The 144179-nt window shown below is 43.1% G+C and overlaps 1 long non-coding RNA gene across 1 annotated transcript; it reads right to left on the bottom strand.

Annotated features, from left to right (window-relative positions):
• Positions 1–18669: 18669 nt before the first annotated feature.
• Positions 18670–111251, bottom strand: LOC140201259 (uncharacterized). The gene is made up of 3 exons (XR_011886814.1): positions 111161–111251; positions 32027–32250; positions 18670–20291 (listed from the first exon to the last, which is right to left on the bottom strand). It is a non-coding gene; the product is annotated as an uncharacterized lncRNA (long non-coding RNA).
• Positions 111252–144179: the final 32928 nt, after the last annotated feature.

Raw genomic sequence — 144179 nt, forward strand, 5'->3', positions numbered from 1 at the left:
GCTCTGACCACGGTCCTATATAGCTATAATATTACCGTCTGGCTCTTGAACTCAATCCCACAGTTGATGAAGGCCAATGCACCGTATGTCTACTTATCTACAGAGTCAACCTGTGCAGCAGCTTTGATTGTCCTATAGACTTGGGCCCCAAGATCCCCGATACTCCACACTGCCAAGAGTCTTACCATTAATACTATATTCTGCCATCATATTTGACCTACCAAAACGAACCACCTCGTACTTATCTGGGTTGAACTCCATCTGCCACTTCTCAGCCCAGTTTTGCATCCTATTAATGTCCCGCTGTAACTTCTGACAGCCCTCCACACTATCCACAACACCCCCAAACTTTGTGTCATCAGCAAATTTACTAACCCATCCCTCCACTTCCTCATCCAGGTCATCTATAAAAATCACAAAGAGATGGCATCCTAGAACAGATCCCTGAGGCACTCCACTGGTCACCAACCTCCATGCAGAATATGACCCGACTACAACCACTCTTTGCCTTCTGTGGGCAAGCCAATTCTAGATGCACAAAGCAAGGTCCCCTTGGATCCCATGCCTCCTTACTTTCTCAGTAAGCCTGGCATGGAGTACCTTATCAAATGCCTTGCTGAAATCCATATACACGACATCTACTGCTTTTCCTTCATCAAGGGCAGGAAGAGGGATGAGGTCCTGAAGTGTGAGTTTCAGGAAGTAGGCAGAAGGCTGAAGAACAGGACCTCAAAAGTGGCCTTCTCAGGATTGCTGCCAGTGCTACGTGACAGTGATGGTAAGAATTGGAGGAGATGGCAGTTGAATACGTGGCTGAGGGGTTGGTGCAGGGGCAGGGTTTTAGATTTTTGGATCATTGAGATCTCTTCTGGGGAAGGTGGGACCTGTATAGATTGGATGGGTTGCACCTGAACTTGAGGGGGAGCAATATCCTTGCAGGTAGGTTTGCTTGCATGGTTCGGGAGAGTTTAAACTAATTTGCAAGGGGGATGGGACCCAGAGCGATAGAGCAGTGAAAGAAGTGCATGGAGTAAAGCCAGATCTAACATATAGAGAGGCTTTGAGGAAAGAGAAATAGAATAAACGGTGTAAAGACAGTAAGGTAGAAGGGCTGAAGTGTGTCTACCTCAATGCAAGAAGCATCAGGAACAAAGGTGATGAACTGAGAGCTTGGATACATACATGAAATTATGATGTAGTGGCCATTACAGAGACTTGGCTGGCACCAGGGCAGGAATGGATTCTCAATATTCCTGGATTTCAGTGCTTTAAAAGGGATAGGGAGGGTGGAAAAAGGGGAGGAGGGGTAGCATTACTGGTCAGGGATACTATTACAGCTACAGAAAGGGTGGGTAATGTGGCAGGATCCTCTTTTGAGTCAATATGGGTGGAAGTCAGGAACAGGAAGGGAGCAGTTACTCTACTGGGGGTATTCTATAGGCCCCCTGGTAGCAGCAGAGATACAGAGGAGCAGATTGGGAGGCAGATTTTGGAAAGGTGCAAAAATAACAGGGTTGTTATCATGGGTGACTTTAACTTCCCTGATATTGATTGGCACCTGATTAGTTCCAAGGGTTTAGATGGGGCAGAGCTTGTTCAGTGTGTCCAGGATGGATTCCTGTCACAGTATGTGCAAAAGGCCGACTAGGGGGAATGCCATACTAGATCTAGTACTTGGTAATGAATTGGGTCAGGTCACAGATCTCTCAGTGGGTGAGCATCTGGGGGACAGTGACCACCGCTCCCTGGCCTTTAGCATTATCATGGAAAAGGACAGAATCAGGCAGGACAGGAAAATTTTTAATTGAGGAAGGGCAAATTATGAGGCTATAAGGCTAGAACTTGCGGGTGTGAATTGGGATGATGTCTTTGCAGGGAAATGTACTATGGACATGTGGTCGATGTTTAGAGATCTCTTGCAGGATGTTAGGGATAAATATGTCCTGGTGAGGAAGATAAAGAATGGTAGGGTGAAGGAACCATGGGTGACAAGTGAGGTGGGAAATCTAGTCAGGTGGAAGAAGGCAGCATACATGAGGTTTAGGAAGCAAGGATCAGATGGGTCTATTGAGGAATATAGGGAAGCAAGAAAGGAGTTTAAGAAGGGGCTGAGAAGAGCAAGAAGGGGGCATGAGAAGGCCTTGGCGAGTAGGGTAAAGGAAAACCCCAAGGCATTCTTCAGTTATGTGAAGAAAAAAAGGATGACAGGAGTGAAGGTAGGACCGATTAGAGATAAAGGTGAGAAGATGTGCCTGGAGGCTGTGGAAGAGAGCGAGGTCCTCAATGAATACTTCTCTTCGGTATTCACCAATGAGAGGGAACTTGATGATGATGAGGACAATATGAGTGAGGTTGATGTTCTGGAGCACATTGATATTAAGGAAGAGGAGGTGTTGGATTTGATAAAATACATTAAGATGGATAAGTCCCTGGGGCCTGACGGAATATTCTCCAGGCTGCTCCATGAGGCGAGGGAAGAGAATGCTGAGTCTCTGGCTAGGATCTTTATGTCGTCGTTGTCCACGGGAATAGTACCGGAGGATTGGAGGGAGGCTAATGTTGTCCCCTTGTTCAAAAAAGGTAGTAGGGATAGTCCAGATAATTATAGACCAGTGAGCCTTATGTCTGTGGTGGGAAAGCTGTTGGAAAAGATTCCTAGAGATAGGATCTCTGGGCATTTAGAGAATCATGGTCTGATCAGGGACAGGCAGCATGGCTTTGTGAAGGGCAGATTGTGTCTAACAAGCCTGATAGAGTGCTTTGAGGAAGTGACCAGGCATATAAATGAGGGTAGTGCAGTGGATGTGATCTATATGGATTTTAGTAAGGCATTTGACAAGGTTCCACATGGTAGGCTTATTCAGAAAGTCAGAAGGCATGGGATCCAGGGAAGTTTGGCCAGGTGGATTCAGAACTGGCTTGCCTGCAGAAGGCAGAAGGTCGTGGTGGAGGGAGTACATTCGGATTGGAGGGTTGTGACTCGTGGTGTCCCACAAGGATCTGTTCTGGGACCTCTACTTTTCATGATTTTTATTAACGATCTGGATGTGGGGGTAGAAGGGCGGGTTGGCAAGTTTGCAGATGGCACAAAGGTTGGTGGTGTTGTAGATAGTGTAGAGGATTGTCAAAGATTGCAGAGAGACATTGATAGGATACAGAAGTGAGCTGAGAAATGGCAGATGGAGTTCAACCTGGAGAAGTGTGAGGTGGTACACTTTGGAAGGACAAACTTCAAGGCAGAGTACAAAGTAAATGGCAGGATACTTGGTAGTGTGGAGCAGTAGAGGGATCTGGGGGTACATGTCCACAGATCCCTGAAAGTTGCCTCACAGGTGGATAGGGTAGGTAAGAAAGCTTATGGGGTGTTAGCTTTCATAAGTCGAGGGATAGAGTTTAAGAGTCGCGATGTAGTGATGCAGCTCTATAAAACTCTGGTTAGGCCACACTTGGAGTACTGTGTCCAGTTCTGGTCACCTCACTATAGGAAGGATGTGGAAGCATTGGAAAGTGTACAGAGGAGATTTACCAGAATGCTGCCTGGTTTAGAGAGTATGCATTATGATGAGAGATTAAGAGAGCTAGGGCTTTACTCTTTGGAGAGAAGGAGGATGAGAGGAGACATGATAGAGGTGTACAAGGTAATAAGAGGACTAGATAGAGTGGATAGCCAGCACCTCTTCCCCAGGGCACCACTGTTCAATACAAGAGGACATGGCTTTAACGTAAGGGGTGGGAAGTTCAAGGGGGATATTAGAGGAAGGTTTTTTACTCAGAGAGTGGTTGGTGCGTGGAATGCACTGCCTGAGTCAGTGGTGGAGGCAGATACACTAATGAAGTTTAAGAGACTACTAGACAGGTATATGGAGGAATTTAAGGTGGGGGCTTATATGGGAGGCAGGGTTTGAGGGTCGGCACAACATAGTGGGCCGAATGACCTGTACTGTGCTGTACTATACAATGTTCTATGTTAATGTGTTGAGTCACATCCTCAAAAAATTTCAACAGGCTCGTAAGGCATAACCTACCTTTGAGAAAGCCATGCTGACTATTCCTAATCATATCATGCCTCTCCAAATGTTCATAAATCCTGCATCTCAGGATCTTCTCTATCAACCTACCAACCACTGATGTAAGACTCACTGGTCTATAATTTTCTAGTCTATCTCCACTCCCTTTCTTGAAGAAGGGCACAACATCCGCAACCCTCTAATCCTCCAGAACCTCTCCCGTCCCCATTGATGATGCAAATATCATCGCCAGAGGCTCAGCAATCTCCTCCCTTGCCTCCCACGATAGCCTGGGTTATATCTCGTCCGGTCCCGGTGACTTATCCAACTTGGTGCTTTCCAAAAGCTCCAGCACATCCTCCTTCTTAATGTCTATATGCTCAAGCTTTTCAGTCTGCTGTAAGTCATCCTACAATCGCCAAGGTCCTTTTCCGTAGTGAATACTGAAGCAAAGTATCATTAAGTAACCTCCAGTTCCATACACACTCTTCCACTGAAACACTTGATTGATTCTATTCTCTCACGTCTTATCCTCTTGCTCTTCATATTCTTGTTGAATGCCTTGTGGTATTCCTTAATGCTGCTTGCCACGGCCTTCTCATGGCCCCTTCTGGCTCTCCTAATTTCATTCTTAAACTCCTTCCTGCTAGTCTTATAATTTTCTAGATCTCTATCATTACTTAGTTTTTTGAACCTTTTGTAAGCTTTTCTTTTCTTCTTGACTAGATTTTCAACAGCCTTTGTGCACCATGGTTCCTGTACCCTACCATCCTTTCCGTCTCATTGTAACATATCTATGCAGAACACCACGCAAATATCCTCTGAACATTTGCCACATTTCTGCTGTACATTTCTCTGAGAACATCTGTTCCTAATTTATGCTTCCAAGTTCCTGCCTGATAGCCTTATACTTCCCCTTACTCCAATTAAATGCTTTCCTCATGTGTCTGTTTCTATCCCTCTCCAATGCTATGGTAAAGGAGGTAGAATTGTGATCACTATCTCCAAAATGCTCTCCTACTGAGAGACCTGACACCTGATGAGGTTCATTTCCCAATACCAGATCAAATACAGCCTCTCCTCTCGTAGGGTTATCTACATATTGCGTCAAGAATCCTTACTGAACACACCTAACAAACTCCACCCCATCTAAACCCCTTGCTCCGGGGAGATGCCAGTCAATTTTGGGAAATTAAAATCTCCCACGACAACTCTAATATTATTGCATCTTTCCAGAATCTGTCTCCCTATCTGCTCCTCGATGTCCCTGTTACTATTGGGTGGTCGATAGCAAACACCCAGTAGAGTTTTTGACCCCTTCCTGTTCCTAACTTCCACCCACAGAGACTCAGCAATCTCTTCATGACTTCCTCATTTTCTGCAGCCGTGACACTATCTCTGATCAGCAGTGCCACGCCCCCACCTCTTTTGTCTCCCTCTCTGTCCTTTCGGAAAAGTCTGGCACTGGAAGTAGCCATTCCTGCCCTGAGCCATCCAAGTCTCTGTAATGGCCACAACATCATAGCTCCAAGTACTGATCTGCACTCTAAGGTCATCCGCTTTGTTCATGATTCTTCACATTAAAATAGACACATCTCAAACCATCAGCCTGAGCGGATCCCTTCTCTATCAGCTGCCTATCCTCCCACTCTCACTGTCTACAAGCTTTCTCAATTTGTGAGCCAACCACTCCTTTCTCCATCTCTTCAGTTTGGTTCCCACCCCCCAGCAATTTTAGTATAAACTCTCCTCAACAGCCTTAGCAAACCTCCCCGCCAGGATATTGGTCCCCCTTGGATTCAAGTGCAACCCATCTTTTTTGTACAGGTCACGCCTGCCCCAAAAGAGGTCCCAATGATCCAGAAATCTGAATCCCTGCCCCCTGCTCCAATCCCTCAGCCACACATTTATCCTCTACATCACCCTATTCCCATACTCACCGTCACGTGGCACAGGCAGTAATCCCAAGATTACTATCTTTGAGGTCCTGCTTCTCAACTTCCTTCCTAACTCCCTGTTGTCTGTTTCCAGGACCTACCCTCTGTTCCTACCTATGTCATTTGTACCAAAATATACCACGACCTCTAGCTGTTCACCTTCCCATTTCAGGATATCTTCACAAGACAAAGGAGCAGAAGTAGGCCATTTGCCCCATCGAGTCTGCTCCACCACTCCACCATGAGCTAAACTATTCTCCCATCTACTTCCAATTTCCTGCTTTTTCCCCATATCCCCTGATACCCTGACTAATTAGATACCTATCAATCTCCTCCTTAAACACCCTTAATGATCGGGCCTCCACAGCTGTATGTGGCAACGAATTCCATAAATCCACGACCCTCTGGCTAAAAAAATTTCTCCTCACCTCTGTTTTAAATGGGTACCCTCTAATTCTTAGACTTTGGCCTCTTGTCCTGGACTCACCCACCAAGGGAAACAGACTTTCCACATCTACTCTGTCCAATCCTTTCAACATTCGAAATGTTTCCTTGAGATCCCCTCTCATTCTTCTATACTCTAATGAATACAGTCCAAGAGCTGACAAATGCTCCTCATATGTTAGGCCCTGCATTCCAGGAATCATCCTTGTAAATCTTCTCTGAGCTCTCTCCGACATCAATACATCCCTTCTAAGATAGGGGGCCCAAAACTGCACACAGTATTCCAAATGAGGTCTCACTAATGCCCATAGAGCCTCATCAACACCTCCTTACTCTTATACACTATTCCTCCTGAAATGAATGCCAACACAGCATTCGCTTTCCCTACTGCCGATCCAACTTGGATGGTTAATCTTTAGGGAATCCTGCACGAGGAACCCCAAGTCCCTTTGCACTTCCGATTTTTGAATTTTCTCCCCATTCAACCAATTATTCTTCTTCCAAAATGTACAACAGTACATTTCTCAACATTGCATTTCATCTGCCATTTCTTTGCCCACTCTCCTAAACTGACCAAGTCTCCCTGCAACCTTTCCGTTTCTTCAACACACCCTGCTCCTCCATCTATCTTGGTGTCATCCGCAAACTTAGCCACAAAACCATTTAATCGATCATCTAAATCATCGATATATATTGGAAAAAGAAGTGGCCCCAACACCGACCCCTGCGGAACACCACTAGTAACCGGCAACCAATCAGAATAGGATCCCTTTATTCCCACCCTTATGCTTTCTACCTATCAGCCAATGCTCCACCCATTTCAATATCTTTCCTGTAATTCCATGGGCTCTCATCTTATTAAGCAGCCTCTTATGCAGCACCTTATCAAAGGCCTTTTGAAAATCCAAATATACAACATCCACAGCCTCTCCCTTGTCAATCTTATTTGAGATTACCTCAAAAAATTCCAATAGGTTGGTGAAGCAGGATCTTCCCATCATGAAACCATACTGGCTTGGGTCTATCTTGTCATGTACCTCGAGGTATTTCATAACCTCGTCCCTGAGGATTGATTCCAATAACTTTCCAACTATTGATGTCAGACTAATAGGTCTGTACTTTTCTTTTTGCTGCCTCCCTCCTTTCTTAAGCAGCGGAACTACACTTGCCACCTTCCAGTCCTCCGGAACCATGCCAGAGTCTATTGATTCCTGGAAGATCATTTCCAATGCCTCCACAATCTCCAAAGCCACCTCCTTCAGAACCCGTGGGTGCACCTCATCTGGTCCAGGAGACTTATCTATTCCTAGTCCATTTAGTTTCCCAAGCACTTTCTCTCTAGTAATCTTGATTGTACCTAATTCTATTCCCTGAGACCTCTGGCTATCAGGTATGTTGCTAATGTCTTCCACTGTGAAGACTGATGCAAAATACTCATTTAGTTCCTCTGCTATCTCTTTGTTACCCATTATAATTTCTCCAGCACCATTTTCAATTGGTCCTATATCTACCCATGTCACTCTTTTACTCTTCATATATTTAAAAAAAACTCTTAGTATCCTTTTTTACATTAATTGCCAACTTCCTTTCATAACTCATCTTTTCTTTCCTAATGACTTTCTTAGTTTCCTTCTGTAAGTTTTTAAAAGTCGTCCAGTCCTCAGTTTTCCCACTAATTTTTGCTTCCTTGTACGCCGCCTCTTTTGCTTTTATTTTAGCCTTAACCTCTCTCATTAGCCACATTTGAGCCATTTTTCCACTCATGATTTTCTTCTTTCTTGGAATATATTTTTCCTGCACTTTCCTTATTTCTTGTAGGAATTTCATCCAATTCTGCTCTACCGTCCCTCCATCTAGCTTACTTTTCCAATCAATTTGGGCCAGTTCCTCTCTCATACCACAGTAATTTCCTTTGTGTCCACTGAAATATCAATACATCTGATACCAGCTTCTCCTTTTCAAATTTGAAACTGAACTCAGTCATATTATGATCACTACTTCCAAGGGGTTCCATTACCTCCAGCTCCCTAATCGCCTCAGGTTCATTACACAGCACCCAATCCAAAATAGCCCATCCCCTGGTGGGATTATGGACAAGCTGCTCCAAAAAGCCATCCTGTAGGTATTCTACAAACTCCCCCTCCTGAGATCCAGTATCTTCCTGACTTTCTCAATCCACTTTCATATTAAAATCCCCCATAATTATCTTGACATTCTCCTTTTGATACGTTTTTTCTAATTCCAGCTGTAACTTGTAGTCCACATCCCGGCTGCTGTTTGGAGGCCTGTATATAACTGCTGTTAGTGTCTTTTTACCCTTGCCATTTCTTAACTCGACTCATAAGGATTCTATCTCTTCTGATCCTATGTCCCTTCTTTCTAGTGATTTGAAATCGTTGCTTACCATCAGGGCCACGCCAACCACTTTACCTACCTTCCTATCTTTCTTCTACACTGTGTATCCTTGGACATTCAGCTCCCGATCACATCCATCATTTTGCCATGACTCGGTGATGACCACAATGTCATATCTTTCAAACTATAGCTGTACAAGAAGGTCATCCACATTATTTCCAACACTGCGTGCATTTAAGTACAGTACATTTAGATCAGTATCTGTTACCGATTTTGCTTTATTTCTGTCACACAGCAAATTATCCTGTCCATTCACCTGCCTGTCCTTCTTACCATCTTTACTGCACAGTATCTTTGACTTATTTCTATTTTCCTCTTCCTCGACCCTAACACCTTGGTTTCCCTCCCCCTGCCAACTTAGTTTAAACCCTCCCTAACAGCTATATTAAACAATCCCACCAGGATATTAGTACCCTTTCAGTTCAGGTGTAACCCATCATTTTTGTATAAGTCATACCTCCCCAAAATAGATCCCAATGATCCAAGAATTTGAAGCCCTGCCCCCTGCACCAGTTACTTAGCCACACACTCATCTGCTTAATTCTGCTATTCCTACCTTCATTAGCATGTGGCTCATCCTGAGATTATTACTCTGGAGGTCTGGCTTTTCAATTTTCTTCCTAGCTCCTAGTAATCTTCCTTCAGGACCTCTCTTTTTCTGACTATGCCATTGGTACCAACATGTACCAAGACTTCTGGCTGCTCATCCTCTCTCCTCAGAATACTCTGTACCTGATCTGAGACATCCTGTACTCTGGCACCAGGGAGGCAACACACCATCCAGGTATCCTTATCGTGGATGTGATCAGAAACATCCCGGACCCTGGTACCTGGGAAGCAAACTACCATCTGTGTTTCTTTCCTGCATCCACAGAATCGCCTGTATGCCCCCCTAACTATAGAGTCCCCTATCACTGCTGCCATCCTCTTCCTCTCCCTACCTTTCTGAGCCATAGGGCCAGACTGTGCCAGAGATGTGGCCACTGTTGCTTACCCCAGATAGGTCCCCCTCCCCAACAGTACTCAAACAGGAGTACTTATTTTTAAGAGGGACAGCAACAGGGGTACTCTCTAGTTTCTGACTCTTGCCCTTCCCTCTCCTGTTACTCACTTATCTGTCTCCTGATGCCCCGGTGTGACTACTTGCCTGTAGCTCCTCTCTATCAGCTCCTCACTTTCCCTGACCAGACAAAGGTTATCGAGCTGCATCTCCAGTTCCCTAACCCGGTCCCTAAGGAGCTGCAGCTCGATGCACATGGCACAGATGTGGCCGTCCAGGAGGATGGCCATCTCCCAGACATCCCACATCTGACACCCAGTGCAGAACACCGGCTACACAGACACACTTCCCATTCCTATTCTTCACAAGTAACTGACCTTGCCTCGACCTGTTATCGCCGAAGCCCTGTTGAGCCAAAGGCCTCCTACTCTGACTCCCTCTACTCTGTTGCCCGCTCTATAAAGCTGTCTTCTTTTCAAATTCTTCTCGCCCGTTTAACTCGCTGACGTCCACTCACCTGCGCAGTCGTGCCTCGATCAAACTGCTGAACAAAAAAATGATCTTTTACACTTTTCCCGCTGGTCTAACTCGCTGACGTCCATGAACCCGCACATTCATGCCTCGATCAAACCGCTGAAGAAAAAATTATCTCCTTTTAAACTCTTCCTGCCAGTCTAACTTGCTGACGTCCACGCGCCTGCACAGTCATGCCTCAATCCTTGTAAAATGTTACTGAAATATTAAATACACAACTCTCACCAGTTTTTACAGGTGCCCCATAGAAAGCATCCTAACCTAATGTATCACAGATTCCAACTGCTCTGCCCAGCATCACAAGAAACTTTAGGAGTTGTGAACACAGCCCAGTCAATCACAAAAATTAGCCTCCCCTCCATTGACTCTGCCTTCACTTCCCAATATTCAAAGGTTCAAATTTTCATTTATTATCAACGTATGTAGCCATATACAACTCTGTTACATGTCTTCTCCAGATAGCCACAAAACAAAGAAAGACATGAAAGTCATTCAGAGAGAAACATCAAACCCCTCACATAAAAGAATGGTATCCCGATCATCAACCCCCAAACCCCACTCCTCATGCTCAAAACAAGAACATCAACTCCCCAAAACCACTCCTCTCGCAGAAAAAGCTAACAGAACTCAACAAGAACATCAACTCCAAACCCCCTCCCCCATACACAATGGAACAAGAACATCGATTCCTGAACCCCCTCCCCTTGCACAACAAAATGGAAAGAAATCGGTAAAAATACCACAGAAAATATAAACTGTCTGAGAAAGTCCACAGTCCATAAACAAAATAGTCCAATCCATAATGCAGAACCACAGTAACATCCTCTTTCAACACTGAAAGAGGAGGAAACCACTCGAGACATCTATCCACCTGTCACAGCGAGTCACACAGCAATAGGCCCCTCACAGACTCCTCCTCGGCAGTGATCAAAAGAAAGGTAGTTGGCACTGAACTCTCGCTCACCTTCTGCACTCACCTTGATGTCTCAGTTTTCCTTGATGCATTAATCAGCAATTAATGAATGCTTTAATTAGCAAAACATCTTCCGAAAGCAGCCAACATTATCAATGCCTTTCCACTCTCGTTAATCTCTCTTCTTCAATCTTCCATCAGGCAGAATATATAAACCCTTGAGAACAGCTAACACAAGTTTCAAGGACAGCTACTAGCCCAATGATAAAAGAGTTAGGAACAGTGAAAAAGATGAAGTCTTGATCTCCCAATCTATCTCATCATGGCCCTTGCATTTTTTTTCTGCCTACACTGCACTTTCTCTGTAACTGTAACACTATTTTCTGTATTCTGTTTTTGTTTTCCACTTCCTTCTGTACTACCTTAATGGACTTATATTTGGAATGAACTGTCTGGATGCATATATACAAAATCTTTTCATTGTATCACGGATCATGTGACAATAATAAACCAATTACCAAATGCAAGTTTCTGGAGTAGGAGTTCTTGATAGTGATTTGATGGATACCCAAGGCTACATATTAATGTGGAAACACTAGTTCAAATCCCACCCTAACAGCCAGAGAATACATAATTCAAATAATTAGATCTGGAATCAAAATAATGACTGGTATCAATATGGAGACAATGAAAATATTGGAAATAATAATCCACTAGATTCACTGATCTCCTCCAGAGAAGAAAATCCACTGTATGCACACAAATACGGGACTGTTACCCCCAACTCATTCATGCCAAGAACCCTGTTTAAACTAGTCCCATTTGTCTGCAATAGGTTCACACCCCTTTAAACCAGTCAAAGTGTCTTTTAAATTTTATTTATGTCCCTGACTCTACCACTCCTCTGCCAGCTCATTGCATATGCTGATTTCCCTCTGGATTAAAGTTATCCCTAAGGTTCCTATTATCTCTCCCCTCTCACGCTAAACCAATGTCCTCTATTCCTTGCTTCTCCAGCCCTGGGAAGAATACTGAATGTTCACCCTATCTATACCCCTCATGATTTTATACATCACAAACAAGAGAGTCCCGCCAGTCCTGCCAAAGGGTTTCGGCCTGGTATGTTGACTGTACCTTTTTTCCATAGGTGCTGCCTGGCCTGCTGAGTTCTTTCGGTATTTTGTGTGCTTTGCACGTTTTTATACATCTCTATTAGATCACCTTTCAGTCTCCTATGCTTCAAGGAAAAACTTCCTAGCCTGCCCAACTTCTGCCTGTAGCTCAGTCCCTCGAGACCTGGCAACAACCTTGTAAATCTTTTCTGCACTCTTTCCAGTTTAACACCATCTTTCTTCTAGCACGGCAACAAAAACTGAACACAATACTCCAAATGCAGCCTCACCAGCATACACCTCTGTAAGGTCACCTCTCAGTCTCCTACACTCCAAGAAATAAAGTCTTAATCTCCCCAACCTCTCCCTATAACTCAAGGCCTCACGTACCAGCAACAACTCATAAATCCTCACTGCATTCTTTTGAGTATGTGACTCCAGGCTTTTAACTGGCCTCTAAAATGGCCAAATTACTCAGTACAGGGCATTTCAGAATGGGCAATAACTGCTGGCCTTGCTGACAGTGTGCATGTCCCGTGAATGAATAAGTAAAACTTACATCACTGTTTGTGTGAAGTGCTTCCGGGCATCACTGCTGGATGGGTCTGGATCTAATTTTAATGTTCCGGTCTCCAGTCACCAGAGGAAATAGTTTCTGTCTTTCCACCCTAACAGTAACTTTCATCATCTTAGATCCCTGCTTAATATTATATATTTTGAGGAAGATAAACCTGTCTGCAAAATCTGTTCTCAAAACTTAACCCTTCTATTTCAGGTATTACCCTGTAATGGCAGCAACATGGAACCACATATTTAATTGGTAAATTGGTAGAAGTTGGTTTGTTATTGTCACAAGTACTGAGGTACCGTGAAAAACTAGGTTTTTCATGCCATCCATACAGATCATTTTGACGAATTAGTACATCAATGTAGTACAAAAGGAAAAGAAATACAGAATGCAACATAGTATGGCCCTGTGGCTCAGAAGGGTAGGGAAAGAAAAAAAGAGGGAAGCAGTGATAGGGGACTCTATAGTTAGGGGGTCAGACAGGCCATTCTGCGGATGCAGGAAAGAAACATGGATGGTAGTTTGCCTCCCAGGTGCCAGGTTCCGGGATGTTCCTGATTGCGTCCATGAATCTTGAAGTGGGTACATATTGATACCAACGACATAGGTAGGAAAAGGGAGGAGGTCCTGAAAACAGACTATAGGGAGTTAGGAAGGAAGTTGAGAAGTAGGACCTCAAAGGAGTAATCTCCGGATTACTGCCTGTGCCACACCACAGTGAGTATAGAAATAGAATGAGGTGGAGGATAAATGCGTGGCTGAGGGATTAGAGCAGGGGGCCAGGATTCAGATTTCTGGATCATTGGGATCTCTTTTGGGGCAGGTGTGACCTGTACAAAAAGGATGGGCTGCACATGAATCCCAGGGGGACCAATATCCTGGCGGGGAGGTTTGCTAAGGCTACTGGGGAGAGTTTAAACTCGAACTGCTGGGGGGTGGGAACCAAACTGATGTGACAGACGAAGGGGAGGTTGTCTCACAAATAGAGAAAGCTTGGAGACAGTGCGAAAGGGAGGACAGGCAGGTGACAGAGAAGTTAAGTGCTCAGACAGATGGTTCGAGGTGTGTCCATTTTAAAGCAAGGAGTATTATGAACAAAGCGGATGAGCTAATAATGTGGATCAGCACTTGGAGCTATGAAGTTGTGGCCATTACAGAGACTTGGATGATGCAGGGGCAGGAATGGCTACTTCAAGTGCCAGACTTTAGATGTTTCAGAAAGGAGAGGGAGGGAGGCAAAAGAAGTAGGGGTGTAGCACTGCTGATCAGAGATAGTGTCATGGCTGCAGAAAAGGAGGAAGTCATGGAGGGGTTGTCTATGGGGTCTCTGTGGGTGGAAGTTAGGAGAGAAAGGGGTCAATAACTCTACTGGGTGTTTTTTATAGACCACACAATAGTAGTAACAGGGACATCGAGGAGCAGATAGGGAGACAGATTCTGCAAAGGTGTAATAATAACAGGGTTGTTATGGTGGAAGATTTTAATTTCCCAAATATTAATTGGCATCTCCCTGGAGTGAGGGGTTTAGATGGAGTGGAGTTTGTTAGGGGTATTCAGGAAGGTTTCTTGACACAATATGTAGATAAGCCTACAAGAGGAGAGAAGCTATACTTGATCTGGTTATGGAAAATGAACCTGGTCAGGAGTCAGGTCTCAGTGAGAGAGCATTTTGGAGATAGTGATCAAAATTCTATCTCCTTTACCATAGCATTGGAGAGGGATAGGAACAGAAACGTTAGGGAAATGTTTGATTGGAGTAAGGGAAAATATGAAGCTATCAGGCAGGAATTTGGAGGCATAAATTGGAAACAGATGTTCTCAGGGAAATGTACAGAAGAAATGTGGCAAATGTTCAGGGGATACTTGCGTGGGGTTCTGCATAGGTATGTTCCAATGAGACAGGGAAAGGATGGTAGGGTACAGGAACCGTGGTGTACAAAGGCTGTTGTAAATTTAGTCAAGAGGAAAGGAAGAGCTTATGAAAGGTTCAAGAAACTAGTAATGATAGAGATCGTGAAGATTATAGGGTTAGCAGGTAGGAGCTTAAGAATGAAATTAGCAGAGCCAGAAGGAACCATGAAAAGGCCTTGGCGGACAGGATTAAGGAAAACCCCAAGGCATTCCACAAGTATATGAAGAGCAAGAGGATAAGACGCAAGAGAATAGGACCAATCAAGTGTGACAGTGGAAAAGTGTGTATGGAACCGGAGGAGATAGCAGACATACTTACTGAATACTTTGCTTCAGTATTCACTACGGAAAAGGATCTTGGTGATTGTTGGGGTGACTTACAGCAGACTGAAAAGCTTGAGCATGTAGATATTAAGGAAGAGGATGTGCTGGAGCTTTTGGAAAGCATCAAGTTGGATAAGTCACCAGGACCCTGTTCAGACCCCACTTGGAGTACTGTGCTCAATTCTGGTCACCTCACTACAGGAAGGACGTGGAAACCATAGAAAAGGTGCAGAGGAGATTTACAAGGATGTTGCCCGGATTGGGGAGCATGCCTTATGGAATAGGTTGAATGAACTCGGCCTTTTCTCCTTGGAGTGACGGAGGATAAGAGGTGACCTGTGCCATGTGACCGGCAACAATGAATATATCAATTGAGTCAGGTTTTATAAAAACAAACATTTATTAAACTCTGATCAACCATAGCGAAAAATATTCAAATGACTAATTTAACCGGAAGTTAACTGCTATACGGCAGCTCTGGATCAGTTCTTAAAAAGGGTAAATGTGAAAACAGTTCTTAGAATGGTAAATTCGAAAGTCCAAGAGATTTATAAAGTCAATTAGGAGAGTCTTTCCTGAAGTAAAGAATTCCTCGAAGACGTGACGTTACAGCTGATCCCATCCGGAACCTGCCTTGTCCACAGGATTCACAACAACGGAAATAAAATGGTTTAAAGGAACTGACCTTTTCCTCTGGAGAATAGACACTGCACTATCCTTCCTACTTTAGCAGGGGATATCTCAGTTGCAGGTCACTCTTTCTTGAACAAAGATTCAATAAAGGTTGATCCTCTCCGAAACCGCCAAACGATATCAGCTTTACTTGACTCGGCGAGTTCCTGTACTTTGGTAAGGTCTTCACTCTCCAATACTACTTACAACAGAAAGTAGAACTCCATTTTAAAACAAAACTGCGTCATAAGCTGAACACGCAGCAAAACGGAGTATCTAACAACAAAACTAAACTGAAAACTAACTGCATCACCAGGGGTCTCCCTTTTATATACCTGTTGAGAACAGATCATCATGTGACCACACTGGCGGGAAAATTACATCATGTGACCTCCGCAAGACCATATCATGCTCATAAGACACTCAATTACATCATGGTCATAAGACAGTCACAAGGCACCCATGAGGTATGTCACACCTGATAGAGGTGTACAAGATAATGAGAGGCATTGATCGTGTGGATAGTCAAAGGCTTTTTCCCAGGGCTGAAATGGCTAGTACAAGAGGGCATAGTTTTAAGATGCTTGGAAATAGGTACAGAGGAGATGTTGGGGTAAGTTTTTTACGCAGAGAGTGGTGAGTGCGTGGAATAGGCTGCCAGCGGTGGTGGTGGAGGCGGAAATGAGAGGAAGACAGGAGGTAAGAGTTACCTGAAATTGGAAATGTCAATGGTCAAACCATGATCAGTCTGTGCTCTGGTAGACTAAAACATAGGACGTAGAACACTCCTACACAGGTGGAATATGATGTATTGTTCCTCCAATTTATGTTTGACCTCATCCTGCAGTGGAGGTCAGGGATTGCCAGGTCACTGTGGAAATGGAAAGGGGACTAGAATATAAAAGCAAGGATGTAATGTTAGGTTTTATAAGGCATTGGTCACACCATACTTAAGAATATTTTGAGCAGTTTTGGGTCCCATATCTAAGAAATAATGTGCTGACATTGGAGAGGATCCAGAGAATGTTAACAAAATGATTCCGTGGATGAAAGGATCAATGTATGAGGAGCATTTGATGGTTCTGGGTCTGCCTCACTGAAGTTTAGAAGAATACAGGAAGAACTCATTGAAAAGTACAGAAATATTGAAAGGTCTAGATAGAGTGGCCGTGGAGAGCATGTTTTAAATAGTAGTAGGATCAAAGACCCCAGCCTCAGAATACAAGGATATCCCTTCAGAACCAAGATGAGGAGGAACTTATGAAGGCAAAGTTATTGGGACTATTGTGTTTAAAGAGGAGGTTGATAGACTCCCGTTTATAAAGTGTGTCAAAAGTTACGTGGAGAAGATAGGGGAACAGGGTTGAGGGAGAAAATAAATCAGCCATAATTAAATGACGGACAGACTCATGGAACTGAGTGGCCTAATTCTGCTCTGATGTTTTATTGTCTATGGTCTTATTGGAGTAGAAATGGCCTTCAACTGGGAGCTTGGGGTGGCCATTGTGGATTGAGCATAAGGGCTCTGCGAAATGGTCACCTAGTCCGCACTGGTATCACTGATGCAGAGGAGACTGCATTAACAGCACCAAATGCAGTTAATCAGTTGCTATAAATTCTGACTGACTGCATTACAGCCTGGTTTGGAAGCTCCAATGCACAGGATTACAAGAAGTTGCAAAGAATTATAGAGTCAGCCAGTTCCATCACGGTTACAACCGTCTCTACCATCAAGGCTATCTTAAGACAGTGGCATCCATCAGTAAGAACCCTCACCATCCAGGGCATGACCTCTTCTCATTACCAACACACAAAAATACTGGAGGAACTGAGTAGGTCAGGCAGCATCCATGGAAATGAACAAACAGTTAACGTTTCAGTCCAACACCCCTCTTTACTATCATGAGGGAGGAGATACAAGAGCCTGAAGACTCACACTCAATATTTCAGCAACAGCTTCTTTCCATCCAGATTTCAAAACGATCCATAAACCCATAAATCTATAAGTCAATGAACACAATCCTATTATTCCATTTTTTGCACTATTTATTTTAGTAACTTTATGCCTTTGCTCTGTATTACTGCCACAAAACAACACATTTCATTCCATATAATGTAAATCAATGATAATAAATCTGATTCTGTTTCTAAATCTCCCCGAGGGTTTGGGTGAGGGAAGGAACCTGGTGGAGCTAATAAGAATGTGGGGAGAACTGTAAAACTAAGTGTCTGAAGGGATTAAATGGTCCACAAGGAACTGACAGAATCCATGTTGTGGAAAGGATGTTTAAGACTGAGTGCAAGATAATGGAAAAAATAGATATGAAATATTGGTCAAATGCACAGGGTGGATGTGGGGATTTTGTTAAATACAGGCACATTAAAATTTGAAATTATCTGTCTGTGAGGTAGTCATAGAGTCACAGTGTTATACAGCACAGAAAAAGGCCCTTTGGCCCATCTAGACTGCACTGGCTTGGTCTTCTGCTTTGTCCCATCTACCTGCAACAAGACCACATTCTTCCATATCTTTTTCATCCACATACCTATCCAAACTTCTAAATATTACAATTGAACCCACATCTACCACTTCCGCTGGCAGCTGTTCAACACCTGCCCCACCCTCTGTGAGAAGAATCCTCTCAAATGCTGGGGCAGCAGGCTGAGGGTAGCAGACACCAACAGAATCAACAAACTCATTCGTAAGGCCAGTGATGTTGTGGGGATGGAACTGGACTCTCTCACGGTGGTGTCTGAAAAGAGGATGCTGTCCAAGTTGCATGCCATCTTGGACAATGTCTTCCATCCACTACATAATGTACTGGGTGGGCACAGGAGTACATTCAGCCAGAGTCTCATTCCACCGAGATGCAACACAGAGCGTCATAGGAAGTCATTCCTGCCTGTGGCCATCAAACTTTACAACTCCTCCCTTGGAGGGTCAGACACCCAGAGCCAATAGGCTGGTCCTGGACTTGTTTCCTGGCATAATTTACATATTACTATTTAACTATTTATGGTTTTATTACTATTTAATTATTTATGGTGCAACTGTAACGAAAACCAATTTCCCCCGGGATCAATAAAGTATGACTATGACTAAATAGTTCACTTTTCACCCTAAACCAATGACATCTAATTTTATTCTCACTCAAACTCAGCAGGAAAATCCTGCATGCATTTACCCTATCAATATCCCTCATAAATCTGTGTACCTCTATAAGGTCTCCCCTCATTGCACTCCACTCTCGGAAATAAAGTACTGACCTATTCAGCCTTTTCCTGTAACTTAGGTCCTCAAGTCCCAACTACATCCTTGTAAATTTTCTCTGCACTCTCTTAAATTTATTGATATCTATCCTGTGCACAATACTCTAAATTTGGTAGTGGATGAGGAATCAATTGATGCCTTCATAAAGGAATTGTATATTCATTTGAGAGAAAGATTATGTTGCAGGATTGTTGAAGGTGTGGAAGGAACAATACTGGTCATTTTGATGGAGTGAAAACAAAGTTAAAATCAAGTTTATTGTCATGTATACATCTTAATTCAGCAGTCTCACAGGCACATGGTATTACACAAGCAAGATTCACAAGAAAAACATTAATTAAAACATAAATTATACACAATTTTTATAAGAAAGAATGCAACTAGAACAAAAAAGTCAATTTTTTGCAAAGTGATAACAGGAGTACTAAGATAGTGATTGCTGTTGTGCCAATTGTTCAAGAACCAAATGATTGAAGGAAAGTAACTGTTCTTGAACCTGGTGGAATGTGACTTCAGGCTGTTGCACCTCTTTGTCTGATGGTAACTGTGAAAAGAAGTCATGGCTAAAATGGTGGGGATCTTTGGTGACAGATCCTTCTTGAGGTAAAGTCTCATGTAGATACTACCGATGATGGCAAGAGATGTGATATGTTGGGTTGAGTCCACTACTCTCTGCAGCTTCATACTTTCCTGTGCATTCAAATTGCTAGAATCAAACCATGATGCAAACAGTCAGGATATTTCTACAGTACATCTGTAAGAGTTTGTCAGAGTGCTTGATGACATTTTGAACCCCCTCAACCTTCCCCATTGCTATAATCATTCAATACTTCTCTGAATGATTATACAAGTCAATTCAACTCTCTGTCTAATTGAGGTACGGCAAAATATGTTAGATTAATGGACTAGTGTCATCAATGTACAAGCCAAAGATCCAGGTAATTGATCTGAGGACTTGAATTTGAATTCTACCACAGGATTTAGAGAAGTTAAATCAAGAATAATTCTTATTATGGAACTATGAGATTGCAATATGAACCCATCAGAAAAAGAATTTTTTTGCTTCACTCTAAGTGGTCTGCATGTGACTCTACACCCAACAACGTGGTTGATTCATAGCTGCTTCCACGGTTTGGTGCCTGTCTGGGGTAAATGCCAGTAGTGTCCGAGATATCCACATCCTCTGAAAAATAAATTAAAGCAAAGCTTTTCAGATTGTTGGCAATAATACATAACAATATATATAGTTCCTGAAAATAACCTTGAAGTTTGTATGAGCAAAATGAAATTTAATGCTGAGAATCTTACAACACCATAAATTACTGGTGATCCCCTCAGAGTTATGTATCAGTGTTTGACATTTGGCACATGTAACAAGCTGAACACCCATGTAAAAACAAAAGCTATTCCTATGGTATTTATGTTAAATAATCTGCAAACTATGGAGATTTTGACTGTAGGCTAATGCAGCTCAGCTCAGCTTCACATATATCTGGCCAACTTCTTTGTTTTGTCTGATAAGATTGTATCTCAGAGATACAGCCACAGTTTTACTCAGGCAGATGACAATGGCTTTATCATAGTAATTGTTTCACAGCTAATTGGTTCGGTTCCAGTAACACTGTCAATCCACATTCAGAATTGAAACTGTTGGTGGGTTGCTCAGCTCTGTGTCAGAAGATGTTGAGTCCAAATCTCACTGAGAGACGGAGGGTGTGTAGCACTAATGATGGTGCTTCATTTCATATGAGACATTATTTTCAGTAACACACAAAATGTTGGGGGATCTCACCAGGTCAGGCAGCATCCATGGAAAGAAACAATCGATATTTCATGCCAAGACCCTTTAGCAGGACTGAAAGCGGGGCAGAAACCAGAATAAGATGGTGGGGGGAGGAGATGGAAGAGTACAAGTTGGCAGGTGATAGGTGAGACTAGATGAGGAGGAACATTGGTGGGTGGGGAAGGAGGGATGATGTAATAAAACTGGGAGGTGATTGTGGAAGAAGTAATTGGCTGTAGAAGGAGGATTCTGATTAGCGAAGATAGTAGATCAGAATCCTAAAGGGAATAAAGGGCAGGAAGTGGGGAACCAGAGGGGACTGATGGGCAGGTCATGAGGCCAGCGAGAGGAAGAGAAGGGGTGAGAAGGCCACCAGAATGGGGAAAAAAATAAAAGTGGGGGGGGGGGAGAGAAAAAGGGGGGAGTACAGAAGTAGGCCACACACACCTCGCAAGCCTGCCCTGCCAGTCAATAAGATCATGACTGACATGCTGTCATTAGCTCTCCTTCAGAACCACTTCCCCCATAACCCTTAATTCCTCGATCTTTCAGGCATTTTTCTAACTCTACCTCAAATATATCAAATGATCTCTTTGGAGTGAATGAGGATGAGAGGTGACTTGATAGAGATGTATAAGATGATGAACAGCATAGATTGAGTGGACTCTCCACCACTCTTGGGGGCAGATAATGCCAAAGATTCACCACCCTTTAGAGAAGGAATTTCCAAGTATTTCAGTTTTAAATGACTGGCCCCCTATTTTGAAGCTGGGTCTCCTTGCTCATAACCCTCCTGCTAGTGGAAGCATATCATTATCTACCCTGTTGTCACCTTATATATTTGAATCCGGTTACCCCACATCATTTTAAACTCAAAGGAGTAGACCCAATTCTTTAGCCCCTATTAATAGGTCAACCCTCCCATCCAGGCGCTACCATGGTGAATTTCCTGTGGCCTTCCTCCAATGCTACTACATCCTTTTTTCAGTTAAGGGGACCTAATCTATGCATAGTATTCCAGATATGGGCTTCCCAAAACCTTGCACAATGTAACAAACCAATCCTTTTGTAGTAAATACCAAATGCTTTTTGCCTTCTGAATTTCTTGTTGGACCTACCCAGGGGTGTATCTACAGAAAATGGCGTCTACACAAGTACTGAAATTGCATTCCTGCCCAAACATCTGACTCCCATCTTTTAGATAACTTTACCATAATATCAGCTCAAAAATACAATTTAAGCTTGTTAATCTTTTAATTAACAAATTATGGAACTACATTAAAATTAAAACTGCACCTTCTTTGCTTTCACTGATGCAAATTGGTCTATGATGTGATCAAAGTCAGTTTTTTCAGTTTCTTCTCTTTCTACGCTCAGCAGAGCAAGATCACAGAGTCTGCCTTGACCCATGGAGGCTCTCAAATACGAAAGTATTAGTTTTAACTTGCTGAATGATCTCTCACAGCTGGAGGTAGAAACTGCGATGGTTAGCATTATCTGAATAGCAATGCGAAGGTTGGGGAAGACGCTCTCATCTCCATACTGAATAATAAATTCAAGAGGCTCTTCAAGTCTTGATATTTTCATGTTGACCCACCTGGATAGCAACATTCTGCAATCCAAAATCTCCTCATATAGCTGCTGTCCATCGACATCAGAGCTGTACAATTCGCCCAAATTTTCACACTTCTTCTTTAGGTCGCTACTGTCGGTGCCGTAACACAGTCCTTCGACATTGAGAAGGAACCCAAACTTGGCATCAGTGTCATGCAAACGAGCGAACCTTTTGTCCACTTCTCTGTGAAGACGGTCAAGTGTTCCCTTCATGACTCTTTTCATTTCCTCCTTCGCTGTTAACCCAGCGTCTCTCGAGTTCTCATCAGCCATTTGTTTCTTTCGTTTCTGACATCTTTCAACTTCAATATTCCATTCTTGACGGAGACCCACTCCTTCTTCGAGTGACTTACTGACCAACACTTCTCTTTCATCATAAAAATGATCTTGGAGGGCTTTCAAATCCAGGGCAGCATCGTGGAAGTTCATGCTAGGATCCTGCAGCCTCTTTTGAATACGGTCAATGCGAATGAGTACTTTGTTCCAAAATCCTAGCAAAATCAGAAAATTGTAACTCAACATGCAGTTGTACAGCTGCCTTGTGTCACTTCTTGTTTTACTGGTCTCGTTTTCATTGCCTATCATGGCCTGCAGAACTTGAAGTATCTCCCTAGGTACTTGTTGACGTGCTTCACTGCTTCTGTCCTTGCACTCCACCTGGTTTCGGACTCCGACTTAACAACCACAGGCACGGCGTTTTTGAGTTTTTCCCAGTGCTGTGTTGAATGAGAGAAAAACACATAGAGAGCTTCGATGGTTCCAAAAAAACGTGACCATCATTGTGTCCTGCTTGGCTGCATGTCCACCCACCAAGCTGAGTGAGTGATTGTTGCAATTCACAAACACTGCCAGGTTGTTTTTCTCACTTATTCTTTGATGAACACCACTTCTGTGTCCAGTCATCACAGCAGCGTTGTCATAGCACTGTGACCGACAATCTTTTAGCTCCATTTTGTCCTTCTCTAGCTGTTTCAAGATGTCTTCAACCAAGCTCTCAGCATCCTTCTGGCTTATCTGGATAAAACCAAGGAAGGACTCTCTAACACGGACTGTTTTCCTCTCAGAATCAACTTCCATGTACTTCACTACTTCTGACATCTGCTCATGGTGTGCCTGATCAGGAGTCAAGTCGAATATGAGGCCATAATACTTGGCTTTACGATCGCTTCTCAATAAACTCTGGTGAACAGTGGATGCCATCATGTGGATGAATTCATTCTGGACATCCGGTGAAAGACGTGGATCCAGGATGACTTTCCAAATGAGTGAGGTGTTCTTTTATCACAGGGGCAAAAATGGCCAGTAGTTTCAGTAAGCCAAGGAAATTTCCCACATTGGACTCAACGTCTGGCTGAAGTGACTCCCTGTGTCCTCGCAAAGCCAGGTTCTCAGTCACAAGGAATCTTATGCAGTGAAGGATTCTCATCAAGATATCATGCCACTTCTGCTTTCCCTTCTCAATCTGTGACTGAAATACCGTGTCAATAACTCCTCTGTTTCCAGCTAAATTTCCTTCCATTTCTTTCCACTGTGTGAAGCATTCCCGATGATTCTTGGCATTCTCATGAACACTAATCCTTTCAGGTGCTTTCCACTAGTTGAATCCACTTTCCTGCTCCAATGAGGATTGATGGTCTGACTGGGAATAGAGAAGACAACAGATACAAAATGCAGACTTTTTAGAAGGGGAATAGACCAGCCATGAGCGAGTCACTTCCTCGCCACGACCATTTCCCAATTTCCTCTTGAACCAAGGTTTGTTCATTGAGCAGTTATTTATTGGTAGGAAAGGCCCCTCACTGTTCTGGAAATACTTCGAACCCAGCTTTATTATTTCTGTTCTCAAAATGTCAGGCAGAATTGCTTTTCCAGCGTTCATGTCGAACTTCAGAACATAGAACATAGAATAGTACAGCACAGTACAGGCCCTTTGGCCCACAATGTTGTGCCGACCCTTAAACCCTGCCTCCCATATAACCCCCCACCTTAAATTCCTCCCTATACCTGTCTAGTAGTCTCTTAAACTTCACTAGTGTATCTGCCTCCACCACTGACTCAGGCAGTGCATTCCAGGCACCAACCATTCTCTGAGTAAAAAACCTTCCTCTAATATTCCCCTTAAACTTCCCACCCCTTACCTTAAAGCCATGTGCTCTTGTATTGAGCAGTGGTGCCCTGGGGAAGAGGTGCTGGCTGTCCACTCTATCTTTTCCTCTTAATATCTTGTATACCTCTATCCTGTCTCCTCTCATCCTCCTTCTCTCCAAAAAGTAAAGCCCTAGCTCCCTTAATCTCTGATCATAATGCATACTCTCTAAACCAGGCAGCATCCTGGTAAATCTCCTCTGTACCCTTTCCAATGCTTCCACATCCTTCCTATAGTGAGGCGACCAGAACTGGACACAGTACTCCAAGTGTGGCCTAACCAGAGTTTTATAGAGCTGCATCATTACCTCACAACTCTTAAACTCTATCCCTCGACTTATGAAAGGTAACACCCCATAAGCTTTCTTAACTACTCTAACTACCTGTAAGGCAACTTTCAGGGATCTGTGGACATGTACCCCCAGATCCCTCTGCTCCTCCACACTACCAAGTATCCTGCCATTTACTTTGTACTCCGCCTTGGAGTTTGTCCTTCCAGAATGTACCACCTTACACTTCTCCATGTTGAACTCCATCTGCCACTTCTCAGCCCACTTCTGCATCCTATCAATGTCTCTCTGCAATCTTCGACAATTCTCTACACTATTCACACCACCACCAACCTTTGAGTCGTCTGCAAATTTGCCAACCCACCCTTCTACCCCCACATCCAGGTCGTCAACAAAAATCACGAAAAGCAGAGGTCCCAGAACAGATCCTTGTGGGACACCAATAGTCACTTCCCTCCAATCCGAATGTACTCCCTCCACATGACCCTCTGCTTTCTGCAGGCAAGCCAATTCTGCATCCACCTGGCCAAACTTCCCTGGATCCCATGCCTTCTGACTTTCTGAATAAGCCTACCATGTGGAACCTTGTCAAATGCCTTACTAAAATCCATATGGATCACTTCCACTGCACTACCCTCATCTATATGCCTGGTCACCTCCTCAAAGAACTCTATCAGGCTTGTTAGACACAATCTACCCTTCGCAAAGCCATGCTAACTGTCCCTGATCAGACCATGATTCTCTAAATGCCCAGAGATCCTATCTCTAAGAATATTTTCCAACAGCTATCCCACCACAGATGTAAGGCTCACTGGTCTATAATTACCCAGACCATCCCTACTATCTTTTTTGAACAAGGGACAACATTCGCCTCCCACCAATCCTCCGGTACCATTCCCATGGACAACGAGGACATAAAGATCCTAGCCAGAGGCTCAACAATCTCTTCCTTCGCCTCGTGGAGCAGCCTGGGGAATATTCCATCAGGCCCCGGGGACTTACCCGTCCTAATGTATTTTAACAACTCCAACACCTGCTCTCCCTTAATATCAACATGCTCCAGAACATCAACCTCACTCATATTGTCCTCATCATCATCAAGTTCCCTCTCATTGGTGAATACCGAAGAGAAGTATTCATTGAGGACCTTGCTAACTTCCACAGCCTCCAGGCTCATCTTTCCACCTTTATCTCTAATCAGTCCTACCTTCACTCCTGTCATCCTTTTGTTCTTCACATAATTGAAGAATGCCTTGGGGTTTTTCTTTACCCTACTCGCCAAGGCCTTCTCATGCCCCCTTCTTGCTCTCCTCAGCCCCTTCTTAAGCTCCTTTCTTGCTACCCTATATTCCTCAATAGACCCATCTGATCCTTGCTTCCTAAACCTCATGTACGCTGCCTTCTTCCACCTGACTAGATTTTCCACCTCACTTGTCACCCATGGTTCCATCACCCTACCATTCTTTATCTTCCTCACGGAGACAAATTTATCCCTAACATCCTGCAAGAGATCCCTAAACATCAACCACATGTCCATAGTACATTTCCCTGCAAAAACATCATCCCAATTCACACCCACAAGTTCTAGCCTTATAGCCTCATAATTTGCCCTTCCCCAATTAAAAATTTTCCTGTCCTCTCTGATTCTATCCTTTCCCATGATAATATTAAAGGCCAGGGAGCAGTGGTCACTGTCCCCCAGATGCTCACCCACTGAGAGATCTGTGACCTGAAGTCCAATGTCATGGTATGACAGTTCGAGGCTCTTTGACATCATCCAGTTCACTAGGTTCAGTGTCGTAAGGTTCAACCTCGTCAGGCAAAATCTCGTCAATAAATTCAACATCACCACCACCACTATCATCATCTTCCCCTCCAGTCACGTCCACGCTCTCTGTGGCAGCCTCACTCTTAATCTCATCATACTCGGATTTATCTGACTTGACTTCCTCCTCGGCTTGTGACGCATTTGTACTTGCTCCACCTTCAGATTCTAGCAAACTTGTAGCAAGTGCAGGCTATGGAACGTCCATGGAACGTGTCAAACTACTTGTTCTGGGCTTTTCAAAGAAGGGCATGAAGAACTTACTCAACTTCTTGGCTTCCTCTGCCTCCAACTTTCATCTCTTCTGCCCTTCAGCTCCACTTTCCTTCTTCTTCATGAAGAAATGTTTCATGGTCTTCTTACACAATGGTCTGAAATAAGGCCATCCTAGTGCTTCTTACCCATGATAATCAAAGACAGATCATAGATCTGAAGAAAATTCTTTTTTCACTATCTGAGGCTGGCTTGTCTGACTTTAATAGAAACTGCTCAGTGGTGCCCCCTTCAAGTGGGGCCCAGGGCACGTGCCATACCTGCCATACCTTAGATACGCCACTGGACCTACCTGCTAACTTTTGTGATTCATGCACTAACACACCTAATCCCTCTGAACTTTGCAGTCTTTCTCCATTTAGGTAATAATTCACCTCAAACTCAAGGGCAGCTTCTATCCCACAGTTATCAGACTGTTGATTGGATCTCTTGTACAACAAGATGGACTTTCACCCTCACAATCTACCTCGTTATGATCTTGCACATTAATACCTGCACTGGATTTCCTCTGTAGCTTTTACATTTTATTCTCCATTGTTCTTGTTTCACCTTGTTTTTATTCTCATAACCTTGAACATGTAAGCACTTTTTATTTTAATTGGTAAATTGGTTTATTATTTTCACACGTACTAATGTACATGAAAAACTTTGTTTTACGTGGCCTCCATACAGGTCATTTCCTCTTATCAGTGCATTGAGGTAGTACAAGGGAAAATACAATGACAGAATGCAGATTAAAGTGTTATAATTACAGATGAAGTGCAGTGCAGGCAAATGGTAAGGTGCAAGATAATGACAGGGTAAATCGTGAGATAAAGACTCCATCTTATCATACAAGAGGTCTATTAAATAGTCTTATTACAGCATAATAAAAACTGTCCTTGAGCCTGATGGTACGTTCTTTCAGATTGTTATGTCATCAACCGGATGGGAGAGGGGAAAAGAGAGAATTGCAAGGTGGGTGGGGTCTTTGCTAATGTTATAAAGTCTAAAAGTGTAGATAGAGTATATGGAGGGGAGGTTCTTGAATATCAAAGGGTTGAAAGATGATGCAGAGAGGCGGGAACGTGATGAGTTTGCAGTCTGATCAGCCAAGATCTTTACTGAATAGCGGGATAGGCTTGAAGTGCTAGATAGACTCCCTGAATTGTGATATGATACTCCTGCTACTGTTTTTTACTGGACTGTTAATAACCCACTTCATGTTTAACAGCCTTAGGCTTCAGATTCCCCCATCAGTGTAAGCATCCTCTTGATCTGAGGGTGTGCTATAAATCTAGCTTTGCCAGTAACATCCTTACACCAAGAGCAAATTCAAGATAATCATCTCTGGGAAGTCAAGTCATCTGAACAGCAATTTCTGTAGCCTAGTAAGCTTCCAAAAATTACATCAACTTCTCTTCAATGGCATATTGAGTTTATCAGTTTTGCAGTCTTAGGGTTGTAATATTAAAATATTGCAGGGACTAGGTGTTGATATGGACGGAAGAGGATTAGAACTTCACACACAAAAAGCAGGAGGAACTCACCAAGTCAAGCAGCAGCTATGGAGGCGAATAAACAGTCAACGTTTCTGGCCAAGACCCTTTATCAGGACTGATGAAAGGTCTCGGCCTGAAACACTGACTGTTTATTTCCCTCCATAGATGCTGCCTGACTTAATGGGTTCCTCCAGCTCTTTTTCTGTGTGTGTTGCTCAACATTTCCAGCATCTGCAAAATTTCTTGTGTGTGGGGTTAGAGCCTGATGCTCTGTAACCGGTGAAGATTAGAGAGGTGTAATTCACCCACTGTGAATGCAAGTTGACTCTGAGGCAGGGGCTTGGGGCAGATATCATTGAAAATGTAGGCAGTACCTCAGGGTTGTGGAAATTGGGATTAGAATGGGAGGCAATGAAGGAAGTATCTACAATGAAAGATTAGGTGAGTATACAACAGAGGTTGCAATTGAGGGTTAAGTGAGGAGCAGAGTCACAAGCAGATGGATGTGTGTGGATCAGTAGAGATGCATACCCTCGGTCCTCAGGGATTTTGACCCAAAATGTCAATAATTCCTCCCACTCCCACTGACGCTGCTTGAGCTACTGCATTCCTCCAGCAGATTACTCGTCGTGTGAATCAATAACTGGAAATCAGTGGTTGTGCTACAGATTCAGATCAGGTTTGTCCATTTGTTGCAGTGAATCTGGGTTCTCACTTCTCCAACTGTATGGTGTAGGAGGGACAAGTTCAGGTGGCTGCCTGAGGGGCAAGTTAGTCCTGGAGAGAAGGCCTCAAGCATGCCTTAAGCTCATAACTGCATTTAACAAAGACATAAACGTGGGCAAAATAAGTTCTTTGTTTGCTTCCTGCCTCAACTTATAGGTGAGAGGAGCCTGCTGCTAATTCTGGGTTAAAATTTGTGAAGGAAGGGAAATAGTTAGCCCTAAAAAATTAACCAATACTCGCATACAAAGTTGGTGTGAACTTTGAAAAAGTTTAATATTAAGATATAGTGCAAGTTGCCCTATCCCTGCCACATAAGAAGAGAGAATCACTTCACATAATGACTTAACTGTGGTGCCCTTTGTAATGCCGCATAGGTTGGTAAATACAGTTCAGCTTTCTCTACTGAAGCAAAAAACCAACTGCTGAAGGGACTTATCAGGTCAGGTCGCATCTGGGGAAGTGGAGAGACTGATGATGTTTCCGATCGAGACCCTGAATTAGGACTTCCTATTGATATGTGGCAAGTTTCCATTGGCGATGATCAGGAGTCCTGGTGAAGGGTCTCCTCCTGAAGCGTTGACTGTTTATTCCCCTCCATTGATGCTGCCTGACTCGCTGAGTTCCTCCAGCATTTTGTGTGCACTGCTTCCCCATTCATGTAACCTTCATTACAAGGGTTAGTTATTTTATTGTTTGTTTATTTTTCTTTATTTATGGAAGATAGAACAATGAACATTGAACAGCACAGTACAGGAACAGGCCCTTTGGCCCAAGCTGTTGCACTGAACTAATTAAGCAAACATTTAAATACTTACCTGAACTAGTCCCTTCTGCCCACACGGTACCCATATCCCTCAATTCTCTGCACATGTGTCTATCGAACAGCCTCTTAAATGCCTCTATTGTATTTGCCTCTACCATCACTCCTGGCAGTGCTTTGCAGGAGTCTGCCATGCGTAAAAGTGTGCAAATCTCATCTGAACGTTCAGCCTCTTGCCTTAAATACATTCCCTTTAGTTTAGGTATTTCAACTCTGCAGGAAAAAGTGACTTCTACTTTATCTATGCCTCTCATAATCTTATAAACTCCTTCAGGTCTTCCCTTTTATGTTACCAATTTACAGCCATTTTAAGTGTTTTAAGTGATTATTTAAACCTAATTAGATTTTTTTTAAATTGTCTTTGAAAATATCCTTTAAAAATCTCAATCAGAGGAGCCCTGGTGGATGGAGCCTCAGGTACTTAAGGCCCTACCTTTATAAGGGTCATATATTGGAGCCCTCTGATAGAATAGATCCCACCATAAGAAGTCAATGTGATAATGGGCATCATACGAAGGGTGCAGTGGGTGGGAAAGATGGTCTGGATCGAGCACAAGTTGATCAATTGGTTTCCACTGGATTTTGATTTCTCCTACTTCCTTTCCTCTCCCTGCAGAAGACAAGCATACCTGGATCTTCTGAAATAAATGTGAATGACCCAAATTCCTCCTGTCTTCTCTATGTTCAGTCCTGATGTAGGGTTTGGGGTGTGCACTGTACAACCTACTCTAGAGGGAGAGAGTTAGTACACCTGTCACCATCTGTAAGTGCAACGTGTGCAAGCAGTTCAGATTTTATTACTCCCTGCTGATACTTCATTTATCCTATATCACTTATCCTATATTACTTATCACCTATATGTATGTTTTTATACAAAGAACAATCATAAGTTCACCATCCGGTGTGCATCCCTTTAAGTTTATCTTTTGTTTGTCATTTGGAACCTTACATTCCTCATGTTGCAACTACAGGACCCACAAATAAATATGAAGAGCAAGTTCACATTGAAACCTGATTTATTATTGAGCCTTTGCAATTTAGTTCTTGTAACTTCTGAAAGAGATTAACTATAGACATTTTAACAGAATGATCTCCATCCAACGACTTTGGCTGGAGCTTTTTTCTTACCAAGCTTTTGTATGTTGTGAGGAAATTCTTGAAGAATTCTAGTGACCACTTGAATTAAGTTTTAATATTTGAATACTTATCACTACTCCAGTCATGTAGCCTTGTTCCTTTGCACACTGGGAGATTCTGATGCACTTTATTCTGCACTCTTCCTTATCATTGACCCAGAATTTGCTGCTAATGCTTTGATGTAGTGACCCTGAAACCTAATAGTGATGGGAGAGCCTTTGTATTGTAAATGCTCAGTGATGAAATCTGCATACCGATTTATGGCCCTAAAAATAAGTTGCTGGATAACTCATTTCAGTGCTGCACAAGAAAACAGCAACTTGCACTCAACCTTCTCGTATGCTTCAAGAAATTCCTGGCTGTTCACATTAGTTACCGATTAATTCCTCCAAATGAAGTTCAGATTGGTATTTAACTGGACCAGCACCCTTTCAACGCAGACACAAGAGAGTTCAGATGCTGGCATTTGGAACAGCAACTAACCTGCTGGAGGAACTCAGCGGGTTGAACAGCATTTGTGGGAAGAAAGGAACCGTTGATGTTAACACTATACATCGGGACCCTGCATAGATCCTAAAGCAGGGTTTTGAACCAAAACATCAGCAATTCATTTACTTTCACTGATGCTGCTCAATACATTGAGTTCCTCAAGCAGATTGTTTGTAGCAACTTTGCAACAAATAGATTCATATTTCTGACGTTACATTCAACCAGGGGACCAGACAATTATATGCAACTGTAGAACCTCATTCCTACTGTTAGTAAGTAGCTCTTTGAGACTTTAAAAAACATTAAAATGTTTTGCCATAGTTTTTATACACTACCTTGCAATGACATAGTGGCACATTTAGCAGTTCCATCACTTCTCAGCTCCAGTGACTCTTGTCCAGTGCTAACCTCAGGTATGTCTGTGTGGAATTTGCACGTTCTCCCTGTCACTCTGTGATTTTGCCCTGGGTCCTCCTGTTTTCTGTTACATCTCAAAGGGTGTTGGTAGGTTAAATTGTCTACTGTAACTTGTCCCATCTATGTAGGAAAGTAGTAGAATCTGGGTGGAGAGAAAAATGATGTTAGTACTGAGATAATTGTAAATGGGTACATCACGTTGGACTCAGATTAATTAGATTTATTTATTAATCAGATGTACATCAAAACACAGTGAAATGCATCATTTGCATTAACCAATATAATCTGAGGGTGTGTTGGGGGCAGCCTACATGTGTTGCCCCATATTCTGCTGCCAGTATAGCATGCCCACAATGTTCAACAACTAACATCAGCAAAACAAACCCCTTCCCTTCTGCCATCCTCCCACCCACACACAGGCAGCGGGTGCCTCAGCTCTATCTCTCGCTGACTCTCTCACATTACTGCTCTTCTTCAGAGAAGTGGCAGACCTTTTACATAAAAATATAATTGCCGGTCCGAATAAAGGCACCTTCAGTAACATAGAATCCAGTACCACAGCTGGATTTGTGGTCAGCTCTTCCAAACACATCCTGAACAACAACCACAACCTTTTAGCAAGTAAATATGGTTGAGGCAGGCTGTTGGTGAAGGGGGATGAGATGTACAATGAAATGCTGAGTACTCCGGGAGTCTGACTTGGAAACCTGCACTTACTGTTACCATACAAGCGCATGGCTTTTTAACAGAGCTTGAAGTACATCTTTTCAGTCTGGAGATGGTGGACATTAGCACACTGTGTTCTCCACCATCAATATTATGGGAGTCACTATCATCCAGAAGTTTAAGTGAATCAGCCTCATAAAGTTAAAGAAAGTCGAGTTTATTGTCAAATGCACGAGTGTAGTTTTGCACTGGTGCAACATAAAACTTACTTCAGCAACACAGGCACGTCGCATCAGATAAGCAGCATTTACAAAAAAAACCAATATAAACCGAACATAAATTGTATGTAACTTCTACAAGAAGGAATGCAATTTGAATGAAGATAGTCAACTTTAGTGCTAAGAGATCAAAGTGTTAAAGGATCTAGTGCTTTTCCAGCATTTATGACAAATAAAACTTCTCGGGCTTCCAGCTGGATACAGCTATCGATCACGACCAACGTTTCAATGACAGACTCCCCCATCTTCATCAGCGCTGATGAGTCATCAAGAAGATGGCACGGCCTGGATTCTTGACTCTTGAAGCAATCTACATTACCATGGCTCCTGCACTTGATTATCTACCTGCACTATACTTTCTCTGTAAATCTAACCTTTGCAGTGCACATTGCATTCTACTACTAGTTTTCACTTGTACTATCTCAGAGAACTTATGTTTTGAAATTATTTATATGGATCGTATTCAACTAATGTTTTTAGTTGTTCCATGGTACGCATAGTCATAGTCATACTTTATTAATCCCTGGGGAAATTGGTTTTCGTTACAGTTGCTCCATAAATAATAAATAGTAATAGAACCATAAATAGTTAAATAGTAATATGTAAATTATGCCAGTAAATTATGAAATAAGTCCAGGACCAGCCTATTGGCTCAGGGTGTCTGACCCTTGATGGCACAAGCAGGAATGACTTCCTATGACGCTCTGTGTTGCATCTCGGTAGAATGAGTTTCTGGCTGAGCGTACTCCTGTGCCCACCCAGTACATTACGTAGTGGATGGGAGACATTGACCAAGATGGCATGCAGCTTAGACAGCATCCTCTTTTCAGACACCACCGTGAGAGAGTCCAGTTCCATCCCCACAACATCACTGGCCTTACGAATGAGTTTGTTGATTCTGTTGGTGTCTGCCACCCTCAGCCTGCTGCCCCAGCACACAACAGTAAACATGATAGCGCTGGCCACCACAGACTTGTAGAACATCCTCAGCATCATCCGGCAGATGTTAAAAGACCTCAGTCTCCTCAGGAAATAGAGACGGCTCTGACCCTTCTTGTAGACAGCCTCAGTGTTCTTTGACCAGTCCAGTTTATTGTCAATTCGTATCCCCAGGTACACTTTTTCAGTGTAGTGATGTGATGAAATAATCTATATGAATGGCATTCAAAACAAAGGTTTTCATTTTACCTCAGTATATGTGACAACATTGGAGGTCGGCCAAGGTGCGACAATTGAAGGAGTGAGTGAGGGCATTGGCTGAGAAGGAGCGGTTGATTTAAGACCCGGTCGAGACCAGCCTGCAAGACAAACGTTCGAGGTCGGCCGAGGTGCGACAATTGAAACGAATTAGTCAAATATCAGCCAATATAATCAACGTTTGCTCTAGGGGAGCGACCTTGTCAAGGGAAGTGCCTTGTGAGAAAAGTGCGAGTCTTTGGCTCGAGAGTCTTCAGCAAGGAGGCTGAGGGAGGAGACTATGCCACAGTTGGAGAGGGTGAGAAGTGGTGAAGAAATGACAGGTCAACTGATTCAGTGTGCTGCTTGCATGATGTGGGAGGTCAGGGACATTGATGGTGCCTCTGGCTGCTACAAATGTGGAAAGTGTGTCCAGGTTCAGCTCCTGAAGGACCGTGTTGAGGCACTGGAGAGGCAACTGGATGATATCAGGTTCATCCGGGAAAACGAGATTTTTGTGCACAGGGCCTGCAGCGAGATCGTTACACCGAAGATACCGGAAGAGAGAAGGGGGGCAACGATGAGGAAGGGATGGATGCTTGGTGTACAGGAGACCACGGGGGATGTGACTCTTGAAAACAGGTTCACCCTCTTGGAAGCTGTCGGGACAGAAGACATTGCCAGTCTGAGAGGCGGACGGGTCTGCGAGTCAAAAATTGGCGTTGAAATAAAGCCGAGGATACAGACGTAAGGCAGAGGTGTGGTAGTAGGGGACTCCATAGTGAGAGGTACAGATAGGAGTTTCTGCAGCAACAGGCGGGATTTAAGGATGGTGTGTTGCCTCCCTGGTGCCAGGATCCAGGACATCACGGACCGATTGCAGGGAATCCTCAAGGGAGAAGGTGATCAGCCGGAGGTGGTGGTGCATGTCGGCACAAATGACGTCGGGAAGAAGGTGACAGGCATTTTGCAGCAAGACTTCAGAGAACTCAGAAGAAGACTGAAAAGCATGACCTCCAGGGTGGTTATCTTGGGTTTGCTTCCAGTACCTTGCGCTGGAGAGGACATGAACAGGGAGATAGGGGATCTGAATGTGTGGCTGAGGAGCTGGTGCGTGAGGCAGGGATTTAGATTCTTGGACCACTGGGATCTGTTTTGGGGTAAGGATGAATTGTATAGAAGGGACGGGTTGCACCTTAACAGATGGGGGACCAGCGCTCTGGCAGGCAGGTTTGCCACTGCTACATGGGTGTGTTTAAACTAAGTAGTGGGGGGGGAGGGGATGAACAGGAAATATACGAATGGAGTTAAAGGGAATGAGAGAATAAGAAAAGTTAAGAAAGACAACAGAATTAAAGGGGCAGAAAGATCAGGAAGGGATCGGAGAGTATGGGCAAATGCAATAGGAATCGATGTGAAAGGTGAGGGGAGTAAAAGTATTACTTTAAAAGGATTAAAAGTATTATATATGAATGCACGGAGTATAACAAATAAAATGGATGAGCTTAAGGCTCAGTTGGAAATTGGCAAGTATGATGTTGTGGGAATAACAGAGAGATGGCTGCAAGAGGACCAGGGCTGGGAAATGAATATTCAGGGTATACATCCTATCGAAAGGACAGACAGGTTGACAGAGGGGGTGGGGTGGCTCTGTTGGTGAGGAATGAAATTCAGTCACTTACGAGGGGGGACATAGAATCAGGAGATGTAGAGTCAGTATGGATAGAACTGAGAAACTATAAGGGCAAGAAGACCCTGATGGGAGTTATACAGGCCCCCAAACAGTAGCCTAGATATAGGGTGCAAGTTAAATCAAGAGTTAAAATTGGCATGTCGCAAAGGTAAGTCTACGGTTGTTATGGGGGATTTTAACATGCAGGTAGACTGGGAAAATCAGGTTGTCACTGGATCCCAAGAAAGGGAGTTTGTGGAATGCCTCAGAGATGGATTCTTAGAACAGCTTGTACTGGAACCTACCAGGGAGAAGGCAATTCCGGATTTAGTGTTGTGTAATGAGCCAGATTTGATAAGGGAACTCGAGGTAAAGGAGCCATTAGGAGGTAGTGACCATAATATGATAAGTTTTAATCTACAATTTGAGAGGGAGAAGGGAAGATCAGGAGTGTCAGTATTACAGTTGAACAAAGGGAACTATGGACACATGAGGGAGGAGCTGGCAAAAGTTGACTGGAAAGATACCCTAGCAGGGATGACAGTGGAACAACAATGGCAGGTATTTCTGGGAATAATACAGAAGGTGCAGGATCAGTTCATTCCAAAGAGGAAGAAAGGTTCTATGGTGAGTAAGGGGTGACCGTAGATGACAAGGGAGGTCAAGGACAGTATAAAAATAAAAGAGAGGAAGTATAACATAGCAAGGATGAGCGGGAAGCCAGAGGATTGGGAGACTTTTAAGGAGCAGCAGAAGATAACTAAAAAGGCAATATGGGGGGGGGGGGGGGGGGGGAGATGAGGTATGAAGGTAAGCTAGCCAAAAATATAAAGGAGGATAGTAAGAGCTTCTTTAGGTACGTGAAGAGGAAAAAATTAGTTAAGACCAAAGTTGGGCCCTTGAAGACAGAAACGGCTGAAATTATTACGGGGAACAAGGAAATGGCAGACGAGCTGAACAGGTACTTTGGATCTGTCTTCACTAGGGAAGACACAAACAATCTCCCAGATGTAATAGTGGCCAGAGGACCTAGGGTAACAGAGGAACTGAAGGAAATTCGCATCAGGCACAAAATGGTGTTGGGTAAACTGATGGGACTGAAGGTTGATAAATCCCCAGGGCCTGATGGTCTACACCCCAGGGTACTTAAGGCGGCTCTAGAAATAGTGGACGCATTGGTAATCATTTTCCAATGTTCTATAGATTCAGGATCAGTTCCTGCGGATTGGAGGGTAGCTAATGTTATCCCACTTTTTAAGAAAGGAGGGAGAGAGAAAACAGGCAATTATAGACCAGTTAGTCTGACATCAGTGGTGGAGAAGATGCTGGAATCAACTATAAAAGATGTAATAGCGGCATATTTGGATAGCAGTGGCAGGATAGGTCCAAGTCAGCATGGATTTACTAAGGGGAAGTCATGCTTGACTAACCTTCTGGAATTTTTTGAGAATGTGACTATGAAAATGGACATGGGAAAGCCAGAGAATGTAGTGTATCTGGACTTTCAGGAAGCCTTTGATAAGATCCCACATAGGAGGTTAGTGTGCAAAATTAGAGCACATGGTATGGGGGGTAGGGTACTGACATGGATAGAAAATTGGTTGGCAGACAGGAAACAAAGAGTAGGGATTAACCGGTCCCTTTCAGAATGGCAGGCAGTGACTAGTGGGGTACCGCAAGGCTCAGTGCTGGGACCGTAGCTATTTACAATATACATTAATGATTTAGATGAAGGGATTAAAAGTAACATTAGCAAATTTGCAGATGACACAAAGCTGGGTGGCAGTGTGAAATGTGAGGAGGACGTTATGAGAATGCAGGGTGACTTGGACAGGTTGGGTGAGTGGGCAGATGCATGGCAGATACAGTTTAATGTGGATAAATGTGAGTTTATCCACTTTGGTGGCAAGAACAGGAAGGCAGATTACTACCTGAATGGTGTCAAGTTCGAAAAGGGGAAGTACAACAAGATCTAGGTGTCCTTGTTCATCAGTCACTGACAGTAAGCATGCAGGTACAGTAGGCAGTGAAGAAAGCTAATGGCATGCTGGCCTTCATAACAAGGGGAATTGAGTATAGGAGCAAAGAGGTCCTTCTGCAGTTGTACAGGGCCCTGGTGAACCCACACCTGGAATATTGTGTACAGTTTTGATCTCCAAATTTGAGGAAGGACATTCTAGCTATTGAGGGAGTGCAGCATAGGTTCACGAGGTTAATTCCTGGGATGGCGGGACTGTCATATGTTGAAAGATTGGAGCGACTGGGGTTGTATACACTGGAATTTAGAAGGATGAGAGGGGATCTGATTGAAACATATGAGATTATTAAGGGATTGGACACGCTAGAGGTAGGAAACATGTTTGCGATGTTGGGGGAGTCCAGAACCAGAGGCCATAGTTTAAAAATAAGGGGTAGACAATTTAGAACGGAGTTGAGGAAAAACTTCTTCACACAGAGGGTTGTGGTTCTATGGAATGCTCTGCCTCAGAAGGCAGTGGAGGCCAATTCTCTGGATTCTTTCAAAAAAGCGTTAGATAGAGCTCTTAAAGATAGTGGAGTGAAGGGATATGGGGAGAAGGCAGGAAAAGGGTACTGATTGCGGATGATCAGCCATGATCACAGTGAATGGTGGTGCTGGCTTGAAGCGCTGAATGGCCTATTCCTGCACCTATTGTCTATTGACAATAATAAACCAATTTACCAATTTATCATCATCATATTGAATGCTGGGACAGGCTTCAAGGGTCAAGTGCCCTAGTCCAGCTCCTATTTTCTTGGGTTCCTGTGTCCTAACTTTAACAGTTGAAGAGGACCCACCACTTCAGGCTCACTAGCTGTTAAAGCTGACATTGATAGTGAATGTTCGCCAGTATCTTTCTAAATAAAACACAAATAGTGTTAAATCAATTAAAACGATGATTAAAAACTTAGAAATTCCAATACCAAAACAAAGAGCCTCTTTAAATTTGATTGAACTTGGGTAAAAAAGGATCGACTTTGTAATGTTTCTGAGTGGGACTACTCTATGATTTTTAAAATTTATTTAGACATACGGCACAGAACAGACCACTTTGAGCCACACCACTCAGCAACCCACCTATTTAAATATAGCCTAATCACGGGACAATTTACAATGACCAATTAACCTACTAATTGATACGTCTTTCGACTTTGGGGGGAAACTGGAGAACCTGAAGAAAACCCGCATTCACATGGGAAGAGCGTACAAACTTTCTTACAGAGGATGCCGGAATTGAACTCTGTACCCCAATGCCCCAAGCAATAATAGCGTCGCCACTGTGGCACCCAATATCTTAACTTCAAGTTAATGTTTGTCCACGGGTCGCAAGACAAAGGTTGCACATAGTGCATTTGGTGTGATCACAGCAGACAGGAATATTTTACTTTCTTTTACAAAACTTGGGCCACAGATCTGTCCCTTTATGGTTAGTGAGTAACTGACTAGGAACACTCTCAGCTAACAGTAGTGTGGGAGCACATTCACCAGATGGGCAGCAGGAAGCTCACCACCAAGCAAAATCAAGAGCAGGCAATAAATAAATCCTTGTTCATGACGTTCTTTCCCCCACAAAGAAATTCCCTTAAAGTGTGGAAGTCCTTTGACGAGATCTCCCGCACCTGCTGTTTGAACTGGAGCCCCTAGCAATGGCAAGTGTACAAAGTTCCCTTTGGATCATATTCAATGCTTTCATTTCAACAGAGTCAATGTTTCCGGATCTATGGATGGTGATTAAACTACCAGATGGTGACTGGTGGGCAAACTGCAAACATTTGAGATTATGAACCTGTTAATGAACTGTGTTCACATCTGTTGTCCAAGGTGCAATTGTGCCTTTCCCTCCGTGCAAACTCTTAAAAAAGGAATTGATTTTGGATGATTTTGCAATGATTTAAGCCACAGCTATCACTGCAGCACCGAATGGCTGGGGGTATGATCTACAGATTCAATCTCCCGTAAAGTCTGTTTTTGAAAATGAACCTGCCTTTTGACAAATTACCACAGATCACATTAGGATCATCTCCAGTTGATAATACTGGTGAGAAAATAATTATATTGGCAGCACTTCACTGCAACCCCCTCTTATAACAAGTCACAGGGTAACAGAGTTACACAGCACGGAAACCAGCCCTTTGGCCCAAATCATCCATGCTGAACAAGCTGCCTTCCTCAGCTAGAACAACTTACTTGCTTTTGGCCCATATCCCTCTAAACATTTCATACCTATTTACCTTTCTAAATGCTTTTTAAAAACATTGTAATCATACCCACCTCTACCACATCCTCTGGTACTTCATTCCACATATCCATCCCCCTCAGTGTGAGAGACTTACTTCTCCTGTCCCCTTTTCAATTTCCCCCTCTCACCTTAAATTCATGCTTTCTTGTTCTAGACCCTCCCCTGTCCTGGGCAAAAAAGACAATGACCATTCACCCTTGCTATGCTTCCCCATAACATTATAAACCTTTATAAGTTCACCACTCAGCTTCCTATGCTCCTGAGGGGGAAAAACAGGCTCCTTCTGACTGAAGCTCTCCAGTCCCAGTCTCATCTTTGATTCTGGTATGGTTTGAAAGTATTACACTAAGGGCTGAAACACTCTGGCCCAATATTTCCAAAATGTTGTTCTCCCTTCAGATATTACCTAACTACTCCCCTGGAATTCTTCCACTGGGAGGTGAAGGCGGCAGATCCTATTGTCACACTGAAGCTGAAGCCTACAGTTGCTGGATTATGCCAACACTCCAACTAAAGTGGGAGCAAAACATGAAGATACTACAAATGGTGAACAGGGAAGCCATTCAGCCCATTACACCCATGCCAGACAAAATCAGCCATTAGCAATTTCTCACTGCTGCTCTCAATGTGTGGTCATCATAGGTCAGTAATGATAATCAGCTTTCTCATTACTGACCTATGTTCTGAAATTTACTATTTAGTGGCAGTAGTACAGTGGAAGACAAAAAATTACAAGTTACAAATAAATATGTAAATCGTGCAAAAGAGGAATAACCTTCATGGGTTCACGGACCATTCAGAAATCTGATGGCAGAGTGGAAGAAGCTGTTCCTAAAAGGTTGAGATTTAGTGTGAGTCTTTAGGCTCCTGTACCTCCATTCCACCCTGTCGGTGGTAATGAAAAGAGGGCATGCCCTGGGTGGTGCAGGATCCTAGTAATTGATACCGCCTTCTTGAGGTGTCACCTTTTGAAGATCTCCTCGATGGTGGGGGGGGTTGTGCTTATGATGACACTGGCCGAGTCTACAATCCGCTTTCGATCCTGTGCATTGAAGCCTCTATAACCAGGTGATGATGCAATCAGTCAGCATTCTTCCCTCCACACAACTGGTGCAATGGGCCATATGCGTATTCGTGTGCTGTTTAAGTGCAGTGGGATTTTTTTTGCCTCTGTCACCTGTGAGCTCCAGATCTCCATCATTCATTGGTTGGAATTGTTTTCCTCAACTCCCCTCTCATCTTTACACCAATTAATATGAACCCATCTCCATCTACTTAATTTTCTCTCTGCCAATAGAGACATAATCTTCCTGTAATTTGTCTCTCAGCCTCTCATCATTTTATCCACCTCTCCTTAGTCCCCTGTGTTCCTGACACAACAACTCCAACCATGAGAGAGTAAAATATTGCAAATGCTGAAAACTCTGAATAAAGAAGTCTAAAATACTGAAACCTTTGGCGGGTCAAAGAGCATCAGTGGAAAGAGAAACAGCTTAGTCATCTTATTTTATCCTTCCGGTGAAATTCCTTCTATCCCACCCATCGCTCTGCCCCAACTTGTCTGTTACCCTGACTAATTTATACACTGAGATTTATGTAGCCTGGTCTAACTCATCCGTACCGACCTGAGTTAGTCTTACTTACCTGAGTTTGGCCCATATCCCTCTAAACCTTACTGCTCAATCTCTAAGTGCCTTTTACGTGTTGTAACTGTACCCATCTCTACCACTTCCACTGGCAACTTGTTCCTTAGATCCACCACCTTCTGTGTGAAAATGTGCCTCTCAGATCCCCTGAATCTTTTCCTTTTCAGCTATGCCCAACCTTGGAAAACCACCGTGACTATCCACCATAACTCTGCCCCTCATGATTTTATAAACCTCTGAAAGGTTATTGTTAGCCTCCAGAGAAAACAGCACCAGCCTGTCCAGCCTCCCTTTATTTGAAGTGTGATTGTAATTAGTTTATCATTGTTACATACACAGAGATGCAGTGAAAAGTGTTTGGTTTGTGTGCAATCCATACAGATTATTCCATGAACACAAGAAAATCTGCAGATGCTGGAAATCCAAGCAACATACGCAAAATGCCGGAAGAATTCAGCAGGCCAGGCAGCATCCATGGAAAACAGTAAATAGTCGATGTCTCAGGCTGAGATCCTTCATCATTCCAGAGAACAGCTACACTGAGGTAGTAAAAATGAAAAACAGAATGTGGAATATAGTGTTACCATAATAGAGAAAGCTCAATGCAGGCAGATTGGGAGAACACCTTTAACTGACAGCAGCAGGGTAGAAGCAGGCCTTGAGCCTGGTGGTGCATGTTCTGAAGCTTTGTGTCATTTGCCTGATGGGGGGGGAGGAATGGAGTGTGGGAGGGGTCCATAATTATGATGGCTGGTTTCCTGAGGCAGAGGGAAGTTTAGACAGAATTATTGAAGGGGCAGCTCACCAATGCTGAGATACATCCTGAGACGTGCTGGGACACATCACCAGTGATGTAACCTGGGGTCATTGGGTGTTTTGGGTCTTTCAACATCATACACTCTTGTCCAGACAACCCAGCCAGAGTTGATCAGGCCCTGGCTTGTCCCAGCAGCATTGGTCCATGGGTCACACCTCTTGATCCATAGCCATTTGGAGGCTCGCTCAGCAGCCTCTGGGATGGTCCTGATGGCTCTACCAGCTCCTGGTATTTGACTTTCTTATGTTCAAACACCTCCTCAATCCCATCTTCGCCAGGAACTGTCATTTCTACCGTGACCACCTGCTCTTTGATTCTTTTGCCACTCACCTACATTAGGGATAATTTACAGCATGCCAATTAAAGTGCCAGGTCATCTTTGGGATGTGGGAACAAATGGTAGCACCCAGCGCTAACATGCATGGTCACAGGGAGAACTCCTCCACATAGACAGCGCTAGAAGTCAGGATCAAACCCAAGTCTCGGCAGCCGTGAAGCAGAGCCACCAATTTATATTACTTACAAAGTTCTGCTTCAGTTTCCTCCAGGCTGATAATATTTCCCATTTATGAAGATGGAAATATTGTGCTTATACCAGGTTTAAATGAGAAACTGGGGCTTCCGCCAAGGTCTCCAGCTGAGTCCTGGCACCGTGGCAGAAGATCTGACTCACTGAGATTCCCGCAACCCAGCAGGCAGTCTTTCAGATGTTACAACTTTATCATTTTTGGATTGTTATCCAGAAACTGGCTGGTGTTATAAGACAAACTTACAGCAGGTCCTTGGACAGGGATGTAGGCTGGAGTAGAGGCCCCCATTGTGCTTTAACAGAATATGGGCAGGAATATTTCATGGGTCCGATAATAGGCAAACATCAGCATCAGCATGAATTTGATATGCATCTCCCGGGTATACCAAATGCTGAATGGACTTGTAATCTCATGATTTCTATATATTACGATGGGGGAACATAGACAAGTAGGAAATCTGAATGTCAGATGCTGCTTCTCTTTATTCGTTCACTGAATGTCAGTGCATTTTGCAAATATAAAATCTGCAGATGTTGGAAATATGAAACCAAAACAGAAAGTGCTGGAAACAATCAGCTGTCAGGCAGCATCTGTGAGAAAAGAAACAAGGCTAGTGTTTCAGCTCAAGACCTCTCATCATAACTTTGTTGTCAGTCTTTGATCAGAAATCCTACCCTTGTTTCTCTCACAAGAGTCGTCTTACCCACTGAGTGCTTTATGGTTCTCTGTCAGCATTTACTGCCCCTTCCAAATGCCCCTAACAAGGTAGTTAAGGGTTAATAATTGTAAGAGGGGCATCTAGGGAAATGATATAATTAAGTAGTCTCTGGACAATAAGATGGTCAATTAATATAATTAGGCAGGTTTAGTGATGTTGGGGTTGCACAAGTGAAGAGAATGTGGTTTTGTTTTACAATAAAATGTATTGTTGTGGTCTAGTGGATCACAACAGTGCATCTGCAGAGCAAAAAGGAAGCAACAGCTCGACAAGCTCCTGATGGTAGGCTCTGCCCATTTTCCATCAGACAAAATATACAAAAGCTTAAAAGCATATACCACCAGGCTCAAGAACAGTTTCTATTCCACTGTTACAAGTCTACTGAATGATCCCCTAGTACAATAAAGTGGATCCCTGACCTCATTATGGCCTTGCTCATTGAATACCTGCACTTTCTCCGTAACTGTAGCACTTTATTCTACATTCTGTTATTTTTTTTTCCTTGTAGTACCTCAACTCAACTTGTAGTAAAATGATATGGATGGATAGCATGCAAAACAAAGTTTGTCATCGTACTTTGGCATATAAGACAGTAATAAACCAGTTTAGCAAATTTAACAGTATTTTGTTTGAGGAGCATCAACCAATTGAATGTGAGGCTCTGTTATGATCACGGATATATTGCCTTGACTCTGGAAATCAGATAGAACGGGCTAGGAAATTCTTCTGCTCCAACAACAACTATGATGGATATATAGTCACGTGTGAGTACCACTAGAACTGGATGACTAACACTAGAACTGGATGACTTTAGGAAGGGGAAGTCAGGAGAATGGCTGTGAGTCCTATTGAAGGGCCTCTGGTGGAAATGGTGAGCAGTTTTAAGTTTCTGAGTGTCATCTTGGAGGACCAATCCTGGCAAGACGCAGAGATGCAACTGTGAAGAAGGTACTCCAACTTCCTAAAACATTTAAGGAGATGCAGTATGTCTTCAAATACTCTGACAAACATCTACAGATATGCAGTGGAAAGCATTCTGACTGGTTGTATGACAGTCTGGTATAGGAACTCCAACACAGAGGAACGCAAGTGGCTGCAGAAAGGAGTGGGCTCGGCCAGTTCCATCACAGGTACAGATCTCCATACCACTGAGTAAATCCACAGCAGGCACTGTCTCAGGAAAGGCAACATCCTTCATGAAGGACCCCACCATCTAGGCAATGCCCTCTTCATATTGCTACCAGCAGCTACGAGGTGGTACAGGACCCTGAAGACCCATATCTCAAGGTACAAAAACAGCTCCCTTCCCACTGCCATCTGGTTCTTGAATCGACCTGAAAAAACCCTAATTCTGAGATGGACTATATTTCTCAGCTTACACTGATGTTGTTGTGCTTAATTTTGATTATTCTGTTGTGTAAGTCATTTTTAGTTTATGTTAATTTATTTATATATATATATACACACACACACACACACACATATTATCATGTTTGTAACAGTTTTGTGCTGCTGCAAAAAGCTAATTCACATGGCATTTATATTTTGGATATATATGCCCATGACAATAAACTTGAAACTGTTTCAGGTTGTGTTCTGGTTACAATTCCTGATGCTAGTTTCTAAATTCCCAATTTATTCGCATTTTATTGGTGGTTCACAGCCAATGGAGCACTTCTGAAGTGTGATCATTGTTGTAATGTGGAAATTTATACTAATTTTATGTTTGAGCTGCAGTTTCAGCATTGGAATTTGTCAGGTCAACACATGGTCCAGCAACCTGACCACAATGTGGAAACCTCCTGCAAAGACTTGGCAAAGATAGGCGGGTGCTTATTAACCATACGCCAAATAATTAAAGTGCACAGAACACTCTCCAAACCTGTTGTTAGTTTTATCCCACCTCTTTTTAATAAATTATACAAAAATGCACCAACAGCAGTAGCTGTGACCATGATAAAGCCTGGAAGAGTGTTTTCATAATTCCCTCCAGGCTTGACAAGAAGATCAGCCTTCACCTTGCCTTGTGCAGCTGGATCCTGGACTTTGTCAGATTGCCAGCAGGTGGCAAGAGTAGGCTCCCTCACCTATGCCCCTTTGACCCTCAACACAGGTGTCCCTCAGGGCTATGTCCTAAGCTCCCTCTTTTACTCTCTGTGTACCCACGACTCTGTCGCCATCTACAGTCCCAATCTGCTAATTCAGGGGTCCCCAACCTTTTTTGCACCGCGGACCGGTTTAATATTGACAATATTCTTGCGGACCGGCCAACCGGGGGTGGTGGTGGTGGGGGGGGGTTGTTCAAGTAGGGTTAAACTCACCTCAACATGTCTTTTACAGTTAGGTTTGCCAACTTTCTCACTCCCAAATAAGGGACAAAAGTAGCAGTCAAATCCCGGGACACTTTACCCCAGGAAAGACTACCATGACCATGAAGCCTTGTGCGGGCACCTGTGTGCGCATGCGCGTACGTGCCGGTTTTTTTCCCCACAAATCGGTTTTGCCTTCATCTTCCCGACTATACTGTACTATACTGTATTTCTACTTTATATAGGCTGTGTATTTATCATATCATTCCTGCTTTTACTATATGTTAGTTTTATGTGTTATTTGGTATCATTTGGTAGGTTATTTTTTGGGTCTGGGAACGCTCAAAAATTTTTCCTATATAAATTAATGATAACTGCTTCCTCGCTTCACGCTATTTCGGCACAAAACGTTTCATAGGAACGCTCTACCTTAGCGGGGGAAATACGGGACAAGGGCGGTACTGTATGGGACAAACCAATTTAGCCCAATATACGGGACGTCCCGGCAAATTCAGGACAGTTGGTAACCCTATGTTCAAGTTATACAGTGCGTGACAGGGATTAAGGAGAGGTGCAGCTGACTCGTATTGTTTCCTCGCGGTCCGGTAGCACATGCTTTGCGGCCTGGTGGCTGGGGACCATTGTGCTAATTAAAATTTGCTGACGATACTACATTGATTGGCCTTATCTTAAATAATAACGAGACAGCCTACAGAGAAGAAGTCATCACCCTGACACATTGGTGTCCAGAAACAACATCTCCCTCAATGTCGCAAAAACAAAGGAGCTGTTTGTGGACTATAGGAGGAATGGAAACGGGCTATTGATCCCTATTGACATCAATGAATCTGGAGCTGAGAGACTGAACAGCTTTAAATTCCTCAGCATACACATCGCCAAAGATCTCACATGGTCTGTACATACCAGCTGTATGGTGAAAAAAGCACAACAGCGCCTCTTTCACCTCAGATGCTTTGGTATGAGTCCCCAAATCCTAAGGACTCTCTACAGGGGCACAACTGAGAGCATCCTGACTGGCAGTATCACTGCCTGGTATGGAAACTGTACTTTCCTCAATCGTAGGACTCTGCAGAGAGTGGTGTGGACAGCCCAGCACATCTGTAGATGTGAACTTCCCACTATTCAGGACATTTGCAGATACACGTGTGTAAAAAGGGCCCAAAGGATTATTGGGGACCTGAGTTACCCCAACTACAAACTGTTCCAGCTGCTACCATCCGGGAAACGGTACCACAGCATAAAAGCCAGGACCAACAGGCTCTGGGACAGCTTCTTTCACCAGGCCGTCAGACTGATTAATTCACACTGATACGACTGTATTTCTATGCTATATTGACTGTCCTGTTGAACAAGCTCTTTATTATAAATTACTATAAACTGCACATTGCACATTTAGACAGAGATGTAACGTAAAGATTTTTAATCCTCATGTACGTGAAGGATGTAAGAAATAAAGTCAATTCAACTCACTTCAATCATCCTTACCTAGTTTGGCTCCTGTGTGATTACAGACCCGTCAATGGCCTTAACTGCCTCTTTAGGGGCATTTGAGAGAGACAATAACTGGACACTGAAAATGCTCAGCGAAAATGCACTAACCTTGGAATTGAGAACAGTAAGCAACTCAGTACCTCGAGCCTGCCCTGACATTCAGTAAGGTCATACGTTTTCTGTCACCTTTTATTGCCCATCTCAAAACAGATACCATGGAGACAATCAGGTCATGGTAGATGTGTCTGTGGAAGCCTGTGCTGTCTCGATCAGTTGAGACAGCCAATTGTGTTTTAAAAGAAGAAATACTACAAAATGATGTGTTGAATATCTATTTGAAGATCAAATGAGGGACACAAACATGAGGAAATAAACTGTGCCATCTTTCTTCAAAATAATGTTTTGGAATTTTTACTATAAGTGCAGGTGTGGCCTCATTTCAAAAGCTGACCCGAAACAAACACCTCTGACCTTGCAGCTCTCCCCTGAACTGCACAGGGTATGTCAGCCTAAAGTCATGCTGTAGGGGCTGAGGTGAGAACTGAATCTAAATTCACTGATACAGAGGAAATTTACTACATCATAGAATGGAATCACAGAAACGTTACAGCACAGAGAAGGTCATCTGGCCCATGAGGCTTATTGTGGAGCTATTGAGCGATAACTGACATTCAAGACCAAGATTCCGATACAAACGTTTTATGAACAAGAGCCATGGGAAAAGAAAACTTACCCTCACAAGTTTCAGGGAGTGGAATCTAATGTACTGTAAATCTCCTGTTAATTTAACTCTTAAAATCTGGCTGTATAAGGCACAGAACATCTCATAGTCCTGCACCAACCCAACTATGAGAGGTGCTGCCTTACATCTCTATTGCCATGACCTCTGTAGGTGTTGTCCATGTGGAGTCTGCATGTTTTCCCTGTAATCATGTGGATTTCTTCTGGTTGCTCTGGCTTCCATCAACATCCGTCTACCAGAGGAAACAATTTATACTAACATATAGTAAAAGCAGGAATGATATGATAAATACACAGCCTATATAAAGTAGAAATAATATATGTACAGTATAGTTGGGAAGATGAAGGCAAAACCGATTTGTGAGGAAAAAAATCAGCACGTACGCGCATGTGCGCACAGGTGCCCGTGCAAAGCTTCATGGTCATGGTAGTCTTTCCTGGGGTAAAGTGTCCTGGGATTTGACTGCTACTTTTGTCCCTTATTTGGAAGTGGGAAAGTTGGCAACCCTAACTGTAAAAGACATGTTGAGGTGAGTTTAACCCCACTTGAACACTGCCACCACCCCCCACCCCCACAACCCCCGGTCGGCCGGTCCACAAGAATATCGTCAATATTAAACCAGTCCGCAGTGCAGAAAAGGTTGGGGGCCCCTGATGTATTGCATTGAACTACTGCTGCTAAGTTAACAAGTTTCACGTCACATGCCAGTGATAATAAACCTGATTCTGATTCTGACAAAGAAGGCATGGCAGTGCCTCTACTTTCTTAGAGATTTGCAAAGATTTTGCATGTCAGCTAAAACTTTGACAAGCTTCTATAGATACATGACTGGTTGTGTCAAAGCCTGGTATGAGAACACGTATGTCCTTAAATGGAAAAACCTTCCAAAAGTAGTGGATATGGCCCAGTCTATTTCAGGTAAAGCCCTCCTCACCACTGAGCACATCTACATGGAGTACTGTTGTATGGAAGCAGCATCCATCATCAAGGACCCCCGCCATACTCATCCAAGCCATACTCTCTTCTCACTGCAGCCATCACGAAGGAGATACAGGAGCTTCAGGACCCACACCACCAGGTTCAGGAACAATTATTACCTCTCAACTATAAGGCTCTTGAATCAGAGAGATAACTTCACTCACCCCATCTCTAAACTGATTCCACATTTTATGGACTCATTCTCAAGGATTCTACAACTCGTGCTCTCAATATTTATTATTTGATTATTTATTTCTTCTTCTTTTGCCTTTGCATAGTTTGTTGCCTTCTGTACATTGGTTGTTTGTCCATCTTTGTTGTATGTATCTTTGTATCTACTGTGAATGGCCACAAGAAAATGAATCTGAGGATCGTATATCGTGACACATATGTACTTTGCTTATAAACTTACTTTGTACTTTGAACTTTCATTTGAGATGGACCAAGTAAACTTGAGGGTAGGGTGGAACGTGGAAGCAGTTATGAGATTGATGAGCTCAGCATGGGTGTAGGAACTTCTGCTCTTTCTATCCTGCTGTTATCAAACTCTTGAATGGAGCTCTCTTACACTGAAGGATGAGCTCTCGATCTCTTAGCTCAATCTCTCAATTGACCTTATTGTGGCCCTTACACTCTATTTGTACTTTCTCTGTAACTACAACACTATATTTTACATTCAATTTTATTTTTACTATCTCTATATTTATGTATAGCCTGTTCTGCCTGGATGACATAAAAAGCAAAGTTTGACACTGTATCTTGCTACACATAATAATAAACCAATAACAAAGCCGGGATCCTGGAATTATTAAGCTCATCAAGGAGGCTGAAGTTGCTACCCCATGGATCCAAATCTGCCCCTGACAACTGGTGCTGTGTGTGTTCAGATTGCACCTTCTCTCCGTGATCACGTGGGCTTTTCCTGCATACTTCAATTTCCTCAAGTATCCTTCATGCTGGCTACTGTAAAATGCCCTTTAGTGTGGATGACTGACAAAGGAATCAAAGGAATATTGACGAGCATATGCAAGAGAAGAATTTGTAGGGATTGATGGAAGTATGGAGAGGGGAATAAGATGAATGAGATTGCTTTGCTGCGCACTGGTATGATCTCTATGGGCCAGACGACCTCCTTCCACATCTCAGTAAGAAAGATCAGCTGGCAAAATTCATGGGAATTCAAGCTAAACGCTTGTAACCTGATCTTTATAATTTATCCCATGAGTAACCCTGAATGACAGGTTTTGGAGGATATAGTCCAAACATAGGCAAATGGGACTAGCATGGACAAGTTGGGCTGAAGGGCCTGTTTCCCTGCTGTATGACCGTGACAAAGGCAACAAGTAGTAGAGAAGGTATACAACTTGTTGGCCTTTATTACAAAGGGGTTGGAGTTTATGAATGGGAAGGTTTTGTTACAGTTGTAAGGGTGTTGGTGAGGCCACAGATGGAATACTGTGCACAACTTTGATCCCCTTACATAAAGGAATGTAGCAACATTGGAGACGTCAGGGCCTGATGAAAGCCCAAAACATTGACTCTTTATTTCTCTCCATAGATGTTACATGATCTGTTGAGTTCCTCCAGTGTTTTGTGTAACGTTCATAGATTTGCCACAATTATATTAAATGACAGCGCGGGCTTGAGAGACCAAGTGGCCTCCTCCTGCTCCTATTTTCTAGTGTTCTGTAAGTAACAAAATTACTGAATCTGCTGCCTAGAACTGTTTGCTCACGTCAGGTATCATCAGACAGAGGACGTAAGAGGTTGCACTCACTGTCATCCGGAGGACAAGAGGTCTCTCGTTGAGCGCTAATGCTGGGTTCCAACCAGAAACAACAAACAATTCTTTCCTCCCACCAAGGCTGCACGATCCATTGAGCTCCTCCAGTGGGGTCAGACAAAGACGCTGCACAACCAAAGAATAACTCAACAACAACCCTTGGTAAATGCTACAGAATCAGGAGAGTCTGATTTATTATCACTACACCATTTATTGTGAAATTTGTTGTTGAGTGACGCAGTACAACGCAAGACATAAGAAGTTACTATAAGTTACAATAAACAAGCAAATAAATAATGCAAAAGAGGAATTGTGAGGTGGTGTTCATGGAGCGATCAGAAACCAGATGGCCGAGAGTAGGAAGTTGTTCCCGAAACACTGAGTATGGGGCTTCAGAAGAGGAGGAATGTAATAGAAGGAAAGACTAATATTCCTGTTTCCATTGTTCCAAACCTGATGAGCTCCACAGCCCATTAAGTATTTTAGAGGCCTGCTGACTATGATTATGGAGGAAATGCAAGGTTGTAAATCTAGTCAGCTCCATCTTGGACACGAGCCTACAAAGTACCCAAGACATCTTCAGGGAGTAGTGTCTCAGAAAGGCAGCATCTATTATTAAGGACATCCAGCACCCAGGGCATGCCCTTTTCTCACTGTTACCATTAGGTAGGAGGTACTGAAGCCTGAAGGCACACACTCAACGATTCAGTTACAGCTTCTTCCCCTCCACCACCCGATTCCTAAATGGACATTGAATCTTTGGACACTACCTCAATATTTTTTAATATGCAGTATTTCTGTATAGCACATTAAAAAAAATCTATTCAATATACATAATTGATTTATTATTATAATTTATTTTTTTTTCTCTACTAGATTATGTATTGCATTGAACTGCTGCTGTGAAGTTAACAGATTCCATGTCACATGCTGGTGATAATAAACTGGATTCTGATTCTGCCTACTTGCAAAGCCTGAGGAAAGGTTGAGTGAGCTTGGGCTTTTCTCTTTGGAGCAAACTATGATGAGAGGTGACTTGATGGAGGTGTATGAGATGATAAGAGGCATAGATAGAGTGGAGAGCCAGCGTCTTTTTCCCAGGGTGGCAATCGCTATTACCAAAGGACCTACAGTTAACGTGACTGGTGAAGGATTAGAGGAGATGTCAGAAATAGGTTTTTTACATAGAGAGTAGCAAGTGCATGCCCTGTACTCACTGCATTTTAGAAAAATGAGGGGGTGGATCTAATTGAAACCTACCAAATATTGAAAGGCTTAGATAAATCAGATATGCAGAGGATGATTCCAATAATAGGAGAATCTACAACTGGAAGGCATGGCCTCACAATAGAAGAACAGAGATGAGGAGGAATTTCTTGGAAAGAGCATGGTGAAAATGTGGAATTTGTTGGCATAGAGGGCTGTGGAGGCCAAGTCATTGAGTGTTTTTAAAGTGAAGGCTGATAGAAACTTGCTTTGTGAGAGTGTCAAATGTTATGGGGAGAATGCAGAAGAATAGGGTTGAGAAGGAAAATAAGTTAGCCATGATTGAATGGTGCAGCAGTATCGATGGGCTGAATGGCATAAAACTGATCCTCTGACTTCTGGTCTTATGGGAGGTCAGGAGTGAACCTGAGTCACTGGAGCTGCACCACTGTGACACCCAGTTTTGACTGAGGGATAAGTGTTAGCCAGGACATCCAAGATACTTGGTATTGGTTTGAATTGTACGAAGCTTAGGTTTCGCCTGCTACCCAGAAAGATCATGCTAGGCATTATTATACTGAAGCAGTAAAACGCATAAGAAGGTGCTGCAATTACAGAGAAAATGTACTGCAGGTAAACACATTGTGTAAGAACCATGACAAGGTAGATCAGAGTTCCACTCTCAGCCTATGAGAAGTCTATTCAAGAATATTATAACAGCAGGAAAGAAGCTGCCCTGGAGTTTGGTGGTACGCATTCTCAAGCTTTTGTATCGTCTGGCAGATGGGAGAGGGAGAAGCGAGAATGACCAGAGTGGATGGAGTCTTTGATTATACTGCTTTCCCAAGGTAGCGGGAAGTGTGGACAGAGTCGAAGGAGGGGAGGCTGGTTTGTGTGATGGACTGGGTTATATTCACAACTCCCTGCAAATTGTTACGGTTTTGAGCGGAGCAGCTGTCGTAGCAACATGTGAGGCATCCAGATAGGATGCAATTGTAAAAATCATCCCACTCTTCCACAAAGCAATGCCAGAGAGAACATTGAAAAGTGCAGCACAGAAACAGGTCCTTTGACCCATGATATTATGCCTTCCTAATTAAACTAGTAATTAAAAACTTAACTAAGTGAGTCCTTTCTGCCTATACATGTCCATATCCCTCCAGCCTCTGCACATTCATGTGCTTATCCAAAAGCCGCTTAAACACCTTCATCGTATTTGCACCTCCCACTCCAGGTAGTGCGTTCCAGGCAACCTGCACACTCCATATGAAGAAAAACATGACCCGCCCACCCCATTTGAACTTAACCCTTATCATCTTAAATGCTTGCCTTCTGGAATCAGACATTTTGACCCTGGGAAAACCTTATAAGCTTCTTTCAGATTTCCCTTGGCCTTCACTGCTCCAGAGAAAGCAACGCTAGTTTGGCCAAGGTTTATTCATGTTTAACAATTCATTCAGTGCTGTCAGAACCAGCAGCGGATTACTCTCTCAGCACTGTACCAAAGTGTCAGCCGAGATTTTGTTATCTAAGTTTTTAGAGTGGGAGTGGAATGTCCAACAGCCCAGCCCAAATCTTGAATTGAAAAGCGGCCTTTCAGCTGTGAAAATCAAAAACTGCAGAAGGCTGCTGTTAATAAACAACTGGGAAAGCTGAGAGCTTGAGAGATTGTGGCAGAAAGAGCTTGTAAATATCTTGGAAAAGCATGAGTTTATACTGCAGAGCTGAGAGTGGATTTTAATGCGGTCTGTGGTTGAAAATGGCCAAGCACACTTGGGCTCTAATCATAAAAGCCCTATCATATGACATCTCATGTCATGGGGCACCATTGTAATGAAAAGACCTTCACCATTAAACAAACTTACTGCCCTCAGCATTTCTAATGAAAATATTTTAAAAATCACTCTCCTTTAACTAGTATAAATAAAAGAGACTGACTGTGAAGGATTTAAGCAGTAATGCAATCCCAGGCATAAAACGATCAGGATTCGCTGTCATGTCTTGTCACATCATCTTGACCTTTGGATTAATTTATAGTGTTGCATTTACTGCTTGGTCAATAGTGCTCCTAGTGCTCACAACTGGCTCTGAATCCACAAGAAAATAATTTTCCTATGAAGGAGGCATGCCAGTGGCTCTACTTCATTAGCAGTTTGGGAAGATTTGGTATGTCAACAAAGGCTCTAGCAAATTTCTACAAATGTATGGTGGAGAGCATTCTGACGTTGCATCACAGCCTGGTAGGGAGCTTCCAAGGCACAGGAATCACAAGAGGCTGGCTGGAGACTCAACCAGCTTCATCACAGGCACAAACCTCCCTGCCTTCGAGGGCATCTGCAAGATGCAGTGCCTCAGGAAGATGGCATCCATCGCTAAGGACTCTCACTATCCAGGACATGCTCTCTTCTTATTACTACCATTAGGGGAAAGGTACAGGTGAAGACCCACACTGCCATTAGATTTCTGAATGGTCCATGAACAACACCTCACCATTCCACTTTTACACTATTTATTTATTTTTGTAACACACAGTGATTTTTATGTCTCACACTGTAGCACTATATTTTGATTCTGATAGCAATAACCAGAATGCAGACAGAGTCCATTGAACTGATCCAGTGACAGTTCAGGATCGGTGAGTAGGTTTGGGATTCCATTGATGGGGACCAGGTGAGGATTTCTTTCAGTTAACAGGATAGAAACCAAGCCATTGAGCCCAAAATATTCTTGGTTGACAGAAACTACTTCAGCCCATCTCAGGAAATGCTGGAAATACCCAGCAGATCGAACCACATCGGTGGGCAGAGGAATAGAGTTGTTGATGCAGTTGGAAGATACTTTCTAATGAAGAATCTTTTACCCCAAATTTCATGTTACTGTTTTGCCATCTGAGGAAGCTTATTTAATATTTTCTCATGCCACTGAAGGAGGCCATTTGGCCCACTGAGTCATTCTGATGAAACGTCTTTGATATTGTTTCTCTTCCCACATTTGCTGCCTGACTGGCTGAGCATTTCCAAAACCTTCTGTTTTTAATTTTCACCTTAATTTCAATTCCTGCAGCTGTCTGGATCTCCGTAACCATGGATCTCCGTAACCATGTGGATTTCTTTTGGGTGCTCTGGTGTCCTCCCACATTTTAAAGACAGAAGGTTAATAGGTCACATGGGTGTAATTGGGCAGCGCAGGGTCCTTAGTCTGGAAGAGTCTGTTACCTTGTTATATCTCTAAATAAATAAAATTTATATTTCTGGTATCTGCAGTTTTGTTTTACCCTCATTCAACACCACATCCTTTTGAACCCTGGCTGATGAAGTTCCCCGGTAGTGCTGTCACGCTGCTGGAGTTTCTGTCTCTCCAATGAGGTGTTAACCAAGCACTCGACCTTATCCAGGACTCCTGATCGGTATTTGTCCTTCAATCAATATACCAAGGTTCATGTTATCTGTCCGCTATTGTTTTGAACAGAGAGCTCAGAGCATTGGACTCTACAGCACAGGAAAAGGTCCTTTGGCCCTCTGTGTCTGTGCTGACCAAGTTGCCAATTTGAACTAATCCCATCTCTTTGCACATACAGAAGTCTACATCTCCCCGTTCCTTGCATGTTCATGTATCTGTCTAAATACCTTTTGTATCTGCTTCCACCAGTACAGGTACCTGTGGCAGCACAGTCCAGGCACCTACCACTCTCTGTGCATAGAAACTGCTTTATAAATCCCCTTTAAACTTTTCACTTCTTATCTTCAAACTATCCCCCTTAGTTTTTGATATTTCCCCCCCAGAGGAAAGCAATCCATCTACTCTACCTATACCTCTCATAATTTTATCCACCTGTAGTAGTTCTCCCCTCAGCCTCTGCTCTGGAGGAAAGAACTTTGCTGTCTGTGGACTCTTATTTTATATTTTCTCTTGTCACTGAAGGAGGTCAATTGGAGCATCAAGTCTTACAGCATCCCCATCAGTCTCATTGCACATTGATTCTACTGCAAATTCACATGACCATTGATTCCCTCTGATTCTCCTACCACCCCCTGCCTTCCTACACAAGGAACAGTTTACAGTGGCAAACTGGAGAAAACAATGTGTTAAGGGGAACTCAGTGAGTCATTCCAACAGATTGTTTGTTGCTCCACATCCCAGCATCTGCAGTCTCCTGTGTCCCCAAGCTGTAGGAGGAAACTGGAGCACTCTGTTAGAATGTGCAAACTCCACACACACAGTACTGGATGTTGGGTAAGGCAGTATATGCTGCATCCTGTTTTAACCAGTGCCTCAACTTCCTCAGGAGGTTAAGGACATTTAATGTGATCCTTTTGACCGATTTTTACAGGTGCATTACAGAAAGCATCTTATCCAAATGCAGCATGCCTTGGTATGGTAACTGCCTGGCCTGTGACTGCAAGAAACTGCAGAGAATTGTGGACACAGCTCAGTGACAGAAAAAACAAATCAGCTCTCCCTCCATAGACTCTGTCTACACTTCCCACTGCCTCGGTAAAGCACTCAACAAAATCCAACACCCACGCACCCTGGACATTCCCTTTTCTTCCCCAACCCCCCTCCCCCCATCGGGCAGAGGATACAAAAGCCAGGCACAAGGACAGCTTCTATCCTAATGTTACAAAACTACAGAATGGACCTCATGTACAATAAGATGGCCTCTTGACCTCACAATGACCTCATCATGGCCGTGCACCTTGTTGTCTACCTGCACACTGCACTTTCTCTGTAGCTATAACACTATATTCTGTATTCTGTTATTGGCTTTCCAATGTACTGTCTTGATGTACCAATGTGATGAAATTATCTGAATGGATGTTTTTTCACTGTACCTCAGTAGATGGCACAAAATAAAACAATTTGCCAGTTCATTGCTGAAATCCCAAACAAGACAACACCCCAGAGCCTCAAATCGAATCCAGAGCTGTACAGCACGTCATAGAGTCTGCAACTGTGAAAGATACTACAGAAATGAAAGTATAACCATATTCCTTTATGCCCTTATAAACTGTATGTGTTGGCACTTCTGCTCCTCATTCCAGCCACTAAGCATGGCAGTGAGTTCCACCCTCAAAATAAGTTAAGAGGTTCCCTTGAACCCTGTCAGGATCTCTAGGTTTTCAATTTATACTAACAGAGTTGGTATTTGAATTTCAACGTAACAGCTGAGACCGACAGTTCCCTGTTCATTAATAGACTGTTAGCACCCTCTACTGGCCTAAACATCACAATGCACGAAGTCAGAGTCATGCACACAGAAACTGGCACTTCAGCCCACCACAAACTTACCTATCTACACAACTCCTAATTGCCCACATTATCCTCCCATGTCTTTCTACTTAAGTGCCTGTCTAAATGTCTCGTAAGCACACTCTGGCTGTTGCAAAAGGCAGGGTATCTTGGTATCAGGGTAACCCATTTCAATTTGACTTCCCATCAATCCCATTTTCCCATCTTTACCAATGTAACAGATATTCTTGATCATGCCTTTCAGAATTAGGTTTATTATTAATGGCATATGGCATGAAGTCTTGTTTTGCGGCAGTAGTACAGTGCAAGGAATAAAAGTTACCATAAGTTACAAAAATAAATAATTTGTGCATAAGAGGAATAATGAGGTGTGTTCATGGGTCCATTCAGAAATCTCATGGCAGAGGGGAAAAGGCTGTTCCTAAAACATTGAGTATGAGTTTCAGGTTCATAATCACATTTCCTTTTCTGGTTCCTGATGTGGACGGCATTAAGACCATAAGACCATAGACATAAGAGCAGAATTAGCCCATTCAGCCTATCGAGTCTGTTCCACCATTCCACCATGCCTGATCCCGGCATGCCTTCTCACCATATCCTTTGATGCCCTGACTGATCAGGAAACGATTAACTTCTGCCCTAAATATACCCACGGACTTGGCCTCCACCACAGTCTGTGGACTGTGGTGGAGTATTCCACAGATTCAGTACTCTCTGGCTAAAAAAATTCCTCCCTACCTCTGTTCTAAAAGGTCACCCCTCAATTTTGAGGCTCTGCTGTCTAGTTCTGGATACAGCCACCACAGGAAACATCCTCTCCACATCCACCCTATCTAGTCCTTTCAACATTCTGTAGGTTTCAATGTTGACAACTTGGAGCTTGTAATGATTTGTCTACAGATTTTAGAACTGGCTTATTTATCCTGTTTTTATTGAGTAAATTATTGATTCACTATTTCAAATTTGAAGTAGTAAAGGGTGTAAAGTGCAAAAGAACTGCTTATTTATAGCACTTATAGCAGAATGGCTTAATGAAACAGTAGAAGCTGCTACACCAAAAGCTCATGAGGTCAGGAATGTGCAGCTACAGTATTTATTTATGTACAATAACTGGTGTTTCCTGTGTGTATCGTCACGATGCAAAAGTTGCTGAAGAATTTGCAACTGGGAAGAAGTAGAGTGATATTTGGAAACTGGACTTTTTAAAGTGTCATTTAGCAAGCAAACCACATGTGGATGGTGTTCCAAAGCTCTGGTGAGAAAATCCTTCATAACCTACTACAGACCTGCTACGTATGTTTTGTAAGAATGCAAATGAATGCGAGCCAAAACGATCAAATCCAGAGGAGATCAAAATTCTTATTGACAGTGTTTTGCTAGCTGTTAAAAATGAATACACCTATATATAAAATATAGTGCACACATGGTGTTGTCACTGGGCAAAAAAATTGCACAGCACAAGATTTTTGTGCAAACAGGTGATTACAAATTAGAGGGAACATTGCTTCTAAGAAAGAGCTTTTTTTCCCTTTTTCCTGCTTGGAATTTTTTTCCTCAGATAATATCATAAAAGGGCTGGATTGTGCTGGATGTGCCTGTGATTCTGAAAGGATTATTTGACATTGCGTTGAAGATGAAGATAACCAGAACTTAATGCTGTAAGGCTGGGCTGAGCTGAGTGACAAATGCCAGTCCATCTGTCACCCAATTTTACACTTTATATTAGTTTCCATATGGAGTCTGGCAGTGATCTCTAATCATATAGGATACCCTAATGTTACGCTGGGCAATTTACCACCGCACCCACCCCTCCCACCCCCGATACCTTCCTAGCCAGACAAGATATGAGATATGACATTGAGACTGCCAACAACTTGAATGGAAGTGTGTGGTCGTGCATTTTGGTAGAACGGATAAAAGCATAGACTATTTTCTAAGCAGGAAGCATATTCACAAATCAGAGGTGCATAGGGAGTCCTAGTGCAGATTCCCGAGAGATTAACTTGCAGGTTGAGTCAGTGGTAGAGAAGGCAAATGCAATGTTATCATTCATTTTGTTAAGACGACTAGAATATGAAAACGGGAATATAATGTTGACTTTTTATAAGACATTGGTCAACCTGCATTGGAGCACTGTGAGCAGTTTTGGAGCCCATATCCAAGGACAGATTGGAGAGTGTTCAGAGGAGGTTTACAAGAATGATCCCAGAATGAAAGGGTTTACACATGAGGAGCATTTGATGGATTTGAGTCTGTACTTACTGGAGTTTAGAAGAATGAGGGGGGATATCACTGAAATCTACCAAATATTGGAAGACCTGGATAGATTGCAAGCGAAGAGGATGTTTCCTATAGTGGGACAGTCCAGGAACAGAGGACACATCATTTTCGAACAGAGATGAGGAGGAAGAGGGAAGAGGGTGGTGACTCTGTAGAACCCAAGACATTGGATATATTTAAAGAAAAAGTTGAAATGTTCGAAAACCGTAATAACAGACACAAAATGCTGAAGGACCTCAACAGGCCATGCAGCGTCTATGGAGGGAAATGGACACAATGACTTTTCATCAGTCCTGAAAAGTCTGTTCATTTTATTTCTCTCCATAGATGCTGCCTGACCTACAGAGTTCCTCCAATATTTTGTGTGTTGCACCTTATATTTCAAGACTTTCTTTCCCTGAGGAAAAGATTCTGACTATTGTTCCCATCTATGTTCCACAGTATTTTGTAAACCTCTATAAGCCCCTTCCCTCAACCATCTACATTCCAGTGAGGGCAAATCCAAACTATCCACTGTCTCTTTATAACTATATCCGTCTATTCCTGGAAATATCCTGGTGGATCTCTTCTACAAGGATGCCACTGAATCGAGGTACATGTGACAGTAATAAACCAATTTCAACTCTAGTTCCAATTGCATTGCATTGGTCCAGGACTCAGAATTGAGCCAATATCGCAGGCCCAGTCAAGCTCAATTCAGCCCCTCTTCTGATTACTGTTTGTGGGATCTTTCTGTACACAAGTTGGCAGCCTGGTTTCTTGCATTATGCAGCAAGATTATTTCATGGATGTGCTATGTGACATCTTGAAGAGAACGTGAGATATGTGGTACAGGAACACTTTCTGATCTTCATTGCTTTTTTGCAAGAGGTATGTTGTTATATCATTCAGGAAATTAAAACCTGTAAGCCCAGAGCATCTCTAGCTCTAACAATCCATAATAAAAGCAACAGTATGTTTTAAGTGAGGATGATTTGAAAGAAGGATCAGAGCAGTATCCTCAGAGGTGGAATTGCAGGGAAAATGTGCAATTTACTCCAACGGTGGGCATTAGTAATGAAAATAGGTTTTCTGCACAGAGTACAAACTCCCCAAACATTTGCAGTGAAGAAAATGGAATTTATTTTGTCTTTCTCACCAGTGGTGTGTTTAATCAAATGACAGAACAGGTACCAGGAGTAAATAAGAACAAAAGAAATGGGAGCAAGATTAATGGCCATCTGGGGCATTAAGCCTAATAAGATCATGGCTGATCAGGCCGTGGACTCAGCTCCACTGATCTGCCTTTTCCCCTTCACCCTTAATTCCTGTGCTTTGTAAAAATCTAACTGTGTCTTGAATGTGTTTAATGAGGTAGTCTCTACTACTTCACTGGATAGAGAATTCCACAGATTCACTACTCTTTGGGAAAAGCCGTTTCTCCTCATCTCTGTCCCAAGTCTATTCCCCTGAATCAATGCCCCCTAGTTTTGGTCTCAGCTTTCAGTGTAAACAATTTTCCTACCTTTATCTTATCTCACCCTGTCATAATTTTATGTTTCTATAAGATCGCCTCATGTTCTTCTGAATTCCAGCAAGTATATTCCCAGACGACTCAAGGTCTCCTCATTGGCTAACCCTTTCATCTCCAGAATCAACTGGTCAACCTTCTCTGCACTGCCTCCAAATCCAGTATATATCTCCTCAAGAAAGAACAGAACAGAACTGCATGCAGACTCCAGGTTCAGCCTCACTAGTATCCTGTAGAGATGAAGCATAACCTCCCTGCTGTTAAATAAAATCCCTCTGGCAATGAAGGCCAACATTCCATTTGCCTTCTTGATAACTTGTTGCACTGCAAATCAACCTTTCTGTGATTCATGTACAAGTCCCAAGTCCCTCTGCACAACAGCATGCTGTATTCTTCCACTATCGATTGTGCAAACTCTGGGGAAAAGTGGATTATGCACTTCTAACTCCCTCTCTCTTTTAGGTCTATTGTTCACCTTGTGCCCAAGTAAATCAAAAACATTGATGACATTGTCAGCTTCAATATCAGCACGTGATTTTTCTAATTAAATATTTGTAAGCTGTTAAATTGGTTTATTGTTGTCGCATGTACCGTGAAAAACTTTATTTTGGCATGCTGTTCAAACAGATTGTTTCATTACAACAGCGCATTGAGGTAGAGCAAGGGTAAACATAATGCAGATTAAGATGTTATAGTTAGACCATAAGTCCACACGACTGAGGCAATGAATTAGGCCAATCGGCCCATCCAGTCTGCTCCACCATTCCCTTATGTCCAATTTGTTTCCCCTCTCAATCTGCCTTACTATTCCAGGATCTATCAACCTCTGCTTTAAATATACCCAATGACTTGGCCTCCACAGCCATCTACGGTAATGAATTCCACAGATCCTGGCTAAGGAAATTTCTTCTCGTCTCTGTTCTAAAGCAATGTCCTCCTGTAGGGAAAAAGTACAGTGCAGAAAATAAGCTGCAAGGCCACAACAAGGTAGATTGTAAGGTTAAGAGCCAATCTTATTGGAATAGAGGACTGTTTAACAGTCTTATAACAATGGGATAGAATTTATTTTTGAGCCTAATGTATGTACATTGAGACTTCTGTACCTTCTGCCTGATAAGAGGGGTATGAACAGAATACTTCCCAGGTGTTTAGGTTCTATGAATATGCAGACTACTTCAAAAAGGCAATGAGAAGTGTAGACAGAGTCCATAGAAGAAAGGCTGGTTTCCATGATGGGTGGAGCTGCGTCCATAATATTCTGCAGCTCCTGTGATAATCTTGTTTGCAGGATTAAGTTCAGAATGTTGCAGGAAGTGATACTTTTCATGTATAGTAAAACTCCAACAGACTGCTATCTGATTATCTGGAGATTCTGATTGTTTGTCACATGTTCTACTGGGTGCTAATTCTCATGCTCCCTCCAACATAATGGCACCCCTATTCCACTCACCCTCTTACACACCGGGACCGCAGTTCCCATTCCTCTCCCTCTGGCAGACCGGGAACCCAGTTCCCACCCTCCCTCTAACACACCAGGACCCAATTCCCACAATCACTCAAACACGCTGGGACCCCAGTTCCCACACTCCATCTAACACACTGAACCCATTTCCCTTTCAGCCCCAATCTCCTTCCTTTTATCTGTATCCCTTTCTGCCATGACTGATGAAGAATCTATCAGGCTCTGACTTATATACAGGTATACCCAATGAACAGGCTTCCACAGCTGCCTGTGCAACAAATTCCACAGATTCACTACTCTCTGGTTAAAGAAGATCCTGCTCATCTCCATTCTAAATAGACATCCCTCTATTCTGAGCCTGTGTCTTCTGGTCTTAGATTCTCCCACCAAAGGAAATATCCTCTCCACATCCACTCTATCAAGGCCTTTGAGTATTTGATAGGTTTCAATGAGATCCCTCCTCATTCTTCTGAATTCCAGTGAATACAGGCCCAAAGCCATCAAACACTCCCTTTGTTCCCACTCTCTGCCTCAGTTCAATCAGCCAATGCTCTGTCCATGAAAATATCTTTCATCTAGTACCATAGCCTCATGTGTTGCACCTTGTCAAGGGCCTTCTGAAAATCCAAGTACACAACCTCCACCAGTTCTCCTTTGTCTATCCTGCATTTTATTTATTCAAAGAATTCCAACAAATTTGACCGCAAGATTTTCTCTTAAGGAAACCATGCTGACTACGGCCTATTTTATCATGTGCCTCCAAGTACCCTAAAACCACATCCTTAAAAATGGACTCCAATTTCTTCTAAACTACTGAGGTTATACTAACTGGCCTATAATTCCCTTTCTTCTGCCTCTCTCCCTTCTTGAAGACCAGAGTGTCATGTGCAATTTTCCAGTCCTCTGGAACCATATCAGAATCTACTGATTCTTGGAAGACCATTACGAGGGAGAAGGTAGAACAGTCACCTGGACCAGATGGCCTACACCCTACAGCTCTAAAAGAGGTAGCTAAAGAGATTGTGGAGGCATTAGTAATGGTCTTTCAAGAATCGACAAATCCAACCATTGCTGCTCAGCCGTCACTCCTCCTAGTATCCCCTGCCAATCAATTTTAGCCAGCTTCTCTCTCATACCTCTGTAATTCCCTTTACTCCACCATAGAAACATAGAACCTACAGCACAATACAGGCCCTGCAGCCCACAAAGCTGTGCCGAACATGTCCTTTCCTGAGAAATAACCTAGGGTTACCCACAGCCCTCTATTTTTCTGAGCTCCATATACCTATCCAGGAATCTCTTAAAAGACCCCATTGTATCCACCACCATCGCCAGTAGCCCATTCCATGCATTCACCACTCTGTGTGTAAAAAACTTATCTCTGATATCTCCTTTCTTTCTTTTTCAATCTTTTTATTAAGTTTCAAAATTAATAAACATAATAGTAATGATCTTCTGGCTATTAATGTAACAAATGCAATTAGACGACACGCTGACAAGGATAAACGACTAGAGTCTATCACTGGTAGTCCCAAAATTGCAGTAATATGATGAGGTTGTAAATCAATACGCAGACCTACTGAAATAATATCAAAAATATCTTTCCAATATTTTTCTAGAAGACGACAAGACCAGAACATACATGTCAAGGAAGCTACCTTAGAATTGCATCTATCACAAAGCAGTGAAAACGAGCTAACTTATCCTCGGACATATGAGCCCTATGAACCACTTTAAATTGTATCAAAGCTTGTCTGGCACACATTGAGGAAGTATTAACTAATTGAAGAATTTTCTCCCATTTCTCTGTAGATAAAGATATTTGAAGTTCTCTTTCCCACTCATTCTTAATTTTATCAGATGTACCTAGACATATTTTTGTAATCAGATCATAAATAATTGCTATTAAACTCTTCTGATAGGGATTTAAACCTAAAATTTTTTCCGTAACTTCAATTTGATGCGATATCGGAAAGGTAGATAAAGTAGCATTCAGAATCTGTAAATATCTGAAAAAGTGTGATCTAGGCAAATTATATTTATTAGACAACTGTTCAAAAGACATGAAACAATCATCCATGAATAAATCATGAAAACATGTTATTCCCTTTTGTTTTCCATAGGTTGATCAATTCTAGATGGTTGAAAGAAAAAATTAGATATAATAGAACTTGACGGGATAAATTTGTTCAATCCGAAAAATTTACGAAATTGAAACCATATTCGTATTGCATGTTTAATTATTGGATTTATCATTTGTTTATTCAATTTAGTAAGACCTCCATATACCTGTCCCGGAGTTTCTTAAAAGACCCTATCGTATCCGCCTCCACCACCGTCGCCAGCAGCCCATTCCACGCACTCATCACTCTCTGCATAAAAAAAACTTACCCCTTACATCTCCTCTGTACCTACTTCCAAGCATCTTAAAACTGTGCCCTCTCGTGCTAGTCATTTCAGCCCTGGGAAAAAGCCTCTGACTATCCACATAATCAATGCCTCTCATCATCTTATACACCTCTGTCAGATCACCTTTCATCTTCCGTCACTCCAAGAAAAAAAGGCTGAGTTTACTCAACCTATTCTCATAAGGCATGCTCCCCAATCCAGGAAACGTCCTTGTAAATCTCCTCTGCACCCTTTCTATGGTTTCCACATCCTTCCTATTGTGAGAGGACCACAGTACTCCAAGTGGAGTCTGACCAGGGTCCTATATAGCTGCAACATTACCTTTTGGCTCCTAAACTTAATCCCATGATTAATGAAGGCCAATGCACCATATGTCTTCTTAACCACAGAGTCAACCAGCACAGCAGCTTTGAGTGTCCTATGTCCCTCTATCCTCCACACTGCCAAGAGTCTTACCATTAATACTATATTCTGTCATCATATTTGACCTACCAAAATGAACCACCTTGCACTTATCTGGGTTGAACTCCATCTGCCACTTCTCAGCCCAGTTTTGCACGTAATCAAAAGCTCTTGCACATTCTCTTTCTTAATATCTATATGCTGTAAGTCATCCCCACAATGGCCAAGATCATTTTACGTAGTGAATACTGAAGCAAATCACTCATTAAGTACCTCTGCTATCTCCTCCGGTTCCATACACACTTTTCCACTGTCACACTTGATTGATCCTATTCTCTCACGTCTTATCCTCTTGCCCTTAGCATCCTTGTAGAATGCCTTGGGGTTTTACTTAATCCTGTCTGCCAAGGCCTTCTCATGGCCCCTTCTGACTCTCCTAATTTCTTTCTTATGCTCCTTCCTGCTAGCCTTATAATCTTCCAAGATTTCTATCATTAACTAGCTTTTTGAACCTTTCGTAAGCTCTTTTTTTTGACTTGATTTACAATAGCCTTTGTACACCACGGTTCCTGTACCCTACCATCCTTTCCCTGTGTCATTGCAACGTACCTATGCAGAACTCCATGCAAATATCCCCTGAACATTTGCCACATTTCTTCCGTACATTTCCCTGAGAACATCTGTTCCCAATTTATGTTCCTGCCTGATAGCCTTATATTTCCCCTTACTCCAATTAAACGCTTTCCTAACTTGTCTGTTCCTATCCCTCTCCAATGCTATGGTAAAGCAGATAGAATTGTGATCACTATCTCCACAATGCTCTCCCACTGAGAGAGCTGACACCTGACCAGGTTCATTTCCCAATACCAGATCAAGTACAGCCTCTCTTCTTGTAGGCTTATTGTGTCAAGAATCCTTCCTGAGCACACCTAACAAACTCCACCCCATCTAAACCCCTCGCTCTAGGGACATGCCAATCGATATTTGGGAAATTAAAATCTCTCACCACGACAACCCTGCTATTATTACACCTTTCCAGAATCTGCTCCTTGATGTCCCTGTTACTATTGGGTGGTCTATAAAAAACACCCAGTAAAGTTACTGCCCCCTTCCTGTTCCTAACTTCAACCCACAGACACTCCGTAGACAATCCGTCCATGTTGTCCACCTTTTCTGCTGCCGTGACACTATCTCTGATCAACAGTGCCACGTCCCCACCGATTTTGCCTCCCTCCCTGTCCTTCCTGAAAATCTAAAGCCTGGAACTTGAAGTAACCATTTCTGCCCCTGAGCCATCCAAGTCTCTGTAATGGCCACAACATTATAGCTCCAAGTACTGATCCACGCTCTAAGCTCATCCACTTTGTCCATAATACTCCCTGCATTAAAATAGACACATCTCAAACCATTGGTCTGAGTGCGATAATACTGATACATATGACTTTAGATTCTCCTTCTCAAATTGCAAGATGAAATCTATCAAATTATGATCATTGTCCTATAAGGGTTTCTATACCTTAAGCTCTCATCAATTCCAGTTCATTGCACAACACCCAATCCAGAATAGTGGGCTCAAACACAAGCTGCTATAAAAAGCCAACTCATAGGTAGGTATTCTACAAATTCTCCCTCTTGGGATCCAGCACCAAGCAGATTTTCCCAATCTACCTGCATATTGAAGTCCCCCTTGAATATCGTAACATTGCCCCTTTGACATGCATTTTCTATCTCCTAACGTAATTTGCAGACCACACCTTTGCTACTGTTCAGAGGTCTGTATGAAACTTCCATCAGGGTCATTTTACCCTTGCAGTTTCTTAGCTCTATACATAATGATTCAACACCTTCCAACCCTTTGTCACCTCTTCCTAATGTTTTGATTTTGTTTTTACCAACAGAGCCACGCCACCCCCCCCCCATCCTTTTGATAGAATATGTATCCTTAGACATTAAGCTCCCAGCTATAATCTTCCTTCAGCATGATTCAGTGATGCCTAAAACATCATACATGCCTATCATTTTGGATCTCCTCCTCCCCCTCCCACTTTCAAATCTCTTACTAGCTCTTCTTTCAGTTAGTCCTGACGAAGGGGCTCAGCCTGAAACGTCAACTGTACCTCTTCCTAGAGATGCTGCCTGGCCTGCTGCGTTCACCAGCAACTTTGATGTGTGTTACATGCCTCAATCTGTGACTGTGCTACAAGTTCATCTACCTTGTTCCATATACTACGTACATTCAAATGTAACACCTTCAGTCCTGTATTGATCACAGTGACTCCTGTTCCCTCCCTCTAACTCCCCAGGACCCTAGTTCCCACAAACCCTTCAAACCACTGGGACCCCAGTTCCGAAACTCCCTTTAACACACTGGGATCTCAGTTCCTACTCTCCCATAAACACACCAGGATCCCAGTTCCTACACTCCCTCTAACACACTGGGATACCAGTTCCCACATTCCCTCTAACACACTGAGACCCCAGTTCCTACTCTCCCTCTAATACACTGGGACCCCAGTTCCCAAACTCCCTTTAATACAATGGGATCTCAGTTCCTACTCTCGCACGAACACACCAGGATCCCAGTTCCTACTCTGCCTCTAACACAATGGGACCCCAGTTCCCACTCTCCCTCTAACAAACCGGGATACCAGGTCCCACGCTCCCTCTAACACACTGGGATCCCAGTTCCACATTCCCTCTAACACACTGGGACCCCAGTTCCCATTCTTCCTCAAACACACTGGGACCCCAGTTCCCACTCTTCCTCAAACACACTGGGACCCCAGTTCCCACTCTTCCTCTAACACACTGGAACCCCAGGTCCCACTCTCCCTCTAACACACTGGAACCCCAGGTCCCACTCTCCCTCTAACACACTGGAACCCCAGGTCCCACTCTCCCTCTAACACACTGGAACCCCAGGTCCCACTCTCCCTCTAACACACTGGAACCCCAGGTCCCACTCTCCCTCTAACACACCAAGACTCCAGTTCCACACTCCCTCTAATATACAGAGACCGCAGTTCCCACACTCCCTCTAACACACTATGATCGCAGTTCTCAAGCTCCATTGAAACGCATTGCCATGATTCTTGCTTTCCTTCAATGCCTGCTGAGTTTGCCATCATATTTATTATATTGTTTTCTTGCTGATGAAATTAGAGAGTTACAGAGTAAAACAGACCCTTTGGCTCAACTCATGCATGCTGACGATATCTTCTTTGTATTCTTCCTTCCTACAACAGGGAAGGAAGAATACAAAGAACTTCCTTCCTACAACTTCCTACTACTATAACTTCCTACTATAACTTCCTTCCTACAACAGGGTTACAAAAATTGTACATTTGGAAAATTGAGACAATCTTAGTTTTTATACCTAAGGAAGATCGTCTTGTCCCTTGAGAGTGTCCAGAGGAGGTTAATTAAAATGATCTCAGCAATGAAAGGCTTAATGCACAGTATGAGGAGAATTTGATGCTCTGGGCTTATATTTGATGGAGTTTAGAAGGATGAAGAGGAACCTCATCGAAACTTACCAGATACTGAAAGGCCTCTATGGAATGGATGTGCAGAGGATTTTTCCATTAGTAGGAGGGTCTGAGATCCAAGGGAACAGCCTCAGAATAAAAGGGCATTCCTATAAAGCTGATATGAGGAGGAATTTCTTCAGCCAGAAGTTGGTAGATCTGTAAAGTTTGTTGATGGCCAGTGAAGGCCAAATATTTTGGTGGTATATTGGGCGGAGATTGATCCTTTCTTGATTGATAAGGGGGAGTGGGGGTTAAGGGTTATGGGCAGCTGTAAGAATGGGGTTGAAACAAACAATCAGCCATGCTTGAACGGTGGAGCAGACTTGATGGGCTGATGGCCTAATTCTGCCCCTATTTCTCACAATTTTATGTAGACAATATTCCAGGTGAGGCTTCACCAATATATCCTAACTGGAACACACCCAGCAGATCATGGCCTACTGGTAGAGAATGAAGAACTGAGTCAGTATTATAATGGATGTTCTACAGCAGAACTGAAAAGTTCTGACAGAAAAAGAGGAAGCTGGTTACCCAAAATTGTTGAATCCGGCAGGAAGATGAGATGCTGTTCCTCAGGCTTACTTTGTGCCTTGTTATAACAGTGTAGCAGGTCACAGTTAGTGAGGTCAGAAAGGAGTTTGACTGAGAATTAAAATGACAGACAACTGATTGATACCAGCATCGATCAAGTGACTTAAACTGAAAGTAATGAAGTAACAAGGTTTAATGGCAGTTTACTTCTGCTGCTGCAAGCCAACAAATTTCACGTCATCTAAGTCATTAATAATAATTCCGATTCTGATCCACACTGATTCTGAGACGTGAGACATTAGGTGTTCCTGATTCCACAGATGCTGCTTAAACCACTGGATTATTCCAGCCTGTGCCGGACTCTGCTCTCAGGAAATAAGAGATTCTAGAGATGCTGGAAATATTGAACAACACACAAATTTCTGGAGGAACTCAGAAAGTCAGGCAGTATCTATGGAGAATAAATGTCAACTGTCTATTTCCCGCCATAGATGCTGACTGATCTGCTGAGTTCCTCTCGCAGTTTTTGTGTGTTCCTCAGGAAATAATGCCTCCTTCTGTTGACTCTATTCCCATGACTAAACTATCCCTAATTATAACTACATTTTTCTTCTTTCCTGCATCTTGAATTGCTCCCTGAGCCGCAGTGCCAAGGTTTGGTTGTTATCCTTCCTGCAGCCCCACTCTTATCTGTACAGGGAGCATGAATCTCAGACCTGCTGTACAAGCTCAAGGGCTTAGGCTCCTTTAGCACTACCTCTTGGATTCCACCACCTGCCTCATTTACAATCATACCCTCTTGTCCCTGACCACAGACCAAATTTGAAGTGGTTAATTTAATGGGTGCAACTGCCTTCTGAAACAGGAGAAAATCTGCTGATGATGAAAATACAAGCAACACACACAAATTGCTGGAGGAGCTCATCATCTATGGAAAAGAGTTAATAGTTGACGTTTTGGCTACAGATGAGAAGTCTCAGCCCAAAAAGTCAACTGTTATATTCCTTTCCCTAGATGCTGCCTGGCCTGCTGAGTTCCTCCAGCATTTTGAGTGTGTTGCCTTCTGAAACAAAGTGCCTTGGTAATTTCCCCCTCCCTGTTGCATCGCAGTGTTTGAAGTTCTGATTCTAAGTCATCAACACTGAACCTGAGTTCGTCAAGCAACCAGCACTTACCACAGATGTAATCACCAGGAAGCACAGTGGGGTCCACCTGCTGATCCTGTACACCTATTTGATTTAATTTCTAATTCCTACTTCTACCCTGGCCCACTTCACAATGGCCACTCCAAAATTAACTGTAACATTTTATTCCACATCCTGTTATTGTTTCACCTCAATACATTGATGTCATAATATTACAGAGAAGGCAGGTGTATGGAGTTGAGTGGGATCCCGGATCAGCCCTAATTTTGCTCCTATGTCTTATGGTAATGAATTGATCAGTATGAACAATATTTTCTCTGTATATTGGTACACATGACAATACTAAACCAATTTAGCAAAATTTCTCCTATTGTGCAGTGTTCAGCAAGAAAATTGCCAATGTTTCATGCAGTTTAACTACCCTGAAACATTATTGGTATTGGTTTATTATTGTCACATGTACCAAGATACAGTGACAAGCTTGTCCTGCATACTGTTCATACAAATCAGATCATTACACAGTGCACTGAGGTAGAACAAGGTAAGGCAGTAACAATACAGAATAAAGTGTACAAGCTATAGAGAGAGTGTAGTGAAGGTAAAGAATAAGGTGAAAGGTCATAATGAGATAGAACGTGAGGCCAAGCGTTCATCCTATTGTACCAGAGGTGTTTTCAAGAGTCTGATAATAGTGGGGTAGAAGCTGTCTTGAGCCTGGTGGTGTGTACTTTCAGGGTTTTGTACCTTCTGCTTGATGGCAGAGGGAAGAAGAGCTGATGTCCAGGGTGAGTGGGATCTTTGATTATGCTGGCTGTTTTACTGAGGCAGCTGGAGGGGAAGTGGAGCACAGAACCTCACGTGGGAGTTGGAGAGAACAGGTTGGGGGGGGGGACCCAGTGGGAGGAGTGTATGGGTGATGGGCAGATGAAGTGGGTGAAGGACAGGTACAAAAACAGTGGTTGTAAGGAAAGGTGTGAGAGGAGCTGAGCTCATCAGAAGAAGAGTAAAAATGGTCAGCAAGAGAGAAGGTTACCTTAAATTGGAGAATTCATTCTTCACGCTGCCAGGTTGTAGACTATTGAGATGGAATATGAGGTGCTATTCCTTTCAGAGTAAGGTTTTGGTTGTGGAGCAGGATTAGTAGTTATCCACCAGATGGGGCTAGAGGCACCAGGAGAGCCAAATGAAGCAAATTGGACCAAACCAATGGCATTTTAACATAAACATTCAACTTCTTGACTGACTCCGTGAATGGAACAGGAATAAAAACGGACAGACTGTAGCCCATAAGGCACACAACATAGAAGAAGAATTAGCCTTTCAGCCCATCAACTCCTGTATACAATTCTATCTTGGCTGATTTATTCTTTTTAGTTTATTTGGAGATACAATGTGGAATAGGCCCTTCCGCCTAATGAGCTGTGCTGCCCAGCAATCCACCTATTTAACCCCAGCCTAATCACAGGACAATTTACAATGACCAATTAACCTACTAACTGGTACATCCTTGTACTGTGGGAGGAAACCAAAGCATCCAGAGGAAACCCTGTGATGAGAATGAACAAACTTTTTACAGGCATTGTAGGAATTGAACTCTGAACTTCAACACCTTGAGCTGTAATAGCATCCCACCAATCACTATGCTACTGTGATGTCCCACTGACTTCCCCTATCAACCCCATTCTCCTGCCTTCTCCCTGAAACCTTTCAGACTCTCGCTAATGAAGCACCTATCAACCCCCACTTTAAATATACCCAAGGACTTACTCTCCACATCTGTCTGTAGCAATGACTTCTACAGATTCAGCACACACTAGTTAAAGAAATGCCTCCTCAACTCTGTTCTGAGGGACATCCTTTGTTAAGGACTCTCACCATCCAGGACGTGGCCTCTATCCAGGGAGGAGGTATTACAAGAGCTTGAAACCACACACTCAGTGTTTTAGGAACAGCTTCCTCCCTCTGCCATCAGATTTCTGAGCAGTCCATGAACACTATCTCACTATTTTGTAACACACACAAAATGCTGAAGGAAGCCAGCAGGTCAGGCAGCATCCACAGAAATGAATAGGCAACACTTTGAGCCGAGACCCTTCTTCAGGACTGAGAAGGAAGGGGAGAAGGTACCAGAATGAAAAGGTGGGGGGAGAGAAAGGAGGCTAGCTGGAAGGTGGTGGGCGAAGCCAGGTGGGAGGGAAAGGTCAAGTGTTGGAGAGTGGACTGTAAGAGAAAGAGGAGGAGGAGGGAACCCAGAGGAAAGCAGTAGGCAGGTGAGAAGAGGTAAAAGGTCAGAGTGGGGAATAGAGGAAAGGGGTCAAAATTTTGTTTACTGGAAGGAGAAATTGATATTCATTCCATCAGGTTGGAGGCTCCCTAGACGGAATATAAAGTGTTGCTCTTCAATCCAGAGGGTGGCCTCATCTTGGCACAAGAGGCAGCCATGGACCAACATGCTGGAATCTGTTTAATTGGGATGGCCAATTATTTGGGACAACTCTTAAAGAACAAAAACTAAACAAGAAAATAACCAGGATTCCCTTTGCTTAATTGGGACACTATGCCATTAATTAGGACAGGAGACTGTTGCTGAACAGTTTCTAACTAGTGCCAGTCGCATGCACTTGTGTGATCATTAGACACTACACTGCACTTAAAGCAAACAATCTTTAAATAGCATCAGGTGCGTATTTTTGTGTTCAAAAAGTGTATTTTTGTATATTTTTGTTTCATGGAAGTTTGTTAAATTTTAGACGTCATGCTGAATCTTCATGAACTTTTAAGGACAGGGTCTCTCTAATGATAACACCGAGGAATTTAAAGTTGCTGACCCTCTCCTTCTCTAATCCTCTGATAAGGACTGGCTAAGGGATCTCTGGTTTTATCCTCCACCTGAAGTCAATAATCAGCTCCTTGGTCTTACTGACATTGAGTAAAAGATTGTTGTGGCACCACGCAGCCAGTAATCTCCTACTTATTTTGGGCAACTGCTTAATTGGGCCAAAATGGTCTGGTCCCGATGTATCCCAGTTAACCAGGATCCACTGCATTTCTTATTACACATAGCTTATTGTAATTTTTTAAATTTATTGCACAACTGTATAAAACTTATTGCACTGCAAATTTCATGTCATATTCCAGCTGGGGATAGTAATGTTGACAAGCTTCCACTACCTATTAAATCTCCCCAATGGTGTGCACCTCAGATAGCCTCAAGGAAAACAGGAAGTGTATCCATATAGGTTACCCGGAGAAATTGGTGGGAGCAGATCATTGCATTCACCAAAGCCATAGGATTGACTTCAATGGCACAAAACGACTGTGCCACGCCAATGGCTTTTGGGACTACCTAGTGAAGGAAGCCATTGAAGTAAGATTAGAGGAAAAGAATTTTGACAAAGATGAAGGTCTTGTTCTACGAACTGAAATTCAATTGTAAACAAGGTGGGACAACGGAAACCTGATTGGATGAGGACTAACCAATCAGGAGGGACAGACAATGGGGTATAAATACCACCAGACTAGACATGCCCAGGCATCATCCCTGATGAAGATGGAAGAGTTTGTCATTGAAACATTGGTTAAAATCGATACCTGTACCTGATTAGAAGCCCAAGAAGAGTTTATTCATCATATATGCCAGGAAGGCACTAGATCCTTTTTCATCTGCTCTGTCTACTTCGTCTAGGCCTTTCAATATTCAGTAGGTTTCAAAAGATTCTAAAGTGAGTAAGTTCTCCCACTCCTCATTTTCTCTTCTTCCCTTTATTCACCTCTGCTCCTGCAATGGAAGCTGTTATGCGCCTCTCTTTTAGACTTCCACAAAGTGTTGAAAAAACTTAGCAAGTCAGGCAACATCGATAGAGAGGAACAAACAATCGATGTTTTGGGACGAGACACTTTTTCTGGGCTGGAAGGGAAGTGGGCAGAAGCCAGAATAACAAGGTTGGAGGAGGGTGAGAGAGTATGTGGGTGGGTTGGGTGGGGAGGAGGGGATAAAATAAGAGGCCTGGAGGTGATAGGTGAAGTAGGTAAAGGGCTGAAGAAGCAGGAATCTGATATGAGAGGACAGTGGACCATGGGAGAAAGGGAAAGAGAAGGGAAATCAGAGGGGGGTGATGGGCAGGTAAGGAGAAGAAAAGATGTAGGAGGGAAGCTAGAATGGGGAACGTAAAATGGGGGGGGGGGGTGAAGAAACAATCAGAAGTTTGTGCCATTAGCTTGGAGGCTACCCAGATAGAATATCAGTGTGGTCTCATTATAGCAGTAGAGGAGTCCATGGGCCAACATGCTGAACTGGGAATAGGAGGAGATGCGGGTGCCATTTTCCACACATCTGGCCTCACTCCATCCTCCCGCTGCCATGACAGGGTTAGGGTTCCCGTTATCCTTACCTAACGCTCCATGAACCTCCGAATCCAGCAGATCATTTCCTTTAACTATAATGGTATCCTATCACACATCTTTCCTTTTCCTCTCATTCTCTGCTTTCTGTAGGGATCAGATTCTACGTGATTCCCTCAACCTTCCCCACTGATCTTCCCTCTGGCATTTAACCCTGCAAGCAGGACGAGTGCTATACCTGCTCCTACACCTCCTCCCTCACCACCATTCAGGGTCCAAAACAGTCTTTCCAAGTGAGGCAACACTTTGCCAGTGAGCGTGTTGGGGTTATTTATTGCATCCAGTGCTCCTGATGTGGCCTGCTCTACATTGGTGAGATCTCACGTAGACTGGGGGACCACTTTGTTGAGCATCTTCACTCTGTCCACCACAAAATACAAGGTTTCCCAATGGCCACCTATTTTAATTCATCTTCACATTCTCATTCCAACATGTTGATCCATGACCTCCTCTATTGCCAAAATGAGTCCACACTCGGGCTGGAGGAGCAACACATCATATTCCTTCTCAGTAGCCTCCAACCTGATGGCATAAACATCAATTTCAGCATAACCTGAGTGAAAATTTCTCTTAATCTTGGTTGTAAATCACCTGCCCCTTGTTCTGAATCTATGCCCCCAGTGTCAAGACTCCTCAAAAGGGCAAACATCCTTCCTGAATTCGACCTGTCAAACGAAATAAGAATTTTGAACTCTCCATGAGATTTCCAATTATTCTTCTAAATTCTAAAGCTCACAGTTCCAGTGTTCTCAAACCCTTCTCTGGTGGGATACCAGGTGTGAGGACCTATTGTGTCCTTCTGTGGGCAGAGTTAGACCAGTTGCAGTTGCCACAAACACTACTTTATCACTTCCTATCATATGTGCAGACACTCATCTACCTAGCATTACTTTATATACATATAATCAATCTCTCTTTCTCAAAAAAAAGGTATCTTATGTATTACATTTATTATGTTTTCTCATTATTGCATTCCTTATCTTATTTTGTTTTACTTGTACTGCATTGGATCTGGAGTAACAATTATTTCGTTCTCCTTTACACTTGTGTAATTCTGGTAAGATGGCGGTGCACTTGGATGCAGCAGCTTTTACAGGGCCAACCAAAGGTGTTATTGTCTTTTTAAATTGCACGTTTTATGATCGCAAGACCCTGATGGACATTAAGAGCTTAAAGCACTGTAGGTCTATCCCATCAATGAGTTGCTTGTTAGCGGAGAAACTGAAGGAGCTAGACCTGTGTTTGAGAGGTGGCGGAGGAGTTGGTGCGCGAAGGCGTTGTGCAGTCTAACAGCGAATGATCATCTTAGTCACTTTTCTTGTGATCATAAGACACTGTTGGACATTATTTATGTGGTGTACTCTAAGTCTGAATCACTAGTTTATTGGCAGATGGCAGGAGACATGCGTGGTCTAGATTGTACCGAGGACTAGGCCTCAAGCCACGGTGTTGCCTGTTTACAGCTACCCAGGAGAGAAGCATCGGAGCCCACGCGATCCACTCTAGGTGGTATGGCATGGCACCCAAGCTGGAGTCAGTGCTGTCCCCCAGTGTTCACTACACAGAAGACAAGCTGTACATTTATGGACTCAGGACTTAGCCAATATATTTTTTGTGTAACGATTTTACTGCTGTACGTGCCTTGTGCTGTGTTTGACTGTTGGTCATGTGCTTTGCTTCTTGGGCCCGAGGTAACACTGTTTCCTTTAGCTGTATTCATGGCAATTCATGTATGGTTGTATGATAATTAAGCCTGAACCTGCAATGATATTAAACCACCTTGAAACCCTGTTAAAGCCAGGGTTTGTACTTTGCCTAGCAGCAACCCTACCCTGAATATCCTGCTAGGTGGCTTCCTGTGGAGTTTGTTTGACTGTATTCTTGCAGTCAGTGGGGAGCTGGCTGTCCTTAACAAGCTCATCCCAATTTCCTGCATTTGGCCTTTCAACCTCTAAGTTCTGCCCCCCTGTGTATCTATCTGGATGCTTCTTAAATGATACTATTATATCTGCCCCAACCACTTCCTCTGGCAGCTTGTTCCATATACTTGTCACCCTCTGAATGAAAATATTGCCCCTCAGATCCTTTTTAAATCTTTCTCCTCTCACCCTCAATCTATACCCACTAATTTTGAACTCTACCCTGGGGAAAAGACTTACTGTCCACCCTACCTGTGCTCCTCATAATTTTAAATATTTCTATAAGATTGCCCTTCATTTTCCTACATTCCAGGGAATAAAGGCCTAGCCTGGCCAACCTCTCTCTTTAACTCAGGTCCTCTGGTCCTGGCAGCATCATTGTAAATCTTTTTTGCACTTTTTCTAGTTTAGCCATGCCTTTCCTATAACAGGGTGGCCAAAATCGAATACTGAATACTCCTAAGTGTGGCTTCACCGATCATTTGTATAACTGCAACATGACATTCAACTCCTCCATTCAGTGGCCACTTTATTTGGTATACCTGCTCATTAATATCTAAACAGTCAATCACGTGGCAGCAAATCAATGCATAATAGCATGGAGACATGGTCAAGAGGTTCAGTTGTTGTTCAGACCAAACATCAGAATAGGGAAGAAATGTGATCTAACTGACTTTGATCGTGGAATGATTGTTAGTGCCAGCGGAGTAACTTCAGTGTCTCAGAAACTGCTGACCTCCTGGAATTCTTAAGCACGTCTAGAGCTCACAGAGCATGGTGCAAGAAACAACAACAAAAAACCCAGTGAGAAGCAATTCTGAGAAAAGTTTTTTGGTGAGAGAGGTCAGAGGAGAATCGCCAGAATGTTTCAAGCTGAGAGAAATGCAACAATAACTCAAATAACCACGCATTACAACAGTAATGTGCAGAAGGGCATCTCTGAATGGGCAACACCCCAAACCTTAAAGTGGATGGGCTGCAGCGTACTAAATGTCCTTTTTTTACCATCCCAACTATGGTGCTGTTTTGAATGAAAGCATTATTTTGTCTTCTTTCATTATCTTATTAGAGTGTCTTATTTCTGTCTATGTTCTCTGGAAACTCCACTGTGATCTTCTTCACTATTTAGCATATTTCAGAGTCTTGTCTTATCTGCACATATTAAAATTATATCCACAACACTTCTTCTTATATCAGAAAGATCTGTCATCCCAGCACTTTCCTCCTGGTGGCACCATTGCTCCCTACCCACCAATCTGAGAAATAATCCCTTTAGTACCTCAGTTAACCATCCATGCCCTGGCTTCAATCGGGATGTTCAGTTTGTATCTACTATAGCTCTTTATGACATACACAGTTCTGGTGGGAAAATGTTTTGAGACAATAATCTGAAATCAAATTAATCAGCACTTAAGTGTGCATATGAAAGTCAGCACATTTATTAAAGGTAATCCATGTTTGAATTAATTTACTAGAAGAGAGATCAAGTCAACTAGCAGAGCTGTAGCTGAGGCAGCAGAGAAAGGATCGGCATGGGTGTGGACCAAGTATGTCCAGAGGGGCAGATAGTCAGACAGTGTATACATATCTTGCAAACCCTTCAGTAGTTGCATAGACACCTGAAGAGTAGACTATCTGTTGGATGGAAGTGACTGATAGAGGGAGATGCCAAGTTTTTAAGCTCACCAGTGGGAGGTGGTGCTTTAGCACTGCTGGCCCACCACCTCGAGGGAGTCTTGATCATAAGCGGGCCGAAACTCCTGAAGATAGGTGGCAGATCAACTGATGATCCCACTGGTGATAGCACAGGACAGCTAACATCTTAGTCCAAGTGTATTTTTAACTCTTAACTGTGTAACACTGGGTCACAAAGCATAGGCATGGAAACAAGCCCTTTGGCCCAGTGAGTCAGTGCTTTAAGTCGGGGTCCCCAACCTTTTTCGCACTGCGGACCGGTTTCATATTGATAATATTCTTGCGGACCGGCCGACCTGGGGCGGGGGGGCATTGCCAACTGACAAGAGTAGCAGTCAGATACACTGGGTTTACCCCAAGAAAGACTACAATGACCATGAAGCCTTGCGCGGGCACCAGTGTGCATGCGTAACTTGCGCAAGCGTGTACGATTTTTTTTTCCACAAATCGTTTTTGGCGATTCTTTTCCGGGGGGGGGGGAGGGTGTTAATCACGACCGGAATACAGGTGATAATTAGCTAATACACTCAATTTCGTTTCTAAAAGGGTTTATCTAACGAATTTAATATTAAACACACAGTGCATATTTTCCTCGCATGAATATAGTAATAAGTCAGTTAACAGGGGAGGACAGGGGAGCTTGAAGTAAGAGTTGAACGAACTTCCAGTAGAAGTGGTAGAGGCAGGTTCGATATTATCATTTAAAGAAAAATTGGATAGGTATATGGAAAGGAAAGGAATGGAGGGTTATGTGTTGAGTGCAGGTCAGCGGGACGATGTGAGAGTAGCGTTCAGCACGGACTAGAAGGGCAGAGATGGCCTGTTTCCGTGCTGTAATGGTTATATAGTTATATAAGTCAATAGCATCATAACATTTTAAGTAACGTTTGGATATTAAACATGCAGCACATATTTTCCCCATATGAACATATAAAATCATTGCAACACACCAATATCGCTGAATCAGTGGGAGCCCTGGGATTGTTTTCCTGCAACAAGACGGTCCTATCGAAGGGTGACGAGAGACAGCGATACTTGAACGGGGTTCCTTATGTCCAATCTATTCCGCAATTCAGTTCTCATTGCATTCATTGCAGAGGTACGTTGGAAATGGAAGCAACGTTTTCACTGCTTCCGTGGCTATCTCAGGATATTCAGCCTTGACTTTGACCCGGAATGCCGGCAGAGACGTTGTGTCAAACATACACTTCAGCCCGCCGTCATTTGCAAGCTCGAGGAGTTGATCTTCTTCCCACGCTGAAATGGATAACGCGCAGGTAATGACCTCGCATGCGTAATGGCTCAACAGTGGGCGTGACAGGGAATGAGGAAAGGTGCAGCTGACTCCTATTGCCAAATCATATTGTTTCTTCGCGGCCCGGTAGCACATGCTCTGCGGCCTGGTACCGGTCCGCAGCCCGGTGGTTGGGGATCGCTGCTTTAAGTTAAGCAGGCATTTACACTAATTCTGTTTTGTTCTCCCTATATTCCCATCAACAGACCCCACATACTGAGTATGCAACGATGGCTAATTAACCCACTTTCTCTACTCATTGGTCCTAGAGATGTGGGAGAAATCTTGGGGAAATCCACGTTTTCCAGAATGTGTAAGCTTCATCTGGGAGAACATTCGATGCCTGTGTTACTGGAGAGGTGAGGCAGTGGTTGTGCTAGCAATACCACTGTACTGCTCACTGCTCAGGACATTGACAAGGAGAGCCCAAACCAGGACCACGTTTATTATTCCTGACATACACTGTGAAATTTGTTGCTTTGCAATGCAGTGCAGTGCAAAGTCACAGAAATTACTATAAATTACAAAAATTAATAGACAAGGGCAAAAAAACAAATAACAAGATATTGTTCATGGACTGTTCAGGAATACGATGGCAGAGGGGAAGAGAGCTGTGTCCTTTTAAGTTATCACCTGTGTTATTTAATTACTCTTGCTTTGCTTTTCATTCAAATCTCTCCCTCTCTTCTTTCTACTCATCAATTTTCCTGTCCTTAATAAATTATTTGTATACCCAAATAGCAAGTATCATATTAAGCAAGCGTCAATCTAGGTGGTTAGGATGAGTCAACAGAATGGAGAATAGCTGAACCCCCCCACCCTCCAGAAACTAGCCAGAGAATCATCAGAGATACAGCATAGAAACTGGCCTTTGGCCCACGGAGTTTGTGCCAATCATTAACCAATGTCCATTAAAATTGTCTGTTTTAATGTGCAGACATCGAGTCTGTGCCAACCATTAACCACCAATTTACATTAATCCAACACAGACCCATTTTGTCAATTTTCCCCACATCCACCTCACATATCACAGCTTTTTAACATACTGGAGGTAAATCACAGCAGCCAATTAACCCGCCAAACCACTAGTCTTTGAAGGTGGAAACCAGAGCCCCTGATGGGAACTCGGGTGTCACAGGGAGAACATGCAGACTCCACACAGACAGTACTGGAGGTCAGGATCAAACCGGGTCTCTGGCACTGTAAGGCAGCGGCTCTACCAGCTGCACCACTGGGGCACCCATAGGGAGAGCTCTCTTCTGACATGGGATCAACCAACACAATGAGGATGTGATTCAAATATAAAATGAACACATAAGCATAGAGCTGACCAGAGTATAGTTGAGAAGTGATATAGACCAGCAAAAGCAAACAAGACAACAAGCAGAGATCATTTCCATGATGATTCAACCACAACAAGAAAACGCACAAAAGACATTGTTTCCTAAAAGTTTCATGATCAGCTTACTCTACATTGAACTTGCACTGAAAGGCTAACAATAGATCAAAATGTCAATGATCTGTTCTTTTGTTTGGCTGCTTGAAACAACAGCTGCAAGTTCAGCTTAAATTTAGACAACCAGCTCATTGCTCTTGAAGGGGGAGCTGGTCTGTCTGTAAGGTCACTGTTCAGTTTTAAGGAGGGCACAAGAATGTAACATTGTCCATTCCTTGGTCAAGAATGCTGGGGAATCATGTATCTGTGGAGGCTTTGCCTCTGTTAGATCTAACAGAGAGTGACTGAGAGTGACTGAGTGAGTGTATGCGCGCACATATCTTTTCGTGACTGTGTATTTGTGTTTGTGCTTGTGTATGTATCCTTCTAAATTTCTTTCTGTCAAACAGCTTCCAGCTCTGATGAAACAAACTTTCTCCCTCATTACCACACTTCCTGATCTGCTCAGCTTTTAATACTGATTTCCAACATCAGAAGACTGCTGATTCTGTTTTAATTATTTCTGCAAAAGATTCTGCTTCTGATCAGAAAAGTGTGGAGTCCTGTGCTCTGTGCAGTCGAAGAAGAGAGTCAGAGAGTTAGTTAGGCAGCATGGAACCACCAGGCCCCTAGGCCCAGCTCGCGTATGCTGATCATGGTGCCTAACCGAGAACCCCATTTTTCTGTGTTGTAAACATTTGCAATCTACATATCCGCCTAAATGTTTTTCAAGAGTTGTATTTGGCATCTAGTAGCTTGTTCCATATATCAACCCCACCCTCTTTCCATATACACACCATTCATCACCAGCTAATTTACGGGATGGAAAGGTTGTCCTATCAAGAGAGGCTCAAACACTGGGCTCTATATTCCATGGAGTTTAGAGGAATGAAGGGGAAACTTAGTCATATACATAGGATCTCAAGGGAGCTTGACAAGGGAGATGTTGAGATATTTCCAACAGTGGGAGAGCCATGAACAATAGGGCAATGCTTAAGAAATAAAGGAGCAGTCATCTAAAACTGAGGTACTGAATCTCTGCATGGAGGGAAGGCAGGTTTATGTGATGTGCGGAGCTGCTTCCACAACTATACAGATTCTTGCAGTCACGTGCAGAGCAGTTGCCATATCAATCCATGATGCATACAGATAGGATGCTTTTTCTGGTAGATTGATAAAATCGGCAAGGGTCAAAGGGGACATGCTAAATTTTCTGTAGCCTCCTAAGGAAGTAGAGGCTGATGAGCTTTCCTGGCCAGGAACCCTTTGCACACAATAAAGGTGGAGGCCAGATCATTGGATATATTCAACATGAGGATAGGTAAACATCACAAAAATCCAGGAATTGAGGGGGATGTGGAACTGGCAGGAAGGGGAACTGAGACCGGCCTAGATGAGTCATGATCATATTGCCAGGGCAGGCCCGAGGGTCCTGGTGGCCCACTCCTGCTCCTATTTTCTTGTGTTCTTCTGTAGAAATATGCAGGAACAAAGGTCAAAGATATTACAAGGTAAAATAAACTTGTTTCCAAAATTATTTTGAAAAGGAGCAGAAGAAACAGCTCAGGGTTTTTCAAATGCACAGCTGCTGTTATATTGAAACATTTTTCTTTGAAGAAAATAAATAATACATGAGAAATTAAACACAGCAAGCCTGTCTGTCTGGCCTCGTTTGCTGCCAACTACAGCACTGAACTGTTAGGCTGTTCTCCCTGAAGTTGGCTGTTGGTGTTGTTGAGATTGTATTGCACTTCCTCTGTTTGCTAGTGAGCCCATTTTAGAGCAATAACCAGGCTTTCCCTAAATTTCAATGTTGTAGGTATTCAAGATTCCCTAAAGTTAGCCCTTGTGCCAACTTCACCCTGTATTTTAACATTCTGCCCCCGAGTTATAGATTGCTCAATAATTGGGAATAGATCTTTATGAGCTTTTAATATTAAATCAATATAATTTCTTCTCCAAAACAAAGAGGCGTACATGAGAGAGATAGATTGGCTGGCTGGTAGAGTGGTGTCACAACAACCTCACACTTGATTGTGAACTTCAGTAAGTTGGAAGAACATACACCAATCCTCATTGAGACTCCAGAATGGAAAGCATGAGCAACTTCAAGTTCCTAGGTATCAACAATATAAAGCATCTATCTTGGGCTCACCATATTGACGCAATCACAAAGAAGGCATGCCAGCAGCTATCTCACGACATATGTTAGTGATAATAAACCAGATTCTGTTTCACTAGTATCTATGCAACAAACAATCTACTGGAAGAACTGAGCATGTTGAACAGCACCTGTGGGGGAGAAAGGAACTGTTGTTGTTTCAGATTGAAACTGTTGGATTCTGATGTTTATAATCCAAAGTTAAGAAAGAGGCATAACATTTGGTGGTTCATGATTGTTTTATTAGAACATAGGAATTGGTAACAGAGAGTTGGCTAAGGTCTAGCAGCTAAGAACAATGAACAGAAAGGACTAAAAAAGATGGCAGGGCATTTTTTTTCAGCTCTTTTTAGACCATACCATAGATAAGAAGCAATCCAATCAGACAGCCCCTATTCAAATAATGCAATACCAGAGAAGTTTCCTGAACTTTCTGGAATGATACAAAGAACTGCAACCACTGGGGGACACACTGAGCAACAGTATATATATATATATATATATATATATATATACACACACTGTGACCACTAGGAAACATACTAAATAGTTTCATGTACACAGGTAGTTATATAAAATGCAAACAGGTAATTAATTTTAAACTGCACAGAAAATAATAATTTTGCAGCCTAATCCTACAATCCACCCCTTTGATCCTAAATCATATATTTAGAATCATTACATCTGAAAATTCAGAGGCAGAAATATGAGGGGTGATTAATAAGTTTGTGGCCTAAGGTAGAAGGAGTCAATTTTAGAAAACCTAGCACATTTAATTTTCAACATAGTCCCCTCCTACATTTACACACTTAGTCCAGCGGTCGTGGAGCATACGGATCCCTTCTTTGTAGAAGTCGGCGTCTTGGACCTCCAGTAAGTGGTCCACAGCAGGGGTGGTTGATAAGTTCATGGCCTAAGGTAGAAGGAGATGAGTTATTAACTTCAAATTTTCTGAATAATCACTCAAAGAGTTGAACTGCACGTGCATGTAACGAGAGCTGTATAACTCATCTCCTTCTACCTTAGGTCAAAAACCTATCAATCACTCCTGCTGTGGCTCACTTTCCGGAGGTCCAAGACGCCAACTTCTACATTCTAATACAGCAACTTCTGAGAGCAGTTGTATGTCATTTTTGAGTTCTTGTAGCAGTTGGTCATTCTTGATTCTCAAATGGCAGGGGTAGGCAACCGCAGCTGACAAAGGAAGTTAAGGACTGCATAAAAGCCAAGGAAAGGGCATATAGGTAGCAAAAGTAAGTAGGAGGTTGGATGATCAGAACATCCAACAAAAGGCATCTAAAAAAACTATAAGGGAAAAGATGAAATATGAGGGCAAACTAACCGATATTATAAACGGGATACTAAAGGTTTTTTCGCTTATATAAAGAATAAAAGGGAGGTGAGAGTTGATATTGGACCACCAGAAAATGATGCTGTTGAGGTAGTAATGGGGGACAAAGAAATGACAGATGAACTTAATAAGTACTTTGCTTTAGTCTTTACTGTGGAAGACACTGGCTGCATGCCAGAGGTCCGTGAGTGTCAGGGAGCAGGAGTTAGTTCCTTTGCTATTACAAAGGAAAAAGTGCTCGGCAAATTGAAAGGTCTTAAGGTGGATAAGTCACCTGGACCAGATGGGGTACATCCCAGAGACCTGAAAGAGGTTGCTGAAGAGTTAAATGATACGATCTTTCAATAATCACTTGATTCTGGCATGGTCCCGGAGGACTGAAAATTGCAAATGTCACTCCACTCTTTAAGAAAGGAAGAAGAAATTATAGGCCAGTTAGCCTAATGTCAGTGGTGGGGAAAGTATTGGAGTTCAATTTTAAGGACGAGGTTTCAGGGTACTTGGAGACTAAGGATAAAATAAGTCAAAGTCAGCATGATTTCTGTAAAGGGGAATCTTGCCTGTCAAATGTGTTAGAATTCTTTGAGGAAGTAACAAGCAAGGTGGACAAAAGTGAGGCAGTGGATGTCATTTACTTAGATTTTTAGAATGCATTTGATGAGGTGCCTCACATGAGGCTACTTGACAAAATAAAATTCCATGGTGTTACAGGAAATATACTAGCATGGATACAGGAATGGCTGACAGGCAGGACTCCCGGAAGGTTAATTCACAGGTTGAGTCTGTGGTAATGAAGGCAAATGCAGTGTTGGCATTTATTTCAAGTGGAATAGAATATATAAACAAGGAGATAATGCTAAAGTGTTATAAAACACTAACCAGGCCACACTTGGGAGTATCGTCAACAGTTTTTGGCCCCTTATCTCAGAAAGGGTGTATTGACATTGGAGGGTCCAGAAAAGGTTCATGAGGATTATTCCACGAATGAAGGAGTCAACATATGAGGGGCATTAGGCAGCTTTGGGCCTGTACATGCTGGAATTTAGAAGAATGCATGGGGATCTCATTGAAACCTACTGAATATTGAAAGGACTATATAGGGTGGATGTGGAGAGGATGTTTCTTCTGGTGGGGGTATCCAGAACTAATCAGAATCAGATTTATTATCACCGGCATGTGTCGTGAAATTTGTTAATTTAGCAGCAGCAGCAATTTAATGCAATACACGATATAGGAAAAAAATAAGTAAATCAATTTACAGTATAATATAATGAATAGATTAAAATTGTGCAAAAAAACAGAAATAATTGTATATTAAAAAGTGAGGTAGTATTCATGGGTTCAGTGTCCATTTAGGAATCGGATGGCAGAGGGGAAGAAGCTGTTCCTGAATCACTAAGTGTGTGCCTTCAGGCTTCTGTACCTCCTACCTGATGGTAACAGTGAGAAAAGGGCATGCCCTGGGTGCTAGAGGTCCTTAATAATGGATGCTGCCTTTCTGAGACACTGCTCCTTGAAGATGTCCTGGGTACTTTGGAGGCTAGTACCTAAGATGGAGCCGACTAAATTTACAACCCTCTGCAGCTTCTTTCGGTCCTGTGCAGTAGCCACCCCATACCAGACAGTGATGTAGCCTGTCAGAATGCTCTCCATGGTACAGCTATAGAAGTTTTTTTGAGTATATTTGTTGACATACAAAATCTCTTCAAATTCCTAATGAAGTATAGTCGCTGTCTTGCCTTCTTCATAACTGCATCGATATTTTAGGACCAGGTTAGGTCCTCAGAGATCTTGACACCCAGGAACTTGAAACTGCACACTCTCTCCACATCTGATCCCTCTATGAGAATTGGTATGTGTTCCTTCATTCCACCCTTCCTGAAGTCCACAATTAGCTCTTTCATCTTACTGATGTTGAATGTAAGGTTGTTGCTGCGACACCACTCCACTAGTTGGCATATCTCACTCCTGTACGCCCTCTCGTCTTCGTCTGAGATTCTACCAAAAATTTTCATCAGCAAATTTATAGATGGTATTTGAGCTATGCCTAGCCACAAGTCATAGGTATAGAGAGAGTAGAGCAGTGGGCTAAGCACACACCCTCGAGGTGCACCAATGTTGATTGTCAGCGAAGAGGAGATATTATCACCAATCCACACAGATTGTAGTCTTCTGGTTAGGATGTCAAGGATCCAATTGCAGAGGGAGGTACAGAGGCCCAGGTTCTGTAACTTCTCAATCAGGATTGTGGGAACGATGGTGTTAAATGCTGAGCTATAGTCGATGAACAGCATCCTGACATAGGTATTTGTATTGTCCAGGTGAAGAGCCATTGAGATTGCATCTGCCATTGACCTACTGTGGCGATAGGCAAATTGCAATGGGTCCAGGTCCTTGCTGAGGTAGTTCAGTCTAGTCATGACCAACCTCTCAAAGCATTTCATCACTGTAGATGTGAGTGCTACCGGGCAATTTTTCATTAAGGCAGCTCACATTATTCTTCTCACATAAGGCAGCTCACATAATTGTTGCCTTTTTGAAGCAAGTGGGAACTTCTGTCCGTAGCAGTGAAAGGTTGAAAATGTCCTTGGATACTCCCGGCAGTTGGTTGGCACAAGTTTACAAAGCCTTACCAGGTACTCCATTGGGACCTTCCGTCTTGCGAGGGTTTGCCGTCTTTAAAGACAGTCTAACATTTGGCCTCTGACAGAGATCACAGGGTCACCGAGCGCAGCAGGGATCTCACAGCTGTAGTTCTATTTTCCCTTTCAAAGCAGGCATAGAAGGTGTTGATTTCATCTGGTAGTGAGGCATCGCTGCCATTCATGCTATTGGGTTTCGCTTTGTAGAAAGTAATGTCTTGCAAACCTTGCCAGAGTGGGCGTACATCTGCTATCGCCTCCAATTGTTGCTTCACCTTTCAAATAGCCTTTTGCATATCATACCTGGTTTTCTGGTGCAGACCTGGGTCGCCAGACTTAAATGCCTTCAGCAGATGATGTACCTCCTGGTTCATCTATGAGGGCACACCCTCAAAAAACATTAGTAAGGAGGAATGTTTTTTTTTAAGCAAAGAGTGCTGATTCTGTGGAATGCTCTGCCACAGACTGCAGTGGAGGCCAAATCCGTGGGTGTATTCAAAGCAGAAGTTGGTCAGGGCATCAAGGGATATGGTGAGACAACAGGAGTACGAGGTTGAATGGGATCCGGAATCAGCCATGATTAATGGCAGAATAGATTCGATGAGCTGAAAGGCCTAATTCTGCTCCTATATCTTATGGTCTTAGTTTTGTCTGTTGCGCAGAGGTGCCAGGAGCCAGTCTTCTTGAAGCCAGCACTTCAGTTTCAGAAACAATGGCCCATCAAGCCATTCAAGTTTCCCTAAATCTTTGAGAACTCTTCACATCTTTGGCAGAGTGATAACCAACAGGACATAGTCAGTCACCATGTTCATCATGTGTTTCTCATTGACATACAGGGTAAATGGTTAACCTGTATCGGAGATTCTTAAAGCAGATGCAATAAACACTGTCATCTTTAAAGTCTGAAACACTTTCAGCTGTTCTTCATTAAGAGTCACAGGGTTGCCTCAGCACTACCTTTCAGCAGATTGTTGTGTGGTTGGCCAATAGTTGATTGATGTACCATTAGAGGGGTTAGCTTGTCAATACATTGATTTGCAATGGTTCATCTTCAGGGCTGTTTCTTTTCACTCCCTTGGTCTTTATTGGAGCATGCTGTGACATAGCTGCCAATATTAACCTCTGGATAATTTTGGAGGGGCCACTGTAGAAGCCGTGTCATGTCCAGACTGTGATTCCTTGGAGTTTAGATGGTGGTGCTGTTTAGGTAGACTGTCCGATGTAGGCTGTAATTTCACAGAATTTGGATAGTGGCACTGTCTTGGGGAATGTTCAACAGAGGGAGTGTTTCCCAAGGAGGCGCTTCACTGGAAGTGTCACAAGCATCATCACTGGAAACATCACTGGCAGGACCACCCCCGTGAAATCCCTGCTTTGCTTTTTGATAATGCTTCAGATAGCTTTGAAGCTCCAAATAATGCACAAGTTTATCATGTTTCACATTTCTTTCCCAATCGATTAGTAAATGCCTTTACTTGCTCTGTTAACTTTTCATTTGCTCAGTTAACTCACAAGTTTCATTAAACCAACTGTGTGTCTTAGCATCAACTCATACTGTCCAGGATTTTCCTTTCCCTCAGGCATTGTCTGGATCTTGTCACATGCTTCCTTAATAAACTTAATATTATTAGTACTTTTCAGTTGGATTTTTTCATTAATCTCATCAAACTTAGATGTTATATTCAGGTAAGAGCTCAGTTTCATGACTTTGACCATTGTTTTAATTCAATCTCGTGTATCATTTAATTTGTGCATACTGTTTATTACTTTGACCGCAACCTCGAAATATTATTAGATCACAACTGAAGCATTGAAGGATAGTGTCTAAATTACTTCAGGACTGCAGCAGAAATCTTACTTTTTTTCCTTCTGCTTGGAAACTTCTCTCACTTCACTCAATCACAATCTAGATGTTTTTTAAGCACTAAATTACAAATGGAAGTTTTTCTTCTCACTCCACCAGCTTATACATATTGTACCCCACCGTATTTAATTATTTTCTTACTCCATCAGCTTGAACATATTTAATTTTTACAGATGCATTTTTCAAAATAGTAACGTAGCAGTTTTGATTCCTACTTCCATCCAAAGATGTATTAAAGCCAGAACTAGTTGATTCTCAGACAACTTGGAATAGAAGCTCTTGCCACTTTTGTTTGTATGCTAAAAATTTTCACTTCATCTGTGATTATTCCAAGTTCTTAAATCTTCACAGCTATCCTCGCTGTCTATGCTGAGTTGCTGGATTCTGATATTTTTAATCCAAGATTCTTTTGGAAATCAAAAAGAGGCATAAAACTTACTGCTTCACGATTGTTTTATTAAGTGCTAATAGAACAAAGGAATTGGAAACCAATCAGATGGTCCCCAATGAATTAATGGAACACCAGAGAAGCTTCCAGAACTTTCCAGAATAACACAAAGAGCTACAACCACTGAATAATTGCATATATATGCTATGACCACTAGGAAAACACGTACATAGCTAATTTTATAAAATATAAGCAGGCAGTTGAATGTTAAACTGCACAGAAAAAAAAATTATATAATCTAATTCAACAAGACCCTGCATCCACCCAAAACTTCGATGCTTTCAGCACTACATCAAGTAAACCCATTTCCAAAGTTCTAGATCTAGAACTCAACATCTGCTTTGCATCTGGATCCTCGACTGCCTGACCAAAAGACTATCAGTAAGGACAAACACCAGCACTCCACAAAGATTAACGTCAACAAAGGCTGCATTGACAATCCCCTACACAACTCCTTGACCACTCACAACTGATTCTGCTCTATCTCCATCTACAAGTTTCCAGATGATACTAATGCAGTAGGACATATATTAAATAATGATGAGTCAGAACACAGGAAGGAGATAGAGAACCAAATGACATGGTGTCATTGAAACACCCTTTCCTTCAAGTCAGCAAAAAAGAGCTGGTCATTGACTTCAGGAAGGGTGTGGTGCACCTGAATCATCAACTGTGCTGAGGTCATGAGGGTTGTGAGCTTCAAGTTCCTGGACATGAACATCACCAATAGCCTGTCTGGTCCAACCACATCCAAGAATACTCACCAGTCTCTGCTCCCTCAGGAAGCTAAAGAAATTTTGCACGTTTATCAATGCACATTCTATCTGGATGCATCGTGATTTAATATGGCAACTGCTCTGTCCGTGACGGCAAGAAACTGCACAGAGTTGTGAACATAGCTCAGCACATCATGGAAACCAGCTTCCCCTCCATAGACTCTGTCTATAATTCTGACTATGTACAGTAATTAGCATAATCAAAGTCTAGACATCCTAAACCTTCTTTCTTCTCTCATCAGGCAGAAGATACAAAAACCTATCACCAGGCTCAAGAACATCTTCTAACCCACTGTTACAACACTACTGGATGATCACCATGGATGATAAGACGGACTCTTGACTTCACAATCTACCTCATAATGACCTTATATTTATTGTCTGCACTTTCTCTGTAATTATAATCTGATACGAGACTAACTCAATGCACTGTTGTAATTAATTAATCTATATGGATGATATATGATAATCTATATTAATCTACAGGACATATTTTATTGCTGTACCTTGGTGGTGGTTGGCATCCATCTGTCTCAAAGGGCAATGAGTGATGATGGTCATCACAAATCTGGGCCTGGGTGGAAGGTATGGAGATCCTGAGATGCCCAGTCATCAAGATCCCCCTCTTGGCCTCACCAGTGTGGTCTAAAGGAAACTTCATGAAGCAATACGTTTGGCTCTAGCTTGGCTGCAGGAGCTGGGTCTCCACTCTGAGTTTGCTGCCTGGGTTTACTCCCATATCCTTTGTCTTCTCCTGATGCTATCCACAAGGCAGTGGACTTGGTACATGAATGAATGGTAAAGCAACTTCAATCTACCATCTTCCAATTCCTTCCCCAACAGATGCTGTTCAACTTGCTGCGTTCCTTCAGCAGATTAATTACTGCTTCAGTTCTGCATCTGCAGTCTGTTGTCTTGTTCAAGACACAAGGTACCCTTCAAAATGGTGCTGCTAAGTGGTGACTCTGCATTCAACTCTGATGGGAATCATCAAATATTCTCACTTTGGACAACTACAGCTGAAATTCACTGTCACAGCCATCAGTACTTCAGTAAGCAACATTATTTTAAGATGTTAAAAAACTGTTGCTCCTCACAATTGGCAGATTCCGGTCACGAGTGCAGTTTTCATTTAAGAAAAAGGCAGTAAAGAAAATTTGCTGGTCTACAGTTGAAATGCAGATTTCTTAGACCCCCCCCCCCCCCCCCCGCCACTCCCTTCTATCCAGCTAGGGAATGTACAGTCTCTGGAAAATAAATTGAAGACTTCAGAGCAAGTTTGCAGTACCAGAGGGACTTTGCTTCACGGAAACGTGGCTCTCCCCCCCACCATTAAGGATGTAGCGATGCAGCCAGAGGGCTTCACCATCTATCACAGGGCAGGACAGCTGGGTCTTTAAAAAGTAGAGAAGGTGGAGTATGCTTCATGATTAATTCATTGTGGTGTACAGATGTGGCCGTTCTATCTCAATCTTGCTCACCCAACCTGGAATACCCAGTGGTCAAATGTCAACCATTTTATCTGCTGAGATGTACATTCCACCTCTGGTCAACATCAGTCAGGTACTGGAGGAGCTGGGCACCATGACTAACAGTCAGAAAACAGTGCACCCTGACACATTCAATGCCATTGTGGAGGATTTCAATCAGGCCAGTTTAAAGAAGTTTTCGAACAACTACCACCAACATGTGATCTGTGGAACTAGAGGAGCTAACACACTTGACCATTGCTATACTGCCATCAAGAACACTTACCGTGCCAACCCACGCCTGCACTATGAAAGTCTGATCACCTGTCTGTACTTTTATTCCCAGAGTACAGGCAGAGACTAAAGAGTACAGCACCAGTGGTGAGGACCACGAAAATACGGTCAAGGGAGGTGGACGAACCCTTTCAGATCTCCTTTGAGTTGGTGGCCTGGACAATATTCAGGGATTCATTTAAAAATCTTGCTGAGTACACCAAGACCTGTGTGGATAAGTGTCTGCTTTCAAGAACAAGCGGGACATACCTAAACCAAAAGCAATGGATGGACAAGGAGATTCATAGTCTTTTGAAGGCTAGATCTATGACATTCAAGAATGGTGATCCACAGCGATATCAAAAGTCCAGGTATGAACTATGGAAAGCTACTTCAAGAGTGAAAAAATAATTCTGATTGAAGTTAAAGACAGAATTGGATGCATGTCAGTTCTGGCAGGGTTTGCGAGCCATTACATCCTAAAAGGTAAAGTCTAACATCAAGAATGGCAGTGACGCTTCTTTCTCAGATATGCTCAACACCTTTTACGGATGCTTTGAAAGGGAGAATAAAACTACATCTGTGCAAATCCCTGCAACATCTGGTGAACCAATGGTCTTGGGCTCGGAGGTCAATGTCAGAACATCTTTCAAGAGGGTAAACCCTTGTAAAGCATCAGAACACTGATGGACCTCATCTTCAATCTCTCACTGCTGCAACTGTAGTTTCCCATCTGCTTCAAAACAGCAATAATCATACCAGTGCCCAAGAAGAGCAGGGTGAGCTGCCTCAATGACTGTTGTCCAGTTGCATTCATTTCTTTTACGATGAAGCACTTTGAGAGATTGGTCATGGTCAGAATCAACTCCTGCCTATGCAAGGACCAGGACCTGGTTGCAATTTGCCTATTGCCACAGTAAGTCTACAGCGGATGCAATTTCAGTGGCTCTCTATTCAAGTTCAGATCACCTGGACAAAAGGAATACCTATGTCAGGCTGCTGTTTATTGATTACAGCTCAGTGTTCAATACATTCATACTCTCAGTACTACTCAACAAGTTCCAAGACCTGGGTATCTTTACCTTCCTCTGCAACTGGATCCTTGACATCCTTACCAGAAGGCCACAGTCAGTGTCGATTGCAAATAACACCTCCTCCTAGCTAACAATCAACACTGGCTCACTTCAGCGATGCATGCTTAGCCCACTGCTCTACTCTCTCTGCACCCATGACTGGGTGGCTAGGCACAGTTCAAATGCCATTCATAAATTTGCTGATAACACAACCAAAACTGGCATAATTTCAGATGGTGATGTAGAGGAGTACAGGAATGAGACAGATCTGCTGGTTGAGTGGTGTCACAGCAACAACAACTTTGCACTCAACATTGGTAAGACCAAGGAATTGATTGTGGACTTCAGGAAGGACATTATGAGGGAACACACACCAGTCCTCATCAAGGGATCAAAAGTGGAAAGAGTGAGCAGATTCAAGTTCCTGACTGTCAGCACCTCTGAAGATTTAACCAGGGCTCAACATAGTGAGGCAGTTACAAAGAAGGCACAGCAGCGACTATATTTCATTTGGAGTTTGCGGAGACTTTGTATGTCACCAAGGACTCTCACAAATTTCTATAGATGTACTGTGGAGAGCATTCTGACTGGTTCCATCACTATCTGGTAGGAGGAGCCACAGTACAGGATTGGAAAAATGCTGCAGAAAGTTGCAAACTCAACCAACTTCAAAAAGCAATGCTTCAAAAAGGCAGCATCCATCATTAAGGACCTTCATCACCCAGGACATGCCCTCTTCTCATTGCTACCATCAAGGAGGAGGCACAGAAGCCTAAAGATACACACTCAACGTTTCAAGTTCAGATTCTTTCCTTCCACCATCAGATTCTCAATGGATAATGAACCCATGACACTACCTCACTACTTTTCCCTCTCTTTTTGCACTGCTTTTTTTTAATATACTTATTGTAATTTATAGTTTTTAGATTATGTATTGCAACATACTGCTGTAAAACAGCAACTTCATGACGTATGACAGTGATATTAAACTTGCTTCTGATTCTGCTTCTCATTGATATCTATACATGATTCTGATAAATCCACATGAACTCCTTCTGAGGACAGTGCATCTCTCTGAGGAGTTATGATACATCAGGTATGGTCTAAGCAGAGCTCTGTTATCACTGAGGACTAACCTTTTGTATTCTGATCTGCTATATACAATCACTTAGAGGACCAGTTGATTAGATCATAAGACAAAGGAGCAGAAGTCGGCCATTCGGTCCATCAAGCCTGTTCCGTCATTTTATCATGAGCTGATCCATTCTCCCATTTAGTCCCACAACCCACCTTCTCACCATAACCTTTGATGCCCTGGCTACTCAGATACCCATCAATCTCTGCCTGAAATACACCCAATGACTTGGCCTCCACTGCAGCCCATGGCAACAAATTCCATAGATTCACAACCCTCTGGCTAAAAAAGTTTCTTCGCATCTCTGTTCTGAATGGGTGCCCTTCAATCCTTAAGTCATGCCCTCTCGTACTAGACTCCCCCATCATGGGAAACAATTTTGCCACATCCACTCTGTCCATGCCTTTCAACATTCGAAATGTTTCTATGAGGTCCCCCCTCATTCTACTAAACTCCAAGGAGTACAGTCCAAGAGCGGCCAAACGTTCCTCATATGTTAACCCTCTCATTCCCGGAATCATTCTAGTGAATCCTCTCTGAACCCTCTCCAATGTCAGCACATCCTTTCTTAAATAAGGTGCCCAAAACTACCTATAGTACTCAAGTGAGGTCTTATCAGTGCCTTATAGAGCCTCAACATCACATCCCTGCTCCTGCACCCTATTCCTCTAGAAATGAATGCCAACATTGCATTCGCCTTCTTCACCACCGACTCAACCTGGAGGTTAACCTTAAGGGTATCCTGACTTTTTAGTTATTTTCTATAGCCACTCATGGCTTCATAATAATTCATAAATAACGACAGCCCACATACCTCTCCTCATATATGATGATTCTAGATTTGCATCATTTGTAATATTCTTGAATAAATGCATCTGAGAAAGTCTGGTTAGCAAAACATTGACATACGGAGTTTAAGGATCACAAAACAATGGAGAAGAAATTAGCCTAACATCAGAAAGCAGAGGGAAGTGGTAAATGGTTGCTTTATTCAGAAAAAAGTGGATGGTACACAGAAGATTTCAACCGGGAATTTTATAGGCCCATGTGGGAGAATCATCTGTGGGATGTGGTGAGCACCATGAGCTTGATGGGCTGAATGGTCTCTATTGAGACAAAACCATAATCTGACATTTTGAACATTAACAATTCAATAATGAATGATTGTAGTATATTAAAACAAATAAACATTAAAAACAAAATAGATAAAAATTAACAAATGATGCTATTTAATAATTAAGATAACTTCTAATAATTTTTAAGTATTTCCTCTCAAAGGCCATTCTGGAGGCAGGGCTTTAATGGAATGCCACCTGAGCCCATCACTACTGAGACCTCTCAGAAAATTTTGGATTTGATCATTACGGAGGGAACATCTTCAACCTGATTTTGTTTCTGTCTCCATAGATGCTGCTTGACCTACTACGCATTTCCAGCATTTCTTGTTATTTATTTTTGGGAATTGATGTAGTCAAATATTGGAGATTTTGCTTAGGTCAGGGAGCTAGTGTATTGGTACACTGGACCTCTTGGTTTCAGGGCTATGGTAAAATGGTGAGTTTGTTGCTGCTCATGCTCTGCAGAGACCTGGACTCTTGTACGTGAGTTGAATCCCACCACTGCAGTTGGAACACAAGTATGAGCAGTGAAAGGCCATTTGGCTCCTTGACTTTCTCTACCTTTCTTCAAGAACATCACTGAGCTTCTAGCTCAGTTCCATTCTCCTGTCCTACATAGATGGTCTGGGACCATTTTCCGAGCAGCAAAGCAGGCTGAACTTTTAAGGGTTTATAAATTTGTGCATCTCTATTTTGAAGGCAGCCATTGATAGATAATCAATTACCCACTGGGTGGACATTTTCAAAAGTACACCACCTTTTAAGTGAATAAAAATTCTCCCCATTTCAGTCTAACTTAAATACAGTCAATGAGTTAAATTTTCACATGAAAACATACTAGTTTGAGCAAAAAAAATCAAAACAACCTACAAAATTATTTTAAAATTCCTTTAGAAAATCTGTCTTCTGTCAAAACAGAGGCAATCTGGCCTCTGTCTTCCTGCAGCATCACACAATAATGAGGTAGAGTACAGGATAGAGAGCTTAGTGGTGTAAAGACAACAGCCGCTCACTGAAAGCAAAATAAAGGAGCTGATCACTGACATCAGGAAGTAGAGAGGAGTACAAGTTCTTGTCTGTATCAATGGTTCAAAGGTGGAGATAGCTGAGAACTTCAAGTCCCTAGGGGTAATTATAACCAACAATTTGTCCTGGACCAGCAAAGGAAGCACACCAAAGCCACTACGTCCTCAGAGAATTAAGGAAATTTGGCATGTCCCCAATGACTCATACCAATTTTTAAAGATGCATCATAGAAACCACCCTACTCAGATGCATCACTGCTTGGTATGGCAACTACTCTGCCCAACACAACAAGACATTATGGAGAGTTGTGAACACAGCCCAGTCCATCACTCAAAGCAGCCTCCCCTCCACTTACTCTGTCTACACATTCTACTGCCTCAGAAAAGCAGCCAAATATAATTAAGAACCACCCCCCCCCCACCACGGACATTCTCTTTGCTACCATCTGCCTCCCATCCCTTCATGGAGCAGAAGATATACAATCTTGAAAATACATACCACCAGGCTCGAGGACAGTTATAAGACTCTTTACCGGATCTCCCATATAGCATTAATTAATTTGAATTTGGGTTTGCGGGTGCAAACCTTGGCTGCATGTGTACAGAGGTCTTTATTTTAATGAGGTAATTATTGGTCAATTTCATCTGACTGCAGTATTAAGGTCACCAATTGGCTATTTGTACAGTACTGTCTGAGCTGCGTCGTGTGAAGAAAGCAGATAATTTATCTGAGCACCTGAGACTCCTCATTGCCACCCCTCTGCCCTGTGTGCTGGGCAGGATTATATGTTTAAAAAATTGTCAACATTACTTTCCCCACATTTGTTGGGGGTGTATTTATCTACTTGGTCATCTGCAAGGATCTCTTCAATGTAGTATCTACTGCCATTTATCATTCTGGTGGAACTTACTGCTTGCTAACCAGTGGCAACAACCCTAGACATTCTCTCTTCTCCCTCCTCCCAGTGGGCTGAAGAAAAAAAAAGCCTGAAAACATCTACCACCAGGCTCAAGGACAGCTTTTACCCCACTGTAATAAAACTACTGAATGGTTCCCTTGTGCGATAAGATGGACTTTTGAATTCACAACCTACCTGGTAGTGCAGTGCAGGCAGAAAATAAGGTGTAAAGCCATGGCAAGGCAGATTCACTCTTCATCCCTCTCCTGGACTCTTGAACGGATTCTCTGCACAATAAAATGGAAGCTTGGTCTCACAATCTACCTCATTATGATCTTACACCTTATTGTTTGCCCACGCTGCACTTTCTCTGTAGCTATTACACTTTATTCTGCATTGTGTTATGTTTTGTCACTTCAAAAATAATTGAATGTAAAACACTGTAGAGTCGGGGATATCATGTATGCTTCAGTGTTACTTTAGTGAGACACGCACATATGATGTGGTGATGCAGTGACATATGCCATTCATGGACTTTTACATATAACCCATAATGAATTACGTAAACAACAAAGAATGCTTAAATAAAGTGCATATATCTCAGGATCTGAGGATCTGGGGCCTCCTCCATGGTGGTTGTAGGAGTTGACTCTGGGACTGCAGGAAGTGGTTCTGACAGCTCTGGACATCTTTCTTCTCGATGTGTTGGCATCTTGAACAGTTCATGCGAGCTGCTTGACCTAATAATCTACAGCAGGCCACCAGCTTCAAGGCAACGTTTTCATTTTGACCATGTCTAGATGGCCAGCATGTAGCTCCTCCAACACTTTAGCTCTCAGCTGGGATGGTACAACAACTCCCAACCACCCCATAAGGCAACCCCGTCATGGGCAAATTAATCCCGGTGCTGGTAAAAATGGGGAAAATGGTGATTCTGCTGCACATTCCAGGTATTTTGGGTGGCCATGTAGACCTAAGACAGTTTGGGGGTCTTTTCTGGTTTCCCTTTTGATCATCTCTTCCGTAACAAGGAAACTTCTGATTTGTGTTAGGGAGAATACATCAAGAGAAGAGTCCACTTTTGTAAATTTTTCAAGTATTTCCTTTTCCAAAGGAAAACGGGATAATCTATCAACATTTCTATGTGACATGCTGGATGTCCATGGTGAACTCTGAAATAAAACAAAGATGTCGCTGCTGTCGAGCAGACCAAGGTTCAGAGACCTTAGCCGTGGTGAATTTTAGGGGCTCATGATCCACAAAAGTCGACTGCTCCCTAGGAGAAAATGAAAATGTTGCAAAGGTGAAGTTGATGGCTAAAAAAGGCAAGACGCTGCCAAATGCCATCGGCCAACTGCTCATGCACAACTAACCACACAATCCGATGCATCCATGGTGAGTGATCGGAACATCTGGGAGGGAGTGCGCCAGTGTCATTGCACTAGACAATGCCTGCATAGTGTCCGCGAACACCTTGGACCTTTCCTCTGTCCGGTCCACGACGTGCTTGGCTGCTTTGCCCTTAAGGGCCTCGTAGAGGGGGCACATAAGCTGAGCCGCTTTGGGACAAAACGGTGATAAAAGTTCATCATGCCCATAAACTCCTGCAGGGCCTTAACGGTGACTGGCCAAGGGAAGTGCTTAACAGCCTCAACTTTAGCCGGCAGGGGAACTGCCGTTGCTGGATTGACACAGTGTCTGAGGAAATCAACCATCGGCAGTCCAGACTGTCATTTTGCTGGGTTGATGATAAGACCGTGCTGCCTAAGGCATTTGAAAAGAGTTTTCAAGTGTAAGAGATGTCCAGCTCTAGAAGAGCTGGCTACCAAAATGTCATCTAGGCAAATAAACAGGAATGGAAAATCCGTGAGAACAGTGTCCATGAGGCGCTGAAAGGTCTGGGCTGCTTTTTCAGCCCAAATGGCATTCAAAGGAACTCAAACAAACCAAACGGTGTAATACAGCAGTTTTAGGAATGTCACTTGGGTGGACAGGGACCTGGTGGTAACCACGAACGAGGTCCATCTTCGAGAAATTAATTTTCCCTGCCAGGTGGGCAGAGAAATCCTGGATGCCCGGGATCGGGTATCGGCCAGGGGTCGTGCCATCTGAGGCGGTGGTAATTGCCACATGGATGCCACCCGCCTCCCGGTTTTCGCATGATGTGGAGAGGGGAAGCTCATGGACTGCTGGTCCACCTGACGATACCCAGGTGCTCCATGGCATCAAACTCAGCCTTAGCAACAGCTAGTTTCTCCAGGTGGAGGCACCTGGCGTAAATGGGTGGGGTGGTAGTGAGGATATGGTGCTCCACCCTGTGTTTAGCAGTGGAGGAGGAGAAGGTGAGCTCGGTCAGGTCTGGGAACTCAGCGAGGAGGCAGAGGATGTTGTCGGAGGTGGAAAGGACGCTGGACAACTTTGAAGTGCTGGTGGTGCTGAGTGTGCCAGAGAGGGAGTAGAATGTCTCTGCGTTGACGAGGCGCTGGTTCTGGACATCAAAGAGAAGACTGCTGGTGCAGAGGAAGTCGGCCCCCAGCAGGGTCATAGACACCGCCACCAACACAAAATTCCAGTGGAACTTCGGCCTGCCAAAGCACAACGCCATCTTACACTTAGCAAAAGTCTGGATGGCTCTGCCATTCACAGCCTCAGGAGATGGTCCATATTCCCCAGTTTGTATGTCCAATTTAGACACGGGCAGGACGCTCACCTGAGTGCCCATGTCACAGAGGAAAGGGCACCTGGAAACAGAGTCTGCAGCGTCGGCAGCCTGACCTGCCGACGTCCATGGCAGCTAATAGGAACCAGCTGTTGCCTTTTTCCAACTGCTCAAATCTGCAGGGTGGCTGCCACTTTTTAGCTCTCGGCCCCAACCTCCTGTGGCAGAAACACAGGGTAGGAAACTGTCATTGAGCCACAGCAATTGTCTTAAGTTCAGTCATCCAGCCATGTGGTCACACAGGCCCTCTTGGTGATGGAAAGCACCTTGTCAACCTCTGACTAGAGCCTGGAGGTCTTTGGGGGGAGAGCCAGCCAGAGCCGACCGCATCTCACCTGGTAATTGTTGCAGGAAAAGCTTTCTGAAGGTGAAACACGGCTGATGTCTGCCAAAGAGGAAAATCATGTGGTCCATCAACTCTGACGGCTTGGAGTCGCCTAAGCCAGGCACTCAGACTCGCAAAGTTCTGAAGTCTCTAGAAGGAGTTACTTAAGAGTCTCGTAACTGCCGACTTCCAGGGGGTGCTGTAGGACGCTCATCACCGTGGTTGCTGTAGAGCTGTCCAATGCTGCCACAACGTAGTAATATTTCGTGCCATCTTGCAAGATTCCCCACACTGCGAACTGGACCTCTGCCTGAGCGAAGCAAATGGTGGCATGTTCCGGCCAGAATTCAGGGAGCTTGAGAGCAATGGCGGTTGTAGTCATGATTGTAAACAAGCAAAATCACTCCAGAATCATCCAGAGGAGCATCAGGGTCACCAATGTAGGAGTGTCAACAAAAATCGACACGAGTGTAATTACTTCTAACGTACACTTTATTACAAGCAAACAAATGGTGGCGTCAGAAAAACCTTCAGTACTGTGGTGATGATGATTTTAAAATGACCACAGATCCTGACAGACCCATTCTCCTTTGCTACCAGGACCACTGGCATTGGCCATTGGCTTCACTGTACCTTGGAACAAGTCCTTCAAACTCCACGCGATCTAGCTCACTGGCTACTTTATACAGATGGCATAAGGATGGGCTTTGTACAACTTGGCTGAGGTATTTTCATTTAACACTATTTTACCCTTGATATGTTTACATTTTCCAATGTCATCCTAGAACACTGCTCTGGCATCATCCAGTACCTTATTTAATTCACTTCCAGTTAACTCTCTTGCAGGAGATGGTGGATGGATCTCTGTTTTATCACATACAAACCCGAAGTGTTTCATTTCACTGTTACAAAAGTCATTCCCACAGGAGTTACAGGTGTCCCCCGCTTTTCGAACGTTTGCTTTACGCTCACTGTTATGAAAGACCTACATTAGTACCCTGTTTTTGCTTTCAGAAGGTGTTTTCACTGTTATGAAAAAAAGCAGCGCGCGAAAAAATCAGCGCGCGATAAAAGGCAGCGCGCCGCGCGCCCCGAGCAGCCACTCTCCCCGGATTTGGAACTGCATTCTCGCCGGCATTGCTTAAACATGAGCCTGTGAGCAGCCGTTTGCAAGATGAGTTCTAAGGTATCGTAAAAGCCTAAAAGAGCTCGTAAGGGTGTTACACTTAGCGTAAAACTAGACAAAATTAAGCGTTTTGATCGTGGTGAACAAAGTAAGGACTAAGTGAGTTTGGCTTGTGGAAGCTGACGAACATGATGTTGAAGAGGTTTTGGCATCCCATGACCAAGAACTGATAGATGAAGAGCTGATGCAATTGGAAGAGGAAAGGATAACAATCGAAACCAAATGCCATAGCGAACGGACCGAAAGTGACTGCGTGAGATTTTCGCTGCAATGATTGACAATAAACTGGACTGGTCAAAGAACACCGAGGCTGTCTACAAGAAGGGTCGGAGCCGTCTCTATTTCCCGAGGAGACTGAGGTCCTTTAACATCTGCCGGACGATGCGGAGGATGTTCTACGAGTTTGTGGTGGCCAGTGCTATCATATTTGCTGTTGTGTGCTGGGGCAGCAGGCTGAGGGTAGCAGACACCAACAGACTCAACAAACTTATTCGTAAGGCCAGTGATGTTGTGGGGATGGAACTGGACTCTCTGACGGTGGTGTCTGAAAAGAGGATGCTGTCTAAGTTGCATGCCATCTTGGTCAATGTCTCCCATCCACTACATGATGTACTGGGTGGGCACAGGAGTACATTCAGCCAGAGACTCATTCCTCCGAGATGCAGCACAGAGCATCATAGGAAGTCATTCCTGCCTGTGGCCATCAAACTTTACAACTCCTCCCTTGGAGGGTCAGACACCCTGTGCCGATAGGCTGGTCCTGGACTTATTTCATAATTTACTGGCATAATTTACATATTACTATTTAACTATTTATGGTTATATTACTATTTATTATTTATGGTGCAACTGTAACGAAAACGAATTTCCCCCTGGGATCAATAAAGTATGACTATGACTAAAGTACGACTTTAATTTTGAAAGGGTACGTAGGTTTAGGGGATATTTGCAGGATGGTTTGAATCCTTATAAAGAACTGTATGATAGAAAAATGTGCGAGGCTTAGCAGTCAAGCAAGCCTTCCACATCAACCACAGCAGACGACGAACCTCGACCTTCGACATCGAGGCAGGCAGTCATAGGAGAAGATGAGCTGCCTGCTCTAATGGAAATAGGCGACGAGATAACACCCCAGTGTCCCACCACCCCGCGATTCGCGGAGAATGCAGTAGCCGGGAGGCACACAGCACATCTTTAAGGAAAAAGCCGAAATAAACATGCTAATTAATTAGCATGTTTATTTCGGCTTTTTTCTTAAAGATGTGCTGGATGCCTCCCGGCTACCACTGGACCCCTGCGTGCCTCGCGGTTCGGTATCTGTCAGTGGCCTGGAGGGTGGGGGCCACTGCACCACCCAACCTGCAACAACTCAGTCTAACACACCATCATCAGTGTGCTCGGTGCTGAACCAATTCCGTTAAGTGATACTACACTGTACATACATTATTTCTACTTGATATAGACTGTGTATTTTTACATGTTATTTGGTATGATTTGGCAGCTTCATAGCTTAAAGGTTACTGGAGAGCGCTTGCGCCGTGTTTTTGCCAACAGCGCTTGCGTGAAATTTTCTGCCGACGGCGCTTGCGTGAGATTTTCGCTACGGAGAACAGTTCAGTAATGATTGTGGAAAAGTATTTCTACTTTATATAGGCTGTGTATTTATCATATCATTCCTGCTTTTACTATATGTTACTGTTATTTTAGGTTTTATGTGTCATTTGGCATGATTTGGTAGGTTATTTTTGTGTCTGCGAATGCTCACAAATTTTTCCCATATAAATAAATGGTAATTGCTTCTTCGCTTTATGACATTTCGGCTTACGAACCATTTCACAGGAATGCTCTACCTTCGGATGGCGGGGGAAACCTGTACCTTTTCTCCAGTACGAGTTCTTAGTTGGATATATGCAAGTTTCACTTGAGTATCCGTGCAATGCCATTCAAACTTATTTTGTGGAATGACAAACAGCTGAGCCAGTGTCCAATTTCATTTTAATTAATCTTCCATTCACTTCTGATGCAAGTCCCATTGCTTGCCTATTGTTAGATTACACATTGTAAATCTCAAGGCTATCCAGTCTTATATCACTTGCATTATATCAAATTATCTATCGACAGCGTGCTTAGACCTTGAAAAGATTCATTATTCACTTCTTAATTCGGACATAAAGTTTCATAAGCTGTGGGGACTTTTTCTTGAATACTTTCGTAACTCCGCTTTAGATTAAGTTTATCCTTTTTTTGTACTATAATCCCTTACTTTCAGCTTTTTTTCCTGTAAGTTTTACAGTTTTTTGTTGTGAATTACATTATAGTTTTGGTAGTCGGCATTATATTTTCTTTTTATATATATATTTACAGCTCTGTGGGGTTGAATGCTCCGATTAATTTTTCTTTTATACATAGAAATGGTTGGCCTGGGGTTTTATAGTGGGAGGGTGGGGAGGATACTAATTTTATATGGTTTTATTTTGGGTGCTTTTTCCTTATTATGAATTATATATTGGACACGTTTGTTTTCTACTGTATAAATCTCCATTTTGTTGATTTTTTTTCTGTCGCTGTATTGTAGAAATGCATAAAAAAATTAATTTTAAAAAACAGCATGCAGATTAGTGCTCTTTTTGAAACTGCAACTTGCCTTTTTATCTTTTTCTCTTCCCTGTGTAGTCCATTTATTTTCTGTCTGCCCAACATGTTCTTTGTATAGTATGTGTCCTACTTTGTTTCACTTTCTACAAGTTTCACCTTTAAACCTGCATTGGTCTGGCATACGTGAGCCCCTGCCACAACGGTAACACAATTTGTTTGGCAAGACCAGTTTCTGTTTAAATGTTGCAATTTTGTTCACATTCACTTTCATTCCTGACTGAAATTGCATTGAACCTCTGGCTGCGATTTCCATTGATGCAGTGAAATGTAGTAAATACTACTGAAATATTAAATACACAACTCATTGTTAGTTTTACCTTGTTCTACCTCAATGCACTGCATAATGAAGTGATCTGCATGTATAGTGTGCCAGACAAGCTTTTTCGCTGGATCTTGGTACAAGCTATAACAATACAGTTGTCCCCCGCTTTACGGAAGTTCGCTTTACGCCACTTCACTTTCATGAAAGACCTACATTAGTACCTGTTTTTGATAACCGAAAGAAATCGGAAGAGGAGTTTCGCTTTTATGAAAAAAAAGCGAAAAGCAAAAATAGCTTTCAGCGTTTGTTTTGCAGCAACCGTTATAGAGGCAGCGCACACCCCGAGCAGCGAGAGTGGCGCCACCAAGCTCCTTCCCTGGGAAGTACACTCGGCATCTCAGCATCAAGCCGCCTTAGCCTTGAACTGCGTGAGATTTTCGCTACGATTGACTGCTGCAATGACTGCAGAAAAGTAGGACTTTAATTCTGAAAGGGCACGTAGGTTTAAGGCAGGTTTGCAGGATGTTTTGAGTGCCTTACAAAGAACTGTATAATAGAAAAATGCGTGAACCTTCCAGTGTCTCACTGTCTTCCTGGTAAGCGAAATTACACTGTACATACGTTATTTCTACTTTATATAGGCTGTGTATTTATCATAGCATTCCTGCTTTTACTGTTAGTGTTATTTTAGGTTTTATGTGTTATTTGGTATGATTTGGTAGGTTATTTTTTGGGTCTGGGAACACTCAAAAATGTTTCCCATATAAATTAACGGTAATTGCGTCTTCGCTTTACGCCATTTTGGCTTACAAACGGTTTCATAGGAACGCTCTACTTTCGGATAGCAGGGAAAACTGTAAACTAATAATCAGAATCAGGTTTAATATAACAGTGGCAACAGTATAATGCAATACATGAGTAATACCGAAAAAAAAATGAATTACTGGAAGTATATATGTATAATAAATAGTTAAATTGAAAATAACAGTGCAAAAACAGAAATTTAAAGAAGTGAGGTAGTGTCCAAGGGTACAATGTTCATTTAGGAATCGGATGGCAGAGGGGAAGAAGCTGTTCCTAAATCACTGAGTGTGCCTTCAGGCTTCTGTACCTCCTTCCTGACAGTAACAATGAGAAGAGGGCATGCTCTGGGTGATGGGGGTCCTTAATAGTTTATTGGCACCTTTCTGAGGCACCGCTCTGTGAAGATGTCTTAGATGCTACAGCAGCTAGTACCCATAATGGAGTTGACTAGTTTTACAACTCTCTGTAGCTTCTTTCAATCCTGTGAGGTTGCCCACCCCGCAATACCAGGTGATGCAGCCAGCCAGAATGCTCTCCATGGTATATTTGTAGAGGTTTTTGAATGTTTTAGGTGAAAAACCAAACCTTCTGACAGTTCTAATGAAATACAGCCTATGTCTTTATGCTGTAGCTGCATATATATGTTGGGGCCAGGTTAGACCCTCAGAGATACTGACACCCAGGAATTTGAAATTACTCACTCTCTCCACTTCAGATCCCTCTATGGGGATTGGTCCTTGTTCCCTCATCTTACCCTTTCAGCTCTTTGGTCTTACTGATGTTGACTGCAACACCACTCAACTAGCTGGTATATCTGACTCCTGTACACCCTCTCATCTCCATCTGAGATTCTGCCAACAATGGTAGCATCATCAGCAAATTTATAGATGGCATTTACCAACACCAGTACCCCCAGATTCTTTCTCTGAGGTGAGCTGGTGAGCACAGAGGAGGCAGATGGTTTTCATTAAATCAAAAATACTAATGAAGGAGGCAGCAGAAACGCAGAAGCAGTTGCAAGGTAGGCTGTAATGGGGAGTGAGAGGTCAGAAAGGTACTGTCAACATTTTGACCTCGAGCACATTGATTTGTTACTTCACTCTCAGTGTCCGTGTCCCCTGACACAGATGTATTAAGCCCTACAGTTCCCTCCCTGCCTTCCATCTGCTTCCTGGCCGGCTGGTGGCGCAATGGCATCAGCGCCAGACTCTGGAGCGAAGGCTCCTGAGTTCGAATCCAAATCAGGCCACTCCCCAAGCACGCTTTCCATCCATTCCGGGTTGAGCGTCGAGCTAGCCACTCGGCCTCATATTTAAAAAAAAAGGGTTGAGACAGGAACATTCATATGGTGACCTGGTTAATCCGAAAGGAGACCAATCCTGACACCACGCACCAGACAAGAATGGCTGACTGTCTGGAGCGACATGCAAAAAAAAACTGCTTCCTATTTGATCAGAGTTTTGCTCATTTTCTGCATCATTCATAGACTGACAGCAATATTGGCAAAGTTGCTTCCACTGCTGTCTGCATTTGCCTTTGGGTTGAATGGATTGTTGACAGGTAAAATGGAGAGAAACTCTCTTCCATTATGTGTGGACTCTGGGACTTGGTGTCCCAGAACAAAGCCAGAAGTTTCAGGAACTGTTACATACAGAGAATGACAGAAGCATGGAATATTTTTTTTTGTACTTTACCAACAGACAAAAATATAGACTAATTGTGTCATGGGGTCACACAGCACCAAATAGGACTTTCAGCCCATGCCAAAAAACCCAACTCCTTCCTCTAGATCGGTTTTGAAAATCCTAAGCCCTCCGCTCTTACTGCCTCCCCAAGATGCACTGGCCTGTTATATTACACCAAAAGGTTCTTGGTTCTGAATCAGATAGGCAGAAGTGCAGTTGCTATTACTAAGGAGAAGGTGCTTGGGAAGCTGGAAGGTCTGATGGTAGGTAAGTCACCTGGACCAAATAGACTACATCCCGGAGTTCTGAAAGAGGTAGCTGAAGATATTGTGGAGGCATTATTAGTGACCTTTCAAGAATCATTAGATTCCAGAATGCTCCTGGAGGATTGGAAAATTGAAAATGTCACTCCAATCTTTAAGAGAGGGAGGAAAAAGAACAAAAATTATAGGCCAGTCAGCCTGACTTCAGTGGTTGGGAAGGCTTTATTAAGAATGACATTTTGGTATACACTACGTGGAGGCACATGATAAAATAGGCCAAAGTCAGCATGGTTTTCTTAAGGGGAAATCTTCTCTGACAAATCTATTAAAATTTACTGACAAATGAACAGGCAGGAAAGACAAAAAAGTAGTCAGTGGATGTTGCTTAATTGGATTTCAGCAGGCCTTTGACAAGATACTGCACATTAAAATGTTAAACAAGATAAGAGCCCATGGCATTGCAGAAAAGATACTAGCACTGAAAGAAGATTGGCTGACTGGCAGGAGGCAAAGAGGGGGAATAAAAAGGGCTCTCTTCCAGCTGGCTGCCAGTGATTCATAGTGTTTCAGAGAGGTCAGTGTTGGGACTGCTTCTTTTCACATATATGTCAATGATTTGGATGACGGAATGGATGATTTTGTAGCCAAGTTTTCAGATAATACGAAGATAGATGGAGGGGAAGGTAGTGTTGAGGAAGCAGGGAGTCTGCAGAATGACTTGGATAGATCAGAATGGGCAAAAAAGTGGCAGATTTTTGCAGATGGAATGTAGTGTTGGGAAGTGTATGGTCATGCAATTTGGTAGAAGGAATAAAGACAAAGACTACTTTCTAAATAGGGAGAAAATTCAGAAACCAGAGGTGCAAAGGACTTCGGAGCCCTCATGCAGGAATCCCTAAAGGTTAACTTGCTGCTTGAGTCAGTGGGAAGGAAGGCAAATTAAACGTTTGCTTATGTTTTGAGAGTTCTAGAAAAGCAAAGATGTAATGCTGAGGCTTTATAAGGCTCTGGTCAGATCATACTTGGGAATACTGTGAGCTGTTTGAGCCCCTTATCTAAGAAAAGATGTGCTGGCATTGGAGAGGGTCCACAGGAGGTTCATGGCAATAATTCCAGAATGAAAGGGTTACCATATGAGAAGCATTTGATGGCTCTGGACCTGAACTTGTTGGAGTTTAAAAGAATGGGGGTGGGGGTGGGGGGAATCTTACTGAAACTTATCAAATATTGAAAGGTCTAGATAGAGTGGATATGGAGGGGATGTTTCCTATATTGGGGGAATACAGGACCAGAGGGCACAGCCTCAGAATAGAGGGATGTCCCTTTAGAACAAACAGGAAGAGGAATTTCATAGCCAGAGGTAAATCTATAAAATTCGTTCCCACAGATAGCCGTCATTGGATATTATTTAAAGCGGAAGCTGACTGGTCGTTGATTAGACAGTATGTCAAAGGTTATGGGGAAAAGACAGGAGAATAGTATTGAGAGGGATAATAAATCAGCCATGATGGAATGCAGAGCAGACTTGAGGGACCGAATGGCCTAATTCTGCTTCTGTCTTATGGTCTTATAGTCTAAGATGCTGTTCTTTCAGTTTACTTTGGGCCTCACACTTGGGACGGCATGATAGCATAACAGTTAGTGTAATGTTATTACAGGAGCAAGTGATTGCGATTCAATTGCACTACAGTCTGTACGGAATTTGTACGTTTGCCCCATGCCTGCGTGCGTTTCCTCTGGGTATTCCAATTTCCTCCAAAGTTGCAAAGGTGTACGACTTAGTAGGTTAATTGGTTATACGGGTGTTATTGGGCAGTGGAGGCTCATTGGGCAGAAGGGCCTGTTGTATTTCTAAATAAAAATAAAAATAAAATAATAACTGTTAGGAAGGCATTTCATTGAAACAAGGTGAGAAAAGTACATTATGATGAGAGCACAGCTAACTTACAGGTAGAATATTCAGTGCTTGTTGTAGAAGATCACAAATACCCAGATGATAGATAACATGCTGTTCTTCTAGTGTATATTGAGCCTCATTAAGACAGTGGTCAAAGTTATGAATTGGAGAAAAAGTCACTGAGATGTACCGCAAAATATTGTTCAGAATATGATAATGAATTTATTCCAGAAGTAGAAGTAGAACCAGCTCTTGAGGAGGAACCTCAGTGTAAAGATACGTGACAATTAACATACAGGAATACAATGCAGGGAAAATCAGTGGAACATCAGCAAAGGGAGACATATTCCCCTCAATAATATTTCAAGAATAGAAACCTTAGAGTCATAAAACACAGAAACAGGTCAATTAGCCCATCTGGTCAGCATGGACATACCATATATTTGCTAGCCCTGTTTGCCAGAATTTGGCTCCTAACCTTCTAAAATAAGGGTTCCTTACCTTTTTATGCATGGACCAATACAATTAGCAAAGGGGTCTGTGTACTTCAGGTTGGGAATCTGTTTTGAAATCTTCCAATCCATGTACCTGTCCAACTGTCTTTTAACAGTTATTATTTTACCTGTCTCATCAATTTCTTCTGGTAGCTTATTCCACATAGATTCACACTACATGTAAAAAAAGTTTCCCTTCGAGGTCCTCTTAGATTTTTCCCTGCTCACCTTAAACCTATGGCCTCTAGTTCTTCATTTCCCCAACCCTGAGGAAAATGACTGCGTACATTCACCCTCTCCATTTCCTTCATGATTATCTCTCGGTCTCGTGTTTTAGGAATAAAGTCCTCGCCTTTCCACCCTTTCCTTATGACTCAGTCCCTCAAATCTGGGCAGCACCCTGGTAAATCTTTTCTGCATGTGCAGCGCCCGTGAGAAAGGCGGATGATGAACGTAACATACACACTGCACTATTTACTCCTCAGTAACTTAATAGTGAATCAAAATAAATAACAGTACATCCAGTTAACTGTATAACAATAGGTAATGAGATGTGCATTTTCAATCAAGTTCAACCCTTTTCCCGTTTATGCTTTTATTCATTTAACATTGGGGTCTTTTATGTTTTAACTATAATTTCTGTTATTGCATGGGAACACATCACTTTAATTCTAGATGAACAAAAATATAACACAAAATATAAAAATATTCCAATAAACTATCTTCTTTTATCAGCAATTACATGCATCCAAACGGTTACACCGTGTGCTTATGGCACTGTCTCCATGCAGCTTTAATGCTTCAATTATACAAGCCACATGGGTGAAAACAGCCTTTTTTTCCCCGTTTCAAACAAATATATAACTCAAAGAATTATGCAAACCTTCAGAAAAAAATACTTAATGTTTTTCTGAGAAATTGAATGTGCCAATTCGCTTAAAATTCTAATTATTTTCTGTATTTCTTTTCCTACCTGGAAAAGGGAGATGACGAATGAGACAAGTTAGCTATACTGTTTACTCCTCAGAAACTTTATGGTTAATGAGGAATGCAGTGCGCACCTCCATCCCCCACCCCAGCCCAGCCCAGCCGTTCTAGCAGGCATGAGCAATCAATCGCGTGCTGAAGATGGAATGCAAGACTTAACATATCAATGGGAGATTCAGTGCTCAAACCCATAAAAGAATACCTTGTGCATAGATTCTCAGAATTTTCACATTTGCAGGTTTTAAAAGTAATGTCCCTTTTTTCATCAACATGAAATGATATTCACATTAAATAAATTATTTAAACTCTTTACAAAATTATTTGAACAATCGTTTATAACTAAATTGAACAGATTTTAACCTTGTCACACATTCATTCCAGTTTAATGGCATTTTTCCAATAGCAGGATGATCAGAACTGAGCACAGTACTTCGTGTGGCCTCAACTGTGAACTGTACAATGACCGCCCAACTTTTATATTCAGTGCCTTGACTGATGAAGACCAGACTGCTTCACAGTTCCATCTACCTGTGCTCCAGTGAACCATGTGCTTGAACTCCCAAGCCCCTCTGTTTTAAAACAATCTCCAGAGTCCTGCCATTTGTAGAGTTCCTGCCAGGGTCTGACTTTCCAACATCCCACCATCACCATCTCCTTTCTGCTATCTAGCTAGTTGGGTATCCACAAAATTCTAATTCTTGCGGTATGGTAGCCTAGCTGTTAGCATACCACTTCACAGTGCCAGCAATCAACTTGGGAATTTCACTTTCCCCGGCTGTCTGTTAAGGAGTTTATATGTTCTCCCCATGACTATGTGGGTTTCCTTGTGGGTGTTTCAGTTTCCCCACATATTCCAAAGAAGTACACGTTCCAGATATCAACCACCTTCACACAGAAAGTAGTTTATATCTGGAACGTGCTGCCAAAGTGGCCAGCAGAAACGCAGAAAATGTGATTGATGGAGATGAACAATGAAGCAGGTGAAAGAGCCTTTTTCTGTGCGGTAGAACCCCACAACTATAAGGCTTTATGATAAACTGAGGGATTTCAGCAGGCAAACAATCTTGATCCACTTAGAAGTCCTATTTGTTTTTAAGTTAGCTCTGTGCGAGATCTTCCTAAAGCCATATGCCTTTCATTGTACTGTGAGCTGTGCTCTGGATCTTACTTGTAGAAATCCTTTGCATTATAAGCCTGGGCTTCTGGATAACAGTTTAAATACTTAATGCTGCTTGAGAGGACGCACAGACATTTTCAAATGTTTCATTTATACTCTACAACATTAATTTTGAATGATTGATAAGAAATGAATGTCTTCAAGACTAGAGTGTGGATCAAGATCTGTCTGCAAACTGGGAAGTAATTTGCTGTTGCAATGCAATGAATTTTGCTGAAACATAAGTCATGCATGAATCAGCTACATCACGTTCTGACAGTTCCAGTGAAGCGGGTTTGATCCTGATCTCTGGTTCTGCCTGTGTCGAGTTTGTATGTTCTCCCTACAACTACTTGGGATATTCCCTGGTGTTCCAGTTTCCTGCCACATCCCAAAGATGCACTGGTTGATCAGATAATTGGCCACTATCCTCCATGGACTCTGTCTACACTTCTCATTGCTTTAGTAAAGAAGCCAGCATAATCAAGGGCCCCACCCACAATGAACATTCTCATTTCTCCCCTCCCCCAACTCCAATCGGGCAGAAGATACCAAAGTCTGAAAGACCATACACCAAACTCTATGACAGTTTCTATTCCACTATTATAATACTAGTGTATCGTTCTCTAGTACAATAAGATGGACTCTTGATCTCACACTCTACCTTGTTGTGACGTTGCATCATATTGGCTACCTGCACCTCATCTTCTCTGTAATTGTACTCTGTTACTGTTTTATCTTGTATGACCAGCAAGTTGGAATTCGGTGTTTTATATAAAAAAAAACAACTCCGGATCCTGACGAAGGGTCTCAGCCCGAAATATTGACTGTGTATTCCCATCCATAGAAGCTGCCTGACCTGCTGAGTTTCTCCAGCACATTGAGGGTATTGCTCTAGATTTCCATCATCTGCAGTGCCTTTTGTGTCTAAAAACTACTCTTACCTATTCTTACCTGCTGCTCACTTGTCCTTCCTTGTTGAAACCTCTCAAACTAAAACATCAAAATCCTATTCCTTCATTAGCCCACTCTCACAATGTCTGCTCCAAACTTTACTCCAAAATTAACCTTAATATCTTCTCATTAACCGTAACATTTTATTCTGCATTCTGTTTTTGTTTTATCTTGTATAGCCTCAGTAGGAATCCATGGTAGTGTAGTGGTTATCGCATGGGATTTGCTGTCTGTAAGGAGATGAGAACTAGAATATAAAGACAAGGGTGTAATGTTGAGGCTTTAAAAGGCATTGGTTAGACCACATTTGGAGTATTGTGAGCAGTCTTGGGACCCTTATCTAAGGAAGGATGTGCTGCTGTTGACGAGGGTCTAGACAAGGTTAACAAGGATGATTCTGAGAATGAAAGGAGTTGAAGCATGAGGAGCATTTGATGGTTCTGGGCTGTACTCATTGGGGTTTAGAAGAGTGAAGAGGGATATCATTAAAAACTATCTAATAATAATCTTTTCCATAGATGCTACCTGGCCTGCTGAGTTCCTCCAGCATTTTGTGTGCTTTGTTAATAATGAAAGGTAGTGGGCGTTGAGAAGATGTTTCCAATAGTGAAGCAGCCAGATGGCACAGTCTCAGAATAGAAGGACATCCTTTAGAACAGAGATGAAGAGGAATTTTACTAGCCAGAGCGTGGCGAATCTATTGAATTCATTGACACAGATAGCTGAGAAGGTATATTTAAAGTGAAGGTTGGTAGGTTGGTTCTTGATTAGTAAGGACGTCAAAGGTGACAGGGAGAAGCAGGTGAATGGGGTTGAGAGGGATAATAAATCAGCCATGGTTGAATGGCAGAGCAGGAGCAATGGTCTGAATGGCTTATATCTATTTCTGTTTCTTAAGTGTTATGGTCTCATACTGCTGTAATGAAAGGATCTCTATGAAAGATTTGGAAGACGAGTTTTCATTTGTACCTCAGTACATATGGTAATATCAAACCAATTTACCAAAATTTCTTCAGATGCATGGTGTCCAGCAAGAAATTGGTCAAACCATGTTTCATTCTGGGTTTGACTACCCTGCACATTATTGCTATTGGTAATGGTAATGATTTATAATTGTCATTTCTCTCAGTCCATTATAGGCACAGCCCACTCTGCAATCAATAGCATCTACAAGAGGCAACAATGCAGCACCTATCGTCAAGGATACTCACCAACTGTGTTATGACCTCTTCATACTGCTATCAGGCAAGAGGTACAGAAGCCTGAAGACCCACACAGCTACTTTCCTACAGCCATCAGGTTCTTGAACTGAGCTGCATCAACCTAACCCTACCTCAGCAACGGAATACTATGGACTTGACTCACAATGAGAGTTGTTTTGCACTAATGTCTTGCTTGGCAGAGTCAGGTTTGTCTTCACCAACTTGTATAATTTAGGTTTTGCGTGTGAAACCTATGTACCTGTGATTTTGCTGTAAGCATATTTTTCATCGTAGCTGGACCTCACTATACTTGTGCACATGGTAATAAATGGCTCAAATTCATTTTGTATCATCCAAACTGCAGGGGTGGGTGGGAGGGTGGGTGTGTGTGTGTGTGCCAATATACTGTACGTTCTATTCACAAATTTGGCTCAGGAGGCTATTTGTCACCTCCATTCAAAGTGATGAATGGCAACACACTCAAAATAATGGAGGAACTCAGCGGTTCAGGCAATATCTATGGAAATGAATAAACGGTTGACATTTCATGCTGAGACTCTGGAAAGGAAGGGAGAAGGTGCCAGAATAAAAAGGCGGGAGGATGGAAAGGAGGACTAGCTAGAAGGTGATAGGTGGAGCCAGGATGGGGGGGGGGGGGAAGGTAAAGGGCTGGAGAAGAAGGAATCTGATAGGAATGTAGAGTGGACTATGGGAGAAAGGATTGAAGGAGGGGAACCAGGGAGAGGTGTTAGGCCTGTGAGGAGAAGAGGTAAGAGGCCATAATGGGGAACAGAAGAAAAGGGAAAGTGGAGAGAATATTTTTTACTGGAAGGAAAAATTGATATTTATGCCATCAAGTTGGAGGCTACCTAGACAGAATATAAGGTATTGCTCCTCCAACCTGAGAGAGAATAAGGAAGCTGTGGACTGACTTGTTGGAGTGGGAATAGGGGTAAGAATTAAAACAGCTTTCCACCGGGAAATTCTACTTTTGGTGAATGGAGCAGGGGTGCTCGACAAAGTGGTCCCTCTATTCATGTCGGTTCTCACCAATATAGAAAAGGCCGCAATAAGAGTACCAGATACAACAGATTCACAGGTGAAGTGGATGGACTGTTTGGGGCCTGAATGATGGTAAGGGAGGAGGTAAATGGGCAAGTGGGAGGAGGGAGATTAGTGGGGAGGAACGATTATACAAGGGAATCATGGGGAGAGCGAGCCCTGTGTAAGGCAGAGAATGGGGGGAGGTGGTAAAGATGTGTATGGTGTTAGGATCCTATTGAAGGTGGCGTAAGCTATGGAGAATTATGTTGGATATGGAGGCTCATGGGGTGGTAGGTGCGGACAGGGGGAACAGTCCTTCCAGGCAAGGCGAAAGATCACCTGTTACCTAGGTTACACACGGCATTTCCCAACATTGTTTTCAACTCATCAAATTCTAATTTTTCTCACCTAGTTAGGCTTGCTTTAGGTTTCACTGCAAGCTTTGCTAAGTGGCTTGTGATCTTCCACAGGGGGTTTTGTGTCATCTTCAATTGAAGAGCCAGCTGTGTGATTGAATGCAGGCTCCAACTTTCTCTGCTGCAGAAAATACAATAATAAAAATGATGAGCAAAAAGTTACACGCTGCTTTATATCAACCAGCATCTTCTGGGACATGCTGGGTTTTGTGCTTCATCTGCCTGCCTCGTGCGTACCTGAGAGTGCTGATAATTCACATCCTAAATAAAACAGAGAAACAATGTGCTAATGTGCTACTTAAATTGCCTTTTTTTAATTAACCCCTTTAGACTTCTTAAAATCTTTATGAAGACAAATAGCCAATCAGCCTAATTAAGATGAAACCTGGCGTATAAAATCTGTATGCAAAGAAGCTGGATTTAACATTCATTGCCTGGTCGACTGACCATTTACTGTATAATTTAATCTCCTTGAATTATGGAGGGTATTGGAAGAGCTTAACAAAAATGAGTGCTGACGGGTTGCTGGCTGGAAAATTGAGGACATGAGATTATTTGTTTTGTTATTATTCTGATTATTACTTTTTTGTATTTTGTTCTGGTCACTACACTTCAGAAAGTTATATGAAGGTCCTAGAAAGGATGCAGAAGAGATTTGCAAAATGATTCCAGAGATGAGGAGTCATTGATTCATGGAGTTATACAGCATGGAAACAGGACATTCCACACAATTTGTCCATGCTGACCAAGTTGTATACCTGAGCTTTGGCCTTGCCAAAATCCACATAGGAGAACCCACTGCCTAGTCCTCTTCATATCCTCCTCAAACAACCAGGTCAAAGCTGGTTTCCCATGCACAAAACTTTGCTGACTAATCCTAATTTATCCTTGACTTTACAAATGCTGGTTGACCCTGTCTCTCAACATCCCCTCCAGCAACTTTATGCTACTGATTTTAAGCTGTCCAGTGTATACTTCCATCTTGTCATTGAAGACCTTTTTCAATAAAGGCACAACATTTAACACCCTGCAGTTTATGGTACATCACCCATGGTTAAAAAGATGCAAATACCTCTGCCAGGGCCCCTGCAATTTCTTCCATATAGTTCCACAACATGCTAAGATACTTATCCACTTTAATGTGCTTTAATACCACCAATACTTCCTTTTCTGTAATGTAGACATCCCCATTCATTTTCTTCAAATCCTTGCCAGAGGAAGTGATTGAGGCAGATATAATAACTAATTTTAAAGGACAGTTGGACAGATACAAAGACTGGAATGGTTGAGAAGGTTATGGACCAAATGCTGGCAAATGAGACCAGCTTAGATAGGAGATCAAATCCAACCAAAATCAAATCAAGCTTAATGATCATTCAAATCAGAAATGGATACAGTCGAGTGAGACAGCATTCCTCTGGGGCCCAGGGGCATAACATACATTCAAAATAGTAAGAGAGAAAAAAATACACACATTGTTTTGCAAGAAAAACACACGTATAGTCCAAGTCCTTGAGCGACGTGTAAGTTGATGGTACAGCTTGTCATTTAACCGATCAAACACTGGAGGGCTGCACTGACAGGAAACGCCAGCTCCCAACCAAGCACCATCTCCATACTACACCACCTCCAGTGTCATCGTACCAGGACTGCAGCAGCAGGCAAGCCCACGGCTTGAGGCCTAGTCCTCACTACAACTGAGGCTATGCAGCTGCCTCGTCGCCTGTCTCACCACCAGACAAGGGAAACAGGCCTGCAGCATATTACATTATCAATGTCCAACAGGGTCTTGTGATCATAAGAGAAATGTCCGAGACAATCACTTACGGTTACATTCCATGCTGCCTCCGTGCACCAACTCTGATGCCCCCGAGTAGCTGGCGGCAGCATGGTCTGAACACAGATCAGCTCCTTGGAACCATCTCTGGCCCGCCTGTCGTCTTCTCCTTCTTCAAACCATCTACTGGTTTCTCCTTCTCCGACCTGAGCGGCAGCTTCTCTTTCTCTGACTTGTCTGTCGGCTCCTTCGACGCCCCAGCCGGCTGCTCCAAATAACGCGCAGCTCGCTGATGGGGTAGACCCGCTGTACCTGTTGTTCTTGGAGTCCAGTACAGTCTTATAGCCATAAAAAACACATTTTAAAAAGAAAAGAGGTAATCTTGGTCAGCATGGACATGCTGGGCCATGGGCATGTTTCCATGTTGTGGGGCTCTATGAGTCAATGATTTATAGTAGCTACATTTGGGAAGAGGTATCATACAAACCAGCCTCACCTCTAATAATTCTTTTATAACTATTTAACTATTTAACAATCACAGCACGGAAACAGGCCATCTCAGCCCTTCTAGTCCGTACCGAACTCTTACTCTCACCTAGTCCCACCGACCTGCACTCAGCCCATAACCCTCCATTCCTTTCCTGTCCATATAGCTGTCCAATTTAACTTTAAACGACAACATCGAACCTGCCTCAACCACTTCTGCTGGAAGCTCGTTCCACACAGCTACCGCTCTCTGTGTAAAGAAGTTCCCCCTCATGTTACCCTTAAACCTTTGCCCTTTAACTCTCAACTCATGTCCCTTTGTTTGAATCTCCCCCACTCTCAATGGAAAAAGCCTATCCACGTCAACTCTGTCTATCCCCCTCATAATTTTAAATACCTCTATCAAGCCCCCCTCAACCTTCTATGTTCCAAAGAACAAAGACCCAAATCTTGAACAAAGAACAAAGACCCAAATCTTGAACAAAGAACAAAGACACACATTTTAATTCCACATCCCATTCCCATTCTGATATGTCTATCCATGGCCTCCTCTACTGTAAAGATGAAGCCACACTCAGGTTGGAGAAACAACACTTTATATTCCGTCTGGGTAGCCTCCAACCTGATGACATGAACATTGACTGCTCTAACTTCCGCTAATGCCCCACCTCCCCCTCATACCCCATCCGTTATTTATTTATATACATACATTCTTTTTCTCTCTCTCCTTTTTCTCCCTAAGTCCCTCTCGCTATACCCCTTGCCCATCCTCTGGGCTTTCCCCCCTCCCCCTTTTCTTTCTCCCTAGGCCTCCTGTCCCATGATCCTCTCATATCCTTTTTGCCAATCACCTGTCCAGCTCTTGGCTCCATCCCTCCCCCTCCTGTCTTCTCCTATCATTTTGGATCTCCCCCTCCCCCTTTCACTTTCAAATCTCTTACTAGCTCTTCCTTCAGTTAGTCCTGATGAAGGGTCCCGGCCCGAAACGTCGACTGTACCTCTTCCTAGAGATGCTGCCTGGCCTGCTGCGTTCACCAGCAACTTTGATGTATGTTGCTTGAATTTCCAGCATTTGCAGAATTCCTCGTGTTTACCTAAATTGTTCAACCTTTCCCTGTAACTTAGGTGGTGAAACCCAGGTAACATTCTAGTAAATCTTCTCTGTACTCTCTCTATTTTGTTGACAGCTTTCCTGTAATTCGGTGACCAACCAAAACTGCATACAATACTCCAAATTTGGCCTCTCCAATGCCTTGTACAATTTCAACATTACATCCCAACTCCTATACTCAATGCTCTGATTTATAAAGGCCAGCATACCAAAAGCTTTCTTCACCACCCTATCCACATGAGATTCCACCTTCAGGGAACTATGCATCATTATTCCTAGATCCGTCTGTTCTACTGCATTCGTCAATGCCCTACCATTTACCATGTCTGTCTTTTACATCTATTACTGTCATGGGAAAGCTATCAACATAATTAAAGACTCCTGCAACCCTAAACATACTCTCTTCTCCCCCCTCCCATTGGGCAGATGATATAAAGGCCTTAGCACATCCACCATCAGACTCAAGGGCAGCTTCTATCTCGCTGCTCTAGGATACTTGACTGGACTTCTTCTGCGGTTAGATCTCTCAGTCCATCTCATTGTGGTCTTTTCACCTTATTTTCACTTTCTCTGTAACGGCAACTGCAGCTCTATGTTCCATATTCAGTTATTGCTTTTGTGCTACCTCAATATAATTATGGTTGGAATGGTCTATCTGGATGGCATGCGAGATGAAGGTTTTCACTGTTTATTGTACGTGTGACAATAATAAACCAATTTCCAATTGCTAATTTCTTTCCGGTCAAGATGGCATCAGCGTACAATGCTTCCTTGGTCGATATCTTTCAGATAGCTCACAAAAATATCCTTTTTTTCCTTTTATGTTTTTCAGCTTAAACATATTTCTGTAATTTACAGTTTGGAAATCATTTGAGTGATCCAGCACTTTACTGGTTTCAAGAAGATTCCATGAAGCGAGCACGTACTTGGATGGCCGCAATGCGAAGAAACTTCGAGATGAGACACACACCAATGAGCGACTCCATTTTGCCAATTAAAGCATCAAGGAAGACTGAGACATTGAGGTGAATGCAGAAGGTGAGCAAGAGTATCAGCGCCGGCTGCCTGTCTTTTGACTGCCGCAGGAGAAGGAGTCTGTGAGTGGCCTTTCACTGTGTGGCTTGCTGTGGCAGACAGGTAGGCCTCTGGCTCACGTGGCATCCCTCTCTTTCGATGGATATCGGTGATATTGAGGATGGTATCATGGTTCTGTGTTGATAGATTGGACTATTGTGTTTGTGGACCGTAAACATTTTCAGTCTTATGGCTTTTATATATTGGGTGATTTTCCATCGCCTGTTCCTTTACCACTTTGTTCTGTAAAGGGAGTGGGCGGTTAGGAGATTGATGATTGGGATGCTGTCCTTTATTGTAAGGGGAGAGAGTGGGTTTGATGTTTCTCATTGAATGACTTTCATGGTCCTCCTTTGTTTCGTGGCTATGTAGAGAATACAAATTTCGGCTTTGATAATAAATAAATCTTTGAACGTTTACCTAAGAAGGCTACAGATGCTTGATGTTAAGGTTGGGTCTTTGGAATCTGATGAAACTAAACAATAAAAGGGAAAATGTAGTTTAGGGAAAGGATCAGCCATAGGGCCATGGAGTCATCGAACACTACAGCACAGAAACAGGCCCATTGGCCCATATAGTCCGTTTCGAATTATTATTCTGCCTAGTCCCATCAACCTGCACCTGGATCATAGCTCTCCATAACCCTCCAATCCACGTACTTCATCAAACCTCACTTAAATGTTGAAACCAAACCTATATCCACCACTTGTGCTTATAGCTCATTCCACATTCTCACAACCTTCTGAGTGGAGAAGTTCCCCCTCATGTTCCCCTTAAATATTTACCTTTCACCCTTAAACTACGACCTTGAGTTCTAGTCTCACCCATTTGTAGTGGAAAATGCCTGCCTGCATTTACTCTATTTTTATCACTCATAATTTTGTAGTTCTCTGTCAAATCTTCTCTCATTCTCCTACGCTCCAGCATGTTATATGATAAAGCAGGCTCTAGAGACCAAACGGCCTGCTCTGCTCCCATTTCACATATTCTTGTCAAACTGTAGTTTGCATTCAGTCCATGTTTCCAAATGTCAATGAAGTTTGAACATCAGTATTTTTCTAAATAACGTTTTGTCAGTTGTAGAGAAAGGATAAATTTAAGCATTTGATAGTGCAAACAAAGGCATGTAGAGTGCAAACATTGCATTGTCCATTTATGATATTGCAAACAATGAGGAGGAGAGCAACAGATTTAGGGACATGAACAGACTGATGAAAAGGAAAAACTTTGCAGAAGTATTTAGTTTTGGAAGAACAGTGCATAGAACAATGAATAAAATATTGAGGTGCTGCATGAAGGAGGAACCTCAGGGGCACATGGTTGAGTAAAATTTGCTCTGCTAAAGTCAAGCCAATTAGGAATTTGGTTTTATTATCTGAAGTCATGGAGAACCAAAACTATGCAGCTGGGTAACCTTAATAAAACCAAAACCAAAACACTGCTGATGTTGGAGATCTGAGTATGCTGTACAGGTCAGGTAGCATCTCTGGAGAGAGAAACAGTTAGAATTTTAGGTTCATGACCTTTCATCAGAAATGAAAAAAATTAGAAGTTAAACCACACACGTCAAAGTGCTGGTGAACGCAGCAGGCCAGGCAGCATCCCGAGGAAGAGGTATAGTCGACGTTTTGGGCCGAGACCCTTCGTCAAGACTAACTGAAAGAAGAGCTAGTAAGAGATATGAAAGTGGGAGGGGGAGGGGGAGATCCAAAATGATAGGAGAAGACAGGAGGGGGAGGGATGGAGCCAAGAGCTGGACAGGTGATAGGCAAAAGGGGATACGAGAGGATCATGGGACAGGAGGCCCAGGGAGAAAGAAAAGGGGGAGGTGGGGAAAGCCCAGAGGATGGGCAAGGGGTATAGTGAGAGGGACAGAGGGAGAAAAAGAAGAGAGAGAGAAAGAATGTGTGTATATAAATAAATAACGGATGGGGTACGAGGGGGAGGTGGGACATTAGCGGAAGTTTGAGAAGTCAATGTTCATGCCATCAGGTTGAAGGCTACCCAGACGGAATATAAGGCGTTGTTCCTCCAACCTGAGTGTGGCTTCATCTTTACAGTAGAGGAGGCTGTGGATAGACATATCAGAATGGGAATGGGACATGGAATTAAAATGTGTGGCCACTGGGAGATCCCGCTTTCTCTGGCGGACAGAGCATAGAAACGATCTCCCAGTCTGCGTAGGGTCTCGCCAATATATAGAAGTCCACATCGGGAGCACTGGACGCAGTATGTCACCCCAGCTGACTCACAGGTTAAGTGGCGCCTCACCTGGAAGGACTGTCTGGGGCCCTGAATGGTGGTAAGGGAGGAAGTGTAAGGGCATGTGTAGCACTTGTTCCGCTTAGAAGGGTAAGTGCCAGGAGGGAGATCGGTGGGGAGGGATGGGGGGGATTTATTTATAGACACACATTCTTTCTCTCTCTCTCCTTTTTCTCCCTCTGTTCCTCTGACTATACCCCTTGCCCATCCTCTGGGTTTTCCCCCCCTCCCCCTTTTCCTTCTCCCTGGGCCTTCTATCCCATGATCCTCTCATATCCCTTCTGCCAATCAACTGTCCAGCTCTTGGCTCCATCCCTCCCCCTCCTGTCTTCTCCTATCATTTTGGATCTCCCCCTCCCCCCTCCCACCTTCAAATCTCTTACTAGATCTTTCTTCAGTTAGTCCTGACGAAGGGTCTCGGCCCGAAACGTCGACTGTACCTCTTCCTCGGGATGCTGCCTGGCCTGCTGTGTTCACCAGCAACTTTGATGTGTGTTGCTTGAATTTCCAGCATCTGCAGAATTCCTCGTGTTTGAGAAGTTAAACAAGTTTAGAATTGTAAACTTGTAAAATTATGGAGGGGCATAGAGAACAAGTGGACAATACTAATCAAAAAGCTTCAACAGGCTTCAAAACCTGGGATCTTGTATCTCCCTCTGCCTCATTCCTCATTAGAAGACCACAATCAGTGCAGATTGGTACTAACATCTCCTCCTCGCTGACAATCAACATATGCGCACTTCAAGGATGTGTCCCTAAACCTCTGCTCTACTCACTCTAATTCATAACTGTGTAGTTGGGCACAACTCAAATACTGTTATGAATCTGCCGATGACATCAGTGTTGATTTCAGAATAATCAGGTGGTGCCATGCAGACGTACAGGAGTGCAATAGATTGGCGGGTTGAGTGGTGTTGCAACAATGACCTTGCACTCAATAGCAGCAAGATCAAGGAATTGATTGTGGACTTCAGGAAGGGGAAGTCAGGAGAACACACACCAGTCCTCATTAAGGGGTTGGTGGTGGAACCGGTGAGCAGCTTTAAGCTCCTAGGTGTCAACATCTCCGGGGATCTATCCTGGATGCAACACATTGATGCAATCATGAAAACAACATGCCAGTGGCTATACTTCATTACAAGTTTGGGAAGATTTGGTACTTCACCAAACTTCTACAGATATACCATGGAGATGCTGACTAGTTGCATCACTGTGTGGTATGAAGGTTCTAATGAGCAGGTACAAAAGAGGATCCATTACGGACACAAGCTTTCTTCAAAAGCTGGTGCCCCAAGAAGGCAGCATCCATCATTAAGGACCCTCAACATCCAGCTTATGCCAGCTTCTCATTACTGCATCAAGGTGGAGGGACTGGAGCCTGAAGGCTCACACTCTGAGTCTTAGGAGCAGTCTTTGCTATTAGATTTCTGAACAGTGCATGTTTATTTGTTTTTCAATATGGTGCCAAGCTGTGATCTCTGTCATTTGTACTTTAAGTTCATAGGGAAGCTTTTGGGGACAGAGAAGGGAGTTACATGTCAGGTTACGATCTAGGGTCAGTGATGAAAGGAAGTTAAGAGGCAGATTAGGGTGTAGGAATAGGTATGTGGAGGAGTTAGAGGTCAGGCCTCCACATTACGTTTTGCGTTCGAAGGCCTGCGATGTGTACAGGTGACAGCCGGTTGTGGATTACAGGAGGAATGGAGACGGGCTAACCCCTATAGACATCAATGCATCTGGGGTTGAGAGGGGAAACAGCTTTGAGTTCCTCGGCATCAACATCACCGAGGACCTCACCTGGTCTGTACACACCAGCTATGTGGTGAAAAAGGCACAACAGCACCTCTTCCACCTCAGATGGTTGAGGAAGTTTGGTACGGGCCCCCACATCCTAAGAACTTTCTACAGGGGCACAATTGAGAGCATCCTGACTGGCTGCATCACTGCCTGGTATGGGAACTGTACTTCCCTCAATCACAGGACTCTGCAGAGAGTGGTACGGACAGCCCAGTGCATCTGTAGATGTGAACTTCCCATGGTTCAGGACATTTACAAAAGACAGGTGTGTAAAAAGAGTGTGTAACATTGGGTCACGCCAATCACAATCTATTCCAGCTGCTACTATCTGGGAAAAAGTACCGCAGCATAAAAACCAGGACCAACAGGCTTCGGGACAGCTTCTTCCACCAGACCGTCAGACTGATTAAGTCAGGCTAATTTGAGTGTATTTCTATGTTACATTGACTATTCCATTTATTATAAATTATCATAAATTACTATGATTGCACATTGCACATTTAGACAGAGACATGATGTAAAGATTTTAACTCCTCGAGTATGTGAAGGATGTAAGAAATAAGGTCTATTCAATTCAATTCAATTCATTCCAGGCCTCTGCTCCAGTTTCAAGGGCCAGCAATTTAGATGGGTGATGAAAGACATCAACAATGCATACCTCCATTCCACACTTGAAAACCATGTGAGCACAAGGCACGAGGGCTGGTCAGTCAGTGCACCAGGAGTTCAAACCTGGAGTTTAGGATCCTGTCGTCAGGGGATCGATACCAAAATTCGGAGCTTAAAGGTCGATCCAAAGCCCAGAAGTCAAAATCTGATGGCCAAAGCCTGGAGACTGGATGCTGGAGGACTTTCCTGGAGTTGGTGGACTTCTTGTGTGTGTGGGTGTGTGGGAGAAAGTGTCAGAGAGAGGAAAGGGGCTTATTTTGCTTTTGTTGTTGAGTTGCTTGTTGTATTCTGTTGTATTATGTCCTGTGTTGTTCTGCCAAACATTGTGAGCGTGCTACATTGGCATTGATATGTGTGGCAAACCTTGAAGTCTACCCCCAACACGTCCTTAGCCTGTGTTGGTTGTTAACTCAAATGACACATTTCACTGTCAGTTTCAATGTAAATGTGACAAATAAATCAGAATCAGATTCTGAATCCATTTATTTCAACATAGTAAGTTTAATGCACTGCTCCATATTGCTACTGCAAAACAACACATTTCATGATGTGTAAGTCAGTGATAATTAACCTGATTCTGATTTAGGATGGAGGCAGGAGAGGTTGAATAGTACAAGTGGTGGTAGTGGTCCTACTGAAAGGGAGATATTAAAAACAAGTGTCGTTCTGGCGGGAGGCCTGATAAGGAGGGGACTAGTTTAGCCGCAGATGGAGAACTATGGCTAATTATGGACATGATTATGAGGACACATAGTCCTCTTTTATTGTCATTTTGTAATGCATGCATTAAGAAATGATATATTATTTCCTCCGGTGTGATATCACAAAACACAGGACAAACCAAGACTGAAAAAACTAACAAAATCACATAATTATAACATATAGTTACAAACAGTGTAACAATACCATAACTTGATGAAGAAGTCCGTGAGCACAGTAAAGTTCAAGGTTTCTCAAATGTCCCACATCTCACGCAGATGGGAGAAGGAAGAAAAACTCTCCCTGCCATGCCAACCACAATCCGACTCTGAGTCATCCGAAAACTTCGAGCTCTGATCAGCTCTCCGACACCGAGTACTGAGAGCCATCTCTGTCCGAACGATTTGACCTCCTTCTCAGTGGCCAAAAGCAGGCAAGGCTGGGGATTTTGAGGCCTACCCTCCGAAAGATTTCCGACCACACAGTAACAACAGCAGCGAACGGGAATTTCAGAAATTTCTCCAGATGTTCCTCTGTGCTTCCATGACCATTCTCCATCAAATCAGAATTGTCCACGGCCCCTATTTAACAGATACGATATCATTTTCACCAGAGAGCTGCGCACACGCGGTGTGTTTCCATCTTCTCCTCCCGCCAATTTAGTTCTGGGCTTGGATAGAGTAGATGTTGAGAGAATGTTTCCAATAGTAGGAGTCTAGGTTCTAAGGGCACAGAACAGAACAAAGGTGCATTGGTAAATTGGTAAATTGTTTATTATTGTCATAAGTACTGAGGTACAGTGAAAAACTTGTTTGCGTACTATTCACACAGATTGTTTCATCATATCCGCACATTGTGGTAACACAAGTTAGAACAGTAACAGAGTGTAGGTAGACAATAAGTGCATGTCATAATGAGGTAGATTGTGAGATTAAGAGTCCATTCCTATTGTACTAGGGAACCATCCAGTGCTCTTATAACAGGATTGAAGCTGTTCTTGTGTCTGGTGGTACTTGCTTTCAGAATTTTGTATCTTCCACCCAGTGGGAGGGGGGAGAAGAGAGAATGTCCACGGTGGATGATTCTGTGGAACTCATTGCCACAGAGGGCTGTGCAGGTCAAGTTGCTAGATGGGTTTAAAGCAGAAGTTGATAGTTTCTTGATTGATAAGAGGGTTAAGGGGTAACAGGCTGAAGATGGGAGGATGGAGTTGAAATAATATCAGCAGTAGTTGAATGGCAGAGCAGACTCGATGGAATTAATGGCCTAATTCTGCTCCTTCATGTTATAGTCATGCTTTTGTCATTGTTTCTCAAATAAGTTATCCTGCCAGAGACTTTGGGAAACCTTCAGAATCTCAGGACTACTAGGGCAGAAGAGCAGGATGATAATTAATACTGATTACTAGGCATGGAACTAGCCCTGGTTGGCTTACAGATCTATGCTAATAACAATGTGTATCACAACCCATCACCATGGCTTATCCCCCTCTTGGCCAGTGAGGCAAACACATTGATTGTCTGAAAAAAATCAATGAAAGTCCTGAGGCATATTTTAAGAAGATGTAAAATGAATCAGGGTTGAAAAGAGGAGAGTGGCTTGGAAAAGAGGCAGAACATGTGTACTTTTCCAAAAGATTACATTGTTTCTTGCTTGGTGGGAATGGGGATGATGCAGACATTAATATTGAAAGATAAAATGTGTAAGGATGGAAATAATGAATGGAGAGGGAAAAGTTGCAGAGAAGTACATAAGAAATAGCAGCAGGGAAGTTGGGTTAAGACTGCTCCCATTCCTCCTTGCAATACGATCATAGTTGATTCAGTCTTGACTTAGTTGCCACTTTCTCCATAAACTTTCCACACTCATTGACCCCCTTGCAGTTGAAATGTCCGTCAGCCTCCTACCTTGAAAACATTTGGTGGCTCTGCCACTTGAACTCTTCCATAGAAAAATGATCATCCTTTGAGAGAAGAATTGCCTCCCCATTCTTTGTAATTCAAAGTTAAAGTTGAGATGGAGTTGTTATATGTGCAAATGCGAGTATGCACAGGTGCAGTGGAAAACTTACTTGCACCAGCATTTCAGGCGCATAGAATCAGGTGGGCAACCCATAGGATCTCAGACATAATCCCTGAGAACATAATGACAAAGACTCAAGAAAGGGAAGGAGCACAGGCTTTGGCTACAGTGATGGAGCCAAAGGACTAGTCATAGTCATAGTCATACTTTATTGATCCCGGGGGAAATTGGTTTTCGTTACAGTTGCACCATAAATAATAAATAATAATAAAACCATAAATAGTCAAATAGTAATATGTAAATTATGCCAGGGAATTATGAGATAAGTCCAGGACCAGTTTATAGCCTCAGGGTGTCTGACCCTCCAAGGGAGGAGTTGTAAAGTTTGATGGCCACAGGCAGGAATGACTTCCTATGACGCTCTGTGTTGCATCTCGGTGGAATGAGTCTCTGGCTGAATGTACTCCTGTGCCCTTCCAGTACATTATGTAGTGGATGGGAGACATTGTCCAAGATGGCATGCAACTTAGACAGCATCCTCTTTTCAGACACCACTATGAGAGAGTCCAGTTCCATCCCCACAACATCACTGGCATTACGAATGAGTTTGTTGATTCTAATATAGAAGATAGCTAATATGGTATCATTTTTCAGAAAAGGAGGTACTCTGACCCAGTTATTCTACCATTCATTAAGATAATCTTTTTACCTCAGTGCGGCTTTCTTGCACTAACTCCATATCTTCTGTTTCTCTTAATAGATTTCTCCCGAATTGATTCAGCAATGAAGCTTCCCACAACTGCTGGATAGGGAATCCAAAAGATTCTCTCTGGATGAAGAATTTTTTTTTCTTATCTTAGGTTCAGGTTTATTGTCATGGGCATTCATACACAGGGTATAAGTATCATGAAAATTTACATTTTGCATCAGCAGCACTTCATAAATTAACATAAATTATACACCATTCAGAATAAGATATTCAGAAAAATATATCTCATTCCTGAATGACCAATTCCTTATTGTGAGACTGTGACCTCTGTTTCTAGATGTCCTGATCAAAGACAACATTGGCCCTTCATCCACCCTATTCATTAAGATTGGAAATTTTAAGAATCCCTCTGATATTTTGTCCATTTCATTGACATTACCTCTTGTTCTTCTAAACTAAAAGATATAGGTCCTACCAGCTCATTCTATCTTTATACTATAAACAACCATTCCAGAAAGCTTTGCAACATTCCCTCAATTGCTCATGTGAGGAGACAGATCTACACACAGTATTTAAGGTGTAGTCATTCCAAGGACCTAAGCAATTGGAGCATGATTCCAGCACCATTTTTGACTAAATCTCTCAGAGCAGACTGGTCAGGAATTTAATAACCCATGGGGTCCATGGAAAGCAGCAAGTTGACTCTTGAAAAAGCGAAGTGAGTTTTAATATCTGGACAGCCTGTGTGCATTGGGTTTTTTTTGGGGGGGGTGGGGGTGGGGTGATGGGATGCCGAGTGGGTAGGAAAATAAGAGGATGGTGAGTGGAGTCATGGGGACGCGGTGGAGAAAAAGGTATGGGTTTATAGAGAGATGCAGCACAGAAGCAGGGCGTTCAGCTCACCGAATCTATGTCAGTTCCAAACATGAGACTCTGGAGATTCTGGAAATCTTGAGCACAAGAGATGCAGTCCTGATGAAGGATCTCAACCTGAAGTGTCAACTAGTTACTCCTTTACACAGATACTGCCTGATTTGCTGAGTTCCTCCGCCATTTATTTTTGCATTTTTTTGTTCTCCACACATTCTCATCAGCTGCCCCTAGATTCTACCACTTACCTACACACATGCCAAAACTATGGAGTTTAATCTACCAACCTGCCCACCTTTGACATGTGGGAGGAAACCATGTCATTTTGTTTCACAAATAATCTGTTGGCTGTGAATTCTATGCAGTGAATTGTGACTCTCTTTCAAAGACACTTACAAATTTCTGTAGATGTATGATGGAGAGTGTTCTGCCTGGTTGCATCAGAGCCTGGTTTGCAGGTTCCAGTGCACAGAATTAGCAGGTGTGTGAGGGGAGGGGGTATAGACTCCCCTAGCTCCATTATGGACATAACCCTCCCTGCCATCAAGGGCATCTTTACAAGGTGGTGCTTCAGGAAGGTGGCAACCATCACGATGTCCCATCACCATCCAATATATGCCCCATTTTTGTTACTACAAGTGTGGAGGAGTTACAGGAACCCAAAGATCCACACTCAACAATTTAGAAACAGCTTCTTCCCCTCCTCCATCAGATTCTAAATGGTCCACGAATCTGCGAACACTAGGTTATTCCTTTCATTTTACACTATTTATTTATTCTGTAATTTATAGTAATTTTTATGTCTCGCACTGTACTTCTGCTGCAAAACAATACATTTCATAACATATAATTCAGTGACAATTAACCTACTTCTGATTCTTTCATTACACATGTACGCACATTGCCCTTCACGTCTCTTGTTGCAAAGTTAAATCTTCACAACCATCTGTGAACAGGTCTCGCAAAAAGAATCTCAACAATCGATAGCAGTAGGTACTTGGGAAACAATAATATGTATTGTACAAAGGTGTCATTGCAAAGTAGTTTTCTGTGTCTTTGAAGGGGAACACTTCAACTCATTGATACTGTCTTGAGATATTGCCACATTCACTTTCTATCAGTGCCACAAAGAAACTCGAAGGGATTATATTGAAGCTATATATCATTATTTATTTATAGCTAGTAGGACATGAATAATGCATAACATTTCTGAGAAAAAAAACAGCACTACAGACTAATGTGGGACTAATAGCAAATAAATTTAAGCTATCAAGTAACCTTTCCTTTCTTTCTTGACATGCTTCACTTTCCGATACACTTTTAAAAGTATTGATATGATGCACATTGAAATAAAAGACTTCAGTAAGACAAGAGCTCCCACTGGAAAAACAATAACCTTCCAGGAACATCGGACCCAAATACAGATTACCTTTAAAGTGTGCATCTTTGGAAACTTTTAATACTTTTAATACAATTGCTGAGTACTGACTGACTCATCAGGAAGGGCTGCAGGATCCACGTGCACAAAAATATCTTTCCCACATGAAATATACTGCAGATCAAACTTCAGATATTTTTAAATAAAAGGTTGAAATCTTTTCCATATTTTTGAGGCCTGTGAACTAAGCTAGTTGAAAAGAGGTTTCATTAAGTAAAATGGTGAAGCTATTGATCTGCATCGTCCTGGATTGGCTGCCCGCCCAAACCCCAATGCCTGACTGCACCAACCTCCCCTGCAAACAGAGGCCAAGGTTAATTGGTTCTCTGAAGAAACTCTGGCTAAAAGTCAGTGTGATCCCACCTTTTATGATGTGCCTGAAACCCTCTCCACTTTATTTCTCAGTAGCAATTGAAAATATTCCAGTAAGTTGTGAGAAATGTTATGGGTGATGAATCATTTCCACAAGGTGCCAATGGTTGGTGGAACCACATCTAAGATGATAAATAACTCAAATTATCAATCTTGGCAGAGTCTCTACCCAAAGGAGAAGTGAGTTGTAGCTCTTAGGAGAGATATAGAACACAGAACAGTGCAGTGCTGCATAGGCCATTGGGCCCAAAATGTTGTGCTAACCTTTTAACCTACTCCAAGATCAATTTAACCCTTCCCTCCCACATATCCCTCCATTTTCTTTCATCCATGTGCCCATCTAAGAGTCTCTTAAATATCCCTAATTATCTGCCTCTACCAACACCCCAGCAGAACATACCTCTGACATCACCATCCCCCTCGTTTTCCATACTGTCTATGCCTCTTATCATCTTATATATCTCTACCCTCCTTCACTCCAAAGGGAAAAGTCCTGGCTCACTCAATCTTTCCTCATAAGACATGTTCACTAATCCAGGTAGCACAAGCTTCCTCATCCTTCCTATAATGAGGAGACTACTCCATCACTTAAAGACTAGCCACCACTCCATCACTCAGTGAGTGGAACACTCCCTCACGAAAAGGTCCTTTAGACCTGTTTAAACCTGAGAGCAATACCTTTTTTTCAGCCAAGGACTTAGGACAGAAGGAGAACAGGAACGTAGGAACAGGATCAGGTTCCTTGGCTTATTGAAGAAACAATCCTCTTCCATCATCAATTGAAATCCCAGCTTATGTGTAACCTGGTTCCCATGCAGCAGTAGTTAATTTGCTGAGTTAGTGTTTAAATGCCTTGATGATTTATCCAAGGAGATGAGTATGAATTGATCCAAAGCATCTGAAGTAATCTAACAAGTATCTAATAAGTTGCTGCGAAAAAGAAACTGTGTGGCTCACTTATACCTTAAAAAGAACACGTGAAGATCAGCAAACACGAGGAAATCTGCAGATGCTGGAATTTCAAGCAACACACATAAAAGTTGCTGGTGAACGCAGCAGGCCAGACAGCATCTCTAGGAGGAGGTACAGTTGATGTTTCGGGCCGAGACCCTTCGTCAGGACTAACTGAAAGAAGAGCTAGTAAGAGATTTGAAAGTGGGAGGGGGAGGGGGAGATCCGAAATGATAGGAAAGGACAGGAGAGGGAGGGATGGAGCCAAGAGCTGGACAGTTGTTTGACAAAAGGGATATGAGAGGATCATAGGACAGGAGGCCTAGGGAGAAAGAAAAGGGGGGGGGAACCCAGAGGATGGGCAAGGGGTATAGTGAGAGGGACAGAGGGAAAAAAAGGAGAGAGAGAGAAAGAATGCGTATATATAAATAAATAACGGATGGAGTACGAGGGGGAGGTGGGGCCCCATCCGACCAATATCCTTTGTTTAGTTTCTTGTCATAAACAGCAATCAGTATTTAGTTCATAATGTAAGTGGCAAGCAGTAATAAGTTTGAATTTGAAAGGACAGCTTTGTAAAGAGACGCACTGTCTATAGAACACAGCATGTAGGTTCACAGCACCTGGTCTGACTTCTCAAGAGATGCAGTGTAAAGCAATGGCTAAGTTATTTAGTTCAAGGAAGAGAGCAGACCAGATTAATAATATCACATAGCATATCGAAGGGCTGATCTGTTAATAGTTGGAAAGTTCGTTTGCTTGAAGTGTCTGCTTCATAGCGTTAATTGTGGGAATGTGGGAACTGTGTCTTCAAGAAACCTTTAGACCATTTCTGGAATAAAGGGTATGTGGGAAAATATCAGACACTGTATATATGTGTGAAGTCACTCAAATGGCAGAAAAACAATATAAATGTAGAAAGCAATTCAGGCTTATTAGGAATGGTTAAAGAACATCAATAAGAATGACAGAAAGATGGGGTGACTAGAATCGATTTTTCTGTCTTCAGTTTCTGTGACAGATGATTTATTTGTCTGCATCGTTGACAAATTATAAGTTAATAGGTTATGGGAATTGTATCTGCGTTTTGGAAACCCTTAATGTTTTAGAAATTGTTTACCATTTACCATTTTTAAAGATAAAACTCCTGGTGAGTTTTAAATGTGTTTCAAGAGTTTTGTCGGGATTTAAATGTGTGTCACTAAAAATAATTGAATTGTGTTTAAACTACTTTGTTAGTTGGAAGTATCTCCTCCTTCATAGATAGGAGGACCCACTGCTCAAGTAGTGGGTATTGGCAGCTAAACTCACCATGGAGCATAGACAGGGAATTGAGCTAGTTTTTGAAGACTAGGTAACCTCCCTTTAGTGTGTGTATCTGTAGCTATCTATTTGAATAGGGTTTAAGGTCTCCATTTGAGTTTAGAACTTTGCAGTCAGCAAACCCAATACCAACACACTTGAAAGTGAGTCCATAGATTTGGCAATCAGTTGCAGTGGGTGACATTACTGACTCCTGTTCAAGAGCCTGATGGTTGAGGAGTAGTAACTCTTCCCAAGCTGGGTGGAGTGGGACCTAAGGCACCTGTACCTCCTTCCTGATGGCAATAGCAAGAAGAGAGCATGGCATGGATGATAATGTCCTTGCTGATGGATGCTACTTTCCTGCAACAGAGCTCCTCGTGTATGTGCTCTGTGGTAGGGAGGAATTTATCTGTGAGGACTGGACTGTATCCGCTACCTTTTTGTAGGTTTTTCTGTTCAAGGGCAGTGGTGTTTCAATACTAGTCCATGATGCAACCAGTCAATATATTCTCCACCACATATAGTTTGTCAAAGTTATAGATGACATACAAACTTCTGAGAAAGTATTCTCACTGCTGTACCTTTTTTGTAATGGCACTTACGTGCTGGAACCAGCAATGATCCTCTGAAATGATAACGCTAAGGAATTAAAGTTAGATTAGATTAGATTATGAGGACACGTGGTCCTCTTTTATTGTCATTTAGTAATGCATGCATTAAGAAATGATACAATGTTTCTCCAGAATGATATCACAGAAACACAAGACAAACCGACTGAAAAACTGACAAAAACCACATAATTATAACATATAGTTACAGCAGTGCAAAGCAATACCGTAATTTGATGAAGAACAGACCATGGGCACGGTAAAAAAAAGTCCCAAAGTCTCTCAAAAGTCCCATCATCTCTCGCAGATGGTAGAAGGAAGAAAAAAACTCTTCCTGCCATGAGCTTCCAGCGCTGCAAACTTGCCGATGCAGCATTCTGGAAGCACCCAACCACCGCCGACTCTTGATCCCGTCCAAAAACTTCAAGCCTCTGATCAGCCCTCTGACACCGAGCACTGAGCACCATCTCAGCCGAGCGCTTCAACCCCGGCCCCGGCAACAGACAGGGCCAAGGATTTGGGGCCTTCCCCTCCGGAGATTCTCGATTGTACAGTAGCAGCGGCAGCGAAGCAGGCATTTCAGAAGTTTCTCCAGGTGTTCCTCCGTGCTTCTCACGTCTATCTCCATCAAATCAGGATTGTGCACGGCCCCTAGTTAACACATAGGATATCATTTTGGAGCCGCCGTGTGCGCTGCGTTGCGCCGCGATCTTCTCCTCCCCCTCCTTGCTAATCTTCTCTGCCTCTGATTCCCTGGTCATGAACCTATAGCTTCCTCCTCCTGAAGTCAATAATCAGCTCATTAATTTTGCTGGCATTGAGTGAAAGGTTGTTGTTGTGGCACCACTCAGCCAGATTTTCAATCTCCCTCCTACATTTCAATTACAACTGTAGTGTCATCAGCAAACTTAAATATGATATTAGTGCTGTACTTAGCCTCACAGTCATAGGAACAGGAGATGAAACACACAACCTTGTGGTGCACCTGTGCTGATGGTGATTGTGGCGGAGATGTTGTTGCCAATCTGAACTGACTGGAGTCTACAAGTGAGGAAATCAAGGATGCAGTTGTACAAGGAGGTATTGAGGGCAAGGATCTTGAAACTTATTGTACTAGTTTAGAGGGAATGATAGTATTGAATGCTGAGATGTAGTCAATGAAGAACATCCAGGTGTATGCATCTTTGCTGTCCAGATTTTCCAGGGTTGAGTGAAGAGCGAATGAAATGGCACTTGCTGTTGACCTGTTGTGATGGTAGGCAAATTATAGCAGATCCAAGTCACTTCTCAGGCAGGAATTGATATATTTCAATCACCGACCTCTTAAAACTCTTCATCACCGTAGATGTCATTGCTCCTGGACGATAATCATTGAGGTGCCACATGACTTCCTGACTTTATTACTCAACGCCCCAAAATGAAGACAAGTTTGCCCTATCCATTTACTACTTAACTTTTGTGTTGCCACTTTTGGGAGGCAATGGGAGTTATCCCTCCACAGAACCTGACTGACTAGCAGTGGCAAACAAGGGAAGAGGATCTGGGAGAGCACAGGGAGAGGTGAATATGCTACAAACACAGCTTGAGGGTCTATCACAGCCGACACTTTGCAGCCATAGCAACAGAGACGGGAAGGGGATCTGTGTGAGCCTGTCTCCACAATGAAGAAACAGGAGTCAATTGATTGGTCAGCACAAGTCAGCTGACTGCCACAACTCTGTAAGTAATTGGTGGGTATTTTTCTTTTTATTCTGTCTACTCTGGCTAGTTTACTTTAAAATCGGGACATTTCAATAGAAATGTAGCCTGTTCTCCTGAAGTGTTGAAACCAAATAGCAAATAATTAATCTAATCAATACTCAGGCATCTGTGAATTCATCAGCAGATATTATGACTGATGGAAACAATAGTCAAAGAGAATGAGCTACAATATGCTACAAACACAGCACCTGTACAGAAACAATTGAGCTCGATGACTGAAGGTGATACTGTGGCAAGTCAGACGAGAAGGTTGTGTCTCCCTCCCTGTACAGATGCTGCTTGACCTGCTGAACTGTCTGCTTTACTTCCAGTGTACATATAATGCAAATATATGCTTGTATAGCTGAAGAAGCTGCCATTAAAGTGGTAGTAATCCATTTGATGGAGCCAGGTGAGATGGTGTGAATGGTTGCAGGGCACTGAGCTGGATCTCTTCAGGTAGGGATTTGATGTGGAGACATTGGTCTAACATGGGTCAGCATGGGGTGTTCCATATGTAAGAATATAGAATGAAGAACAGTACAGCAGAGGATTAGGCCTGTTAGCCCACAATAACTGTGTACCATTCCCTACACGTTCAAAATCAAAGTCAAGTTTATTGTCATATGCACAAGTACACAAATGCAACGAAAAACTTACTTGCAGCAGCACCGCAGGCACATAGTATTAGATAAGCAGCATTCACAAGAGAAACATAAATTATAACAATTTTACAAGGAAAAATAATTAGAACAAGTAAAAAGAAAGTTCATTTTAGTGCAAAGTGATTAAAGTGGTTATCGTGTTCACATGAATAAATGCCTCTTAGATGGCATTTTTCCCTTCCACTACGATCCCTGGCAACTGATCCCATCCTCTGTGTATGAAACCATGCCCCACACATCTCCCCTAAATATTCCCCCTCTCACCCTAAAGCTCTGCCCTCCAGTATTTCATATTTATGTCCTGGGAAAAAGACTTCGGATATGTTAAGTGATGTGTTGAGGGTGACTATTGCCCCCAAAGATGGGGAGAACTCCCTCCTATTCCCCCCCTCCACCAACAAAATACTCAAAGGCACTCTCATTCCCATCCAAGTATTGGATAGAGCTGAAGGGCAGTACTCCTCCAGGATATGCACAATGTCAATTCAGATTTATGTCTTCAGGTTACTGGAATGGGAATTAATGCCACAGGGGATGGTGCTTACATATTCATAGATGTGTGAAGCAGCTTAGTTTAAAACTAGTGGGCACTCAGCTCTTCAAGGTCACAAAGAAAAGCAAGATAATAAATTAGGTACCCGTACATGAGCTGCTGTCATATTCTTAGCTAAATGAAGATTCTGGCTGCAAATTCAGTGCAGTAAACTTCACCCACTGGAAGGTGACTTATGTCACAGAATTAATATCAAGCCAGTCAGGCGAAAAAGACATTTATATAATGCAGTGAAAAACAGACCAAAAGGCACAAGTTTCTTTCTTAGTTCATATACTTCCAGCCTTCCTGCATGATTGCTTTGTCTGTGAGGAAGTTTAGCATTTGACAGAAGTGGAGCAGTGCCATCGAACAGTTCCTTTTCATTTACCTAGGTGTGTTTATTTTAGTGCAGTTTATTGATTATTGTCTTATACACCAGGATGCAATGAAATTTCTTGCTCACATGCTCACAAAATAGTCATCCAGATCTAGGTTATCACTCTAGTCGGCACTGTGTGTCTGGCTGTGAAAGAAGGTTTTGCAAGGTGCCAGAAAATAAATCCATTTACAATAATGGTAAAAAAAAAAGCACAGATGCATTAAATTAGCTGATTGGCTTTTTTTAGAATTACTGGAGAAAGAGTTCCCAGTTTTGCCTTCTGCCTGGATGTCTAGGGGAAAGGTGCAAGGACTTGTCATCTAAGACCAAGAGTTGTGAAGACTTTGCTGCCCAAATCTGTGGTTCTGAACATCAGCGAGGTCACATCTCCATGTCCAGACAGAGATAGAGTGTGAGTGGGTAGGGAGCACAGGTGATGACTTCATGCATGCGGGAATTAAGGGCTGGTGGACTCCAGCACATCCTGCTCACAGTCCACAAATCATTGTGCGGAATCCAGAAGGTTGTGATTTGAAATGTCCTGAAGGCCATTTACCTTGCCTGCGCTTTCGTCTCCTCTGCCCCTCTTCTCCCCTTACACTTAATTTCCTTTTTTTCTGAGTGAAAACACAACACAGAAGGAATTTATAATAGTAATTACATAGTTGTTGTTGTTATGTTGTTCGTCCTTCGTAGTCAAAGATGACCATGGCTTCAAAGTCAAATGGGAGATTGGTGGCTGTGGGTCCGGAGGTGACTGATGAGGCCAGTCCGGGCCCTGAAGGCTCGCCCACATGTGGGACACAAGTGGGTGGGTGCTGTCGTGGCAGTGGATGCTGCTCGGGCCTTGCGCACAGCACGCTTTCGTTGAGCCTCGATGATGTGCCTGACTTCAGCTGCACGGGCTCCTGTGGTGATCTTGCTGCGCCAAGCTCGACGGTCGAGGGCAAGCATCTCCCACGTGTTGATGTCGACACCCAGGCCTTTGAGGGACACTTTCAGGCAGTCTTTGTAACGTTTCTTCTGCCCCCCGACTGAGCGCTTGCCCTGACACATTACATAGTATTACAATTGTAATGTATGTATATTATATACAACAGAAAACACTGCACCATCTCAGTAGGTAAGGATAGTATCATTGGGAAATGAGATATGTGAGTAGCGTAGCATAATGCTTTACAGTGATCAGCATTCAATTCCTGCAGCTGTCTGCAAGGAGCTTGTATGTTCTTCTCGTGACCACACTAGTTTCCTCCAGGTCCCTCACACATTCTAAAAATGTAAGGGTTAGAGTTTGTAAGTTTGGGCATGCTATGTTGGTGGTGGAAGTTTAGCAACATCTGTGGGCTACCCCCAGCACATATTGAGATTGTGTTATTCATTGACGCAAATAACACATTTCACGGTATTGTGGGCGGGGGTGTGTGTGGGCAACAGCTCATAGAAACATAGAAACATAGAAAATAGGTGCAGGAGTAGGCCATTCGGCCCTTCGAGCCTGCACTGCCATTTATTATGATCATGGCTGATCATCCAACTCAGAACCCCGCCCCAGCCTTCCCTCCATACCCGCTGATCCCCGTAGCCACAAGGGCCATATCTAACTCCCTCTTAAATATAGCCAATGTACTGGCCTCAACTGCTTCCTGTGGCAGAGAATTCCACAGATTCACCACTCTCTGAGTGAAGAAGTTTTCCTAATCTCGGTCCTAAAAGGCTTCCCCTTTATCCTCAAACTGTGACCCCTTGTTCTGGACTTCCCCAACATCGGGAACAATCTTCCTGCATCTAGCCTGTCCAATCCCTTTAGGATTTTATACGTTTCAATCAGATCCCCCCTCAATCTTCTAAATTCTAACGAGTACAAGCCCAGTTCATCCAGTCTTTCTTCATATGAAAGTCCTGCCATCCCAGGAATCAATCTGGTGAACCTTCTTTGTACTCCCTCTATGGCAAGGATGTCTTTCCTCAGATTAGGGAACCAAAACTGCACACAATACTCCAGGTGTGGTCTCACCAAGGCCTTGTACAACTGCAGTAGTTCCTCCCTGCTCCTGTACTCAAATCCTCTCGCTATAAATGCCAGCATACCATTCACCTTTTTCATCGCCTGCTGTACCTGCATGCCCATTTTCAATGACTGGTGTATAATGACACCCAGGTCTCGTTGCACCTCCCCTTTTCCTAATCGGCCACCATTCAGATAATAATCTGCTTTCCTATTTTTGCTACCAAAGTGGATACCTTCACATTTATCCACATTAAATTGCATCTGCCATGAATTTGCCCACTCACCCAACCTATCCAAGTCACTCTGCATCCTCTTAGCATCCTCCTCACAGCTAACACTGCCACCCAGCTTCGTGTCATCCGCAAACTTGGAGATGCTGCATTTAATTCCCTCATCCAAGTCATTAATATATATTGTAAACAACTGGGGTCCCAGCACTGAGCCTTGCGGTACCCCACTAGTCACTGCCTGCCATTCTGAAAAGGTCCCGTTTATTCCCACTCTTTGCTTCCTGTCTGCTAACCAATTCTCCATCCACATCAATACCTTACCCCCAATACCATGTGCTTTAAGTTTGCACACTAATCTCCTGTGTGGGACCTTGTCAAAAGCCTTTTGAAAATCCAAATATACCACATCCACTGGTTCTCCCCTATCCACTCTACTAGTTACATCCTCAAAAAATTCTATGAGATTCGTCAGACATGATTTTCCCTTCACAAATCCATGTTGACTTTGTCCGATGATTTCACCGCTTTCCAAATGTGCTGTTGTCACATCTTTGATAATTGACTCCAGCAGTTTCCCCACCACCGACGTTAGGCTAACCGGTCTATAATTCCCCGGTTTCTCTCTCCCTCCTTTTTTAAAAAGTGGGGTTACATTAGCCACCCTCCAATCCTCAGGAACTAGTCCAGAATCTAACGAGTTTTGAAAAATTATCATTAATGCATCCACTATTTCTTGGGCTACTTCCTTAAGCACTCTAGGATGCAGACCATCTGGCCCTGGGGATTTATCTGCCTTCAATCCCTTCAATTTACCTAACACCACTTCCCTACTAACAAGTATTTCGCTCAGTTCCTCCATCTCACTGGACCCTCTGTCCCCTACTATTTCTGGAAGATTATTTATGTCCTCCTTAGTGAAGACAGAACCAAAGTAATTATTCAATTGGTCTGCCATGTCCTTGCTCCCCATAATCAATTCACCTGTTTCTGTCTGTAGGGGACCTACATTTGTCTTTACCAGTCTTTTCCTTTTTACATACCTATAAAAGCTTTTACAGTCAGTTTTTATGTTCCCTGCCAGTTTTCTCTCATAATCTTTTTTCCCCTTCCTAATTAAGCCCTTTGTCCTCCTCTGCTGAACTCTGAATTTCTCCCAGTCCTCAGGTGAGCCACTTTCTCTGGCTAATTTGTATGCTGCTTCTTTGGAATTGATACTATCCCTAATTTCTCTTGTCAGCCACGGGTGCACTACCTTCCTTGATTTATTCTTTTGCCAAACTGGGATGAACAATTGTTGTAGTTCATCCATGCAACCTTTAAATGCTTGCCATTGCATATCCACCGTCAATCCTTTAAGTGTCATTTGCCAGTCTATCTTAGCTAATTCACGTCTCATACCTTCAAAGTTACCCCTCTTTAAGTTCAGAACCTTTGCTTCTGAATTAACTATGTCACTCTCCATCTTAATGAAGAATTCCACCATATTATGGTCACTCTTACCCAAAGGGCCTCTCACGACAAGATTGCTAATTAACCCTTCCTCATTGCTCAAAACCCAGTCCAGAATAGCCTGCTCTCTAGTTGGTTCCTCGACATGTTGGTTCAAAAAACCATCCCGCGTACATTCCAAGAAATCCTCTTCCTCAGCACCTTTACCAATTTGGTTCACCCAATCTACATGCTCACCCCAGCATTCCTAATGACCAGCGCTATTTATCGTTCTTGTGTTAAAGTGCTTTCGTGGGAATATAGTGAAATGTTCAAGTTCATTTATAGTTACATTTCAGCTTTGGTTATACATTATTTGCATGTGTGTTTGTGACTGTAACCAGGGCATGTAATAATTACCTCCCCCATGTGTATGCGACTTGAGTAGGTTCCCACCCCAGGTCATAGCACTTGGTCTGTTTTGTGCTTGTCACAGTAAAAATGGTTGGGAACCGAGCATCGTGCCTTTCCAGGAAAGCCCAACAGACTGAGCATCCCCAAGGTCCTCAACCTGGGGGACATGGCGGAGTGCATCACCTGCCTCCCTCACGAGTCATGCTGGGGAACACAAGATGGCGCAGCCAAGGGAGGACAGGCAACATTGGCAAGCACCACCCATGGCACCGAGGCAAGAGGAAGCCCAATGGGTCCCAGCAATTGATGCCACAAGGTCCACCCTGAAGCTCCCCAGCCACAATAGGTCCAGCTGCCTGGAGCCTTACCTGGCGCCAGTCAAACTTGCCACATGGCACAATGGGGAGAGCCTCACCGAGATGATGGTGCACCTTGCCCTGGCACTGGAGGGGGATGCCTTGCAGGCCCTCCTTGACCTAACGCCAGCCGAGCAGCGTGACTACAGGCCCTTGTGGTGGTGCTGGAGCAACGTTCGGGCTGAGGCCATTGGAGGAAGCAATGAGGGAAGAACTGGGCTGTAGGTGGAGCCGTGTGGGAAAAAGCCTGGGGGCGTTTGCAGCAGACCTTTGCGACCGTGTTTGGCATGGCTACCTTCAGTTCCCTCCCACAGCCCAGGAAGAGCTTGCCCTCCATGTCTTTGTAAAGGTGCTGACGCCAGGGTGTCTTTGGCAGCAAGTTCACCAGACATCACCATCACCACTGGCTGAGGTACTGGCAGAGGCAGAGAGGGAAGGAGCAGTTTTAGCCCCACAAAGCCCCAGTGTCGCCCCGCATGCTGTGAGCCCGGGCTTGTGCCACTGAAGCAGAGGAGGAAACTGACAAGGAGGAGCCCATGAGACAGAAAAAAAACAGACCCCTCCACACTGCTACCGGTGTGACGAGGCAGGCTATTTAGCCCAGGACTGTCCTGCACCAGCACCATGCCACAGCCCAGTGCAGCCATCAGGAAACAGTGAGTGGGTGGTACTGACCAAGACATCCAGCAGAATCCGTCCGTTGCCGCCGGAGGTGGGCCAGGTGGGCCATCTGGGTGAAGAGCAAGGTTTATACGTGGACTGCATCAGATACCATACTTTGGTGAACACGGTCAACCATCACCATCATCGGTCTGCATATCCTCCCCAACACGGACCAGCCATTACTGCCTGGGTGGACAACGACAGCAGCCCAGCTGGCTACTGTGCACTGTGCGCCAAACAGAGGAAAGATGCGGTGGCGCATCACTGTGAGGAAAAACACAGTGGAGCATGGAGTTTGGCTCGCTGACTCCTCGGCATCCCGTATCTTTGGCCTGGACCTGCTGTACCGCTGGGGGACCCGTGTGGATGTGCCAGGGGGCAACACTCTACCTCGGCACTGAAGCCATGGCTCTCTGGCAGGGCAGCTCCAGGAAGTGGACCAGGTGGGTGCAACAACAACCTCCATCGATCTCGCAGTGACCCGCCTCAGTGCAGCACACCACGACGTGGCCCAACACAACACAACGGGACAAGGGACAAGTGGCAGCGGTGGCACTTGAGGTTGCAGCCGGTAGCAAGGTAGACCTCCCACCATTGACGGGCAGGTGCGTGATCCCATGCTGGCCCGGGTGAGGGAATGGCTGGTTATGGGATGTCGACCGTAGAGGGCAGAGGTCTCTGCCCTGAATCCAGAGACCAAAGCCCGATACTCTCAGTGCGAAATGCCGAAGGTGCGTGCTGGGTTGCTGTTCCACTGGTGGCATCTTTCCAACGGCGACAGACATCTCCTGCAGCTGGTGGTCCCCTGGGGGCTCCGCGCCATGGTGGGGGTCAGTCATTTCGGGGTCACAATGACGTTGGGCAGGCTGCGTAAGCGCTTCTACTCGCCTGGGTATAAGCACGACGTAGAGCTCCTGGAAGGGGCCAGACTGCCAGCCTATGGTGCCAATGCAGCAGTAACTGGTGGGGGTCCCAGTATGGGTTTACTAATCCTCCCAGAAGAAGGGATTATCCCCCCAAGCTGGGAGGCCACTGGACGGGGCCGAGAGAGGTGCTCAACCGCCTCTCTGATGTGGTATATCGGGTACGGTCGTCCGAGCAGCAGAAGGCAGTCATGCTACACCAGGACCAGCTGGCATCATATCTGCCTTTGGCCACCACCGACCCAGCAAGGCTGAAGGAAGGGAGTGACACTCTGGGTGCCCTGCCTCTTGCCTCACCAAATAGTGCCTCCCCTGAGGAGGCTCCAGAAGCCCCCAGTGCCCCAAGCGGCAGCGTCAACCACCACCAGGACTTCTGACTTCATTGCGGACTTTGGGGTTGCGGGGACAACTGACTCCTCAGGTGGGTGCAGCATGGCACTCCGGGGAGCAAGGTCGACAGCCCGCCCCATCGTTCCTAATGACCAACGCTATTTATTGTTCTTGTGTTAAAATGCTCTCATAGGATTATGGTGGGATATTCAGGTTCATTTATTATCACAATTTAGCTTGGGTTACACAGTTATTTGCATATGTGTTTGAGGGTCACCCTGATTGTAACCAGGGTGTGTTATAATCACCTCCCCCATCTGTATGTGACTGAGTGGGTTCTCTCCCCAGGTCATAGTGCCCAGTCTGTTTTTGTGCTTGTTGAGTTAAGCGAGCTTTCTCATCCATTATC

The sequence above is a fragment of the Mobula birostris genome, chromosome 1, assembly GCF_030028105.1.
Source record: "Mobula birostris isolate sMobBir1 chromosome 1, sMobBir1.hap1, whole genome shotgun sequence".
In the NCBI taxonomy this organism is placed as follows: domain Eukaryota; kingdom Metazoa; phylum Chordata; class Chondrichthyes; order Myliobatiformes; family Myliobatidae; genus Mobula; species Mobula birostris.